Source organism: Nyctibius grandis, chromosome 8 (assembly GCF_013368605.1).
Source record: "Nyctibius grandis isolate bNycGra1 chromosome 8, bNycGra1.pri, whole genome shotgun sequence".
NCBI classification, from domain to species: Eukaryota; Metazoa; Chordata; class Aves; order Nyctibiiformes; family Nyctibiidae; genus Nyctibius; species Nyctibius grandis.
In genome coordinates this window covers 25,159,642-25,303,820 of record NC_090665.1, presented here as the reverse complement: position 1 = coordinate 25,303,820, position 144,179 = coordinate 25,159,642, and the positions used below count along the sequence as shown (strand labels likewise).

The 144,179-nt window shown below is 39.0% G+C and overlaps 1 protein-coding gene across 1 annotated transcript; it reads right to left on the bottom strand.

Moving 5' to 3' along the window:
* Positions 1-58,614: 58,614 nt before the first annotated feature.
* On the bottom strand, positions 58,615-129,971 carry PTPRC (protein tyrosine phosphatase receptor type C). Its single transcript, XM_068406615.1, has 33 exons — positions 129,905-129,971; positions 129,062-129,064; positions 91,461-91,541; positions 90,525-90,620; positions 90,134-90,160; positions 89,558-89,695; positions 88,690-88,776; positions 87,293-87,325; positions 86,269-86,487; positions 85,569-85,673; positions 84,556-84,702; positions 83,573-83,698; positions 81,960-82,115; positions 75,717-75,916; positions 73,251-73,311; positions 72,431-72,539; positions 71,184-71,215; positions 70,712-70,827; positions 70,092-70,182; positions 69,919-69,995; positions 69,660-69,696; positions 69,123-69,220; positions 68,046-68,171; positions 66,005-66,162; positions 65,391-65,526; positions 64,550-64,699; positions 64,020-64,110; positions 63,530-63,663; positions 62,387-62,521; positions 61,939-62,061; positions 61,342-61,520; positions 60,527-60,662; positions 58,615-59,752 (listed from the first exon to the last, which is right to left on the bottom strand). Exons 1-33 carry the CDS (start codon positions 129,969-129,971, stop codon positions 59,480-59,482), a joined length of 3,747 nt encoding a protein of 1,248 aa, XP_068262716.1. The 3' UTR covers positions 58,615-59,479.
* Between the last annotated feature and the right edge of the window lie 14,208 nt (positions 129,972-144,179).

Below are 144,179 nucleotides of genomic sequence, written 5' to 3'. Positions count from 1 at the left end.
CCATTTTATACCTTGTTATATACTTTCATATCATCATCTTTTTTAAATCCAAGAAAAAGACCATTTATTATTGAATTTAGGATGTTTCAAAATGAAATAGGTATACTACTTTTCCAATACACGCATTCTTCAATATTGTATAGTAATTGTATTGTAATTACATCATTAATTACTTAAGTCAGTACATTTTTAAGCAGATATTATTTATGGAGTGCTTATGGAAACAAGCCTGTACAAAAAAACAATACAAAATATTTTGGTTTACTTCTCAACTACACAAAGTTTTTGCTCTGGGAGGCCCAGCAAACAGACAAAAATATATGACACTGTAAAATCCTTTTTCATTCTTTACCATCAAAAAATTCTATTATGCTTTTGTCTCAGAGAAACCCCTTTATTCAGACCTGCTTACATTGTCACATCACAGTGACCAAATTTTGAATTTCCTGATCAAATATCTCTGTGTGTTCACTTGTTTTAAGTATTTTGAACATATTTGCCTATTTTCGCTAATTAAATTCCTTGCCTTCTTCCAATTTTCAACTTGCATGTAAGGGTAGCACAACCATTTGTAAAAATTTGTATATTCAAAAAATCCAGCCATACATATTTAATCATTTCCTTACATAGTCAAGTAGCAAGCACCTATGTTCAGAGACATGTGATTGAACTGAAGGGGACAATGAAATAGAAACTATCTGTCCACTCCGGGCTTCTCACTGCTTATCGTCACTCAAATGAATAGAGCTGTAGAGAAACTTGTAGCAGGGCTACCATACCTATAATTTTTAAATACTGTTGTAGATTTAATGATACGAAAATCAAAAATTAGAATAAAATTTAAGATACCACAGTAGTTTCTGTATCAGTTTAATAATTACTTTTATAATCAGACAATTTGCCATAGATACTCTCTAGAGTGAATATGAATTAACATAATCTGTGAACTATTTTGCTGAGCTCATCCAGAGACCTCTTTTTAAGCTGCAAATTTTGACACGCATTTTTAATCATTTACCTGGCAGTTAAAACATTGTCAATTTTCATTATTCACTACCTACATCTAATTGGAAAAAAAATACAGAGAGCCATACTTCAGGAGGAAAGAAATCAATACCAACCCCAAACCCAAAAAGACTTCTCAAACCCATAGCAATATCTATGCCTGCATTCTAGTTCTGAAAAAAATGCCTCTATTGCCTGATCTAGGAGAAGCCTTCTGATTTTTTTTTCCAAACATGAGAAAACCAGGAAATAATGTGAATACAGTATGATGAAAAAGCCAAACCTAAACAGAATCACATCTCAAGTGAATATCCATGACGAGTTAACAAGAAATTATATAAACAGTGCACTGAGTTACCTTCAGTTTATAATTGCTAACCTGTTATAAGCCACAGACATACAACCCCTTGTGATGCCATCTACATTGCCACAGTTCACAACACAAGGATAGCTCCTTGGGCTATTATTTCTCTTTTTCCCTTCTTGCAGTGCATTTTTGCAATATATATCTGAGTTTTATCATTAGAGTTCAGCTGGAAGCATGCTTTTGTTGCCAACTAATATTCCCCCTATAAACTCTTCCTCCCCCATGGAGGGAAAATGTAGGACAGGGCTGAAGTGGTGGGAGAAGCAGCAGGGAAGATGAAGGGAAGAAATACACAGTCAGAAACTGTAGCTCTACCAGAACTACTGTATTAGGCAGTATCCATCTTAGTCATAACAGCTCTTCAACTGTTCCTTGTCATAAGCTATTGCACACCACACCTCTCACAAGAATAGCCATGTTTTCCATGTTGCTGCACTCAGTCTCATTTTACATAAGCAACATTCGTTCTCCTTTGTTGTCTCAAATTAACAAATGAAAAAAATCAAATGAAGGTCAGCAAGATTCACACTATACCACATTTTTACAATTAGTTTTTCCAAGTATCCCCAAAGGCACCTGGAGAGGAGTAACTAGATTATTTTCAATTATCTTCTGAATAATAAACAAAAAAATATCAGCATAAAGTTTCAGTAACAAAGCAGCCTAACGACATACTCAAGCAGGTGAACATGGATAAGGAAGCTCAAAACATACAGTTAACTTCTTCCAAAATCAATTATAAAAGAAAATCCCCTCTTAGAAAATCCCTCTGTTTAAGACCAACTCTAGTTGGCATACTCAGAGTAGAAGAAAACTGCATAGCACTTTTTAAAGTTTAACTTTGCAGATAAGCAAGGCTTAAGACTCTCATACATTGAAGGTGGATCATTATCAAAATAAAGGTTATCAAAGCTTTTTTTTTTCCTGAACACACAGGAGAAAAACTGCCTTGAAGGTTATAGGTTGTTCCTACTAGTAATTCTCTGTATTAATAATCTTAGAAGAAATCTCTCAGAGCAGTTTCCCATTATTTTAACTCCAGAAAAGAACTTGGAAGATATAATGAGCCTTCTGTTTTCATCTGGGCCACCCGACTACTTACTGGCAGAGTAATAAACAGAAATAAACTCTGCAGTTTGGTACATATATAATTTTCTTTTATCTTCTCAGATTTACTTTCAGTGTGGCTTAGCTACAAGCTAATTTGCATTCTAAAAATCCTTCTCACGTCCTCAAATTCATATGCTAACTTCTTCAGCTATCAAAGTCATACGCATAAACACTGGGTTCATACATTAGATGTCTAGAATTAGGAGCTGAAGCTAAACCTTTTGATAATGGAAACAGATTTTGTGGTTCTGGTTTACCTTCTAAACCTCTTCCTGGAGAACTATCCAGCTGGAGAAAACACATCCCGTGTACAGATTTCTTGGCTGTGCTGTGTCACACATCACCCAGGAGCTGTCACTTCAGCAGAAGGAGAAATATCAAGTTAGGCCTAAGAAGAAAACAGAATATCCAGCAAAGAATATATTAGCCTCTTAGTTAAGGACAAGAAGAGTCAACCAAAAGCCACAATCATTACATCCATTTCCTAATTGAAGGGGAAGGGAAGCTCTGAAGATAGGTTAGAGCAATCAAAGGACTGAGGTTATAGAAATAACAAATGTTGCAGTTATCTTCCAAGCATCTACACCCAAAATATACATATTTATATCTAGGCAGCTATATATATTGCTTAAAGAACTATGCACATAAAAGGACTCTTAGAAGTCAGCAGGCTGAAGAGCTTTCTCATAAATTAAGTGGGGGAATAGTGGGAGTCACAGGCCTAGAACTGCAGCCTTGAAAATTTGGTTTTAATGTTGTTGCCATTACAGCAATATGACCAGGAACTCTCTCCTGGAGTTTGGTCCCGAAAACACTCCTCTCCCAACTGACGAAGGAGCAGGCACTTTTACTGTCTCTCAAGGAATAGCTTACACATCCAGGGCATGGAAGACCTGCATTCAAATTCCAGCTTTACCAATGGGATTTTGAACCCAAATCTCCCCCCTACCTACCACTAGATATTCTGATTGAGAGATCTTCTCAAACGCCTCCTCAATAAGCTTTCACAATTTGCACAGAGCAATTAAATATTCAGCTGGCAATAAAGAATATGCTCAGCTACACCTTGGTAACTGAGACACCAACTTTCCTCATCTTTAGGATTTGCTCCAATGACTGCTCATAGGAGCAGAAAGCACAGGGAGCTGCATGCTCCTGCAGCCTGTTGTGCATGACATGCTGAAGCAAGGCCAGCAGGGCACTCTGCAGAGGGGTGCTCAGCACCAGGCTGGCCTAAGCAGCAGGGGATTCATCTGGCAGATATTTTGGTGGCCAGGGGCTTTGGGCACCTCCATAGTGAGACAAGCACCAGGTGTTTTCAGGATTCGGATTTAGAATTTAGGTACTATGTGCTAGTTAAGCGTCTAATCCAGATGTGGAACACATTTAAGCAAAATAATGCAGCTTGATCAGGTTTATACTAGGCTAATTTTATAATGATTGTTTTAATGCCTACTAAAAATTATTTACATAAGTGTGATAGGAAAATTCATTCTATTCTTATACAATCGAATGGCTTGGTATTTCTGGGGAGGTCACTGGATCCTATAAAATCTGGAAATGCCATGAAGATGCATTTACAATTGTGAGAGGATGTGTTTGCACATTAGCTTCAGCATTACTTTTCCTGATTTTAGTTTTAATATTACACCATTTTAATTTTCAGTATGCCAACTCTCTACAGACATCGTCTGGGTGGTGAAAGCTGGGGGCAGCTGAACTGCTTTATAGGTACTCTGCTGGTTGGCGTTCTGTACATGTGCAAGGCAGTTTGTTGTTGATAGTTAGACTTGATTGGCAGGAAAACACTTTGTTTAAAATAGAAGAATTTCTAAATTCACTAAAGTCTTGGCAAGTGAAGAACTGAATGACAAATACCACAGTAGCTCAGCATAGAGCCATTCCATGCAATATAAGATATCAAAAGAAAACAAAATATGACATTGCTACCATTTGAGACCAGAGACCAGTTTAACTCCTTAACCATACAGGATGGCAAGATATTTGTTATGTAACAGCAACTTCAGATGGCATTTTTAAATCCTGTCATCTTTTCCCTGGAGAACAGAAGATTAGACTTCTACAGTCTCTGAGAGACAGGGAATAGAGCCAGCAGCAATATTTAGCGCAGAGTGACTGATTTCTGGCACCATCTAACTTCTCTGCATCAGGAATCTGGCAAGCCTGGTAAAGTGCTTTTCAAAGACACTGATTGAATAGTTGATACTAGTGCTATGCAAAGGCTCAAAACAGCACAAGAAAGAATGAGACAGAGTGGGTTCTAAGCCCCAAGACTACATTAATTTTTTTTTTCCTTTTTTTTTTTTTAAAATAAAGATAGTGGGGGAAAAAATCCTGAACAGAATGCCAAAGCCAAGAGAATGCAGACCCTGTTCATCATTCAGCTTCTGACTATGCATCTCTGACAAACATCTATAATATATATATGAAACATGTTAGGCACAAAGAAGCCATAATGCAAGACTTAATTCTTAATTTTCATGAGACATAGTATAATCCGCAAAGTACAGATTTTTTTGACTAATGAAACTATCCCTATTTCCACTCAGAATTTTAAGACTCCAACGAGTCTTTGTAATGATAAAGATAGTGAATTTATACTCATTCACTACACTGAAGGAGTTTGAACTATAGAAACCCCAATTCATCACCATCAGCTCTGTGTGGAGAACTGCTGACCATTTGAGAAAAGCAGACGTGTTTTGTTGTTCCATGTCAAATGGAATCAATTGACGAGATGTACAAACTTCGAATGCTTGTGCACTGTAAAATTTTGCAGAAACATATTAACTCATCAGCATAAATACATGTTGACAGACTTACACCTTGGGAAACCAGAAAGGAAGACGAATAAGGTTGGTTTATATCCTCAGTAGAGGAGGAAAGGGAGGGGAAAGGAAAAAAAAAATCTTACTGGACTATACCAGGTAAGCAAGCATACTTCCTCTAATTGAGCCTTTTCTCAATTCACACAGTAAAACTTTCTATCCATTTGTCTGAAATCACCTGGCATGTGCTTTAGGAGCTAATCCCTTCACATTTGGTTTACTCATCATATGTCCAATCAAAGCAAGGATTCTCAAATGCGTGACTAACCCAAGCCACCTTCTCATTTCCTTGGTCTTTTCAACTACATGCATGTGTAGCTACTGAAATAGCAAATTAGCTACATTTACACACAATTAATATGTAGGAGCTTCCTAATGGAAAGAAGAACAGAACATAGTTACAATTCTTTTTCCTATAGTCCACTTAAAGTGCTATTTCTCTGCCTTTTCCTCATTGTCTTGGCTTAACATGCTCAGTCTATATAGACACATTTTCTCAGTAAAGAGGTCTAGGGTTATTCTGCTGTTGATTCATTCATAATCAGCCTTTGTTTTGCGATTTCATCTAGTAACTGAAGTGTAAATGCAAGGGAGACATAGTTGCCCATTTTAATTATATTTCAAGGGTTTACTGTTAAAGAATGCTTATGCTCTCTTCCCTAGATATTTAAGATTTTTAAACTACACATTTTCCACTTCTTTTGATTATACAAGGCTATGAAGGACCATATATTTTCCTCAGTGTAGGGACAGCTGATGTCTGAACATTAGCAAGTCAATATTTGGTGTGGCACGAATAAGAGTATCCAAGTGGGAAGGAATTTCAAGATTTAGATCTGAGTAAGAACTCAAATGAACCCAATCTGAACTGCAGGCAGAAGTCCAAACAGAAGTTTGAAACTACTCTCCAAGTCAGCACATGTTATTTGAAGACACATTAAGCTCATTGATCAGTCACAGATCAAAATAGAAGAGCAAGTAAAACAAAATTAGGTAATGGGAGCAAACCAGAAAACACATTCATAAAGGGGAAAGGAAAATTGAGATATCTGTCAACAGCCTATAACTTGAATGTCTGTTAAGGGTTTTACATTCAGTTATATGTTATTCAATTGTAATTACTACGAAGTGTGAGTGTCTACATAGTTTGGATGAGCCACAGGTACTAGAATTAAAGAATCTTAGGCTATTGCATAGTTTTCATCTGAAAGGTACATTGCACTGAATTTTCTGAATTTCTGCATATCAATTTGCATATTCTTGCACTCAGATTGCACTTTTCAGTGATGCACAAAAGAAAGCACTGGAATTCTTAGCCGAAATTCCACTGGGTGTCAAGGGAAGGGATCTTTTAAAATCCCTTGGTCCTTTTGAAATTCTCTGCATGCAGTTTCAGGGTAACATTGTTTTTAAAATCCTAGTAGGTAATTTTCTAGAAAGTAGTAAAGAAATTTTACTAAGCCCTTCTCCCTTTCTTTTTCCTAATGAGCTCTTATGCACAGGTATCCTGAAGCAGAGTGACTTGCACATCTGTAAACACACACATGCACACACACAAGCTCTTGTCTGCCTATGTTTGTGCCAATTTGTTTTAGTGGTAGCATGGCCGACCTGAAGTCGTCTGCCCCGTAGCTCCTCAAGAAAAATGCTATCACAGGTTTGATTGAAGATGTTATGGCATTGCTCATGTCCTCTTTCTAGAAGGCAGCTCTGCTGTTTTCTTCCACGTGAAGTTAGATTTCCTGGCATGTACATATGCAAACCTCCCCCCTCAAAAAAAGTTAGATGTGACCTTCCTCTCCTGTACTCTCCTGTGCCAATAAAGTAAGTTGTAAGCTTGGCCAAAAAAATAAAAAAAAAGAAAAAATCCACATCAAGTAAGTACTGGGTTCATGTGAATATTTTCAGAAAACACTTAATCTCCAGGTAATCCAATACAATTATGAACAGCTGAACGAGATTCTGATCCTAACCTTCAGGTACCCAAAATAGGTGCTTGAGAGTAAGCACTGGAAAGAAAGCAAAGAACTGAGGAGAGGGGAAAAGTGTTAAAAGTAGTAGAGGAATAGGGTAGTGCTACCCTTATTTTTGATATTCAAGAGGAGTTTGTCATGACTACAGCAGCCCACTCCCTTTTTGCACTGAATAATTCCTAGCATTTCTGTGTCACCACATCTCAGATACACATATTGAAGACTTAATTTCCTAATCTTGCAAGCGTGGGTAGAGAGAAGGAAGGGGAGAGCAAGCAATACCATTAAGTTTCTCCCCACCTTTGCCCTCATATTACTGGACTATGCTTCTCTTTCTCCAAATACTTGAGGAATTCACTGCTTCTGCAACAAAGACGACTGAAAGAGGACGACTGATTTGTTTGTGCATAAGTTATTTTATAGTTTAAAAATATTTTTATATGTATTTTTCTCAAATAGTGGGGTTGAAATTGCAATTCCAGAGAAAAAAAGTGACCAGGGTTTGTCACACTGTTATTGCCTCATTAAATGGATTTTATATATTAGAGAAGAATCTAGATCTCGGAAAACATTTGTCTTCAATTTCCTTCCAGTTTTTGCCATAGGATAGGTGGGGCAAATTGCTAAGCATTTTAGATGCTCTTTATTCTCCTTCACTTCACTGTGTCTTACATTATATTAGCAGTGCTGTGAACAGCATATGACAATAATACTGAGCTCTTATGCAAGACACTCAGACCCTCATACGCCAATTAAGCATGATCCACATTTCACAACAAGAAAAATAAGTTCCAGAGACATGAACAGACTGGTTATATCCTTTTATTGGTCATTTTATATTCTTCCTTCCATCCTATTTACTAATTTATTTCTTCCTCAGTCTCATGTTCTGTCTACCACAGCCTTAAGGGACAGTTTCAATCAATGGGATGAGGTCAGCCATCAGATCCATGGGACTGGTAAGATTAGAACATATTTATCCCAAGTCCAAGTGCAGTGGCCTATTCAGACAGCTACGCTGCCTGCTAGTTATCAGGTTGAAGTGAAAACAAAAGTTATATTAAAAGACAGCATGATCATTATTTCTGCCTTCTGCCCAACTCCTCAAGTGCCTGAGGTTATTTTCCACAACAAAAATGAAAGCCCTTCTTGGAAGTGTTTTTGTGCTAAACAGCAGTGGTTAATTTCTTGCAACTAATTAGTTATTCAAGTGAAAGTATAATGATCCTCCAACATGATTGAAAGTGCTTCAACTGAGTTTCCTGCTAACAGCATACTTCTAGAAAACATGCAATAAATCAGCAGGGTTATGGAAATCTTTAAACAAAGCAAGTCTATGACAGGAATCCATTAAAGATATAGCCATGTAATATTTATGTACCTAGCTGACTTGTGCTTTTAACCTAGCACTTTCAGCTATAGATTTTTAGCACCTGGGTCATATTCACTAAGAATGAAATTCACCCTGTCTGCTAAAAAACAGAATAATGTCTCTGCATTAGGTCTTCAGAGTATAGAGTTACCATAGGAGCCTTCCCACCAAATGGAATTTCATCCAGATTTTTCTAAAGAAAAATACAAACCAAACACCTTTAAGCAGCACATAAATGTTCATCTGTGAGCCTCAAACTCCCTAATAACCCTTAGCAAGAAAATTGCTAGGTACCTAAAGAAGAAAGATTTTATAAATCCAAGGAGGTATGGCACTGTGCAGAAAAAAAATTTCTCAGAATAGCCAGTCACTTATGATTGTTCAGATTACAATTTGTTGATGAAGAGTGGTTATGGAGATGGTAATAGTGGATCTCTCTAGAGATTTTTAGAGAAGGTGCCGGCTGCATAAAATGCCATCCACTTACTCCAAAAACTATTAATTCATTACAGGTTGAATGTTCAAATGTATTGGGTACTGCGGAAAAGCAAGACCCCATTGTGTAGAAATACACTTGGATTATGTTTGACCCTTCTGGATGTTACAGATGTACAAATCTGATCCCCTTAAATCTCCAAGAGGAAGACACATTTCCCTTTCTTCCATCACATTAAACTATGTCTGCATGTGTGTTCACATGTATTTTTAAAACACACATAAGCATACATGAAGCAGAGGGAATGGTTTCATAATCCCCACTTACTTTGGCTGTACGTACTTTCCTTCATCCAATTCACTCATTTACTTCATTGCCAATCTCCCAGTCAGTCTTCCCACAGTTTATGACAGAATTTGGTTTCACAGACCAGTTTCAGTTGAGGTCCCAAACATTATTTCCTGGTCTACTGTTCCTTACTGCAGCAGATGGCTGCAAAAAGGGAAACCTCACTGCTGTGGTGCTGGAAAAGGGAAACTCCTCGAAGGGGTGTAGGAACTGCAGTTTCCTGGGACTCTGGGAGGTGGGAGGAAACAAGAGGGTTACAAGAAATTAGCAGGTGAAGGGGATTGAAGGACAGAGAAAAGGAGACCAAACATCACTCCCTTTTCCCAATAAAATAATCTTTGCTCTCAGCATAGGTTTTTGGGCTAATGACCACTTTCAACTTGCACTTTCTGTTGGAAAAATAAATTAGGAGTCCAGCTTAATTTTGTCAACAGAAAGTTTAAAGTGGTCAGTGAAGCACAAAGAGCTTTTCAAAAGGCAGCTGAGCTCAACAGGAACAAGGAGGAGGATGTTTAGAGGACCACAAAAATACAGGCAGATTAAAAACATTACGGGTGCACCATTTTTCAATAAAGACTTTTATAACAGTTCCTGCAATCTTGCATCTATTTATTGTAGGCTATTTTTCTTTAAAAGAATAGGTATTACTTAAAAACACCTTTGCCAGTGCAGAAAATAAGTAGTTTGTGTGTGTTGGTCTTTATAAAGAAAACCAAGAGAAAACAATAAATGAACTAGTCATTTACTGCCTGAATACATGGGATTATGCTTCGCGTTTGTGCTGTAAATCATTGGATCCAGTACAAGTAATTGTACTGCAATGGGTTTTGCTATGCTAAATATTTGAACTGCGTCCCCAGTCCTTCAAAGTCTCAGCTTATTCTGTGTTCAGAGCTTTGTAGGGTTGAGTCAATAGCATATTTGTTTTGAATGGTTGTTCCTAGATAACAGCAACAAAAATCCAAGACTTGTTTACATCATTTAACATGCCTAAAAGCCTAGCTCAAGACACTAAAAAACAAAACAAAACAAAGCATGCAGAAAAATGCAATTCTTTAGAATGGTCTCTGCTGTTGAAAATAAGAAGTTACATGATGAAAATGCAAAAAGAATGTTTTGCCAACTCAGGACCAAAAACTGTTTTGTTTTTAAACTGGAGCAATGACTGGCATAAAAAGATTTCAAGGAATTTCCTTTTCTCCCTGAAGATAGCCATGAACCTTTCTACTACCCTAGACTGCACACTACAGTAATTGCAAGATAGGCGTGTCTTGTGGGTCCTAAGCAGTATCCTTTATTTATCAGAGCATACAGAATGTGTGATGGAGAGCCAAAACTAAGCAAATTGGGCAATTCCACCAGTTCTATGAAAACTTTCTTCCCATCCAAGCAGTACCTTCAGCTCTAATAAACAGATGTTAGATCAGTTGTTTAGCAAGTGGCCCTTTACTATTTTCTTAACTTGTATTGATATCCTAAGAACAAGATTTCACCAACATTTACACACAGACACCCATGGAGTGCTCAACATACTCTTGAACTGCATTTGTGGTCTAACTTCTGTAAAATACGGTGATATTTTTGGGAACAAAGATGAAGCATAATCTCTCATCTGTTTCAAATCACACATGAAAAATACTATGTTAGCAACAAATAGATTTGCATGCAGAAATTTCATAACAGAAAAATACAAGAATGTCAAAATACAATTACAGCAAAGCAAATAATGCAAACCAGCAATGATTTACCATCCTTACATTTTCAGAATTGCAGTTCTAGCTGAATGCTCTCCGCCTTTAGTAAGTATCCAGTACTGTGTAATGAACAGCATTCGAAAAAACATACTTTTTCATATCTACATGCTACCTAGGAAGCTGATGATACTTAATCTGGAAGCAGACAACTAAAAAAGGTGCCTCTTTTCCAGTGAAGACATGATTTCCCCTCTAAGGGCCTGGGGCAGTGTGCCTCAAATGCTAATAGCTTGAGTTGTGTGCAATAGCCCTTTATTGTTTATATAGCACTTCACATGTTCAAAGCACTATGAGATATCAGCCATCGCTACACTTTTATGAGGCTGCAAGTATTACCCACTAAACATTAGGGTTCAAATTACTTGCTCTTGATCAAAAGAAACTTTGTGCAGCAGGGCCATAATTATTTGAATTTGGTAATTCTCGCAGTCCATTCCTAGGGTGACTCAGAAAGAGGAGGATGGGATATTAAAGCCAGTTGCTACCGCACTCTGCTCTGACAGTGAGATACAGACACATGGAGAATCCCTAAGCTAACTTGCACTTAAATAGCAACTTTTCTGGTAACTTCTGAAAAATCAAAAAACGAAAGCACAAATTAAACAAAATGTTTTAAAAGCCCCCAAACATGCTTTTCTGAATATATGTATTTCATATAGTCGCTGTGAAGAACCTAAAAGACAACATATAAACTGTACTGAAATACTCCAGAAGTCCTAAGATAGGGATCCCCATTCATTCTGAAACAGTTTGGTTTTTTTTTTAAAACCAAGAGGATTACTAGGCAAGTTAAAAGTAATCAACCCATTTTCTACAAGTAGAGAATTGCAATGTACTGTCTAACACTGGACTCCAGTAGGACTCTAACTTTTAGAAATTTAGAATAATTTAACAATTTTTATATGTACTTTCATCCTATGAAAATCCAGTTGCTATGCTGACATTTATAAGTCTAGCCTCAAAATATCAAGTCTCCATTGCCATAAATACAATGTAGAAAAACAATCAATGAATCCAGCCTTGGTAAATATGACAAATAAATAAATGCTTGACATAAATGCTAAACAGGATACATCCTGAAGATTCTTGTTTTTATAGCTGAAAACACTTTAAAGATACTAACACTGAGATTGAAGAAAAACAGACAGAATAAGGAAATTCAACCTCTGCCTTTCCATCCAGTGCCCATCCTATCTTACAATATTGTCTTCTCCACATCTTACATTTTAACTTGTACGCAGTCTTGGTTTCCACACATACCATATGTTTTCTGAGTGCAGCTTCACAGTTATTTGCCTTAGAATCTTACCTGCAAGATCGCATAGGAAATACTACTAAGACAAAAACATAGGCCACCACACACAATCCAGATTCAAACAAGAAAAGGATACCCATTTAAGGCTATCCCAGGAAGGGAGAGGGTAAGAAATTCCCTTCAAATGCAGCAATGAGTACAGAGAATTACTAACAGGACTTCTTGTGTTTTAGTCAAGTTGATCACATTGCTCTTAATATTTACCCCCTCTATTGTACAACTTCCATTTGACATTTTTTGGGTACAGGCCACACAGAACTCGATGTCAGACTGTGTTTGCCATTTCTACTGTTTTGACTTATATTGCCTGCAAAGTTAAATTACTGAAATATTTGCTAATATGTTAAAGTTTAAGCATAATGTCAGTAGGTGAGCATTACTTCATGGATATTAATGTAAAAAGCGGTTACCATACTCCATCTACTGATCTAAAGAACAGATGTTTGCATATGATTTATGGACACTGAAATATGTGCATATCTTCCATAAATAGTAATGTGTTCCAGTAACAAAGAGCGGAGAATTGTCATCCAAAAGGCTGAGAAACTGCAGGCAGTATCAGAATTTATTCACCAATTTTTCTTGGCTTTAAATAAAAAGCAAAGCTTATAGGTCCAGTGCCACAATCCTGTATGTTGGAAGAGCTCTTACAATTTCAAACAGGACTAACAACATGAAGTAATAAATTGCAGAGTCAGGCTCAACAGTCTGTTTGAAACACATGAAAGCAACTATAATTTGTTAAATAAGAGTAACATTTTCACAGTTTTATATCGATTGAGGTACAGTCTAAAGCAGTAAGAAAAAGCCAATATTGCCTTTAGTATTTTTACATTAAATTTTGTTTTGGAAGTATCTTTAATATAAAAATTTAACAAAATACTAATCAGGTAAAATTCTAATGGGCAAAGCATAGTTTTGAAATCTGCAATTAAATTATTTCTGGAAGTGCAATCAAATATTTGATTGAACTAATATCATTGCCGCTCCTCACATTTTTTCTGTTCCTAAATTATCTTGGCTAATCAGCATCCCACCTCATATCTTGTAGACATGCAATATTATCTGACAGGGTGAATTTCAAGAGCACAGTCAATTTTTGGACAGCAGACTTAGTAAAAACCTTAGTCAAAGACTACAAACACATGAAGTAGCATACTTGGAGATGTCTTGGTTTCTGCACCAGAACTCTGATAGGACTCAATGAACTGCAGATTGCTCTGTGATGGCTATGCGTGTCAAACAAGTTTTGATTTAGTTTAAAAAACAATCTTGTGGTTATTATTTCACCTCAAAAAGTGTTTTCTGGTGTGCCAAGATATTTCCCCCCTCTTATTTCATGAGCAAGAAGCAGGATGATTTTGCATAACTTTAGATTTCTTTATACCATAATGTACAAAAAAAGCAGCCTTGTAGAATGCAGAATTTAAACAAGGCAATCACAATTTTCCCTTCTGTCTCAGGCTGGCATGCACTAGTGCTTCAAGATGTTACGCAGCTGCTACTTTTCTCCAGAGATGGCTGTACTCCAGTAACTAGTGAAATACTACCCAAAACATCTTTTTTCCAGCAGAGGTTTACAAAGATATTTCCATAGGTTGAAGGCAACATGAAAACATTGTGATCGTCTAAGTTGGATTTCTTGAAAAACATTGGCCTTAGAATTACTGCATTAGTAATTAAGAAGCCAACGCTATACTCCAACGCACTGCAGAAACAACTGCAGTTAGTGTTTGTAGAATACAGTGAGAGTCTTAGATTACAAAAAGGGTTATTGGATCCTGTTCTTGCAGTTCTCAAGACCACAGAAGAAATTAACACTTTTCATTTTGTCAGAAAAAAAGACTTCCTCTTGATAGTTGCACAGGGTTTTTACTTTCAGCATATAACTCAAAGTCATCCAAGAATAAATTGAATTGCTAATAACTACAGTCAGCTGGATTTCATTCCTTTTGGTGGAAGCACAGCAGTGTCAATACTTCATGAGATTTAGCATTACTGCTAATTTATTGCAGGTAAAACGTCAATACAACATGAAAATTTGTCATTTGAGAAAGGTTTAATAAAAAAGATGAACACACAACACAAAAAATAGAACAGGTAATAAGAACTGATAACTGATCATTGTACTTCATTTGTTTTCCAGATGAGCATCCAGGTGCCAGCTCGTGTAAATGCAGATGCCACTGACATCAATGGAGCTGTGTCAGTTTACGCTAGCCAAGAATCTGATCCCAAGTGTGTTAATGTCATTTTTAGACACTGCCACTGGAATTCACTTTTACAATTAAAAATACATCCACATATTGCGTTTCTTCCTCTCCCCAAGTGTATAACTGGAAGCCTGTTGACAGACTGGGGGAGAGGACAAGCCAGAGGTGGAAGTAGCCAACAACTGTATCCATGAGATAACTTTGCAATATGAGTATTAACACTATTGTTCTGTTGTCTTCCTTTTATACAAATGAGTATATACAAAAAGTCTTAACTCCACCTTCCAGGAAAAATTCAATGCCAAAGAAAAAAAGATGCTGTAAGCCATGCAGAGTATCTACCATATAAACATGTTAACATACTATTTTAATCTGTGTACAATCTGAACAGACTGGTTTAGTGCATCATTAGGGAAATTATCTAAAATCGTAAGACACCCCACCCCCCAACCTGAGATCTGTGTATTCACTTAAGTATTTGTTCTTAAGCAATCTCACTGCTGTACAAGCAGTAAAATTGTTAAAAGTACTAAAACAGCTGTTTGAAGTAGCCTGCAATCCAGACCTGGCTGACATCTACCATTTATATTTCATCAAGCATTTATGTGGGAGAAGAAGGAAGAAAGGAAGAGGTGGAGCTATAAGCAGGGCAGAGTAGTACTTCACAGCTCCAGCCACTATTTCTAAGTAGGGAGAAGGAGCTTTTATTCTTGTTTTACGTAAGGCAGCTGTTAAACATGAGTGTACCACATTGCAGTTGCCAGTATTAACAAGTACAATGAAGTTGAATATTAGTTTTTTTGATTCAAGATATCAAGGTCAAAATGGAAAAGCTAACTAATTAGAACCAAAGATGCAGTTCACATAGCATTGAAGTAATTGTCTGTTTGTGCAGCACAACACCCATATCTTCAGTTTAGGTCAGACCATCAAGAGGAGGAAAAGGACTGAAGACGAGATGCTCTACTTCACACAGTTGCCCTCTGGAAGGACTGGGAAAAGCAGTCACTTAAATTAAGCACAGGTCATCAGACAAGTTATCTAATCTATTCCTAAGACAGGCAGCTCTAGCAGTCCAAATCCCTATGGCCTTTACAGCGACACAATGAACTACTTCCTCATGTACCTCTGTCAATTCACGTTAGGTTCCAATTTTTTTAAAGTGATATTTCATGTACACCATGACCCTATTGCTCATAGCAAGGAAAGTGCTTTGGTTTATTTATGACCTAACCTTAAATAAAAAAACCATACATCCAATCTGAATGTTCACATAAGCCTGCAGATCTGAAATAAAATTTAAAATAAAGCTGGCATTTGTAACAGCTAGCTAAGCCCAGTAAGGGATTTAAAAAAAATGAAAACCAGATGAGAGAAGATGAAAGCATTTTTACCCTGCATAACCTGCACACATCAGGAATCAGGACTGGAGCTCAGGAATACTTTTTTGTGTTTTTGTACTTATAAGTTTATACTTGTAAGGAAAGTATAAGGAAATACTGAGGTTTTTCCATTATGGGGGCTAGGGAGGGAACAATAACCACCTATGAAAGTAGTTCCTTCTAAGATGCAATCCACCCAGCTGCAAGCTCTACACAGTTCCTCCCCTTCCCCTACACTCCATCCTAAAGGCCAGGTATCAGCCAGGCAAGACCCCATATTGAAATATGAAGTGACAGATGGAAGCAGGAAATAAGAGCATAGGAATAAGCACTGAAAGAAATGATGTACAGAAAGAAAGTTTATAATAGGGCGGATGTTAAATATGAGTGACCCTAAAGCATAAAATCTCTTCATTTGGCTAGAACAATGTTGAACAAATGCAGATGTACAAAAGACTACTGAATTGGAGAGCCTTATTCTCTCATCACTCATGCTGGTGTAAGGAACTCCTTTCGTAACATCCATGGAATTAAACTGTGGAAAAGCCAGTACAAATAAAGGGAGGAAAAAAATAAAAATCAAACTTCAGACCTAAAGTTTTAGCAGCAAATATCCCATATGCTGCTGTATCAGCAAAAAAAATGTTGACTGCCACATTTGGTTAGAATTCACATGCATTCATAATCACAGTGGCCTTCCTAAACAAAGCACATCTAATCTACCGTAAAGGAGAAAATTATTTGATTCCTTTCTTGTGTAGTTCTCTAATAGACTATATTAATGACTCTCTGTCCTTTAGATATATTGATGGAAAATACAGTTGAGTTAAATTATGTAATAAATAGCTCTACATGCAGAGCAATTAGTTGAAAGAAACAGCTAGGACAAAGTCCTTGTCATGGTGTTAGTTTACTAAATAGAGGCAGCACACTTACGACCTGCAGTCTTTTGGTGCTGGTTCCCTTTACGCAAGTACAAACAAATTTAACAAAAAACCTCAGCATTTATAAAGATTTTTCAAATAATCAGAAATGGATGAGAAAGTATAGGACATCTTTTACCAAAGGACAAGGTAAACAAACTTGGTTTGTTTTCATAGAAGCCAATGAATCAGTCACATAATTTCAGTGCAAGTTAAGAATGGACCTAGCAGAAAAGAATTCAGACCAGCTGAGCTGTGAGACCACCTTCTGCAGGAGAACACTGCTTGCAAACGCAAGTAAGGTAAAATTCCTAGGTTACCATGTTTTGCTTTCTGATCCAGCCTCTAAAACCCTACATATGTATTTTTTTAAATTTTATTTGTTTCTATAAAGAATTGAGACAATTGAGTAGGAAAACTCAAAAAAACGAAAAAAAAAGTGTTGTGCTACTGTGGAAATTTTTAAGAATAAGTAATTTACTGTGTGATGATCAAGTTCTGGATATGGACAGCATGCTGCCACCTGAAAAATACATGAAAATAAACTTAGGTCATCAAGCCTTGATGTACATTCGCCTTTTTTCCTCCTGAAAACTACAACAGGTTCTGCATGTATGTCAATTTGTAAGGAAAAGAGACCTTCTGTCTCTCCAAGATGTTTATTGAGAAATTAAAGCCTTCTTAAAAGAAAATGTAGTTTTCATCAATCCTGAGCAATTTTAAATCCAATTGAATCATGTCAGCAGAAGAAATTTTACTGAATTGGACAATCTGTAATTGGCAACACTGATTCATAAAACTCTTAGCCAGATCTGTTCATATATGGGATCTTGTGTTTTGGTTTGTTATGAAATTCAGTTTCGTGAAATAAGAGAGAACATTAATGCACTTGTGCCCAGATCCCCAACCTATATTGTTAAAGCCTGAAAAAGTGAAATATCTTTTGTTTTCAGATAAAGAAGTTTGGAAAACTACCAGTTCCTTGCACAAAGACTGAAATGAATGGACAGAGAAGGTTGTTGGTAAGAGAAAAATGACTGAAGTTGCATCATCTGTATGATTAAAATCATGGTGTGAACTTTGATTTCCCCCCCTCCTTTCAGACATTTGAAGATGCTGTCAAGTCAACGGAGTTCTGTTGTAGTGGTTGCTTCAGTGAACATTCAACGCTGTCGGTGAGTTTGGAATTAAAGTGAAAACCATCGACCGTTGATTGTACCCTCCAGCTAACCATCCTCCTCCTTACTTCATGCTTTCAGGCCTTAACACTGAAGATAGCAACCTAACCACCACATGATGTTTCTCCCCCACCCTGCCAAGCTTTACAAAAAAGGTCACAATCAACATTCATTGCTGTCGGTGGGTTTAACTATGTGGACAAGCTCACTGAACAATGAATGCAACTGTGGCCCCACATTTTACAGTTGCCGTTGAGAGGAACATCAGCTCTGAAAGCAGTAGTGAGAAGCAAACTTCTTATAGGGTACATTTTTCTGGTCAAAAAAGTAGTTGAAAATTTCACTTTTTGATTGCTTGTTTTTAAGTGTGTTTAACTTAGCTGACTAGAAAAAAAACCACTGCCTTTTTCTAGAACATTGTCCTCCCAGGGTTCAGCATCATTGAAACCATAAAAATTCTTATTCAGTATGTATGTGGAAAAAACACAGCAATACATGTATATCCACTCCTAAGGACTCTAAGCATAAGAGGAAATAATATTTAAATCACATTTTAACTAGGTATTGTGGCATAGTTCAAAAATTTCTTCTATGCTTGTCACTACAAATACAAATGGGAGCCAGAGTTCAAAGATACAGATAAAATGTTATATCAAATAAAAGATTAATTTTACATGAAACTGATTTTAAGCACCTAAATAACTACTATTAGACAGCAAGTACCATTACATTTGCCTTTTTTAGGGATCTGAAACATGACAGAGAAATGTATATCCAGAAATAATAATGGAACAGTAAAGTGTAAAATTATTGTAAACTTTGGGTACCTATGTCACACTCTCAGTATTGCTGATAGTAATAAGAAAATAAAAGCATAAGTAAAGCTCACAACTTTGTCCTTATTTCCTTACAACCCTTTATTAACCTGGCCAGACACACAGAAGGACCTGTCTACATTTCTCACATCATACAGTCATCCAAGGTAAGTTCAGCCTTTAGACTTAGCACAACTCTGATATTCTGCAGTAGGAATCGCTTCCAAAAGTTAGGTAACCACAGAGCATTCGTATTCTTCCTCCTCATAATGAGGGGTCCATTAACAATACTTCAGTCTGATTATTTAGTTTCCTCATTACACCAGTTACACAACAGTTGTCTCGTGCACTGTACTTGCTTGTTTTATGTGTTTCGCCGTGTAGCAACTGAACAGGATACAAGCATCAAGGCTGTCGTGGGAGGATACATCTGTAGTTGCTTCTTGAACTTTGTGTTACCAGTCTACTTGAATGATAAAAATATTTTTTCAGTCATGAAAGAGATTAGTCCTCAATCCTATGCGAGACTGATATTTATAGGAAAAAACAAGATCAGCTCCTCAAAGACATAACCACACCAACAAATTAAATCCTGGAATTGTTTCGACAGTATTTAAAATTGATATTTGGGAAGTTTATATATTTTCATTGCAATATTTACTAGAGAAGAGCCCACAGAGTCTGTTGCTGCCTGAATACTATTGTGATCAGAGACAGCAAAGTATTAAAAGGAAGTGTTGCTATGGATGTGTGACTTCTCAGCAACACTGTTCAGAGATCAGTCTGTACCTTTAAGTTTACTCATTTCTAGAAAAACAGGAACTTGAATTGCTACCAACTTATATATTGCAGTCAGATAAAGATCGTATTAAAAGCAGGACTCAAAGATATATATTCTATCTAGGAGAAACTTTCAAATTAAGTGGTAGCCATCATTCTTGCAACAGTATGCACCGAGGTTCCCTATTGGAACCTAAAAATCAGGTCTTGTTTCTGCAATACATTTATTAATGCTAGTTATAGTTGTGTTATGTGTTTTTAACAGAGAAAATACTTATCAAAATAGAAGATTCTGGAATTTGGAAACACTGGAGAAAATCAGTGTCCTGGAACATAGACACTGGAGTGGTTTCTGTATATATGTTTTCTGTGCTAACTGATGTCTAAACTATTAACACTGCAGGGATAGATTCCAGTGTGGGAAAAAGATAAGCAAGCTATATCCTTTTTCTAAGGCAGTACTTTTCCTCAAAATACATGCTTTTCCCCAATTTCTATCATAATTTTGTTTCATACACTCACTAAATGTTAAACAGCAACAATTCATACCCTACTAGAGAACAGGGTGCAGAAACCTCAGTCAGCATTGACCCAGGCACAGATAATCAGTCTACACTCATTATAAATATAAAACAAATATTTTCTCCTGGACTGCAAGTTTTTGTTGGTTTCTGAAGAACAGACTCTGCAGCAATGGTCTCTTAATTGTGACAAGTATAAAATTTATCAGTCATTTTAGTGACATAATGTTTTCACATGAGGTAGAAAAATGTCGTCTTCATGTACAGATGTATAATATTTCATACAACTTAACTAAAAGTCAACTTCTACAGACTAGTAATTTACAGAATGTTTGGTGGCAAAACAATACCATTATTTCACACCTCACAAGAGAAGCTGACTCACATCTTTCCTTATGCCATAAAGCCACAGAACAATCCCATTTTGGTAACGGTAGCTGTGAAATACTGTGGAAAGATTTCATGGTCATTTTCATGTTTTTTTGTTAATATGGTGCATATGTACTCAGTGCTGTGCCTACAGGCCATGGAGACATTCTAGAAAATTGCTCCCCACTGTCATTGTAAATAATTCACTCACAGCAATATTTTTAGGTCAAGCATATCAAAGTTGCAGTAAACGTGATGGAACTTGACACAACAGGAGCACTAGTCTTACAGCAGTGGAGGAGAAGGAGAAGGAATGTACTTTCCATACATGAGAGGTCACTTGCTGTTGCCTGGTGCAAACAATACTGTGCTTGGAGACAGAAGAGGTGGTACTAAGGGCTTGTTATAAGGTTTGGAGTTGTTGGGGTTTCTACTTGCCTCTAAATGTTCATTTTATTTTCCTGACTTCCGGAATAAGATGGGTCAAAACGTCTAATACAACAGTTTCTACATCAAGTCTATAACTTCCGTTCAGCAAGTACAGAAACACACTTGGTTTTACCTCTAGAGCTACAAGTCAAAGAATTCCTATGATAGAAATAGTCTGTGATATTCAGCACCATGGTAGGATGAATATTTTAGACTCGGTTTTTGGCATAGCCTAACACCACCACACTAACATCTCTTGCTTTACAGATGACGTGACATACAATAAGTTAAAGAGTTAAATATAGAAGTAGTCTATAGTTGAACTGGAATCAGTATCTAGATGATCTTGGACTCCAACCATATGTCTTTCTGGGAAAAAAAAATAAGAATGATTCTGTATTCCTGACTTTTCCCTAATGCAAACACCATGTTTTCCTTGCTGACCACCCTTTCTTTTCTTTTGATGTTTACCTTTGTTACTTGCCAAAGTTACAATGAAAGCCAATTTTTTTTTAAGCATTTGCATTGTGATACCCACTTTTATATCTTGCCCTTTCTTTTATTTAGATTTGTATAATTTTGTCTTAACTTTTCTTTATTTTTTTGTCTTCCTATGCATCCTCCTTAAGTGCAAGTGCCAGAAACACAGACCACATTCCAAACAGCCCAGCCAAGGCTAGCTGAAATAGTCTGATGTCTCCTTATTTTACAAGCAATCACTGATCCTTTTCAGCCAAAAATAGCATTTGTAATGGCACACAGTTAACACATTTAAATTTATCTAACTTCAGTCCATAGATAAGTGTCCACAAGTTCTTTCCTAGTCTGAAATAGATTATTTCATTCCCTTAAAATGTAGCACTTGCAATTTTTTTAACTTAAAAAAATCACTAAGGTTTTGAAACTTAGAAACCATGGCAACAAGTAGCAGTATGAATGAACTTCAAATACAAGTAGAAACTTATCATGATTTAGTAACAAAATATTTAAACTTGCCATTGTATTTCATTTTCCCCATATTATTTTAATTTTAAAAGTACAGGCTGCAAAAGGGGCAATAGAAAGAATAAATACAAAACCAGCAAGTTTTTCATGAGCTTAAAAAAATGTTCCCTCTCATATATAAATGAAGTGTATCTTTAAGGCGCATAGACATAAGAGAACCCTTAAAGCATTTGCCATTTGTCACTATTGGGAGATATTGCAGATACCATTGTATAATTTAAGCAAAAAGAATTTCTGGAATGCAATTACAAAATTAACTACTGTCCAATAAGAAATGTATTAGAAGTAAAAGGATAGCACTATTTTATATTATTGCATCCTCATTCTTGGTTCATATAGTAAGCACAATGGTTAACTGCCCCCTCTTGATGTCTGCATCCAAAGCGTATTTACAAGCTCAGTATTCTACATTGCTGTGTTAGAGCCTTCACATCATAACAACCAGTAATAACAAACTGAATATACAAACATATGTAAGACAAGGTTTACGTTTCAGTTTAGGAAGTATTGATCTGAGGAGGAAACAGGGCAAGTATTCAAATTGCACAGCTTCCAAATACAGCTCTTCTCAAAAAACAGAGAATTGCCCAAGTTCTACATCTGCTGGTTATGACACTGCCTTCACATTGTCACTAGAACCAAAAATAGTCTCCTCCTCTTAGGTTTGGATCTGAACTAATACCCAAAATTTAGGTAAATCTTCAGGTGCAGAAACTCTAATCCAAACAAGCCATGAATTACAAAAGAAACTTTGTATTTCACAGTAAATCAGAAATAAGCCCCTGAGCTCTGCAGCTAGCATATATGCCCATGATACATATTCTGACCTTTCCTGGTTTTGTTTCATGAGATACAGCTGCTTCCAAGCTAGCCCTAAAAATTTTGGTGATGTTTTAACAAAGCCACTTTAACCTATCTTAAGTTTGCAAATAGATCCTTCACAAGACCTGACCATATAAGCTGTTGTGTTTTGTTTGGTGTTTTTTGTTTTTTTAATCATTGTTATTTTCTCTATTAGAAATGTCACACTACGTCTTTATGATGAAAAAGAAGTTTAAAATGGACCATATACCACAATTATATGATACCAGTATTCAGAAAGTTCAGATACCAGGTCAGGTAAAGAAGCAAGATAGCTGGAAAGTAACACCCACCTGGCCATGAGATAGTGGAAGTTTCGCTTTGCACTAAAGATAAACTACAATATACATAAACTGTTTATCTAAACTACAGTATCACCTATGGGCAATGGCAAGTTATCCCAATAATCATGCTATTAAGCTAATAGATTGCATGGATCTATCATTTAGTGATTAAACAGTTAAAATTTTATCATAGACATTTTGAAACACTGAAACAAAAAGAAATACAAAAATATTAATTTTAGCTAGTGAGAGCTAAGTCCAAGTGGCTGCCCTCAAAAGTCAACATCACCATCTGATGTGTAAAGCATTCCTAATTATTGTAAAGTACACCCCATGCTAATTACTGTGTTTGCCTCAAAATAATGAGCAATGATAAGCCTAGAGTTCATGATGATAGATTTACATTTAAATGCATTTAAATACATCCAGTTCACTGTCTCAGTATCAATATGTTGCTGGTTACCACACTGCCAGACATGATGAAATTATTGCATCCACTGTCCTGCAGACTAGGGAGGGCCACAAGCTGCTAGAGGGATACCAAAAGAACTTTCAGACAGACATTCAGGATGTAACTGTAGAAGACATTAGGAAAAGAGACAGCACTTTAAATACAGCAACCAGCCGTGGCCTACAGAATATCTTAAAGGAAGTCTTTGTAGCCTCTCCAGGAATCTCTCTCTACATCCCCAAAACAATTGTGGGAGATCATTGCAGAAGTTCACGTGGGTCATGGTCTGCTACCTAATGAATTCAGATTCTCTGCCAGTTTTAGTCAACGTACTTTTATTGATTTCAGTGGAACTATGCCAATTTGTAAAAGCTGAGGATTTGGCAAGCCAACACACAAAAGCAATGTAAAAGAAGTATGGTCCCACACATCCTACACTAAATAAGAATGTAGTCAGAGGTAGATGTCACTCTTGGGGGAGGTGGAAGAGAGAAACAAAAGAACATGTACTTGAAAAACACCTACAGAGAAAGCATTTCTGCCCACAGACAAACTGTGGGTGGCCCTGGTCACACAGCATTTGGACGCCCAACTACTCCTTTGTGCAGATTACTACTTTGCAGGTACAAATAAGGAGCTTCGGAACATGCAGGAGTGTATTTTGGGGCAGAAACATCACGCCCACATTATGATAATCTGGCCTTTGCCACCATATGACAGTCTCCTTTACTTCATGAAGCTTGAGGTATGTGGGTGGGAAAGAGCTCACAGCATATTTTTGTCTGACAATGGCTCCCACAGCACAAGTGTACATACTTGAGGCAATAGCAGCTTGTTTCCTCTCTCTTTTCACATTCTGCACTTTACATTGTTTCCATTATTTTGACACAGAGCTAGTAAAACTAAGCCATTCATTGGCTGCATTTGAGGAAAAAAATAAAGTCAAAGCAAAACATTATCACATCATTTAAAATACCTTCTGTCACAATATCCAGGAGTTTCTTCATTTGGGGTGCCTTTTGGAACACTTCTGTTACCTAGAACTAGGTACTGACTTCAGATTTGTATCAGCCTTTACAAGAGATGATTAATGTTCTGCAAAATTTTAGACATTGCAGGTACATGTACAAATGCTTGTAACTGCTGACTGGAAGTGCCTTCTGGAACCAGATGACATTCATCAAGAGTAAGATAACCAAACCACATATCTGTTCAAAGTGAATACCACAAAATGACTGTTAAGAGTCAGTTCTAAAAAAAAAAAAAACCAAAAAAACAACAAAAAACACCAAAACAAACAAACAAACAACAAACAAAAAAAACCCCAAACCACCAAAAAACCCCTCCCCTTCTTCCCCTCTCTCCGTTGCTACACCAGCCATCCCCTCAATGTCTTTGTGGGTGCAGACTGGCACCTAAGACACTTCATACTTAAGGGAAGGGGGGGAGAAAAAAAAAAAAAAATCAGGCTTCCTTCCTCCTTATAGAGACTGTTATCTCTGGGAACATGACTTCTGCTTTAAACCATGTACTGAGATTTTGGGGGCACTACTGTATCTGTTGCTAATTAGTAAGGAGCATTGCTCAGGATTAATCCAAGTCTGAGACAGGCATACCTGCACAGATTTTTTTTTTTTTCACTAGAACTTAAGTGCATACCTTTCCAGCTGGTTTTGGCCAATCATAATGGTGGTTCCTCTCTACTTAGATGAGGTACCTGATCTATATTTTCCTGAAAGTCTTCCTGTCTTATTCATTGTCTATAAGGACACTATCAGATTAGCTCAGGATACCCATGACAAAGGTATTTGCCAGGAGGATATACTAGCCTTTACTGAACAGAAAGGTAATTCAATAAAGTGCCTACAAATAATAGACCATGTTTTAAGGACTCTTTGTATTCATTAAACAGACTATTCTTTTGCCATTTTTCTGCCACAAATGAACTGATATAGGTCATATCTACAAAGAAATTCTGACTTGGATCCCCAAATCAATAAGATTACATTAGCAGCTTGCTGTACTCGAGCTCACAGGGCGCTGGTGCCACTATCCTCCCCAGGAAGAGACACAGTTTTAACAGGCCCTCCTAACTTGTGCAATAAAGTTGGTATCTCTGCATTGCGCATAGATGAGACTGGTAGGTTCCTGAGCTCACTGCAGTTTGAGTACCTTTATTATCATCAGAAACTTTTAACAGTCAGCATTAAAGTGAACACAGAGCCTGCATACTTACAAGCACAGAATACTGCAATAGGTTGCTGAGGCTCTATGTTCACTTTAAGATTGTTGGCTGCTACATTTTATCAGTTCTTTATAAAAAAAGTTTGCTCACCAACTCCTTTCCAAGCTTTCACATATGTATCATTTCCATCAGCTACAAATGTAAATTTGCAAGCAATGGGAACACACACACAGGCAGTCTGATGGAATCTGTATAGAAGGTAAAGCTGTCACCAGATGGCATTTTTAACTTTTGTGCAGCCAGATATTCAGAAGCAGCATCTGAATTTTGGATGCTTCACTTTTTTTTTTTTGGATACTCCCAAAACACAGCATTTGGTCCTAGAAATAACTCTTGTGATATTTTGTGGATAAACCTCTAACAGCTCATTTTGCATGACTACATACCTAGACTGTAAGAGCCCTAAATTAGTACTTGGGTCGAGACCGCTCAAAAATTTAGTCCATAATGTCAGTAAATAAACTTTTTATGAATATAATTTTGAGTCAACCCTAAGAGTAGTAAAAATAAGTAGGTTGCATGTTCCTTTCCTACGGGGAAATGTTGCCAAAAATATATAACTGTCACTTTTCATCTTCGGAATAATGTTAGCTACTGAAAAAAAAGATTCACGATGAGCAATTATGTCTTCAGCTTTCATGTCATTTTACATCATTCCACTATCAGCCACGCTCAAAAGCTTAGAGGCAACATTCTAGGTCAGTGACTTTTGCAGACAGCTTATATGCTGTTTGGTAATTAAATTAGATACACTTTAAATAACCAGATTCTGAAACAGGCAGCCACTTACAAACACGTGACCAGATGTATCACTGGCACTGTTGACACTGGATGAGGAAAATTATACATGTTAGCAATCATTAACTATCACTGAGGATTATAAATGTAAGGATTATGATATTAAGTGGATCACCAAATCACTGCAGAGAAAAATCTTTAAGATGTAGCTAAAAGCCAGGCTGAGGGACTGACCTACTTTTCATTATGAAGTTTTATTTATACATGTATAGAATTTTTTCTTATGTTATATTTATCAAACTAATTTCTCCTACCAATAAAGCTCTCAACTATTAATAAAACTAAACAGAAAATGAAACTCTGCAGTGGGTGCTCAGATTTTACTTTTAATAAGGTTTTAGCCTGCATCTCATGCAAATAGCCACTACTGCTGTTTCAGATAAAACTTTAAACAGCAAAAGAGACATTAATTTTCACTTTATATAGAAATTTTTGTGGATAAATTAGTATCTTAACTCTTAAGATAAGACTTAAAATTGGACTTCTAAAAATAACTTTCATATCAAACGTGGCTCAGAGGCATCTACTGTGTAAAAAGTACATAGGTTTGCTATTTTTTCCAAGCGTTGCATTTGGAGACGAACATTAAAACAGTCAGAAAAAGACCTGATGGGTGCTATAAGATGTTCTTTGTAGCCATAGTTCTCCTAACTCTTCAAAGGACAAATAGAGCTTTTTATTTTAAAAAAAAAAAAAAAAAAGAAAACAACTAAGTAGTTTAGAGAGGTACTATTAAAAAAATCATTTGGCTTTCATTTTGTGCATGTTTAAGGAGTGATGTTAATGGATCAAGACATGCAAATGACAACAGAGCACAGAAAGAACACAATTTCAAGCTGGAGTCTGGTAAGTCCTGCAAGTGGTTCCACAGTAGAGGCTATTGGAGTTCTACTCTTTTGGGTGTACTTACTTCAGCCCACCCACAAGGTTCAGCTGAGTTTTTGTTAGCTTAATTCCCCTACCACCTTGACCACAATCAGCATTCAAGCAGAAGTCCTCAATTTGCAACAACCATGTGAAAAGGTCTAATTTTAAAATCCCATTTTGTCTTTTCATCTGGAGCCTGACCAATTGGCCTTTTATTTCAAGATAGACACAATCTACCAGGCACAATCAACAGTCACATATTATCAAAATGTCCCATCCACCTAACTGCATCTGCAGACCACTATAAGGACATTGAAGCCAGCCCCACAAGCTAAAGATTACACAATATGATCGTAGCATTGCCATAGCTACTTCTAAAATACTGAGCAGGAAAATCAGTCAATGTTTGCAGATATTGCTTTGGCTGAAACATATGGAAAAACTGGCTTCAAGAATGAGGAAAATGCAACCCACCACATGTATATTTCTGACTATTATAAAACATGAGACTGAACAAGGAGTTTCTGTGTCCCTTCCTGTGCCAGAGTAGAGGTTTGCAGTGGTGTCACACTTAGCTGCCAGCAGGTATTGCAATGGGCAGCCGTGTAAAACGTCTATTCACTGAACTCTGTCACTCCAGTTATGTGCTCTTTATGGCAAGGAAAACAGAGAAAACAAAGAGGCTCTTATGCTTTAATTTCAAAGCCTTCATACCCCAAGCTTTAGCTCTGTACCTCAGGCAGTGCAGCCCAGAAGAGAGGCAGCATAGTCTCAGGTAAAGATATTTTTCTGCTCCAATAACCTAGTCTCTGTAGTGCTTACAAAAGAGATTAGATTTTTTAAAAAAATCTTGGTATAGGCACAGTGCTAGCAGAAGGTCATCTGACATTTGTCATTTGACTGACAAGTAAGTTTTATTCTTAAGCTTTCCTAGTTCACAGGAAGGTTTTTTCTGAAAGGTCATAGAGGAATCGTAAGTTTATCCATAAGCGCTGCAAGAATCAATGCACAAGAAGTTAGGAGATATTGATCTTCCCAGTTTACAGTTCCTGTTGGAGTTTTTATTCTCCAGTTGCACCAATTTTCTCTTCATCGGGGTAAAGCTTTTATGAGATCCCTAAAGCCTGTGTGCAATATTTATTCTGTTAGTCTAATTAAAGGTATTACTATGTACATAGTTACTGGATCTGTCCCCAACGGCACTTCACATCATAAATAACAGATGTGAAATGTACTCCTATTGGGACAAGCACTAGTATCAATTCTTCTTGTGCTATCTCTTTAGCCACTACATCTCCTCACCATTCTTCAAAATTTTTCTTTGGAAGAAAACAAATACCATTAAGATAATACTAGTTTGGGATAACTAAATTTACTAAATCTTCATGGGCCCATATGAAGAAATAATAATTTTGAGATGTACTCACTTTACTGTAATGCAAAATGAAATAGTTATACAATGTATAAGTCAGCAGTACCAAATTTCTGATGTTTAATTGCATGGGACAGGCCCAAGATAAAATTACAACTTTAAATATGTATTCAAAAGTTCAAAAGGCTTTAATATTAATCCATGAAAGATTTAGGAAAAAACCATAACAGTTTGGTCTTCTGCTCCAAACTTTAGAGGTATTCAGACTATAGATTTGGATTAATCCACCTACTTTAGAATATGTAAGCATATGTTCTTCCAGTGGGAAGGAGAGAGGTTGTGACTATACAGTTGAATTCTCTTTTCAGATCCATGCAGATGCTACATTAGAAGATCAAAGTATGTGTGTGTTTAAAACATTAATTCAGTTGCCTAAGACTAAGGCATTTGCCTAATATCTCTAAGCTGCAGATCATCAATTGCAACATGTATGTCCAGCTATACTGCTCACTCACAAGAGTTCAACAGTGTTAATAAGCTATGGTCTAACACAACAATTATATCAGCAACAAAAAAAATCTAATAACAGTTTTCCCCTTTATTCTGTACATATATAATGTATATAGTTGTGTTTTCATCTAAAACAGTTCTACTTTACCCTATGTTTTTAACAGCATATGGCATTTTGAAACCATAAGGGAATTTGAGAAGTCACATCAAGTCCATCTCATTTCTCATGCTATGATTAAGCCTGTAATATCTTTCCGAGAACAAGTTTTTCTCTTCCTATATGGTGGAATTTCTTATATCTTAAGACATTCCCCTCAGTTTTCTTTTCTTATGCCAAAGAATCCAGATTCTTCCAGTGTCGATACCTGATAATAGTCAATGATCTTTTTAGGATCTCAAACATTTCTGTAAGTGGCATATCCAAGATTTTACGAAGTAGTTTGGATGATGCTTTACTACTGCTGATTACAGTAGATACACTTTCCAACTATTTCTTCAATTTCCCCAACATATTTGCATCCTCCCTCTTACCAATTTAATTATTATTTGTAAAGCTAGTGAAGATGCTGAAGTTCAACACCAGGTTCTTAGTGAAGCTATTGAATAGTCCTGGACTTGGGACAGAACCTTGCATACCACCATTCAACAGCTTTTCATTTTGAGGGCGAGTAGCTGACCAACTACCTTGAACCTTACTAATACAAGGATAACAGTTATCACTTCTGTTTTCTACAAATCCTATTATCCCTTTGTAATGGAAATTAATTTGAGAGCTTGCTCCTTAAAAATCCATAGTGACTCTCATTCTCCTCACATTTCAAGAGTTTTTAAAATGTTGGACTATTTATTCCAATATTAATTCAAGGAATTTAACTTCAGCCAGCAGACTGACAGTTCTGTGATTCCTCTTACCCTGTTCCCAATTCTTAAAGATGGGAAAGATTGTTTTTCTTTCTAGCCATCATCTGTCCTCCACAAAGCTTTTAGATCTTTCCTCAGAAGCACAACTTGCAGGCATTTTTTCAGGAAAAAAATTGGGAGAGAAACTAGGGAGTTTTACAGAATATTGACACTCTAAGCACAGAACACTTGGCAGTAAAAAAGAAGAATTACTTGAGCAGAAGTATACCAGAACTGAAGAAAAACTTGTACACAAAAATACACTATCTGGTTTCTCACTACAGACCAATAGTAAAATGGAACAAGTGACATTTAGTATGGTGCAAGCCCAAAGGCATCATTGCTGGTCTTAGGTAGCCTTGCTTTGGGGCAGCACAGATGCGATCGAGTGACTTGGACACTGTGGACACCAATGACACAGTTGGATGACAGTGGGGATTAGGTCAGGTAGGAATGGTAAAAGGAGGAGGCATGAACAGAATGAAGGAAGTGTGGTACTGACAGATAAGAGCACTTCACAGACAGATTCCAGTGAGGAAAAGTTTGGAAAGGTTGTGTGAAATGAAATCTTAAAAAAAGCCGTAAGAGAGAGAATACAGAAGCAGCAGATGGTGCCTCAGTATAGATCAAAATATAGTTCAGCAAGAGGAGGTGACACATGTTGCAGGAATGGGGAAAACAAGTCAACAAATGCATCAGGAAAAGGAACATGGAAGGATATGCAATAAATGGCATGCAGCTTTTGTACTCCTCTTCTTACTCACTTCCATATTCGATAACAGCCCTCTGCAATCATTAATCCATTTGATAGTTCAAAAAAGATGACATACTGACACCCAGCTGGGCTTACCTCTGGCATGGGTAGTTCTACAAAACTAGATATCCCACCTTTTCCAGACCACCTTGTTTTCTAAGTTAGCAATCTGGCTGCGGTGTCTTGCTGTGACTCTACAAGTCAGGCACTGGAATGGAGTCCACTGTGAAGGTAGGTTTATGCTGGATCACAGACCAGCAGTATCTGGCATGTCATTGGTCTTATTCCTTTACAGCTAAAGAGGTCTGTCCTACTCCCCATGCTCCCTGAACAAGATATTAATTGGTAATGTAGCACATAGAAGAAACTTTGCTAGCTCACTTTCAAAATAAGCTTTCCTATTTCTAATATTGCAGTAGGAACTGAAAATTAGAAAGAGCAAAAATATAATCAAAGTTTGTTTGTATAACTACTGGGCTTTTTCCCCTCTTTATGGGTGTTTTTCAAATTGAAGGGTTTATCTGTTTTGAACAAAAATAGTGTCTCAGAAATGTATTGTGAATTCTAGCAAATAAATATTAGTCCTTTTGTAGCCAGACCCAGGATAAAATCCTTAAAGATTTCATTGCTCTTTTTATTTATCGAAATGCTTCGTTTCTGTGTGGATTTTTTGAAGATGAACATCCCATTCCTGTCAGCACGCTCAGACAGTTGTGCCCGTGCACAGCTGCTGTTTCAACATCTCACAGTACGGTTGTCTGCAGAGCCACATCAAAACAAATAATCCAAATTTTTGTTCCCCAATTTGGTTTATCAAAATTTTCTTATTTCTTTTGCTCTATGAAAAAGTATCTTTTTGGACTGTAACTGCAGTAATTATTGATGTTCACAAGTTAGACTTCTCTTACAGAAACTCTTTACTTTGTGATGTTTTTATGTGCACAAGACGATTGGCCTCATCCAGAAAGCACACTGTGAAACTCCCATCAGCTTTAGACAACAAGTTGCAGCAGTACCTGGCTAAATTCTCTCATCCTCTTGAAACAGTATTTTGAAGTTACTCTGTCCTATTACATTAGAAGTCAGACTGCTGTTGTGTTCTGCTTCAAAACTTAGCAAGAACATAGGAATACATGAACAATGAAGGCATTTGTGATATTCTTGCAAGTGGCAAAAACTTTTCCAGGAGTTAATTTTTTTTTTTTTTTTTTTTTTTTTTCCTTTGAGCCAACATTTTTTTTCCAGACTGTTAGAGTTCATTAAAAAAATTATCTGGCTTCCAGCAAACTTACGTCATACTTTCATCTAGAAAGGCATAAGTGTGTTGAGCCAAAACTACAGTAAGCACCACTATTTGAAACAATCTGTGTAGCTCTTTTACGTCCCTATTTGCAGAGTCCCCTACAAAATTCAGTAACAGCAACCACAGCACTAACCTTTCCAACTGTCCACACACATCATCCTCCAGGTAAACAGAGTAATATATAGCATCAGTCTGCAGAGTCTTTTATGACTGGGATCAAAATAACTCCATCAACTAACATGTGCCAATATTGCCTTTATCATCTAACCACATGAGATCCAAAATTAGAATTACAGTGGTTATTTCTGCTGAAAGATTGAACATATTTTTTGTCATCAAAAATTCTATTTGAAATTAAAAATCATTACTCCAAAATCTAGTATTACTGTACACAATGTAGAGAAGAGACAGTAATTTGGTATTTCAATAAGTCTTTAAAAGAATATTAAGCCAAAAACCTAAATTCCCACCAATGAGACACTGGTGAAAATTAAAATAAGGTTGCATGACAGGTTCGGGTTTTGTATCATTTGATGTGGACAGACCTGACATTCAGTGCAACTCAAGCTTAGAAATCATTCTTCTCTCAGATCACAGTCTTGAGGAACATAAAACCATAGTTAAACACGCAATAAACAAGCCAAGGCATCTAGTATAACTGGACTTCTCTGCCCCCCCAATAAAATAATGAATTACCATATAATACATTTGCTCAGAATAACAAGCCATTTGTGATTTCCAGTCAAACTGCATGATCAATGTGAATCAAAACAGATGGGAAAAAATAGGGAGCTCAGAGTCATTTGTTTCAGTATTTTCAAGCAAAAATATTTAACATTTTTCATCTAAAAAATAACCTTCCTTTTAATACAGATTAAACAAGTATAAAATAATTCCCAAGTTAAAACATTAATTTCAGACCATGTATTTGGGTTCACCCAAAAGAAATTGATGGGAAAGCTAACCCCCACTTTCTCCCACCTGGTTTGGTTTGTCCTGAAATCATTTCCCCTCTCTTCCTTTGAAATGCATTAATTCAATCAATGAGCTGAAAAAGTCCAGCTTTATTTAACATCTGTGCTTTGATGCACATGTATAACTGGAAGATTGCAAAGCCTTTTGCTAAGCAGCATTTAATTATATTGCAGTGAACATCTTTAAATTTGTTAGGATTTTATTAGAAGTTGTCAGGGGTCACATGCTAAACTGGTAGGCTGGGGACAGAATCTATACTAATTTTATCTGGACACCACTAAAGAGAGAAATTGGCAGTGGACAAATCATCACTTCAGGGAACAACTGATGCACAATAAATTTAGGTAAAACTGACTCACTTTCTTGCTCCCTTTACACTCCTTCCACTCCAGTAGGCTTTACTGCTGTTGTCAGAAAGTGGCCCTTGCTGCTACCTTGACTGTTCTAAGCCCCAAATTGCCTCTTTTTCACCCAGAGACATGCAGTACCTCCAAAAGCACAAGACCTAACATCCACATTAAAACACAGAACTCTTCTCACTTAAACGAAATTTTGTATGGTAAAAGCTGTTTCATTGGATCCAAAAGCTGCAATTGAGGAGAGGGAAGCAGATGTCCGTTTGCTTTATAAACATTATATACAAGCACAGAAGCATGAGCAAAAAGAGATAGCATCAATGCAGCAAGTATTTCCTGCAATGTTTCAACTTTCCCTTATACTAAGGCATTACCAGGATCTATGTATTTTTGATGTACACACAAAAACAGTATTTACTCATAAGAGTCCAAGAAAAATGTGCAGGAAAGGCAATGACAACAAAAATGTGAAGATATAATGATGAATTATGGCACTCAATGACCCCTCCCTTACCACTTTTTCCCCTCCCCCTTCCAAAAATTTCCAAGCATATTGAGAAGCAAGTCTCTCCTTCCTGTGTGAAACTTTATTCAAAATCTGAGGAGCCTGTTCAAACTACATAGCATCTGTTAATTGTGCTATGGATCTTCAAGGCTGAGGGGAGGTTGTACAGCACAAAGTGATATAAAGCAGAATTTTTATTCACTTGCAACTTGTCTGAAATTAATTTAGTTTCTATATTTCATAGTTTTAAGTTATAAAAAGTAAGGTCCTCATGAGAGTGAGATAAGCTTTTATCATTCACAAGAAGCAGCATAGAAACATACCTTACAAAGCTATTTGCAGGCAACCAGGGTTCTACTGTGTTAGATAATGAAATCAAATGGTGTGATAATGAAAGGGGGCAAATTCAGACATATTTTGCAGGGTAACTTCAGCTACCATGGTGATCTGCGTGAGACACAGAAAACTTGCTGTTAGTTTGTTCAGTTACTTTTTGGGCTGGGATTTCAGTGTTTTAGGAGTGAAAAACTGAGTACGACTATCTTAGTCACCTTTGAAAAATAAAAGTAATAATAAAGCAAACAAGTAAAATCTAGATAAACGCAATCTGCTATTTTAGCTCTGAGAATCCAGTATTTGCTTTTTTCCACACAGGTAATTGCTCAGGTACTGAAAACATAGCAAGATGACCTGCTTGCTTTCCATTATAAAGACAAAAATACCCTATTCAGTCTCATTCCAGAGCTGTTACCCTTACTCTAAAAATGGAAACTGAAATGAGATCAGTAATACTTCTTTCATCACTGCTTCTGGAAAATGTTTTTCCTGATGTGTAATACCCAATTCAATATTCTATCTGAATGCTTTGGATATGAAAATGCCAAAACAATAGTGCATATGAGCAGAGAACAGCTAAATCTGCACAGCAGAAGACAGAAGAGAGCACGAACCAGCATCAGAAACCTGGACTGGAATTTACATCTTGGTTAATGTAACTTGCAGTTTGCTGGTTTTTTGGAATGTGGGGTTGAGTTTTCTTGTGATGTTTTTATTGGGTGTTCTTAAATATTAGTGTCAATGAATATGGGATTCTAGGTACAGCTTCTTCAGCAAATCAAAGCACACAATGCTTCAAAAGAAAATAAACCAAAAGCAATCTTAATTCCTTAACACATACTGAAAATAAGATGTGCAAAAATTGACAGAAGTCAGACATAAGAAAACTTCACAGAACCTGGGTTGCAGTACAGAATTTATCATGCATACTTGTTGCATATTATCTCATTACAGTGGCTGTAAAGTTCTCCAAACTTACCCTGAATAAGATTTTTAACCTTAGAATGCTGGTTTGCCTTTTTTTTTTTTTTTTCATTGCTGAGACTTAAAGGTGGCCCCAGGTATAAGTGAGGGTGCCTGTACTGGTTTCAGCAGAGCCAACTACATCATCTGAGCATTTGCCCTTAGTGACTGAGCAAGCCAGCACCCAAACACCCTGGGCATTCAGGGAAATTAAGGACATGAGTTGCAGTTTAGACCACCACACCTTTAGCTCGCAAGAAAAAAAGCATCACTAAGGAACCACAGCAAGCGGCGACCTTATGAAAGCAGAGACTGAAAGAACCCAATATGGGATGTTGCTAACTGGCATCCTTTGGTTACATCTGTCACAGCCCCTACCCAAAACAGGAAGGGGTTGTGCAGACCCATTGCTGGAAGACCTCCATTTCAGTCCATCAGTAGTACCACTAGTGCTTCAACACATTTGGGTTTGCTAGCCTTCCAGTCAGCTCACAAATTGCAAGAGGTGATAAAGCTGGCACCTTGCATTCTAGAGAGATTCTCAAAGCTTTTTAATGAGAAGTCACACAACCATATAACATAGGCAACATTGTTACAAGCTTCAGACACGTAACAGATCTATTGAAAAAAAAGAGCAAATATCAAATTTAGAATGTTAATTTCGGAAACAGCAATTGTGCCATATACTATTTTTAAGCCTGTATTTTAACAGAGGAAAAAGATATCCCTGAATAGTCTTTCCCTACCAAGGTTGCCGAAAAATGCACATGGTAAGCAAGTTTGAAAACAGAAAATACAGGAAAGTTTTTCAAGTGTCAGCTACAGCAACTTTAATGCTATGCAAGATTCAGAAAAAAGTTTAATTTTTAAGTTGAATTAATCACGTTACATTCAATAGAGTATGGAAATTAAAGTCTGAAGTCTCAAAAAACGTACTTAATGCTTCATAAGACTTCCTCTTAAATAAATTACTACTCTCTGATAAGTCTAACTACTTCCCAAGCACGGAAAATGACCCTGTTAAAACACAGATATAATACTGATCATCCAGCTTTCAAGTGTTATCTAAATACATGGTGCATTGAACTGGTTGAGTGGGAAGTCAGCTCTTTATTGAATTGCCCACCAGGCTTCAGATGGACATTATTTAAAGTAAATCAAAGAATAAATTAGGTTAAGTCAAAGTACCGCTAATTATTATCAACCCCAGATATTAGGTTATGGAACATTTCAATAAACTTTTATTCAAGAGCTCACAAGTTCCTCATCACTCATCAGGCATGCAGACTTAGGTACTAATTAAGAAAGTCCTCACTCACACAATAAGAACTGTTACAACTTCGAAAAAAAAAAAGTCTTTAAAAAGAAAGAATTCTTACTTGGTATCTTTAAGCAGTTGTTAAATACAGGGTCCCATTTCTAAATCTGTATTCTCAACAGCTCTCTGAAACAGTGATTGGTACTTCACGTCGTACGCTAGAAAACTTCACCCCTTAAAGCAGTCTTTCACACATTGCTTCTGTGCTTATCTATAAATATAATGAGCAATCAGCTCCCACAGTGGTGCCTTGCTGTCTGTCTAGAACTACTCTTCTATTGTAAAATTTTCAGACAGTGCTTTTGTCCATTAATAAACAAAGCAGTCAAGCTTGCTTCTTTTCACTAGTTTAATCTCAGAATATCTAAGCCTCACACAAACCCATATATCTTTATGAGCAAATACATGGCACAAAACCAAACTTTATTAAAGACCTGAATTTCAAGCTACAAATCAGAAATGGATTTTTCAATGGCCTTTCTTTATATACATAGTACAAAGTACACCATTAATAAACAAACATATGCCCTAAATTTCCAGAGTCAGCTTTACAGCAAAGCTGTCTTTATGAACGTAATGTTAGATCTCCCTCAAAAGCACACATTTGCTTAATAAAGAAAGTTGTGTGGCAGACTACATCTGCACCCATATTACCAGAATATACACATACAGAGACTACTGTAAATGCATATTCACAAGGATGCCTTGTGGTACAACGCTTAATTTCATATCAGTTTAGTCATCTCCCCTATGGGGACGTAGCCATGGATCTCTGATTTCTCTTGAGCTTGTCCATCCATGTTCTAAATCCAATATTTGCTTTAAGTTGTTTTGACTCTAATCCACTAGGGGTTAAGAAAGCTCTCAGGAAGAGGCCTTTCAAGCTTTAACCATTGGAGCTCTTACCAGGGCACCAGGAACATGAGTGGCATATTAAATAATTACAACACTAGATACAGACACAATCCCATTTGAGTCAGAAGCTGGGACCAGCTACAAGAAAATACTAACGGGCAAAGAAAGCCCCTGGATTCAAGTAGGGCAGACATTCAATGCAGCTTTCCACTTCTTGCAGGTGCATTTCAGAGAGGAACCACCTGTTTCCCCAGATGTTTACATACTCCTTTAGAAGATAACTAATCAGCCAGCTAATCAACCCTGATTGCATTATGAGAATTCTACAGTTAATCGAAACTTCACATGGAAAACAACTCCCAAACTTATTCTATTTCATCCATCCACAGTAGTTTCATGAATTTGTAAAAATTATAATTGCATCCATGCTTAAAAGAAATTACCCAGATGAAGCATGGAAGAAGCCAAACTGAAGTAAAGCTGTTGAAACTTTTTCAGGGAAACTATGCTTTATGTAAGTTATTGTACAGCTTGGCCTTCTTTTTTCCAAAGGGGTTTCTTAACACCAAGAAAGGCAGTGATCTTTTTGCTTTACAGAGACTACAGTTATATATTGTACACTGTTGTAGTCACACAGGCTGAATTCAGTGACATCATTCAGGTTACATAGCTGCCCATTTTCTTTGTTCCTGCTATTAAAGGCAAACTAAGTGTGTGATATAATGAAGTGAAAATTGTGGCACATTACTAATGTGAGGGTGGTGAGACACTGGAACAGGTTGCCCAGAGAAGTTGTGGCTGCCCCCTTCCTGGCAGTGTTTAAGGCCAGGTTGGATGAGGCTTTGAGGAACCTGGTCTAGAGGAAAGGTGTCCCTGCCTGTGGCAAGGGGGTTGGAACTAGATGATCTTTAAGGTCCCTTCCAAGCCAAACCATTCTATGATTCTATGAAAAAAGAAAAATCAGCTAAACAAATCTTAGATGCATATGCTTAGGTTTACCACAAGTACTTCTATTAAAGCACCACTTAGGTCCAAGCTTGAGAATATTTTGTAGCTTAGGAATCTATACAAACACTTCCACCCTGTGTGATGAAGTAGGCGACTTAAAAAACAGATATATCAAGAGCCAGTTGATATACGTGTACTTCTACTTCATACACATTTGCTAGCTTGTATTTTGAGATCATCTGAAGTGATCTAAATCTATTGCTTTCCTTTGTAGCAAACAACAATATAAAATATTTAAATGGTATTTGGTTTAGGATATTTTTGTATGTGTTGATATATTGGTTCAACTTCCTGGCTAATTTTTTCTGTCCATCCTTTACTATAGGGCCTGGAACACTGAGACAAACTGAATGCATACCATTTTATCTACACAGACTTTTGTATGTTTGTGTTTATAACCAGTTTCTTGTTGAGGAGAAACTTACAATAGTTATGGAAGCCCTTTCTGCCCCAAAACCATGCTTTCACAAACATAGGAATACGCAAGTTACATATTCTATTCTCTGTCCCTGTCTCCTCTTTTTTTCAGAACCCTTTTCTGTCCCTCTTCAGGTGCCGAGTCCTGTGTTCTTTTCCTTTAAGTAGGAAACAAATTTATTTGGTTTTGCATTTAAGTCAGACTTTTAAAGCCATCACTGCCAAACTGGGCTCAACACCAAATACAAGTAGTAGATTCCCATGAACAGAAATTTTCTTCAAGATCTGTATTAAAGAGACACAGATTTAACACACACAAGCTATTTGTCTTGCATATTACATGGAATAAAGCTTTTTTTGTAATGTCCATTTCATATACTGTTTATTATTTGTTCCTATAGCATACACACAATATTTGATGGCCAAGAACATTAATTATTGGAGTATTCTCAGAATCAAAGTTCACTGCCTATCTCTGTGAACTAATACATTGCTTTTGCTTCTTTAATTTATATACCAATCATTTTATGACTGAATTCTTCTATCAATAAAAACTTATCTTCCTGGAAAAATAACAAGGAGTGGATGAATACTTCCTTATTTGAGTTTTTGATTATTTGCAAGATTATATTCCCAAACTCCACTTTTTGTTGACCTTAGTCCTGGTGTATAAAAATACCAGAGGTAAAATTTAACTCCACAAAATGTAATCAGCTTACTCCCCCTTAATCCAAGCAGCTACCAATAACCAATTTAAGGGGCAACTCTGACAGAACGTGAATGCAAGCTATGCATTTACTTTACATTTCTTTGTCCATGCTACAGAGGTAAATTATAAAAATTCTGGAATCCAAATAGGACTTCTGGTCCTACTGGTAAGGAAAATCTTCCTAGTTCCAAGAAGGACAAATTGTATATGCAATTGGACTAGCAACATTACACATCTTCCAAAAGAAAAGCCATGCCACTGAAAGTTTCTCCTCCTTAGAAAGCATTAAACACTTGCAGCTACTTTTCGAGGCCAGTTTAGTATAGGAAGAATATCTTACTTAATATCTGGCCTATGACTACACCAGAAAAACAAATCCTTGTGAAACAACCAGTGATATGAAGAGCACATACAAGAGATAAGTGCACCATTCAAACTTCCTTCATGAATATTTGTTAGGAATCACATTACTCTGCAATTAGAGCATAACTTCATCAAAACTTTTCCCTAGCTTCCTTATACATATCATTTAAGGGCCCAAGCCTCCTCTCTGCATCACAGCACACACAGCCAGGATCCTCAAACCACAAGGGCAGCTGAGTGAAACAAAGAGCCTGGGAACAACAGAGCAGAGACTGCATTTACACAAGGAAGTTATCACAAGCATACGCAACTGCAGCAAGAGCAGCCTTACCCTAAATGTGAAGCAAGGGCCTTTAAAATCTCATACCCCAAGCCACCTCCAGACAAGAAGGAAACCTTCCCTTCCCCTTTCTCCCACCACCTGCACAGCTACTCCAACAGCAGATCAAGACTGTAAGGGATGGTAATAGAAACAACCTACCTGAGCACACCAGCTCTTTCCTGAAGTGCTGCCCAAGCACCCTCCCCAGAGGGTTTGCTGGTGGCTGGAGACTGGCCCTATATAGCTTCTGCTGAGGGGAAGGTGCTGGGCCTGGGTGTGGGCTGGTCCCAGGCTGAGGGGCTGCACCTGGGCCCAGACACCACCCCTCAGGGTCCAGGTGCTGCCCCTCAGGGCCCAGGTGCTGTGCATCAGCCTGGGTGGGGAGTGTCCGCAGAGCCACTGTGCTCTCAGGCTTGCACCATGTTGCAAACCTTTGCTGAAGTTACTTCTCCAGCTTTCTCACATGTGGGATAAGCGCTGGAGGGAGCTACTCTGTGCGCTACAGCATGGGGTGACAAAGCCGTAAGCAGCACCAGGCGGGTGTGCTCGGTGGGTGCTGGTGAGGGCCCTCTGAGGCGCCGCTCTCGCCTCAGCGTCAGGCTCATGGTGTGGGTTGGGGTGAGGATTGGTGCTCTGAAATGGCTCCCCAGCCTGGAGCGATCAGGGCAGCGGGCAGTCAGGGCACACTGCGCCTCAGGGAAGCGAGCAGTCAGGGTGTGCTGTGCCAGGCCTGCCCTGCCCTGCCCTCCCCACAGCAGGGAGATGGCTCCTGTCAGCACCTGGGCAAAGGGCCGTTGTGAGGGGGAATGCAGAGAGCCGAATTAGGCCATTTGCCCGAAGTGCCTAAACGTGAACTGTCTGCAGGGACTGGGTGAGCCACCAGGCTCCTAACCCTACCGTTGGCTGCGAGGGGAAAGTGCCCCGAACAGGCCCGGGACGAAGCTGCTCGCTCAGCCAGCCATCTGGATGGGGCTGTGCACGCTACCTAATTGGGGACGTGTCACCGAAGGGGTGGGAGCAGGGCTCAGCTTGCACTTTAGACACTGAGTAAAACAGACATCGGGTGTGTTTCTGCCCTTGATTGAGTGCAAGGGGTTTGATTTTTTAAAAGGCAATTACAAAGCCTGATGTCTTCAACGCTGCAAATTGTTCAAATGCCATATCACTACCTGTGCTCCTTCTACAACTGCTGCTGGTTTCACCACCCTTCAGCCAGCTGTAGTGATCAGCTAATGCTAGCTGATGAGTATGCTTTTTCACGAGGGGACTTCACTTCTGATATTAAACAGCAAAAAAATAAATTGCACAGTAGTCTATGGGTATAGTGAGTTGTTAAAAGCTTTCAGGGCACTTTTTGATTCATGCAGACAAAGAATTTCACCTCCTAAAGTCACTCTTACGGGGGGTTTTTTGTGTGATATGATCAATCTTTTGAGCTGCACTAATTCGTACATAAAGAATCTGCTTTGCCTGGCAGCTCTGTCTTACTGTGACTTTTAAAAGTATCAATTCAAAACTTTTTGAACACTGCAATAAAATGCAGAAAGTTTCTGCTTCTTATACTCAACATCTGCATAGAAAACATATCAATCATATGATCACAAACAGCTGTTGCATTAGACTTTTAATCAGCCATGAGTTTCAAAAGAGAGAAAGAATGTTGGAAGGGATGATGGAAAGTTATTGCAGAGAGTGCCCTACTTGAGAACTCTGAAATCCAGTTTTAGGGAGACAGAACTTTACTAAGCAGTGTAAAAACTCTTCATGTATAACAAATTATATCACAAACAGTATAGCTATCTGATATAAACAGAAATAAAATTCTTTAACACAATGCACATACAAGCAAATGTGTAAAAAGTGCTCCAGGCAGGTATTTTGTTATTAAACATAAAAGGTATGTATCACTAGTTTGCACAGCTTGCAAAGAATAAAGCTGCTGCCCAGCAGTCCGTTTTCTCTTCAAGTTCCATAAATCCCATTAATGAGGGGTTATGAAGTCTTATGGGAGATACAACATATCCCTTTGCTTAGAAAATGCCTATGTCCAAAAATGGCCAATTTCTCCTCTCAGTAATGTTAGTGTAAATCTGCATTAGCTCTGTTGGATTCAGGAGACATTACAGGGTAGCTCCTGACTCATTTTTAATAGAGCACACCAATTTGAAACAGTAATATGACTACTCTGTGTTATCTGTCTGCCATAAAAACACAAGATTGAAGAAAGGCTACTTCTATAATTGCTTTGTTTTTAAAAAAATCCCAAACTCCTGACATTCAACTGTTATAAATAGCTTCATAAAGTACTAGAAGGGATATATCATACAATCCCTTTAAAATACTTTTGAGTCCAGAGCCTCAGGGCATCCTAAACACATCCACACTAGGAACATCAGGCGTGGTGGTTGCTCCACAGTCAGCTTGCACAAAATTTTATAGTCTTTGACTTGATCCTGACTCATCTCCTGACTGCTGCCTGACTTAAGTGTTGCCTGCTGACCCCTTTTTGCCCAGGAACAGGGGTCGGGTGTCCTGCCAGCACTCTCCTGGACTACCTGTGCCTGCAGCAGAGGTGAATGTTGCAAAGGCTGGTGCAGCTGCTTGGGTGCTGTTGTCTCTTTGCGAGGGATAAATCCTGAAGCTAAGGTCCTAGGGCAAACAGTCAACAGACATAACACCAATCAGCAAGTGATATAAACTTCCTGGCAGCAGTCAAAAACTTTTACTTTTATCTAGGGCCATATACTTTTGCTTTCCTTACTCATAGGCAGGTGAAGGCTCTTCTTTGTTTTGGGCTGCCCGAGAGGGCACACTGCAGCCATTATAAACTATGCCTGCCTTTTGCCTCCTTTCCCAGCTAGTTATTCTTGCTGTGCCCAACAGCAGTTCAAGCTCAAAACACCACAAATAGCAAAGGCATTTGGTTTGAGGAAAGCCTCTGTGAGACGGGCCAGGCAGACACAGCAAAAAACTGTATCCTAGGGCAGAAAATAACGTTATTCTGTCACACCATGATTTGTGCATACATCTAAAAGTATAGCCATTGGATCATGAGATTTTGTGAGCCTGACATGGACACCAGGAACAGTCACTCATGACAAGTGTTATCTAGAAAGTATATTAGAGGAAAGATTAGGACCCAAAAGTCCTCTTCTCTCTATCTGGCTGAGGCAACATTGGCAAGTTCTTTTTATTTAAGTGGTCTGAGACACATATGTGGTGGGTCAACTCAGCTGGACAGGGGAGAGAAAATACAGTGAAAGACTTGTGGGTTGAGATAAGGACAGGAAGATCACTCAGCAATTAGCATTACAGGAAAAACAGACTCACCTTGGAGAAATTAATTTATTGTGTGTCAAATCAGAGTAGGGTAATGACAAATAAAACCAAATCTTAAAACACCTTCCCCCTACCCCTTCCTTCTTCCTGGGCTCAACTTCAATCCTGATTTTTCTACCTTCTCTCCCACCAGTGGTGCAGGAGGACAGAGGTTGTGGTCAGTTCATCACACATTGTTTCTGCTGCTCCTTCCTCCTCAGGGGGAGGAATCCTTACACTCTTCCCCTGCTGCAGCATGGGGTCACACACACGGGAGACAGTCCTCTACAAACTTCTGCAACGTGAGTCCTTCCCACGAGCTACAGTTCTTCATGAACTGCTCCAACATGGGTCCCTTCCATGGGGTGCAGTCTTTCAGGAACAGACTGCTCCAGCATGGGTCCCCCACGGGGTCATAAGTCCTGCCAGCAAACCTGCTCCAGTGTGGGCTCCTCTCTCCATGGGCCCACAGGTCCTGTCAGGAGCCTGCTCCAGCACAGGATTCCCACAGAGTCACATCCTCCTTTGGGCGTCCACCTGCTCCAACGTGGGGTCCTCCACAGGCTACAGGTGGATATCTGCTCCATTGTGGACTTCCATGTGCTGCAGGGGGACAGCCTTCCTCACCACTGTCTTCACCACAGGCTGCAGGGGAATCTCTCTAGCTGCTGGTGCTGTTGTGCAGTAACATTTCCCCCTTCTTAACTACATTATCACAGAGCTGATGCGCTCGGCCTTCGCCAGCGGCAGGTCCATCTTGGAGCTGGCTGGCATTGGCTCTATAGGACATAGGGAAAGCTTCTAGCAGCTTCTCACAGAAGCCACCCCTGTAGCTCCTCCCCACCCCCACTACCAAAACCTTGCCACGCAAACCCAATACAACATAGTAGACTTTAATTTCATTTCTGATGCTGTCTCTTCCCCTGAAAACACCATAGACACAAATTCCAGGTATTGCTTAGATACCTAACAAAACTTATTGCACATTGCAAGCCATCATGTGAAAGACAGATGGAAAACTCATGGGAATAAACATTCGTTTGTCCTTCAGAGGTTTTTCACAAATGTCCTAAATAATATGCATTTCCAAAGTGTTCCCAGACACAATTTTAATTAACACTATAAATCAGATTCATAAATCAACAAAACTTTTAGAATTACATAAGCGTGGAGTACAGAATAATGGAAAAAAAAACAAAACAAAAAAAACAAAACAAAAAACCCCACCAGCGTTCAAGCCTGATTAACATGAAGCTATGTTACCTGATCTGCCTGGCTAGCCAGAGATCTGGTACCAGCACCAGTGATTTACAGAGTGTTTTCTGGAAAAAGCACTCCAGATATTTCAGATGTGATCTGGGGCACCTCCCATTTCTTTGTGAATGGGTCAGTGCTTTATAATTATCAGTGAAAACAGTTCTTTAATGTGCAAGAAAATGTTTTTCAAAAATCAGTAGCATGAATCTCACATCTTTAGATGTCATAGGTGCAGCTGGGAGTGGGGCTGCCTATTAAAAATAAAGTAGCCAAACTAAGCACCATTTTAACCTTTTCATAATAAACATTGCCAATAGTAAGTCAACAGTTAAAATATAAATCCTTGAACCCTGTCTTAATGTTTGGCATCTAAGGTTCTGGCTTCTCTCTTCAACCCTTACTTAAAATTCAGAGAGAACTTCTAGGTGAAAAAAATGAGAAGGAGAAAAAACAAAAAGAAAAAATCAAACATGAAACAAATGAATGTTTTACTAGCAAGATACCTAGAAGTTATTAAAAATGCACAGAGATCTAGTTTTCTTTATGTTACGTGCCTAAATGTTCTACCACTGCAGATCATTGGAGACTAACTGAACAGAGCAAAGTAGTAAAGTTGACGAAAATTCTTGAAAGTCATGCTTAATTCCTGCTTCTGTTCTGCAAAGTGACCCCGGTGAAATAAAAAAGTAATTTTCTCAGACATTGATCAATCACATTCGGGAAATAAAATCCTATCATCTCTTTGGTTCCATTACAGTAAGAAACTGATCCATAAATGAAAAACAAAGTAGCACTCAGAAAAGAAAATAATTGGAGAGTGTGTGTGTTTTTTCCCAGTGCAATTAACATTATTCTAAAATATATCAAAAGAAAAGCCAATACAAGAAGACAGGAATTGCCATACCAAACCAGATGCAAGATCCATCATCCAAGGTAAAAATCTTGACATGGAATGAAAAAAAAATCTGCACTAGGAAAGTATGAGATGATCTTTGCACTCTCTCCATTCCAGCTTCTTTTTCTTAAATCACATCACTTGATTTGAATCCCATCATGTCTGGAAGTCGTTTATGTTTTGCCTGTTAATGGGCATTACTTTGCACATGTATCCCAACTGACCTTCCTTCTGCTTACACACCCTGTTCCTCTTGACGCTTAAGTCTCCACATTCAGCAAGAAATTAGAAATGCTTTTTTAGCTGTTAGTACTCACTAATAGTCATCTTGGAAATTTGTTACACCTGGGTTGCCAACACTTTGAAACACATGTCTCTGACAGCCTCTTAATTTAGGTGTGTTCTCAGGAAAAGCATGTTCCAACAGCTCTTTCACTCTCCACAGTTCCTGCCTGCCCACATTAAAGATATGAATCAGCACTCCTGTTAACATGTCTCCCCATTAGTGTTGCTTCTCGTAAAGATGTTTGGGTTTTTCTTTTCTTTTTTTTTATTTTTTTAACACAGAATGTGTTAATGGCACATTTTTTGCCCAGAAAAAATGCGGACATTATCTGTTACTTTCTGAGCTATCTAAATCTTACCTTGTATTTCTCCAGAGATTCCTGGTTGAGATCCTCAGCCTTGGATTTTTATTCTACTAACTGAATTGAAACAGACATGTAAATTTAATGGATAGCTCTGAAAGTCTTAATTCCTGTTCTGTACTCACTCTGCCAAACTACTGCAGCGTCTAGCCCTGAGTGCTTTATAATACAGCTGCGTGGTGTATACAGCTGTACAGAAGACTCATCTGTGGAACACAGACTTTGTTGTAGGATCAGGATATAAGGTCAAGATATAACTGCACAATGTGAAGGATGTGGGCAGGGACTAGCCTGCCAGAGCAAATCCTCTTTACTGATCCCATCAGTTCTACCTATGTGTATATAAAGCACTTTCTCTTACACACATTTATGTCCTGCTTCCTCTTTGATTCCCATAAAAACAAGCCACATAACAGTATTTTTTTTTCTAAAATGCTTGTTTGTTCCCCATTACTGAAGATAAAAAAGCATTGAAAGACTGTGAAGTTATCTCACAATAACTAAACACTATGTCAAAGTATTATATGCCTCACTTTCCAAATAGGTTTTGTGTCTTATTTCCCAGAGTGGCTTGCCCAGAATCACATGGGAAGGCTATGGCAGAGGAAGGAGTTCAGCCTCCGTCAGTGTTCCCTGTGAGTATACACCTCTTCAGGTTAGTCTTTCCTCAAAGCTGGAGTTACAGTGCCTGGCAACAATGGGCCTGATCCAAGAGAACCCCATTAGATGAAAGGCTCACATTACCTGGAAAGGTCTTAACATCAGATTACGTTCCCAAATTCCTTTCTCCTGGAAGCTAATGCTTGTGAGTTTATATGCTTTAGACTTCAGAAATAAAATACAGACACAATTTGACAAACATTCATTTAAAGGATTCTACTAAAATAAAATCTAATTATTATAGATTAGTGAGTGTACACATCAATCTTGGAGGAGATGACTGCTTTGATACTTTGATAAATACCTATGTGTTCCTACTTCTATTTCCATTCTTAATATTTGTACTTGCATATGAGATGGGAAAGGGAACTGCTTTACTACAGCTTAACCTTTTGTGCTGAATTCATAGAGAATGGCTTTTCATGTAGTCAGACTCCTGCTTCTCTTGAAGCTGTACCAAAAAGGAAAAGCATAGGAGCAAAACTATTTGTTTTAGACACAGCCTTATGCATGTGTCTTTAAGACAACTGATCTAATAAACAGTGTGATCTGGCACCGATTTAAGTCAGTACAATTTTCTTAGTGCTGACAGTGCTTCCGTATTGCTCCAAATAAACTCGCTCAGGTACCAGGCACTATAGCTGCTCTGTCTTTGCCGTCTGCCCATGCAAATCTGTCCTGCCTCTCAGCCGGGCTAATTAATTCTGATGAGACTGCTAGAATAACATTGCTATACTGCACCTGATTCATGGCTCCAAGCTCACTGGTTCAGCATTAGCTGAGGAGCTCTGACACCACGCTCCACTGCATGATGCCTTCAGATACCCGCATTTCAGTGAACATGCATTGTACATAGACTCAATAACATTCAAGCTTTTGACAGTTTTGCCCTAGTTACACAGGAGATAAAAAGAAACTGCAAACCAATGTGTGACTTGTCACTCCCATTTTCCTCTCAGAGTTAATTTCAGGTACATCCAGGAGGTCATGAAATGTTTGGCACCTAATACCGTATTCTCCTCATCCAAGGCAACAAAGATTAAATAAGACTCCGCTTTATTTATGCAGAAAAAGCAAAGTCTGTTTGCTTTAGTAATATGTTCCTGTTAGTTTTTTTAATTTGGGGGTAAATGTTGGTGAAATTTAGTGCTCATAAAAATGAGATATTAATCCTGGCCAGAGCAAGGTTTGGTGCGAGCAGAACCTGTGTCAACTCGCACACACGTCTCTGACAATGCATCTCAGTCAGGAGTGACACTGGAACATGGCTGGTGTCCCAGAACTGGACCTCTTTTGAGGAAAGCGTGCCAAATCTGCTGAAAAGCTCAATGGTTTGCTTGATTGCAAATAGGTTTCAAGCCCACCAGAACAGCACATTTAATTACACTTCCCTGTTGCTTAACTCTAACACTGTAACAAGTACTTATGTGTCCTCCAACTGTGCTCATGTAATTGTCCCTATCCAAAAATAAACAATGAGGTAGCAGAAGTTGTATCCGTGATGATGGTTTTGGGGATTTTTTTGATTACACGCCAATTTTCAATCTACTGGACGGAATCTTGATATAGCAGAAGCCACTTATAAGAGCAAATTCGTGTTGTCTGCTGCTTTGATCCCTTAAATGCACAAAAAAAAAATCCCAAGAAACAACTGATGAAGAGGAAGAGCACATTGAAAAAGAAACAGGTGTAAGACTCTGAAAAAGAGTATAACCAGGTCAATAGGAATTTCCCACTTGCTGTTCAAATGTGAGCCTGCTTGCCAAGGAATCAAGGCTAGCCACATACACTTTCCCCACTATATACTGCTGGCAGGGATCTTATCACTGAACCAAATTAGCAGGAAAGCATATTCTTAGATTGCTGTTGGCTGAGGACCAATTTAACAGTGGGCTCCAGGTAAAACTTTAAACAGAGTGTTATTTGTACCTTTTTTTTCTTAAAGAAGCAGAATGTGAAAGTTAATACTGAGTCCACCACAAACGTACACTGTGCTGTTTTCCACTTACAGGGCAGCAAAATCCAAGAACTGAATTGTTTCAAGGCACAGTAGTGTGCCAAATGCACATTTTTATGTAGATGACCTCTGTTTCCCCCTTGGTTTTGGGGAGAAGAAAGAGCTTATTACAGGAAGGAACCTTTCTGAGTAGAGGCAGTATTTGTGAGCATTGGTATCTCTGGTGCTGAAGGGTAAAAAAAAAAAAAAATATATTGAATGTAACCTATTCATACTTGCTTCTCTTATTCAAGGCCCAACGCACTGCCCAGCAAAATCATTGGACATAATCCCACTAATTTCAGTTGATATAGGACAGAGTCCTGGCTCAGAAGAATGGTGTGATCACATTGACATCACTGGACACTTTTAAGCAACATTGCAAAAGCAGTTGGTCCATGGAATTGTTTTCCCCATGCTCATAATGTGCTTTGTGGAACAAAAACCCACACTGGGAAAACTCAGGGAAGTCAATAACTCAGGAAATTGCTTACGCATTATCCTATTGGGTCAAAAATTTTGTTTTTCAAGAGAATGTGAAATGCATTGGGCTCAAAAAGCTCTTGGCTTATGTAACAGATGCCAAAGGGCAGGCCATTCATTAGCCAAGACATAAAAGTAAAAAGGCTTCTCCAAGGCCTTGAGGCAGCACAGTTTCTTGAGCTGCACTTCATAACAGCTGCCCTCCAAAGACTGGTTAACGTCATCAAAATGCTCTTTAACAGAGAACTAAGATGACACACTTACTGTCACAGAGTCCCCTCTTTGGACAGAAAAAGGCATCTGCCGTTTCCAGAGCTCTCCTTTCCAGTGATGAACTCTGACTTAGTGGGCTCGTCCTTTACCTCAAACTAATCACAGCAGGAAAATTTGCTCTTTTCTTCTTTAGTATAACCTTCTGCTCTCCTTAGTGCTTGGTAAACAATTCATGCTCAGATATTTGTTATAACACGTGTTGCTGGCCATGCATAGTTCAGTCCTCTATGAGGAAGCTGCCTTGATCTTTTGAGGATCGGGGGCAGCCTTACAGAGTATCTATGCTTCAGTTTTACCAGACAAATAGGGAATCAGTATGAGGGAGCCAAGGGAATTAACGTGTTCCTTCCTATCACATGATTTTATCAATTTGCCATAGAAATAATTAGTGCATGCTGCAATTTTTCCCTTAAATGCTGCTATAAAATGATATAATTGGCTAAAAAAAAAAAAAAAAATCTTCCTCGCTAAATCTGGCGTGCCCTTTTCCAATTTAGAAGCCCAGCAGAACAGCCGGACACCTGCATTTATTTCTTGCATACAGCCCACTTCCCTGTCGTGGAGGCATATCCTGTTCTAGCTTCTAGGCTGGGTTACTCATGCTACCTTCTAACAGCCCTTTATATGTGATCTCTGCCTGTGAACCACTTCAGAGGAGCCATCAGCACACAGTTGTAGCTGTTCAGAGCAGTTACCATCGCACGGTCACTCGTTTGTGTTTGGATGTCTCTCAGCCAAGAGTGTCAGGTTGCAGGGGAAAGTGCTGGCTGGGGTATCTACTGTAGATCAACGTCTTGCCAAGGAAACCTGAATAAACCTTACAAAAATATTCTCTCCTTCCTATTTATCTTAGATTTTTGAAGTTATAACTATTTAATTTATCAAACTTGATTTATTGAAGTATTTACCTTGGATGTTGTTCTACTTGACGGTTTTGAGCAAAGAAATGACTAATCCATAATGACAGTTGAATGAAAAAAATCACAGCACCAGGAATTAAACTAAACAAACTCTTGATTTATTTATATTTTTAGCTACAAGCAAAAGCTTGAAGTTAAGTAATAGAGTGCTAGATGCAGCTTAAAAAAAAATGCAATGCAGAAAGGAACGAAAGCAAAAGAAAATTCCATAAATATAAGGAAAACATACCCACCTGCTCCATCCAAATACTTTGAAGGAGAAAAGGGAAAAGAGATTGAAATGGCTGTTGAATAGCATTCATTTGATGACTCCGGAGCATTTCTTTATAAGAGCATGTGAGTGTGGGGTCTTCTCAGTTCAAGCTGCCTCACTCCTTCCCCACAGTGCCTCCTGCTAGAAACATCCCATCATGCAGCTACCACCACTGCTGGCTTTGTGCCTGCTCTGTTTTGGCTTAATGAACCTCCTCACTATGAAGAGAAGCCTACAGGAAGGCTATGGAGTGTACGCACCAGAGGAGACATGTACAAGTACACAAAGCCTAGTCGATGGGCCACGATGTTCTTGAAACCAATCTACATTCATTTTGTCCAGTTGCATGTATGGCAAGCAGTTTCATTTGCAGAGTGCTGCTGTTGCCCTAACAGTGAAAGACTTTTCCCACATGAATAGGACTGAGACCACCATTTCACACATGTCATCAGTTCATAATCATACCTGTCACCTATGTGTTAGACTAGCACAGTGGCCTAGGCTTCAAGGTCTTTAAAACTCAAAACGGCTAAAACCAAAAAATTACTGGAGCCAAAACTTAACCATCTGTTTGTACTGTAGCCTGTCACGTGTTGTTATGCTGTCTGGATACATACATCTATGGGGACAGGGAACCTTTTCCTCCTTGTTTGGGCACAGGTGAGAAAAAAGGAGGAGTAACCGGTATCCCAACTCTCATTTGTTAAAAACAAAAAGAGAGAGACAGCTCTCTCGGAAAACAGCAGCAATTATGCAGCACGTTATATAGCTTTGTCCTTCAACAAGACTCAGAAAATGAGATGTGGTGCTTGTTAACACATTTCGGTGTAGCAGTGCACAGTTCATGACTTCAAGGAGTACTGAATTATGAATTCAAAATTAGCAAGCTTGAAACTGTGACTCTCATGAAACACTGTCAGAAAGCTGTTCCTGCAAGATGGAAATGTTGAGAACAAGATATCTGGTTTGTGGCTATTTCTTTCCTATCTTGTCTAAGATGAACTTTCAAAACAAAACCCCAGCTGACCAGATGATGGGAGGATTCACTTAGGATGCAGAAAGTGCAGATGTAGCTCACAGGGTAGAAACGGGCCTTGAATGAAAATATACATGAGCATCCTATCTGTAAGTCAATGAACCCAGCTAACTTACTTTTCTCTCACCTCTATGTATTTAACTCTTAACTGTAAATTCTGCACAGATCATCATAAACTAACAATTTTATTGATAAAGTTTCAAGTTTTAGTTCAAATATTCAGTTGGCAGTCAGCCTGTGGCATTGATTTGACAAGGGTCAATAGTTTTCCCATCATCTAAATATATAAGACCTAAAATATCAGTAGTCTACAGAAACAATAAAGCAGAGCCCATGCAACCGTGCACCGTGATCCAACAGGTTGGCTGCTAAGACACTGTGCCGACATCTCCTACCTTACCAACACGGTATGAGGTCTTCATGAGTCAGTACATCACGGGCTCCAACAAATGCCATGCAATGATGAGTAATCAACCTCCACAATGTCTAGCCAGGTGGCATAGGCACTTTACACAGCCAGCAACTCCAAAGTGGAGTCCAAGACCATGGAAAAAGAGGATGTAACAGAAAGTTGCATCTTGACACAGGCCAGGAAACGAGAGGTATTCAGGTAAGGGGCCCTGCCTAGACTTGCTGTGCTGTAGGTCTGCCTGCACCTGGCCGTGCTCGTGGCTGAGCCTGACTCACCACCACGACTCCTTGGCCTCAGACCTGCTTTGTGGCTTTGCCCTTGCCTGGCGAGCAGTGGACTGCTCTCTGATGCTGGTTACTGTCACCAGACCTGCTCTGCTCACCTTATTTGGGCACTGTAGGACTGTGCCCATGTGGGTGCTGTCCTTCCCCTGCCTGCTTTGCTTCACCCTCAAGATGGGCTCTGCTTCCCTGGCAGGGCAGCCAGCTCTTGCTGCTTCCTGGCATTCAGGTTGGGGGGGAAAAGGGGCAGGGAGGATGGGGATAGGGACTGGGATGGGAGAGGAAGGTTGTTGTAGAAAACAGATAGCTCTTCAAGTCAATGAAATGTTCAATACCCCAAATAAGGAGAAAACCTAAAAAGCTGATATAAATATTCAAATAGGAAGAGGTCACCATGCAGTAACTGAAGCAAGAGCTACAAAAGGAAAAGTCAGAGACTTCGACTAATTGGCCTGTGGACATTAGAGCAGGGATGTCTGCAGGGTGGAGCTGTGAGCCTTGTCCGCTCTGCACGGCCACAGAATCTTTCTGCTGTGACTGGAGTGGGACAGGCGCTATTTGATAGTGGAAATACTTCGCTCTCTTTGGAAGGAGACATAACTCTTTATAGAATAATTTATTAACACCATTTAAGAAATTGAATTCCTGTTCTGTGAGAATTTTATTTATGCTAAATCAATACATGAAGTCAGAATTTCATTTTATTGCTGTATAGAAATCATATTAAGAAACAGCATAGAAAAAGGAAACACTTAATGATACTGAACTGTTCTAGTCTTGAAGTGGTTTCAATGACATAATGATATATTGAAAAAAAATATATTTAAAGATTTCAGAAAAGAGCAGGAGTAAAAGGAAGTACAGTGCTAAACCTAGAACAAGATATCGTTATTCTCAAAATGACATATTAAGATTAGTAAAATAGGATGAAAATGATTCATTATTTCTTTCCAAAAAAAAAACCAACCAAACAAAATTGACCCTTCTTGCCAAATGTCTGCATTTGGCAAGAACTCCATCTTCCAGTGGTAATTTTCTATTGTCATTTTTTTACCATTTTTCTCTGCAGTTGAAGAACATGCACATTGACTTGTATTGCAACGTCAGGAGAGCTGACAATTTTTTAGTAGCCACTGATGCCAGCGCCAATTTGATCTGTGACAACAGGAGCTCTCTGTATGCACGCAGTCTCCTGCACCTCATCTGTAGTTTATTTTTCACAAATTCGTTTTTGAAAACCTCTCTTACAAAGCCCATCAGTCACACAATCCAATATTGTCTCAGCACTGCATTGCCCCACAAAAAAGTTAGCACAGGCCCAGCACATCATCCCTGTTTCTCCTATTTTTCTTTTTTTAAGCCGAGCAGCTGCCAAATCAACAACTCGTCTATTTGTGTTTGAGAATGTACCCTCACACTTAGGCTATGAATGACACACACTCTCTCTCTCTGAACTAGCGCTTGGCCTTGGATAGACACAATCTCTGCAGTGCTGTATAAACAAATGTCATCTTCGTTACCTCAAATGGCTCCACGTTACTGAAATGGAGCAAGCCAAATGCATTGCAGGAGCGCTCGGAGCAGAGCATAAAGGCATTTCAAGAGTTTCAGCACAGCCTGGCGGGTAAGCTCTGAAAATACACCAGGTCCACCCCAAGGTCTCTCTGGAGTATTGATGTGTGCGAGCTCTGGATCTCAGCTAACTGCCAGGCAAGGTCAGACTGTCATGAGGTTTCATCTCCAAGACCAAACATTTGATACCGAGTGCTAAAATTGGTCCAAAGTAAACTTCCTTTTTATTTTTTCATCTGTATGTTAGACGGTCACACTTATGACTACGTTAGTACTGCCAGCCACGGTGGTGTGCAGCTGTGGGATTCAAGAGACAACCCAGCTGTAAATAGTTATATGCCTATTGCTCTGAAAAAGGTTTATTATGTTAATTTCAAAAATTCAGTAACTTTATGCATTGCTGATGCTGACAATCCTGAGTCTGAGGACATAACTAAGACTCTGATTTTCACTAAGGCTAAAACAATGAGACTAATATTTTACAATAACTTGTACTAAGTATCCTTCCTAAATAATTATTTTTTTTGTCCCTAGAAAGGAGATCTTCCAGAATAAAATTGCTTAATACCTTTATAGTCATCATCTTCCTTTCATTTGCATTGAAAAGAAAGATTGACTTTAAAAGTTTTTGTATAAAACTTTATTTTTATGTTGCTGTACCTTTAAAATTATTGGATTCTGTTCTTCTTCAGAAGACTTACGTTTTTTCTGAAGTAGAGCTGATGCATATAGAAATGTACTGTACTCTGTAACTGAAACTTACCCTTTCTTCTATTTTGGTTTTCCCTAGCCTAAAACACAGCACGCTGCTTTTTGGCAAGCAGTTGCTTTACGTATGGAAAAACAGCTGTGGTACAGCTCCATAGAGCCCTCAGGGAATTTCTGATATTCTTTTAGAGGCAATCTGGAGAATGTACAACATCAAAAAAACTGGGCCTTTACAAAAGCAAGACACCTTGTCGAAGAGATAAGCATTGCTACTGAAGAGCTTTTCTGAGGAATGTTAAATAAAGGATATAATTTTCACCTTAATGAGATACCTCTGTTGAGCCATGATCCTTTCTTACTTTCTGCGCTATCTCACACAAACAAACGGCTGGTGAGGTTAGTATTTTACTCTGTAGCTCCTCACTTCAACACTGCCATGTGTCACCAACTCGCTATCCGGCTCTGCTTGTGCCTCTCATACAAGATTTAACTTAGGTTTCCTGTTTTGCAGCAAAGCTCGAAACCCACTGCCTTCTTCACTCCTCTGGCAAGCTTCCCTCATCCCCCAGGTGATGTCCTAACAGTAGCAGTGAGAGGTGGGGCAGGGGCCAGCAGGGACCATCCGGGCCTGGTCCAGCCCCTCCGGCTCCTACCCAGCAGATCAGTGTAGAGCGAGGGGAAGAAGGTGCTCCCTTCCCCAGGGAAGGCGAGCTCACTGCCGCCGGGGCTGTGGGCTCTGACAGCATCAGCCGGCTCAGCGCTGGAGGGGGTGAGCTCATGGCCACTGGCTGCATGTACGGGTGGGAATAGGAGCAGGCACAAATGTACCCTGCGAGAGCCCAAACGCAGCGGTGGAAGCTGGGGTGCAGGAAAGCAACAGGGCTTTTGTCATCTCCTTGAACGGCATCCCTGACCGCCACGGCTCAGTGCACTGGCCGCTTCTCGTGTTGTATAACATTTATCTCAAGAATCACGGACGTGGCTGATATTTAACATAACTACCTTGTTCATTACAAAGCACAAGAAACTTGTAAAAATCTAAACAAAAGCAAACACACAGTTCATTCCCCACTGCAGTTACCTGACCAAGCAGAATCTCATGGAGACTCTGGGACCCTTCCTCGCCCCTCCCTTCCCACACCGCACTCCACTAACACAGCACTGGTACTTTTCCATACCCACTTTTCTGTCAGGTTCTACCCAGCAAGTTGTGGGAGAAATCCAGTCCCTTTGGTTGCATAAGCCCTTGATCACCTTCGTTTGTTGCTCATAGTCCTCTCCCAGCTGATCTGTTGCTTCGCTATTTTTATCCTGGACTTCAGACTATAAAACACTTTCAAACAACAGCTAACTCTTAGCTTGAGGCAGTGGTTAGCAGTCTTTGTGCAGCTTAGCTCTACTTGAGGAAATAAACGTTTTGCATCATACTTTGTATGTTTGTTTCTTTGTATGTTTGTTTCTCAGCTTTCAGGCTATGCCAAATGTCCAGCCTGCTACAATGTTGTTCTTGCCTTAAAGAAGCCAGAGCAGTTTCCTAGCACAGCTTATTAGCTTGGCCTTCGTGCCTCACCTGTAACATGCCTCACTGTGTTCCCGGGAGACATAAAATTAAGCCTACAAGTGAATAAGCCAAGTGACTATGAAGCATCCAGCATAATGACCACCTTCTGCAAGCTCTGTGTCACCACCTCGTGGATTTTTGAAATTCAAATGACAGTAGAGAAGGCAAAAAAAAACCATCCCTGGTACATACATGGAGAGTTCCTAGAAGCAATCAGAACTTCTCAGCTGTGTTAAGACAGGCTCACTCAGTTGTCACACTGGGATTTAATGAGATTTAATTGTACAAAGTGTTATTTAATTTGAAGATAATTAAAAGACAAGAGCTCATCTTATCCCCTTGTGACTATAAGGAACTTTACTCCAAAAGTGGTTTACACTAGGCCCATGAGGGCAGTTTTAATACGAGGCTCTGTTTCTCTGATTAGGCTAACAATGAAGACATGCATGAGGCAAAATTTAACATAGTTCAGGACTATTGTTTCAAAATACACGCACAAATCAAGGGTTAACCTGCCACGCATATTTTTGAACAACATGCAGTCAAAAGAACATTGAAATCATTCTAGAAAACAATTTAAGCAAAACAAAATCCTCCAGAATTTTTACAGCCCAAGTGCTGCAGGAGCTTAAAAAGCTGCAGAACCATTTTTCAAGGAAACAAAGTATATGAGTGCCCTCAGATGTACAAACAAACAAAAATTTGGGCTGAATTTTTGATTCCTAAAAGTGTGACTAGTCTCTGTCTCCACACTCTTACAGTAGGTAGCTGCAGTGACATCTTTATTTCACTACCCAAACTAGCTAGAGAGGCTTTACAGTGGTCAAATCTTAGAAGTGGAAAAAGAAATTAATTCTGCTCTGTCACCCAATGAGCACCAGTGAGTTAGTCTGCATCCAAGGCTCTTCAGCCTTTTGATGTCCAAAGGTATGATAAAGTTGCAATTTTGACATGTTGCTCTAAAAATAGCCAACAGGCTTTGGGCCTACAATTTTTTTTTAGATTATCTTCACATTTAGTCTCAAGAGCTTTTTCTCCACAGGTGACCCCCTCAGCTTTGTTCATTCATCACCTACCACAACCTCAGCTGAAAAGGCAGTTCAGCTGACAGTCAAGGGGAATCCCACTGCCACAGTCACTGATTGCTGCCACTTATACAAGCAAGGCTGCCAGGAAGCACTTGTCTAAGCTGATAATTGTGAATGAAATATTTGACCTAGAGTACAGCAAAATTAAATTAATGTTTTAACCAAGTGTGACTGTACGTGTTGTTTACATGGCCACGGCTCTCTAAGTATTTTCAATTATGTTTTGTAAAGAGAGATTAGGAATATGCAGTGATAAACTGGGAGCACTGAATCTGTTGAGTGACTGTTGCTTTAATGACTTCAAGCAAAAAAAATGGAGTTTCCTTCCTCTGTAATGAGAAAACCATAACACTTACCTGGATTCACATACAGTTTTAAAAGAAATAAATGCTGGGTTTTCCTACTGAAATTCGTAAATTTTATCCATGGATAGGATAGCACAAGATTTTGTGCATTTGGAAGAAAATGATCAGTTTGCAGAGCCCAATGGAACAAAATGACTTCCACCTTTGTCAACTATTAATTATCTTTTTTATTTGTTCTAAAAACAGTAGGCTAAAATGCAGCAAGAGATAGTAAAAATATCACTACTGTAACATACAAAACCTCATAATGAAGAAAAAGAAAACCTCCTGTACCAATTAAAATCTACAAGGTTTGGAAGAAAAGCATCTAAGTATTTTCCAATTCTGAAAACAGGTCAGATGCATTCATGGAAGCAGTCCCTTTAAATAACAGTAAGCATAAGAAATTTTAAGCTCTAAGAGTAAACAGAATGTGTTTTCTATCAGAATCGTTGCAATCGTTCAAATGCCAATCTCCAAACTCTTCTTCGAGTCTAAAATTGAAATCCCAGATTAATATATGTGGAGCAACAAGGACACCTTGAGGCACGTGAGAAAAATGCAAAACTTTGTATTCCACATTCATATAGAAGGACCTACAGATTCTCCAGAAGTCTGAATTCCTTGGAATTGCCACATGACGTAAATTACAAGCTCTGAAAACTGTTTGGCAAAGTCCCACAAGTTCCACGGAGTATTATTAAAGCAGTGCTTGGTCAGCACTCCTGAAATGCTAGAATATACGCTTACCAATTAGGTTAATTTACTTGCTAATAGTTTTGAAGACAGACCTGGTTTTGCAACGCACTCATCTTCTTGTTCTGAGTTGCTTTTCTCCTTGTTACAGAAGTCAAAAAATTTCCTTCCCACTGCTCAGCATAGTATTATACTGTACATATTTTAAAAGGAAAAATATAAAAATAGTGAAAAGGTTTCTGAAGCATCATCAAATTCAAATCTACACAAAAATTAAACTTTCACAGTCCTTTGTCACTCTCTACAAGTTTCAAGTATTCCTTTAAATTTGTACCTTTGAAAAACTGATATAACAGTAAATGTTTTCCAAAAAAAAGGGGGGGAAGAGGAAGAAATCTTATACTTCTTGTTTTGTTTAAGATTTTTTGCACATGAAAAATCACTTCTTTTTTTAGTATAGCCTCTAAGTCAGAACTGGAGTTGTGGGGCCGTTTGCAGAGCTTTCTGTTCCCTTTGTGCTATCTGCAGCCTTAGAATCATCACACGCTTCAGAAAGCTCATTTTCCTCTGGCGTTGGTGGGGTAAGGTCAATAGTGATCAAATCAGTTTCCTGATCTGTTTTTTCTACTTCACTGCAAAATTCAACTTTATCTTCCTGCTGACTGTGCTTCTTTACTTGTCCATTCTGTGCAGGGTAGGTACTGGCAATGGTGTCATACAGAAATTGGTAATGTTCCTTAAATATAAAGAGGAGAGAATAGTATGAATGGAACACTCAGAGCCCAAGAATAAACCCATTCTTTCTCTGTTTTCTTAAATTTTAGAAGTGTAACACGCAGTTGAACATGCAAGACTGCATATGAAGCAGCTTCCACAGTTTTTGGCATAGACAGTGTTGCTTCTATGGTTTATTCTGATTTTGTCTGTATGTAATGTCTCTGCAACTGCCTGCATCAGATGTTCCAAGTTGAGTCACTCAGTACCCTCTTGGTTCACAAAGTACCAAAAATACAGTTTTTAGAGTACCTAAGTTATAAACCACACATATTGTAAGGAGTCTAGGAAAGCCATCTACTGACCTGGCCCATATTGATGACACCTAGGTCTGGTGTATGCCACAGAGACACAATTCCTCTGGAGTGATTTAAACAAAACAAGTCGATGGCTGCTAGACTGTGAAATGGAGTCAGCCCCCTAGCTCAGGAGAAGTTAAGGGACACCATGCACGTACATCCCTGAAGCAACTGCAGCAACATCAATTGACGCAATTTGTAATTTAATAATATCCGCCCTTCCACAAAGGTGTTATAGAATTGCAGCTCTGGACATCTCACAGACCCCCTCATTCGTATCAGTAATGGCCAGTTCCCAAGTAGTGGTGAGTGGCTGTGAACATCCTGATCAGAATTAGTGTTCCCTATGCAGAAATGATGCGTGAGGTTATGAGGATATTAGTGACCATGATAAGTAACCTCATAATTTTTTCTGGTAATTCATAAGTTCTACTTACAAAGGTGGAGACCACTCCCAGCCTGGTGCGACGAAGAGCTTTTACTACTTGGAAAACATCTATTACTTCTTCTATTTCTGCACTTTCCAAGAGGGTCATTAAAGCACAAAATACACCACTCTGCTCTGATCCATCACTAGAAGATGATGTAAAATGTACATGTAAATTTATAATGTGAAATCAGCAAATCCTCTGACTAAATGTTAGATTTTTCAAAGTCTACATAATGAATTACAGTTCCAAAACATTTTTTACTGAACTGAAATTGTTACAATTAAGAATATCTGTATGATGCACACAAGACAGTTTATCTAGAGGCTACCTGGATCTCATGTGGCCACTTAAGGGGTAAGAGAAAAATTAGAAGCTTCAGGCTTACAGTCTCAACAATTGTTAGCAGGATTATCCTCTGTTTTAGATGGCATGCAAGGCTATTACTGGAAACAGTCCTAAGAAATTGGGCTTATGTACTGGAGCGAGAGATGAACCTAAAAGCTCTGCTGGATCCTCATCAGTAGTATGCTACAAGAGCACTCTGACCTAGCATTTCTTCTCAAAATATGTGTACCAGGCAATAGAAGCTAGCTCTGAACACCTACTCCATGCCCATGCTTGCCAAAGAGAAGTGTGCTTGCTCTTCATCACTACAATCAAAAACATCAGGTTTGAGCAATTCAAGGAATCTTCTAGGGAGAGCTGAGTCTCCAGACACATGAAGAGGCTTGTGGGGAAAAGGCAGGCATCCCAAAATTGTGGTTGCTATGTATATCCAGAACTTAGAGTAAGGTTAAGGTATGTGTTGAATTCAAACCCACCGGCAGTGGACAACGAGTGGGACACTGCGGGTACTCCTGTTGTCCTCAGTGACTGGTCTGGCTGGAACTTTTTGTTTAAGGTTGAGAATCATGCTGACTAAGTCTTTGGGGTTTTCTGGAACATCCAAGCCACTCCACTTATGATATTGATATTGATACACCTTCTGTGTTTCTTTCGACTGAAAAACAGTAGTGGAGATGTAATTAATGTTCAAGTTCAACTAAAGATTCATGTAGTATATCTATTGCAGCTGATTTACAAAACAAAAATTATATTCCTAAGGAACTGCATGGTGATGTGAGTTCTATCTCATGAATATGAGGTAAGTAGACATCCAAGCTTTGCTCAAAGAACAAAAGACAGCTGACCTCCCAAAACTCCACTACCACCATCTCAGCAATTCACTAAACGGGAAATTTGAGCTAATTTATAGCATTTATCATGACTGGCTGCTGGTCTGGAACAGAAAAATATTTCCATTTCTTAGAGCAGGATGTAAGTGCAGTGGGAACTGTTCCTTCTCTTTCTTTAGGCTAAGTTTATAACAGGGAAACAAATTTAAAACTTCCTTTTGGAATTTGCAAAGAAACTTTTACCTTGAGATGTGTAACATCAAACGCACGTATGGTATAGCTAGGACAGCAGTTGACATCTGTCATTTGAACTTCTATGCCATCATATGTTTGTTTTCCGTCTCCCCAGTACTGTGCACAGAGTTCCTAAAATGGATAAAAGTACAAGTCAGTGCGCACCATGCAAACCTCCTTTTATTTTATCTTCCACATGCACTTACAGAATGTATTGACTTTAAAGTTGTAGGAGTATCATTGTATTTTATAATATAGCATCATACACTCTTCCCCTCAAAAATTCATTAGAAAGTAAATTAAGAAGGTAAATAATAGAACAAATTATATTGTAAATACAAATTCCTCATCCTTTGAAACACCCTTAACTGGAGGAAGGGAATGAGAAAGTGCAGTGCAGTGTTTTCTTTGCATATAGAGGACCCTTAATATGTCAATGTGAAGATGATGCCCTCACCTGATCTCCTTCTTTCAGCTCTGTCAGCATAACAATGACTTTGACTTTTCTTTGGACAACCATTTGCCAGAAGTCAGAGATAGTTTCCTGCAGTGGTCCCTGTGTTGCAATCATGGCTTTCGGACCCCAGTAACCCTATAAAAGAAATTTTTCGTATTTTTTTCTGCAATTCATTTGAAATGTGACTGTCAAGCAACAGAACCCATTGCCATTTAAAAAATACCCAGTGATATAAACTAATGAACCCTTTTGTTTATAGGGCAAATATGCCTGTCCCAGTAGGCTTACAGGAATTCTACAAGCCAACTGACATTAAACTCAGTCCTCCTAACAACAGTATCACATCCAGATTAACAACAAGGTATACTCAGGCTGCAGTGGGTGAGAACTCACCCTGTCATTTTCTGCAAAGCATATTTTTAAGGGCTAAAACATATAATTCTACACAGCTGTTTAATTAGACCACTAGGAAATTGAGTCTATACCACACAAAGCTGGTGCACCAGTCAGTTCACACTGAGCTACCCAAAAGTAAAAATACACTTACTCTGAATAAATATCCTAACTGTGCAGCATTTTAAAGGATTCAGATAAATCAAATTTAGCTCCTAATTCCATTAAAATCAGTTACTTCACTAGTGACCGATAACTGCTCTCCTTCTTTTGGAGGTATATATGACACCAAAAAACTGATGGCCCCAGTTTTCACTAGTAGGGTATTGTATATGTGAATAACTGTACTTACATTTCACTAATGGGGAAAATATTAATATGGATAAACTTGTACACAGGAAGATGCCCACTAATAGAAATACATGTTATCATGAGGCAAGTCTGAAAGCTCGTGGTTTTAAATATAACACACACACACAAAAGAAGTGTTTCTATGTTTAGTCTTACTATTGGAGATTGCACAGTCTAAGACCATGTAAGGGAAAAAGATTCATCTTATTACTGCATCAAAATGTTTTGATGATTAAAACTATAAATGGATTTGCCAATCAACTGTCAGATCTTTCTCCCTTATTCAGGTAAATCCTATTCTATTTGTGAAGCAAATAAGAGAATAAGAGCTCAAGCTAGAATATAGTTTTAGCTGAAAAAGCTTGTGAAATACTTATAGTGGATCCTCTAAACACATACAGTTATGAAGGAAGCGTTGATGTATTTGCTCGATTCCTCACAGTCGCTGTCCTCATCAGAGGAATCATCTGAATCATGTTCACCCTCCTTACAGCATTCATCTTCGTGCCTGATCGGCACTCGGTTAAAGTCATCTGCGTGAGACAAAGTGTCACCGTCACGCCACGCTGCTGTTCAGGTATAGCATTAGGGCGGCTGTCCCTGCATGTGCAGGGGGCGAAATAGATAGAAAAAGGCCAGTCCTTTCACAACAGACTGCAGAACAAGGGCCACTTTATTTGAAATAAACACTCCCAATACTTCACATTTAAAAAAACTCATCTCTTCTTTTTTTAAAGCACTATAAGAAGTTTCTAATTTCACAGTGGTGAGAAAATTAATCAATCAAATACATCTCAGTAAGGTAATCTAGTGTCCTTATTTTTTCAAAATTTAGTAGGTTTTCTTACAGAAGATAAGAGATAAAATAAGGTTCATGGAAAATACTTACATGGAATTATGTTGGCATTCCTATTTTTGCTTTTATTTTCCTCACGATTCCCAGTGTTCTGTGTCCGCCACCCCTTATAGGAAGGTAATCTCTAAAGAAAGAGGATGTTTGGTATTATGCTTGATTAAAGTAGTTCCTGGGATCATTGTCCCCTCCGGACACCCACATCCAGTCTTCATCTCCCAGTGCCTCATCTATTACTTTAATTCTTTAAACTTTGGTCACATCTGGACTATAGTTTAAAAATGCCTGCTGTGCCATATACAATGGCACAGGAAAGCATGCACATGACACAAGTAACCGTTCTGTGCTCCCCATCTTTGTTAAAAATATTAACATCAAAAGCTGGAATAAAATTTCATTAATTGACAGCTTTTTTCATGAAGGTAAAAAAACTGTTTCTGTGCCAGAGAAATAAAATAGCACAGAAGTGATTTATCAAGTATGGTATCTCTATCTCATGGCTATTGTGCAAGGCACTTTCTAATGTAAGTGGGAGGAAAGGGCACCAGGATGTAACGCTTATTTACCTGAAACTCTACCTCCAGCAAAGAAGGATCACTCGGAGGATCTTTTCTTTTCAGATTGTTGAGATAGGAATGCAGTTCCGAGAGACTGACCTCTGTTTCTCCATACTGATTGTATTCCACTAGCGCTTGATGGATAAGGATGTACTGTGACTGGTGTTTCCCATTTGAAGGGTTTAAAAATAAAATTATTAAAAAGTAAAAAAAAAAATCACTTTTTAAAACCATTATAAGAAACTATGACCCCCATGATGTCATTAGTGTAAATAATAATATTAAGCATTAATGTTAAATAGGCATTAAATACAGGTATTAAAAATCAGAGTGGCTTCCAAATTAAACATTTTGGAGCACATTTAGTGTGTTGGCTGAAGAGCGTTCTGCAAATAAATGTAACGTCATTCAAGAAATACGCAATTGAGATTTAAAAGACCTGCAAAATGCTTAAACAAGTTAAAAACATGATTTGCGTCAGTCCATAACTTTTGTTGTACTCTCAACTCCACTGAAAATCCCACCTAGACAGAGAGTTTTTAGAATTTGAAAATTAAGTTTGACTATGCAAGATCAATTTGTGAATTGTATGCCAAAAACTGGATTATCAAATCTAAAATGTTCTTCTTGGCTTCTTTTTTTAAAGCCTAAACTTAAAAAGTTGAAGTTTCTAAAACTGAAAAACTGTGCTGGAAGTTTTTCTCTCTTAATATTTTTCAGAGCTATATTTTCTATTAACAACTTCAACTAAACTGTAGCAGTACCTAAGACTGAGCAGCGCACTTCTGAGAAATACTGATGAAGCCCTAGCGAAGGAGAGTTCTAAGGGACAGGAGTTTTAGCGACATACCTCTACTTGAACCATGAGGCACCGCTGCCGACGCAGCTTCACAACATAGCCATAAACATCCACTCTGCCTTCTGCATCCAGCCCCTCCAGCATGGCATCAATTCCTATATACGTCCCGGTGCGCCCAACACCGGCACTGCAAAGCACGAAGGGATTTGGTTATCGAGAGGGAATGGCATCTCCCAGTCCCACTCTGAGAGGGAAGCAGTCAGTGACAGAATGAAAGTGAAAATGTGTAAGAACGGGATATGAAGCAACTGAAAACAATTGTTGCTGTAAATTAATTGGCAACACAAACAATGAGTTTACATTTTAAATATCGTTTAATGAAAGTAAGGCCAATCCTGCCAAACATGGCGCTTGTAGCCAGAGTAGCCCAACATTTATCTGGCTGCTTTCCAAAAGTCCAAAGTCTATGTATCCTCAGATTTTATCGACCTGAATATCCTTCAGAAAACAGACCTTTTTATGCACCTTTGGCTGCCTCACTCTCAAGTAATCAAGTCACAAAATTTGGGATCACCCAAATAACTTTGCCAGCTCCCTTTTCTGAATAGCTTCACTTCACGTTCATTTAACATTAACATATTTTTTTTAAAGTAACATATATTTACCTGCAATGAACCACTATTGGGCCACTAAAAAAGTTGCTAAGAGCATTAACTCTGCGTCGGAGTTTGAGCAGGAGATGCGGATCCTCAGGGACTCCATGGTCTGGCCAGCTTGTGAACTGAATATGAGTGACATCTCTTCCAGCTGTCCTTTCTCTTCCCTAGACAAAGTGAAGTATGTTTTTTTTTTTAATATATATACACCAAGCCAAAATCAAGTGCAGCTATACAAAGCAGAAGAAAAATAAGGGCAAGTCATCAAATGTTGAAACCGAAATTTCAAAGTGTGCTGTAATGTTGTAATCCCAATGGTCTCTCAGGTTACAACATTTTTCATATTAAATTTTAATTTCAAAATATCCATGAATCAGGAATACACAATGACTCCAACAGAGGACAAGCAGGAGGTTCAAAGTGTTGCTAAAAATACTTTTTTCTCAGGTTAGCCTATGACGCAGAGTATGGCATATCTCCCCACTCTATTCATAAACAACTTGGCCACTGTATAGCTCTGCTCACTTCAAGGGGTACAGGTTGGTAATTCTCTTATGTCTTCTGGGAGCAGCCTGATGAGGGTACAACAGCTTTATAAAAAAAAAAAAAAGAAATTTAAACTGTGACTCAGACTTCTACCATTTGGAAGTAGATACAAGAAAACCTATGATTTTCAATGAGACTGACTCTCTTAAGTCACTTGATCAAAGCTTAAAGCATGTCAGGTCTTGAGTCCTACTTTCATATGTCGCTGCTAGATTAAAAGAGAGGACATAGATTTTGATAAAGATGATCATAAATCAAAATGAGAAAGACATATCGACGGCATTCTTTTACTGGCCAAGAGTTAGTATGGCTATATGGGCATTTCCCCAAATTCTTACTCAAAGTTGAATTATCCAGTTGTGGCAGTGTTATTCATACAGTTACTTGCCATTGTTTCAGTAATGATACATCACTATTCCAGAACTGCAGAAGTCTCCACTTTCTTGCCAGGGACAACTCTTAAATTCCACAACCAATATCAGTTTTATATATATTAATATGATGTCAGCCAAACAGAGAGCAGATAGCTCCGAAAATATCAGTCCCCAACCTGCAGCAATCTCTCATTTCTAATGTCAGATTGTTCAAGTCACAGAGCAATGTCTGTTAATAGTTAATTCTTAACATCCTGATATTCTCAATGTTTTCATATTAAGTTACAACTTTCTTTTAATCAGACCACTTCCTGAGTAAATTTTAATGCAACATGAGACAGCAGAATAGGAATTTCCAGCTGTAATCATGGATCAAAATGGGTGTAGTTTGTTGCTTGACTATTTTGCTGAAGATCTGTCAGTAGATTTACTCTCTGAGTCTTAATGCTTTTAGCTATGACTTACGCTTCATTTACTCTCACTGAAATATTTTCGCAAAGGGCCTGAGAGGAGCATGTAGCCTTAGATGGCCAATTTTGTCCTCAGTTATGCACAGAGCAACTAATGTGATTTCAGATGTATAAAGGAGAGCAATTAACCAGCCTTAATGATTCTACATGTAGCCAAATGGTAACTTTAAAACACTTATGTTTATAAATGCACTTGAGATTACTGGAATTTGTAATTGTCCCACTGTACAATTATCACAAGGGTAGATAATGGTGCTCTATGAGACACTTTGATTTTACTTGCAGAAGGTTATGCTGAGATACACATAAACCAGTAAAATTTCTGTGTTAAAGAACAAGCTAAATAAGGAAACTACAGTGCATTAAGTCTTCCATACTTAACAGGTTATTAACAATTTCCTCTTAAATGCAGATTCCAGAGTACTAAGGAAAATACATTTTTAAGTTGGGAAATATATGTCTAACTCGTATTTCTTGTAAGGAATAACGCCTACATCTAAGAAGTTTTCTCTTAAACTATATGTTGCTTAGGGAAAAACAGCAGACCATCTTCCATTCATAGTTGACCTTTCTCCTCTTAAAGGGATCTCTGAATGATACCTACAGACTTCAAATAGACACTCTGATTCCAGTCAGTCTTACACTTTTGAATCAACTTACGTTTGTGATGTGTAGTTTCTGAATGACATAGTCTGGACACGTTTTACTTTCATTGATCTTCACAATGATGTCCCCATATGTTGCAGAGCCATTCTCCATTGACGGCCAGTACTGGGCACATTTATTCTATGAAGATATGAAGTTAGGTGAGAAGCACGACAGGCAGAGAGCTGAGAGTTAGAAGAAAGTCTGATTTAAAACAGATGGCAAATCAGTATAGTTTTTCCAGCTTCTCACAGGTCTTGTCGCCCCCTGAAAATGCTGTCACTGCTTAGGATGTCAGTGCTAAATAATTCCGAATATCCAACAATTCAGGTCTCTGACCTGAAGTTTATGCCCATGGAATTTAACTTGGAACATAAAGTGGTGAAAAAATCCTGTACACTAGTTGAAAAAGTGAAGAGCTACTGCTGTTGTTGCCTGAAGGCTGTAGAAAAGTTTGCAGCTACTTCTATGGCTTCTTTTTCAGTCTTCAGTGAGGGATGTTGCTCCTGCCTGCCTGTAACATCAACTTGGGGATGCTGTAAATCTGCACACTGCCAAACTTTTCATCTTTAAAAGCAGTTAAACAGCAGTTCCCCTTGTTCCTCCTGTACCTGGAACAAGGAACAAAAGCAAGCCAGAAGCACCCAACCTTCCGTTTAAAGGAAGGGCAAAGACAACGGATAAAAAAATATTCTGTCTAGGATTTACTGAGGGCATTGCCAGGATATCAGAAGATAACAGACAGGAGAAAACTACAAACCATAACTTGTATGACAGGTCTGTGAGTAGCTAGAGTTCTACCTTGAGCCCTTTTCTGGATTTATTAGCTGTAATTTGGAAGCTCACCCTCTGCTACTTACAGCTGTTACTAAAGTGACTTTTTCTGATAAGACTTGTAATTCCATAAGGCAACACTGTTTTGGCATGCTTTCCAACATAGGTTCTGCCACAACGAGAGAACAGCAAAGAATGAAAACAAAATACTAAGAAGAAAATGTAATTCACCACAGCAAAGCAACCCATTCTGTTTTCAGACAAAAGAAGGATGGAAAGAAGGATGGATGGATGGAAGGATGGATGGGTATTTCTCACCCTCTTTCCTTCCTCACAGCGAGTCACCATGACAATAATTGTTGCCTTCTGTTCCCAGATCATTCTCCAGAAATCATCCGTGGTTTCATCCTTGGGGCCTAGCAGGAGATATTTTAAGGGAGTTTTTCCAAAGAGTGCAGCTACATGAAAAAACACTTGCCTTCTTGACATGCTTAGCCATGCAGTCTGGAAAGCTAACCAGAGATCATGCAAGTAACTGCCACACACTTGATTTCATTATGACTGCTGCCATTAGGCTACAACATTTTAAAAGTCTCATATATATCTTTAGTGCATAGCTGTGAAATCCAAAAACTTTTGGTGTAAATTTATACATCATGAGAAATCTGACTTTGAAGTACAATTTATTCATCTTCACAAAATTCCCTAAGCAAAAGCTCACTGGCAACTTTTTCACATTAAATTTCAAAATGTCAGATTTTCAATTTTTCTTTAAATTTACTAATACATTTTTATTAGTTTCTAACAAAAAATGAATGAATAAAGAAAGCATATTCTTTTAAGGTTAAGAATTACCTTGTGCAGCAATGTATTTTCTTGGTTCTTTGAAGCCCTATAAAAAGTACAATGTTATCAACTTTTAGAAAGGAAGTATGAACAATTTAAAAGATTTGCAACTTTAAAAATAAATTTGATGGTCCAATAATACCGAATACACTACAAAGATGGAAAGAACTCAAACGGAAATCCTCAAAGGTGTTTGATGTATGAAATGTACAGACTACAGAATTTCTTCAATAGCTCCTAAGACTTTTTTTAGGTAGAAGTCACTCACATCAATGTAACTTGCATTGATGTAGTCTGATCCTGGGTCTCCTGGGATCTCTGAGAGCTCAACACGGTTATGATCATCTGTTTAAATCATTTAAAACAAAATAATTATATTAACTCAAGGCACTGAGAAAACAAATATTTATGAAACATGCAAAAATTGTAACAAATACTCACATGGAAGGATATCAATGTAACGGTTTTTGTTCTGATTATGGCTTTTTTTGGCCTCCTTTATTGAAAATTTAGTGAAAACTCTAGGAATACTCTGTAAAATACAATGTTTCTTTTATTAGGTAAGCACATATTTAAAATAGCTTCTACTTACAGTCAAATGTATATGGAAGAAATTTGGTACTACTGAGTCTGAAAAATAACATTCTGTTTCATATGATACTACTTCATATATTTCTTATATCTAAAATAAACCATTTTTTCCCCTTAATATAAATAATATATATCTCTACAATTAGATATTATTTATATTCCCATGGTTATATAGTAAGAGAGAGTATTAAAAATATGCATTAAAAGGCACTTTAGACTGTGTATTTTATACTTTTGCTGAAAAAACACCTTCAGGGGAAAAAAATAGTACCGTCATCTTATAATGAGGAGAGCTTGTTAGTAAAAATAACTGAAGCCTATTTGACCTGAGGTGAGAATTCACTCAGTTTTCTAGATTCTTATTTTTTATTTATTTATAATCAGTGCATATACTTCAAACATTCTCTTAAACAGAATTCTTCCAACCAGCTGGCTAAAAATCTGTGGTATATTTTGAGCCAATGACAAACCTGAAATTCGTCCAAGAAAAGTCTTCCTTCATCAGCAATCTTCCTCTTGTAGGTGTCAAGCAATTGCTCTGAAGGTATTGGCTCTATGTTCAGAAGTTGCTTGTCATCGTCTTTAACTGTGTAAATACGTTGAACATTTATTGTTACTGACTTTGAAAATGTAAATTACATTTCAGTGAACGTGATTGTTAAATTGTCAGATAAATTAACAAAAGGACAAACCTCTTTATTTTAACTAATCATTTCAAATCTTGGGCAAAAAGTTGAACATAATGTTCGGTTTCAGTCTTTGGGATTTGAAAGACTTCAAAATTTTGCAGTAAAAAATTACTAGCTTATGTTTTTTTCTCCAAATGAGGTGTTATCATGTTGATATCTGTAATCTATGTATAAAAGCTAGAATGTAAACAGCCCAAAGGTGTCAGCAAGACATGTGACTAACTCTCTTTCCACTTATTAAATATATACTCACCTGGAACAAGGTTCACACCTTCAGAAGAATTGCTGTAAGAAACAAAAGCATCTGTAAAAGCTTTGACTAGTAAGTCATATATATGATAATGAGCTAAATAAAAGCAGTTTTTTATGTGATCACCAAGACTGTTCATAACCAGCAGACCACATTACAAGCTCTCTGTGAAACAAGAGTGCTACAACTGGGACTTACAGGCCCTACGCAAAGGTGGTTGGGATCCTTATCCTCCTACTCTGAGAACTATGGAGGGAGAGAAACAAGGGAACCGCATCAAACAGCTTTACTGCTTGCATAATTTTGTCCATATCACCTGCAGCGAACATGTTTTTAATTTTCTCACTGCAGTGACGGCTCACACCATCTTTGTTTCTCTTGCTAAATAAGTGTCAAAAAAATAACACATATATAAAACACAATGAAATTAAGTTTAAATGCTAAGTAGCCAAGAACAAGCCAGACTCTGGAGCTTAACAATAAAAAATTAGTTTTGCTTCCCTAAGCATGAAAGTTCGCATCTGAGCAAAAGCAGCTCCCTGTCCCTCTTAGGGAAAGAGCAGGGGGTGGAAGAGATGAGTCCCCAAGTTCTGCTGTTGCCAGAGGGCTGGGAGGTTTCTGAAGAAATTGCTCTAACTCCTCCATCTCTACCAGCAGCAGATGCTCCCTCACACATTGCACCACCTCCCTTCACAGCAATAGCAGCAGTCAGCCTGGCTTTCCAGGGCTCTGGCACAGTCGTCAGGGAAGGCAATGACCATTCTTCTGTCACCATCCACTGTCCTACAGAACTGCCAAGTCACCTAAAGATGGCTATAATAAACAAAGCCTCCCTGAGATACAGTTTTGGGTGAATAAGCTTTTGAAAGAGTTCCAGGAAGGTGTGTATTATTTTCATTACTTTTAACTTAAATCATGAAAGAAAGGTTTTCCAGAGATTTGTGAATATTTTTTCACAAAATCAGTGACAAAACATTTTGTCCTAGCACATCAGTTGTTCTGTGCCCTGAGAAAGTGTATAGCAGAGAGATTTTAAATCCATTTCGTTGTATTTGCATTGCCAGAAAAAACACAAAAAACTGAGTTTCTTTTGAAAGGGTTAAAAGGTGAAAGGATGTCTTTTCCCAGTATTAATGAAATATCAAACTTGTAACATTTTTGCACTACCTGTTGGGAAATCTTGTGGAAAAACAGAAAGCCTCCTCCCCACCACCATTCATATAAGAGAGGGAGAGAAACACGAAACTTACCCGAGCTTTTTTTTGTGAAGATCGTAGATTTTGTACAGAACCAGTAGTAAAGCAATTGATGTCACAATGATCAAGAACACCAAGAATATAATCAGGGCTTTAGAATTATCTAGCAACAGAAAAATAATACATTTATTATTTCTTGAATGCATAATTAAGGGCATTTTAAAAGTATATTTCCCCCCTTTTTTTAATCTGTATACTTCTTAGAAACAGACCTCATTGATTTTTTTGTGAAAAGAACTAAACAATTATTTTTAAGTGTTTAGTTTGTTATTCCAAAGGGCCAAAAACTTTTAAGCTCACAAAAGAGGAGGGAATTTTATTTCTTCATTAAGAAAACTTTCACTTAAACTCTCCATGTCCACCTGTCAAAGTTCTACAACTCATTCACTGGTTGTCTCCTACTCTGTGTGACCTGTACGCCTGAGCAGTAGAGCTCTCAGCTGCTCCTGATCTGGGAGTTGGGAATCCCTGACAAGTCACAGAGGTTCAGCTCCTGAAACGCATGATCTGAACACAGGAAAATAATCCTGAAGTGAATAATTTAAGTTAGAGAAATTAATTTCTAGTTGCATTTGAATGTTTCCCAAAGAAACCACAGCTGTGTAATAATTCTGAATTACGGTCAATGACTTGTCCACATGATCTGTTACATTAACGCTGAATAAGGTTATTAGTTTTTCAAATGCAGATCAACTATTCACTATAAAAAGTTTGGATTTTTAATTAGGAGTAATTGTAATGGAATTCACAATTTACACTCTTACTCTATACTATGCTAAAGTTTAAAGTAAAAATGCCATATATATTTACTTACATCTGGTTCTTATACTCTTCTCTACTGGCTTCCCTCTATATTCTCCATTAAACACTAAGATCTGCATGCAGTGGGTGAGAATAATAGAGATGTTCAGATATAACAAATAAAAATTTCTGCATACATATTTTAAAAAGCAAAGCACAATGGATATTTGAAATTCATCCATATATTTTCAATGAATCAGCCTCATTGGCAGCAGGATTTGCTGTCAATCTTTGACAGCCTTTACAGTGCAGCTCAGGTTTCCACCTAAGTTACAGCAAGATCTAGATCCAAAAATATGTAGATGACTGGAAAAAAAAGTTAGTGAAATAGGAGACACATTTTACAAAATCAAAATCAGATATATCTCAAAGAAGAAATCAAATTTATCTCTTATCAAATCAAAATCGAATCTCTCAAATCTGAAAAAATAACCATGCAATATGTAGTAAAACATCATATTTTATTTGCTTCAACAGTAAATATACAAATAGTCAACTGAATTGGATATTTTTAATACAAGTTCCTGTACTGGAAGTAATTCATGAAAGGTTAAACTATAGAAGCCAAAATAAACTTTTAAATATGCTGCTTTCTGCAACATTAACTTTTGGATACTTTAACTGGTGTTAAAGTACTTTGTTTAGAAGTGTTTATATTTCATAATGTATTTTACATTTATCCAATCTTTTACATTTCCTTAACAGGAATTCCTATCTGATCTAATAGGTAGCTTGAAGTTTGTACAGCAAATATTTCACAAATTTCTTGTGAAGAAAAATTAATCTTATGATTAAGCTTATTACTAAACAGTGGAGAATACTAACAGGATTGAACATCAGTGATCTTAATAGTAATGTTCTCCTGCTGCAAATCATCCAAAAGGGGGGGAGAAAGGCTTTCAGCACCATTACCGACTGTAGGCTGAGTTTTTACTGAGCCTACCTGATCACTTAAGAGAAACCTCTCCTGAAGACTCAGAGGACTGTGCCCCAGCTCTCACCCTCTGCTCTAAAAGGCCAATGTGTTCGGGGGTTGGCAGTTTCTGAATTCTGCAGCTGGGTGGAAAGCCGCGGTAGGTGGCAACATCCAGAGGAGCATCAGAGGTGGCAGAGAAAACAAGCAAGAAGCTTCTCAAATAGTGAAAGCCAGAAACCTAGTGCTGCAGTCGGGGTCAGAACATCACTAAACCAACAAGTATGCTGGGTAGGCTCCTGTTTATTCCCTGAACAATTCAGCGTGCAGATAGAAGGGAATCATGACATCCGCCAGCTCTCACAGGTGATCTGTTTTTTTTTTTCTTGAGCCTTCCACAACTTGACACAGAATTCTTTCATTACTACTTAAGGCCACAAGGCTTTCTCTGTTTTTCCAGTAAGAACTGGGCAAAACAAGTTTGAAGCAGAAGCCAGGGTTTAGAGTAAATTTGTTCTGTAAGGCAAACTGCTCACTGCAAGTGGTGTACGATAAGCTTCCAAGAGTGCAGGGGTCTTGTAGTATGGGGGCAATGCAATCTTTTGCTCCTACAGGACCTCATCTTTATTTTCTAAATACAAAGCTTTCTGAGCAGAATCTGTCAGAAAAATACTGAGAAAGCCTTGGAACAAAACCTAGACTACTCAAGTTCTCTGATACTGCATTTTCTCAGGAAGACACAGAGAAAACATGAAAAGGTTGTGGAAAATGAGTGAAACTGGTTCCAAAAAGTAATAAAACTCCTTCATTCCTACTGGTTACTTTCTTACCTAAACTTTACTGAGATGAGCTATCAGGATATAAAAAATATTCCTACTGGCCACATTAAGGGGATCACACAAGACCATTGGCTTTGCAAGAAACAAATGTCAAAAGGGTGAAATGCCTGAAAGGAGGCAAAATAGCAGGAGGCCTTCAGGAAAGTGAAACTTGCAAACAGAGGATGATATATTTTGTATGGAAACAAGGACTGGCTTGTAAAAGGCTGATGTAAGGACACGCGAAAGGATCTGAACTGCTTTACACTAACTAGTCCCTGAAGCATCAAAAATCTTCACAGTGAAAAATTCTGAACAATTTCTTTCTGAGCAATTATCTCAAGAATTAATTCCCATATTTATCCTTTGATTGAAATGACAGTCACAGATTCACTAAATGAAATGTGGTTTAAACACTAAAATATCAGTTATGCTTAAGAAACTATTTTAAAACTTACAGAAACCCTGAATTTCTCTCTGTCCCAAGTACAAACAATTTATTCAGCTTGTATTTTTCATGCTGTCAGAACCTATGTGGAATGGCACACAAGGGACTGATGGATAGGCTAGGCATGTATGCGTTTTATTTCTGAATTAATAGCTAATTCTTTACATCTGTGGCCTACAGATCCATAGATTAACTCCTTTGCCACCATATTTGTCTTTTTTTCCTAAAATCAAGCAGAGTATGCTTACACAATGAAAATACAGCAATCTTTTATATATTTAATTTAATAAGCCTGCTTACCTTAAATGAATAGGTTGTCAGGTAAGAGAGATGGTCTTTTTTAAAATCACAATACTTGTCTTTGAAGTCTTTTGTTCCATCATCTTCCCATGTCAATTCAAATACTGTTTTTGGTCCATACACTTCTTGACTTTTGCACTTAATTTGGACAGCATTATCAGCTGTCAATGTTGCATTAACACCAGTCACTGGCTGTGGTTCTGTTCATAAAAGAAGTATTACTGGTTCTATTCTCATAATTTCAAACCAAACATTTCAACAGCTGTATGAGTTCATGTCTGTTCGTTATCTTCTCTCTTAATAATTTCATACATTTTCTTCTGTAAAAATTTCAGTCCCAATTTAACAAGACAAATAAAATCAATTTTCACTTAACCATAGGCTTAGCTGAACTGGAAAAGATGTGAAGCAGAACTGAAAAGGCTGGGAAGATCAGAGCTCTACTGACAGTCAGGCTGCAAAGGTAATATGATGGCAACTGTCTCTCTTGCATCTAACATCACTTTCTCATTTGAGGAACACGGGACAACAGACAAGACGGGAACAAAGAGTTTTCTGTGTGAGTGCATGTTTCAAAACTTCTGTAAATGAAATTTCCTAGCAGGAGTTACTAGTATATTTTAACATTTGGAATAGTATCCTTTTGTTTAAAGTGTCACATTGTCTTAAAGCTGGCCTAAAACCACAAAAACTTCTTACTTTTTAATGATAAGGAATCTGTTAAGTCTAATCTGTGTTTTCTAACTCTAAGTTTGTATATTGTAGCAAATGAGTTTCAGACCTGGGGCACAACCCAATGGACCTTTCATTGAGAGCTTATAAAACCTTTCAGAAACTAAAAAGGCAGCTCCATTAGCCACATTTCAGTAGAACACCACCATGGAAATTTTCTTCAAAATCACTTAAATTTGCAAGCTAGCATATTAAAAAAAAAAAAAAAAAAAAAAAAAAAAGTAAAAGGCAGTTGCTTTGTTCTTCATGTGAAGAGCTAAGATGTGTGAGGCTTTATGAGAAGATCAAATATATGATGTCGGGAGCGGCAGGATATTTTACTTGGCTGAGTGTGCGGTTACGACCTATCTACTCATTTTTGTCTACAGGACAGATTTGTTAGATTCCTGTTCAGCACACTACTGAAAGAGCTGTGACGAGGAGAAAGCGAACACATTTCTGGAGGCAATGTGTTTGTTGAAGATGAAAAAATATTTTATAAAATGTAGGTTTTTTCTACTTCCAAGCAGTTGTGCTCTACTGATATATTCTCTTCTGCAAGAAGCCATAAAACTCCTCCACTATCTGCTTGATCATATTATCAACTGTATAATAGGTGGAGAAGTTTAATAAATACCATTAATTCATGAAGGCAAGCAACTTGTTATTTTCTCAAAAAATTAGTGGTTTTCCAGGCTGATAAATTTATATTGTGGACTGTAATCTTCACCTGAGTTACTAAACTGAGTGGACACACAGAAGTGCTCAAACTAGATTATCACAGAGAGAAAAATCATGATCATGCTCAAATAAGGGCTGTCTAAAAATTAAAGACATTTTTCAATTTCTGTTACAGTTAAGTCTCAGATCAAATGGTTTACATTATCAATCCATTTATCAGCTTCAGCTTTCTTTTTCCCATGGGGCTTCAAGTGATAATTTTGAACCCTGTATTCTTCCAACTATAAACTAAAATTTGTTAGCTCAATGACCCAGAGTAATAGGGAGATTCCATTGTTTTCATGGATTGTCTATAAAACTGGATACAAAAGCTCTGTATATTCCATAGAGGGATGGGATTCAAATTCAAAACAATAGTCTGCCAGAAGCCCCTGTATTTCCCAAAGCTCTACAGAAATACATGTAATAAAAACAGCAGTCAGATTTAATGTTCTTATTACATTTCTACATACTTTTCAGGAGTGCTAAAAGCAACAAAAGATTTAATTATTCCTCTATTAGGAAAAAAAACGTCACCACTTTAAACTATCATTACATCACTAGCACAAAAACAGTATTTTATTTTTCACTAAAAAAAAATATTTTGCTTGTTTAGTGAAATTAAAGGATATATTACTTTAGCATCTTACTAGGTATAAACCATCATAGCTTTCCTATAGCTGTATCTCTATATTAGCTGAGTCTGGAGGTAGTGGAGCTAGAGCTTAAAAGGTACTGGAAGAAATTAGATAAACATGTTTTTTTGGGTGGGTTTGGTTTGTTTTTTTCCCCAAAGAAGCAATTAAAACAGTACAAGGCTCTACATCTGAAGGGAAAAAAAAAAAACAAACAACAAAATAGAAAGGACTGCATTCTGATGCAAATGGTGGATGAGCCAACTAGGAGAGGAGCGCTGCTGGATCTTATCCTCACTAACAAGGAGGGTCTGGTTGAAGAGGTGAAGGTTGAGGGCAGCCTTGGTTGTAGTGACCATGAGATGGTAGAGTTCAGGATCTCATGTGGCAGGAACAGAATAGCTAGCAGAATTGCAACCCTGGACTTCAGGAGGGCCAACTTCGGCCTTTTCAAGCAATTGCTAGGGGAAATCCCATGGGACAGGGTACTAGAAGGTAAGGGGGGCCCAAGATAGTTGGTTAGCATTCAAGGACTGCTTCTTCCGAGCTCAAGATCAGAGCATCCCAGCAGGTAGGAAGTCAAGGAAGGGTACCAGGAGACCTGCATGGTTAAACAGGGAACTGCTGGGCAAACTCAAGTGGAAGAAGAGGGTGTACAGATCATGGAAGGAGGGGCTGGCCACTTGGGAGGAATAGAAGTCTGTTGTCAGAGGATGTAGGGAGGCAACTAGGAAAGCTAAGGCCTCCTTGGAATTAAACCTTGCAAGAGAGGTCAAGGACAACAGAAAGGGCTTCTTCAAATACATTGCAGGTAAAGCCAACACTAGAGGCAATGTAGGCCCACTGATGAATGAGGTGGGGGTCCTGGAGACAGAGGATAAAAAGAAGGCGGAGTTACTGAATGCCTTCTTTGCCTCTGTCTATACTGTTGGAGGCTGTCCTGAGGAGCCCTGGACCCCTGAGGCCTCAGAAGTAGTCAGGATAGAGGAGGAATCTGTCTTGGTTGATGAGGGCTGGGTCAGGGACCAATTAAGCAACCTGGACGTCCATAAATTCCCTGTTTAACCATGCAGGTCTCCTGGTACCCTTCCTTGACTTCCTACTTGTTGGGATGCTCTGATCTTGAGCGCTGAAGAAGCAGTCCTTGAATGCTAACCAACTATCTTGGGCCCCCTTACCTTCTAGTACCCTGTCCCATGGGATTTCCCCTAGCAATTGCTTGAAAAGGCCGAAGTTGGCCCTCCTGAAGTCCAGGGTTGCAATTCTGCTAGCTATTCTGTTCCTGCCACATGAGATCCTGAACTCTACCATCTCATGGTCACTACAACCAAGGCTGCCCTCAACCTTCACCTCTTCAACCAGACCCTCCTTGTTAGTGAGGATAAGATCCAGCAGCGCTCCTCTCCTAGTTGGCTCATCCACCATTTGCATCAGAAAGTTATCATCAATGCACTGGAGGAACCTCCTGCACTGAGGATGGCTGGCTGAGTAGGCCTCCCAGCAAATATCAGGGTAGTTGAAATCCCCCACGACAACCAGGCCCTGTAATTGCGAGACTGCTCTCAGCTGCCTGTAGAAGGCCTCATCACCCTCCTCATCCTGATCTGGTGGCCTGTAATAGACACCCACAACAGTATCACCCCTGCCAGCCTGCCCCTTAATTCGCACCCACAAACTCTCAACTCGCTCCTGATCCGCCCCTGGACAGAACTCAATACATTCTAGCTGCTCACTCACATAAAGAGCAACTCCACCACCTCTCCTTAGCGGCCTGTCTTTCCTGAACAAGACATAGCCATCCATGACCACATTCCAGTCATGCGAGGCTTCCCACCAAGTCTCTGTAATTGCCACTAGATCATAGCCCCCCGACCAAACACGGATTTCTAACTCCTCCTGTTTATTCCCCATGCTGCGTGCATTGGTGTACAGGCATTTCAGGGAGCGAGCTGAGCACACCGATTTCACCCCAGGGGGATGGGAGGCCTCCTGGTCTACCTCAACACTAGAGCGTTGCCCCAGTGGTGCAAGCCCAGCTACTACCCCATCCCCCTTCGAATCTAGTTTAAAGCTCTCCGAATGAGCCCTGCTAATTCCTGTCCAGAACCCTTTCGCCCCTACGACATAAGCCTTTCCCACGTATTACCGTCACGCCTGTTGTCTTATAAAACCAGCCATTATCAAAGAACCCAAAGCCCTGCCTGTAGCACCAGTCTCGTAGCCAGGCATTAATAGAGAGAATCCTACTATTCCATCCCACGTCATCACCTGAAAATGGAAGGAGGGAGGAGAAAACAACTTGTGCCCCAGACTCTTTCACCAACCGCCCTAGGGCCTTGTAGTCTTTCTTCATCCCCCTCAGACTACGGGATGCAGCTTCTTCCCCACCTTTCTGGAAGATCAGCAGGGGGGTAGTAGTCTGTGGCCTTCACCAGGTTGGGGAGTTGCCTGGTGATATCCCTGATTCGGGCTCCAGGCAGGCTGCAGACCTCCCTGTGATGGGGGTCAGCTCTGCATATTGGGCCCTCAGATCCCTTTAGGAAGGAGTCTCCAACCACTAAAACTCTTCTCTTCTTCCTTGTGGAGGAGGTAGCTATACGCTTGTCAGGTTTTTCTGACTGTGTTGGGACCTCTGATATAGGTTGCCTCTCCACCACATTCCCATTGGACCGGCTGTATTCCACTAGGGCTTCATATCTATTGCTCAGACACACCTGTGGAGGCAAGGTAGGCAAGGAGGGCACTCGCCTTTTGCCACAGCCATAGACTTGCCTCCACTCACTCCTCTCCTCTAGGTTATTGTTTTCCACCTGAGAGGGGCAGAGTACAGGGGTCCCTCGATCCTGGGAGCTCTCCGGCAGGTGCTCCCATTTTTGTTGCAGGGAGGGCAGAGCCTGGCTCCACCAGTCTATCTCCATTTCAGCCTCCCGAATGCTCCTAAGCCTTTCTACTTCGGCTTGAAGCCTTTCAACCTGGCTTTGCAGCTGTGCCGCTCGGCCGAGCAGATCATCTACTTGCTCACAGCGCACACAGCCCCCTGACACCACAGAGACGGTGTAGCATTCCCTGCAGCCTGCAACCTGCACTATCGCCTCCTTCCATGGGAGCTCTGTCTGGGTTCCCACATCCATTTTGGTCTTCTTCCACCGGGTAGATACCCGCATCTGGATAGGCCACATCTGGAGTATTGTGTCCAGCTCTGGGCCCCTCAGTTCAAGAAGGACAGGGAACTGCTAGAGAGAGTCCAGCGCAGAGCCACGAAGATGATTAAGGGAGTGGAACATCTCCCTTATGAGGAGAGGCTGAGGGAGCTGGGTCTCTTTAGCTTGGAGAAGAGGAGACTGAGGGGTGACCTCATTAATGTTTATAAATATGTAAAGGGCAAGTGTCAAGAGGATGGAGCCAGGCTCTTCTCAGTGACATCCCTTGACAGGACAAGGGGCAATGGGTGCAAGCTGGAGCACAGGAGGTTCCACTTAAATATGAGGAAAAACTTCTTTACGGTGAGGGTGACCAAACACTGGAACAGGCTGCCCAGAGAGGTTGTGGAGTCTCCTTCTCTGGAGACATTCAAAACCCGCCTGGACGCGTTCCTGTGTGATATGGTCTAGGCAATCCTGCCCCGGCAGGGGGACTGGACTAGATGATCTTTCGAGGTCCCTTCCAATCCCTAACATTCTGTGATTCTGTGATTCTGTGAACTAGCCAAAACCCAGTACAGACATCAGTATTGGTGTAGCCTGGGTAATGCAGGTCTGCTTTGAGCAAAGAGGCAACTGCAGAACAGAAGGTACATTCTGCATGTCTTTGTGGCTTTCATACCACAAAGAAAAAATGAATGGTTTTCATTCTCTTTATGTTTAAATTGAATCTTTTATTTAGGTTGGGACATAATGCTTTCTAAAATCTTACCAAGAATTTCAAACGAATGCAGAATTTTTTTTTTAAATCTAGTATATATAAGAATACTAATACTAAATGCATAATTCAAAATAGATTAAGTAATTAAAAAAGAAACTCTAGCGATATAAATATCAATAAAATTCTTTTAATGTTAATCAGTTTCTTGGCTAATAGTAATAACATACATAAATTATAATGAAGCACAATAAGAAAGTACATATTCCCTGTGTTAGTATCAGCTTTGTTTCTAACAGTTAGCAAACAAGAGACTTACCTGCTGATTTTGTTGTAAAGTTCCACTTTCCAGTTTTTCCCATAAATGTTCTATTATGATATTTGCTGATCGTATATGGAGTCACAGATACAGAACCTCTGCTATAAGGTTTCAATTCACGGCAAATAAAGTCAGTTGTGTTGACAAATTCTGTCTCTTTAAGAAAAAAAGAAACATGAAATTAATTAATGAAATTAGTTAAACTTATGTTAGGAGCACAGGTACACTTATATTTTGTCAGAGCTACCTGAAACCACTGCCATGTGCACTTTTATTTTAATTACCTTGTACTTGGTTGGTTTGTCTTGCTTACTAATGCTAAGTGAAGGCTCAGGAAGAGGAAGAAATATATTCCCCAATCAAAAAGTAGAAAGTTGAGGCTTTGTTCTGTTTTTTTTTTGTTACTTTCTCAGTATGTCATTTAAATGGGTGTAATTGAAAACAAAGATAAAGTGCATTGATAAAGAGAGGCTGATACTTTCTTCTGTGTTCAGCTTGGGAAGGGGTTAGTAGACAGATGTCAAAAGTCACTCTGCACACTGAGCAAGTCTGTTCTAGTATGACACAAGAGATGTCATGTGATTTTGGTAGTGGCAAGCAGGACAGAAAGGAATTGCATGAGAAGCAACATGAGCAAAGCTATTATCTGCACTGCAGCTGGGGCTTTGGTGGCTTGTGAAACTGAGGAGCAATGGCCTTTCCATGTTTCCTTCTGGCTCCTTCAGATGTGACCTCCCTGCACTCCAGCATACTACCTTGGTTTCCTACACTGGCCAAGCCAGACCAGCCACAGAAACCGATGCATGGGGCTGCCACCCTTTGGGATAGTGGTCAAATTCAGGGCATGGAGAATGAGAAAGATTATTTGTATCTGGGGAGCACAAGAGCATGACAGCCTTTGGTTCCTGTAGCAGTCCAGGTTTACAAAATATGCATTATGTGAACAGAAAGAATGAATTAACCCAGGACTAGCTTAGACCTGACATATATTTCCTGGAATCTTGTATCAGGCTCTTCATTTTCAAAATACCATTTTCCAATCCTTGTTTTGAAGAAAAGCTCACACCTGGAAAACATGGTCCCAGTATAATGGATACAGACTTATCCATCTAAATGTAAGGTGGCCTAAAACAGCATATCTGAAAGGAGTTACCGTTTAGTAGAATACAATCACCTGGCTTCACCTATCTAAACATGTATATGCTAACTGCCATGCTTAGGACCCCTTTTACATACATTGTTGTTACTCAGAAGGCAGGTCCCTGTCTTCTCAGCCAGTATATTAACCAGCCACAGCAGCATTTTCTGAGACAGAGCACCATGCTACAAACTGATCAGGTAACTGATGATCTTCTCATAGCTTAATTCTTAATACAAGAAGCATGAGAACTGAAGAGTGACAGAGTTGTGACCTGAAATGGTAAACTGAATAACGACATGATTCAACTGGAACAACCTCAAAGGAAAGAAACTTAAATGTTTGTACCAAAAAAAAAAAAATTCTGCACAGTTTGAAGAGATTCCAATATGGTTTGACAGTGCATCATGCTTGGTTCTCTGTAAATATTAAAACATGCAATGAATTATTCAATACTGAAGAGGCATATACTTACTTGTGTCATTGCATGTCACCTTATAGCCATGTATCGGACCTTTTGAAATGCCGCTAGGTTTCTTCCATTTAACTGATACATTTCTGGCATCACAAACTACTGTAAGGTTTCCTGGTGCTTCTGGAGCTGTTGTAAAAGAAAAATTACAGGAAGGGAGGGAAATGTTTGAATGAAAATGCAAAATATTCCTCTTTGTTAAACTTTGATTAAACTAAATCTCATTGGATACTAACGCAAGATACCAACAACGTGTAGTATTTTTCATAGGCTATTTCATTCAAAGAAATTATACATGAGTATAAACTGAGTATATGTAAAAGCATAATATTAGAGTAATTTCATAAACTTAATTAATTCAGGACAAGGTGAACATAGGAATATCACATATTACTAAAATTGTCCAACATTTCCAAATATTATACATTGTTTTGATTTCCTTATAATTTTTACAATCTTTAAATGTTTGGCCTGAATTTTTATTTGTAGGTTACTTGATTTAGGTTATTCTTAATTCAGAAAGAAAAAGCTAAGCTATTTTCAAGGACAATACTTTGGAAGAACACACCATTTTATCTGGAGACATTCTTTTCAACTGCTCTATCACATCTTTCTTCAAGAATTTAACACTTGGTTTTGACTAGACCTGCACTTTTTTTTTTCTTTATTCAAACTTCCTTGCATTTGGCCATGTTCTCACCCTCAAAACCAAAAGAATAATCACAATGTCTGAGAGAAGGAGAAGGCCGCATCAGAGTGGAAGACCAACGCTCGGGCTGGCGAGGGAAAGGAAAACTGTGACTTGCAGCCAAAGAACAACCACAAGGGGAGAAGACCAGGCAGGAGGACCTGGAGGAGAATCCGAGAGTGGCCAAGAATGCTGTTCAAAATATATCTTCAACCCCAGAAAACACAGTTACTGGGATTCATAGTAGGGTTTTCCAGAAATATGTGGAGCACAAAGCAAAAATAAGCATTACACTTACGACCATAATCTGTTGTTATGGTGAAGCTTTGGTTGACAACGCCCTTTTCAAAAAAACGTACGGTACCAGTGCAGGTGTACTTATGGTTGGGTGATAAAGCGTTCAGCTCTTCACAAGTTTGATTTGATACTGTAACCTTTGGTAAACCTGTAGACACAAAAAGAATTTTATCAATATTTTTCACAACTCCAAAAGTACATGGTACCATTTTAACTGGGATTTTCTCTACCATATTTATTCAATATAATTTGTAACAAACTATCATAATATCCCAAACAGAAAAGTGTACAACCTAATCCAGCGACTAGGTTTTAGGTTCTTTTATACTAACTTAGTTTGCATAGATCTTTACTTTTCATCAGTAAAGCTCATATGATTTGACTTTCTAAGAAAACAGTTTTCCATAGAAATCAAAACATTTCATGGGAGTCTGGCAGAACCCTGGCGTGGCTTCTTAGCTCTTCAGCTCCCTGAAACGTGAAATCTCCAGCCCCAGCCATTCATCATGCATTTTTCTGGGACACATGAGGACATCCGGCATCCATATCTTCCCTACCACACTAGCTGCCTTTGAACCAGCATCTCCTCAGTCTGGCCAGCTCCAAGAGCAGAGAGCTCGGATTCTCGCCATACAGGAGCCTGCAGAGCCAGCAGCCCATATAGTCTGCAAGGGATCAGCTCACAGCAGACCCACAGATTGCAGGATTTCCAGACTCTCATCTCCCCTTCAGACCATCAAGCAGGACCTCAAAAATCTTCAGAAGTCTGCAATTTGTGAAGCTGGTAAACTCAGGAAATGAGCTCTCTGGGTTTGAACTTTCCCCAGATCTGCAGTGTGTGGGGACACCAGCACCAACCTGGTGATACTAGAAATTCTGAACAGCCCTTCCCTCAAACTGGCACCATTAATTTCAATCTGCTAGTTACTCACCAAAAGACAACATCAACATTGCTTTTAAAAATAAATAAATAAATAAATAATCAACTTTTAAAATATCTTAGAAGTGCCTTACCTTTGCAGCTAACAGTGACACTAGCACAGGCAAGTGACTTTTCCCAACATAACTTTGCAGATGTGCTGGATTCATTCTCAACTTTGAAAGGATTCTTGCTGCTCTCTGAAAGGGATTAGTATTATATGTCACTGTGACATTGGCTATATTGATTCTTTAAATAGCAATTTCTTCTTTTATATTTATTGACTTGATCTGCAATATGAAGATACAACTGGCACAGAATAATATACAAAGAATTTAACAAGAAATGGAAAGTAAAAATTGAAAAAGTCTACATGATATAAATACAATGCTGGTATTCAAATGATAAATGAAACTTTTAATCCAAGAATCTCTTGAGTGAACAAAACATCCAGCATAAATTGCACCTTTCAAGTGCTGGCTGGTCTTGCTACTGCTAACCATGGTGCACATGGCCAACATAGTTGAAGTTCCCTTTTTTCCTTTACAATGAGCAAATCACATTTTTTTACATCCTACTTTAAGAAAATACTGTGAGGTTTTAAGGTGCAACTTCAAAATGCAAAATATCTTGCAAACCAAGCACAAAGTATTAAAACCTTCTGTCTGATTATCTGAAAAGAGATAACAGACTAAGAAATCCAGGAAAGCTGAATTACTGCAAGTCAAAAACAAACAAAGAAACAAACAAAAAACAAAACCCCCCAAACAACTGTTAAAACCCTTCTATACCTACCAGGCGGAATAGTAAGATATGTGTCTGCACAATCTTTAACTTTAACTGTGTATCTCATGCATCTCTCAAGTTTTATTGTATAGGTCCCGGAATTCACAGTTAAGTTCTTTTCAGTCCCCATAATAACATATTCTCTGTTTTTTCTGAGATTTTTCAGTGTAACTTCAGCCATGTTATTCTCATCTTTTACACTTCGTATGCTGTGGTCAATATCATCATCTGAAAGAAAAAGATAAAACAGCAAACAATGATTTTATGACAATTTTTAAGAACCATTAAATGTTTTACGGCACCCCCAGCACCATATGTGTTTTAAGAATCAGAAAATACAGAAAAATTAGCTGCTCCTTACTCTTTATTTTTACTTCTTATTTATCTTTTACTTTAAAAAACTGTTTAGTCAAAACAGAAAATTTCCTTAGGAAAATATTCTTTTAAATAATTCTCTAGTTATGAAAACTGAAGAATTAAAAAGATGAACATTCCAGAAACAGATTTGCTTTAATTTAAGATGTCAGTTCAAAGTGAAATACTTTGTTTTGACACACTGAATTATTTGTTCAAACAGAAATTTTGAATTTTCTTATTCAAAGCATTTCATAACCATCTAGTAAATAATGGCTCTAGTCTGTTCCTGAAAATTAGAAAGGAGAGGTCTCTAATTTTGAAGAGAGATGAACTAATGTCCAAACTTTAGTTTTACTTTAGCTATGAGCTGCAGTTTGCAGCATGTGATTATCAGCATGATGGGGAAAAATTAGAGAGGGCTAATGGAATGAAGGCAGATCTTTTCTGCAGCCCTCATGTCAACAGCCCAGCGCAGGGCAATTTAACAGACCTGTAAATGGAGATGAGAAGACCGGAAACATTAATAACTTTAATCTTACTCTTCCAGAATTGGAAGAGAGTTAATAAAATAAACCTGAGATGCTAACTGATCAGTTTTACTGATCAGTTTTCTGTATTTGAGTTTACAGATTTGGTTAAATTTCAGGACTCAGAAAATAAGGGGTTTGGTTCTTACCACAAGGTTCTTCAGTTGTCACTATGGGAGCTTCTATAAGAAAAGAAAAGAAAATGAAGGTGAAGCTCAGCAGGTTTGGGGTTTTTTTTCACAGAGCATTGGAGGAAGGTGATCGGTACTGCCCAAAACTCTTCATTCAATACATTCAATACAAGTAATTGTATTTAGCACTCCACTCACATTTGAAAAAGTGAAGAAAAAATCAGCTACATATAACCCCATTTTTTAACTAGTTATTTTAGGGATCATGTGTCTTTCATCATTTTCCAATGACACCACTGACTACAAATCAAACTAGTTATTAATAACATTTCTGCATACAGAGTTACACAAGAATATTCCAAAATCACACATTCTCATAGCGGTATGACAAGCTACAGCAGTTTCCCAGGATACTTATGCTGTGGAATGGTTAACTGAACAGTATCCAATGTCACTAAAGAAACAAAATTTACCTACTTTTTGCAGAGCTACTCTCACCTTTGGAAAGAGATTTATGCAACAGTACAGATAATTTTACAACTATGTTTACACTGAAATACCCAAAAGAAATTACGAGCTGGTATTTAGAAAACCTGTACGGAAGCTTGAGCAAAGAACTTCATCCTGAAAACAATTACTTAAAATATACTAAGGTATAAGTATTACCAAAAGAGACTGATATCTGATTTATTTTGTAGAAGATAGGCCCTAGATTTGCATCCCTCCAGGATGCGAGTCACCTGGCTCAGTAGTGCCCCTAACAAGAGGGTAAACAGAGAGGGTCCAGTGGAGAGTTACCAAGATGGTTAGGGGCAGAAGACCAACAACTAAAAGCTAAGCTCAGACTGTCAAAGAGCTGACAGCAGCCTACAGCTACTTGAAGGGCAGTTTACAAAGATGGTAAGAGTCCAACTCCTGGATGTACTTTGCTCAAGCACACACATATATTTTCTGAACCTGAGTAATTCCTTACAACTCAATTGCAATAATAACTTGTGTAAGTGCTTGAATATTAGATCCCAAGAAAATGTCAATGCTGAGCGAAAACAAAAGGGAAGCCACTGGAAAACAGAGAAGCACACAGATCTGTGGATGTATTCTCTGCTGCTTGGGCAATTTTCTGTGAATATCTGAGTACTGACACGGTAATTGACAGATTTACTCTCCTACTATGCTACTGTGTGGAAATAATTTATATTTTTCACTTGCTTGACAAGTAGCAAATCTGGTACCTTTAATATTACTCAGAAACTGTTAATAAGATTCCTAAAAAACCCCTGAAGGTTAATGAAGTTGTATGCCTATTCTCTATGCTTAAGTTTGATAAAAGAAATTCAAAACAAATTCCCTCAATTCTAATAGAATGTCTGTGATTGCAGGATCATAATTGCAATAACTGTGTGCAAGTTTGTCACCTATTGTGTGAGTGGGGATGATCCCAGTGTTTGCTGGCATGCTGACTGGTGAGATGGTGCTGTGCAAGGATGTTGAATTGTAATCATCTGTAAGGAAATAAACAACATATCAGCATTAAAAAGTAAAAATTCATTATTACATATGGCTATATCATCAGAAATGCCTTATACTACAGGCCTTCTCTTCTTTTTTTTTTTATTCCAGGATTTTTGTAATTTAGAGAAGAGTGCTGAAAGAAAAATCATGTTAATATATCCAATAAAACAGAAAATGAGTCTTTAAATAGAAAGCAATCTTTCAGGAATACACCACTTACTAACGAATTTTGCAATGTACAAGGACAAGGGTTTTTTGTCATTTAGGCATAATCCAGGATGGAGTCAACATAAAAATGGCGTTAATAATTGTGAACTGGGAAAAACTAAAACATTTTGCTATGTTCTTATAGTAAAACACGATTATGAATAGTGCTTGTGCTCTTTCAGAAACAAGCACTACAGTAGTGTTCCTTTGCTAGATTACATAACTTGCTCACTATATTACTTACTATATTCTCAGTATTTTTCTCCCTGCTTATAAACCACTGACAGGTTCCTACATTCTCTTTACGTCCATTCCTATTGCTCTTGCTTTGGCAACAGCCTCATTCACAACAGCTGGCATTTTGATACTACTGTGATGACTACAAAGTATCAAAGTATATCAGATCCTGGAAATAATTCTGGTGTTGCCACTACAACAAATTGCAAATTACCTTTTCTATTTGATGAACCATAAGCTGGGAAAAGGCTACCCTGAGGCTGAATTACTTAGTTTTCCCCTACAGTTCAGAGAGCAGTGAGTGGCATCTAAAGGAACACAGCAAACCTGATGAAGCATTCTTGAAGGCAATGGGAGTGCGTGTGGTGAGGGCAGCAGTGCTGCTGCGTGGTGGGTTGCTGAATCCCATGGCAGGGGTGGAGCCTGCATGCGTGGAGAGGTATGTGCTGTCTGCAGGAAAGACGCCTGTGGTGAGAGGTACAGCAGTTTCATTAATGCTTCGGAGGGAGGGTCAAGGAGGGACACAAAGCTGCACACAACACAGCACTGCTGTGCTGGAGCACTCTCGTACTGAGGCACTGTGAATTTGTTAGTAAGCAAAGGCACACCGAACGCTCAAGGTGTTAGGGGGTCCAACAGGTGCCAGCTGAACATCCAGTAAGTATAATCCTTTTTGGTGCTGACTGCACCTCTTTCATGCTAAAAGCTGTGTTTTAAAATATACTCAGATTCATGACTCAAAATCAGACTTGTCTGATATTCTTGCCTCTTAAGACAGTGTATTTCACTGGGCTCAATGAAAAGGCAGTACACACTCTGCGAGATAACTGCACAGGAAAAGGAAAGAAGAAATTATCATAAAACATCAATGCAGTTCTGTCATGTAAATTAAAAGTTTCTTACCAGGTGTAGTCGTTGCTGACTCAACTCCTAAAAAAAAAAAAAAAGAGAGAGAGAAAGTGTAAATTAAACTTCCAAGGAACTAAACACAATCATATGCCAAAAATATAAAAAGAAACATTCCTTCCTCCCAACTATCAGCTGAGCTTTCCCCAGGGAATCACACATTCTTAAGTAATATTAAGTGGCACGTAGCAACAACCAGACCCCCAAAATATCAAGCATATGATACGTGGACTGATATTGTCCACATTAAAAATCACTTTTCCTTGTGCCAGGAGTCTGTGCTGTGCAGCCTGAGGGGTGGAGACAGCATCAGGAAGGCTGTGGTGGATGCCAGTTCAGCTGAAACAGGAGAAGAGCAGCAACGCCGCGGTCCCAAATTCACCATTACCTTCAGTGGTGCCTGGAGGTGAGAGTGATGTGGAGCGTGCAGGTGGAGGTGACACAGGGGAGGGAGAGCTGGCATTTGCCAGATTTTCATCTCCTGCTGCACAGTGGGGAAAAAATATCATCAGGTGAGCAATGCATGTAAGTGAGAAGCTCATTGCAAGCAGAAAGGCTGCCAGCTGCTCTCTGAATTATCTTTCTCCCTCCAGCACTAGCGGAAAAAAATCATGTTTACATTGCTCTGCAGTTCCTGCACAGGCTGTGCAACACATCTGCTTGGATTTATTACAAGAACATGGTTTGCGACTAGTTCTGCAAGACCACTAATTCCAAATTCCCACCAACATATCTGGGCTGCACTTGTGGTGAAGAGAGTTTATCACCCTTTGGCAAGGTGTGGGGGATGCACTGATTTCAGGTGTTTGAAAACACCAGCTGAAGGGGGTGAATTAATGTGCAGCTTGGAAAAAGCCCAGACTGATTGGGGTGGTTTTGTTTCACATTGTTGACCCAGGAAGGACCCTCTTCCCACAATCATCGGATACTGCTGTGGTGCCCAAGGAGTTCTGCATGAATTGCAGGAAAGTGCCACTGTGGCAGCTCAGCATGAAACTCTCATCTGAGAGCTCAAGGGGAAGGGGTGTCCATAAGGAAAACATGAACTCATAACTACAGCATGTTATAGCTTGAGTTCTAATCACTTTCTTTGAAAAGTGTGTTTCAAATCCCCACCTTTGATTTAATTAAAATAAAAAACCAAAATATGTCCTCATCACACTAACAATTTTTGCTGTAATATAATTGACCTCAGACAACATGAACCACCAGACTGCTTTAACAGTGATCAGTTAACCAATGTATGATGGAAGTAGATGCCAGTTCAGCTAAAACAGGAGCAGCAATGCCATGGTCCCAAATTCACTGTTACCTTCAGTGGTGCCTGGAGGTGAGAGTGATGTGGAGCGTGCAGGTGGAGGTGACACAGGGGAGGGAGAGCTGGCATTTGCCAGATTTTCATCTCCTGTTGCACAGTGGGGAAAAGATACCAGGTGAGCAATGCATGTAAGTGAGAAGATCATCTATAGCAGACAAAGGCCAATGGTTTGTAAGGCTTTCTCTGAACCATGTTTCTCAGGACAGATTTGACTAGGGGATACTTAAATCTTTTCAGGTTTAACAATGTATTTTGCAATACCAAAAGCTAAAACCCTCAAAATCTTTTGCATCATCACACAGCAGTGTATATAACCACAAGAAATATCAACAAACAGATGGTGACTTTTCGCTGAACGAAGAATGACTTTATTGTTAAGAAGAGAGACCAACACTAATTCTGTTGTCAACAAAAATCCTACCTGTCTATAATCCTCACTATACGAGAGCTGGAAAGCCAAGCCTCAGCATTCCTGAAATCCGTTTACTTTCCCTAATATTAATTTCTAAATGGCAGCACACTTCCTGGACCATCCTGCTGATATTTAAGAATGTCTCCAAATAACTCTTATCTCCAGGTTATAAATTACCTCCTGACTTGAGCTGGGAGCTATGATCTTTTCACACTTATAAAAACAAGCTTCACTTTTACACTCTGCTTTGAAATCCTGATCCAAAATATTTTGTAGTTGTGTAATGTAAAATTTCTGTTCCGAGAGAGACAAAAATAATGGCAATGGCTGGAACTGTGAGTTTGTTCTCATCACTATGCCTTTTACTCATTTTGAGGACTAGAAGCTTCCACTTTGACATAAGAATCCTGAAAGCCATCCCAAAAGCATGCCTGTTCCAAGACGTCTCTAACACGGCCTGCTATACTTTCAGCAAGGAACAAACTTTTACTTGTTCACACATTCCTTGCTGTGACCATCCACAAAGTTTCACCCGCCCGTTTGGCTCCTCCTTTCTCTCCCTTTTCTACCAGGTTCTTTCCCACTATGTTTCCTTCCTGGATTTTTTTTTTTTTTTGGCGTGTGTGTTTTTCAGATAGTACTTCACTGTTCATAATTTCTCTGTTACTTCAGCTTCCCTACATGTTACTTCACAACTGTTATAGCTTTACTCTTCTGAAAATAAACTCCTTCAACCTTTAAAACAAAAAAACAGGTTTATACAAAAAACTGCATTACTTATGAAGGACACATGTTCTGTTGTCCTGTTCACGTCCCAGCATCCAAACCATGTCTCTCATGTCTGACACAGAAGCTCAATACAGGCAGATCTCCCGGGACTCCAAAGATTTTCTCCTTATCGAACTGACAAGCAGCAGCACACGTGTTGGCTGCTCAGTAGCCACCATGGATTCTGCACCCCACATGGACAATACAGAAGACTGACAACAGCCATTAAAAAACCCACGACCAGTGACAACAAAGTCACCTGGGGAGCGTGAGCAATTTCTTTATGCTTAGAACTGTCACAAAATGTGTATAAGCCATGATATAAAAATGAATGTAAACAAAAGCTAAAATCTTGTATGTACTTTTATAGTGAGCAGTTGAATTTGTTGTGGACTGTACATTATTCAATATCTCTTCCTACAAATTAAAATTCAGAAAAAGCCAGTAGTCTGATATTTTAAAGGAAAAGTATCAACAGAAGTCAAATAAAGCTCAGCTAAAAATAATAATACAGAGCTAGCTACTTCATTCTTCATTTATAGAAGTGGAGAGGGGTGTTGCCTAAAATCTGGTCCACGAGACGAGGATATGGGCCTGCTGACAGTTTGTCTGAAATTCCATGAAACTGTCAAAATAAAATTGCTCTTAGTTGTAAGAATATAATCTGTAACAAATGTAGCAGGCTGATAACAGACTGAGTAACACGGGTTTGGAAGCCACTATATTAACAGCTCTAGTATGTTAACTCATTTATCTCTATATATCTCCACTGAAACACAGGACTGTATATACTTTTTAGAGCTACAGAATGTTAGCAGATGAAGCTTCCTAACTGGAGAGATGTTACAGATAAGAAACAAAAATATGGATGATCTTTTGAACTATCAGTGTATCTTCAGCATCTGAAATCTCCGGTAAGGACTGGAACATTTATTAACAGCAACTATATAATCCAACTGTACACATTAAACTGCCAAGGAACCTTGTAAAAGCTAACACGTATATTCATTCATATTTTCCATGAGCAATTCATTTTCAATGTATCTTCATGTTTTTTAAACTCAGTGTCTGAAACCTAGCAATTGGTCACTCTAAATTCCATAATACAACTTATCAGCTGAAGAATCAATTATTCTCCCTCCTTCCCAAATCTTACTTCAGTTCAGTACATTAAATGTACCTCAAGCCCAAAATTAAATTTCCATGAGAATTTACACAGATCAACTTTCACTTAAATAATTGTTTCCAGGAAAAGAATAAAATTAGTTGCACAAAAAGTCCTAAATGAAACTCTGCTCAGAGATTAGTGAAACATTTAGAAATACTTTTCAAACTATTTACTGATCTCTAATGCAAACATGATGGAGGCAAAAATATATACTTCAAGATTCCCTCTTCCACGTGAAGTAATATGAGCAAAAGAGGGCTCGTAAGGTTGTCACAGTGTTGTGTTTCTCTTTGCCTCATTCACTTCCTTAAGATTGCTGTGAAAGTCATTTTCCTCATCCTCACCTTTGTAAAGTAAGGAATAATGTTACTGAGTTTAAACATAGCATGAGGTTTATTTGCTCACTAGTCACAGTGACAGATGCTAAATGTTACCACAATCATAGAACTCGAGGCCTGAAAGTGACCACAAGAGATTCGTCTAGTCCAACTGCCCTGCTCAGGCCAGTGTCAACTAGAGCAGATCATTCCTTAAAACAGTTTGCAAAATAATAGTCCTAGGTTGCCCTTTTCCCCCCTCCAAATAAACACTAGCATTTTAACATAATTTCATGGCAGTTTTATGTCCTTCTAAGCATTTTAAAGGTCTCCTGCTCTTCTATGATTCTATTCTATGATTTTTTATAGCAATGGAATAGGATGCAGTTGAAAAGAATTCAATAGGTGGCACCAGAACACTAAAAAAACTCCTTTCAAACAGCAAACCAGATACATTTCCCCATATAAACTTATTGAGAGATACTAGGTAAACTGAGTGAAAATAAAGAAAGATCCCAACAAACCAGACTGTGTTACTCCAATATGAACAGGCATATTGCTACAATTAATTTATTTTTCCCAAAATGTCCCACAGCAAATATATCTGAGCTAACCTTGGGTTAGCAAAGTTAACCTCAAGTCACAGCTGTTTGCTCATGTTTATATTCTAAAACACCATCTCTGGAGATCTTGAAGGCTGAAAACTAGGAATATCTTTAAAAATTTAATAAGGATGTCCAAGCCCCAAATAAACATGCTGTGTGGGTATGAAAGGCTTGATGATCACCAAACTAAGCAGCTGGTCTGGGTTTAAACAGGAACTATCCCAAACCTTTTCTCAAATCTTAAACTGGCATTCAGCCATAAGATGTTTTTTAAGCTAATACGTGTAGGATAGGCTCAGACAACCCAATAGTGTAATTAAAGTATATAGAAAGTTCCTACTACTGAGGAACTTCTCTAAGTTTCCTTTTCCCTTCTCTTGATTTGGCTACCGGTTGGTTCTTGCTGACTTACCTGAAAGATTTGCAACCCATCAGTAATGTTTGAGCCTGGCCTTAGCTGGGTGCTCTGCAAAATGATACAACCAGCACATCCCACAGGCAGGTGGGAGCTTGGCTACTCGCTTTCATTCCCTTTCCACTCTGGCTACCAGTCGGCAGACAGAGTGCAGCTGCTGCTTGAAAGAAAAGTTTTAGATGGGATGACAGGCTGTCAAGGAAGTACACCTAAAACAGATGAGCTGACCACCCTTTCTCCTGAAAGCTCAAAGACATAGAGGCCTTGGGAGTGAAACATGGGACTACTGTATTTTGAAGAAACCTTTCAATGTTCAACAAGGAGAGGAAATAGAAAAACTGTGAAAGAAATCAGGCCACAAAAAAAAAAGTCAAACACTTCAAACCCCAAGGACCAACTGCATGAGGTTCAACAAGAACAAGTGCCGGGTCTTACACTTCGGCCACAACAACCCCATGCAACGCTACAGGCTGGGGGAAGAGTGGTTAGAAAGCGGCCCGGTGGAAAGAGACCTGGGGGTGCTGATCGACAGCCGGCTAAACATGAGCCAGCAGTGTGCCCAGGTGGCCAACAAGGCCAATGGCATCCTGGCCTCTATTAGGAATAGTGTAGCCAGCCGGTCTAGGGAAGTGATCGTCCCTCTCTACTCGGCACTGGTGAGGCCGCATCTTCAGTACTGTGTCCAGTTCTGGGCCCCGCACTTCAAGAAAGATGTTGAGGTGTTGGAGCGAGTCCAGAGGAGGGCGACCAAGCTGGTGAAGGGTCTGGAGGGTCTGACCTACGAGGAACGGCTGAGGGAGCTGGGGTTGTTTAGCCTGGAGAAGAGGAGGCTCTGAGGTGACCTTATTGCAGTCTACAACTACCTGAAGGGAGGTTGTAGTGAAGTGGGAGTTGGCCTCTTCTCCTGGGCAACTAGCGATAGGACAAGAGGACACAGCCACAAGCTTCGCCAGGGGAGGTTCAGGTTGGACATCAGGAAGAATTTCTTTTCAGAAAGGGTTATTAGACATTGGAATGGGCTGCCCAGGGAGGTGGTGGAGTCCCCATCTCTGGATGTGTTTAAGAAAAGACTGGACATGGCACTTAGTGCCATGGTCTAGTTGACAGGGTGGTGTAAGGGCAACGGTTGGACTCGATGATCCCTGAGGTCTCTTCCAACCTGATTGATTCTGTGATTCTGTGTGATTCTGTGACAGCAGGCTGTACGGGTCACATTAGGAGGTATAGGAGCTGCTATATCGCTGCTGTAGTAGTGACTCTGCACTTGCTACAGTGAACTGTAGTCGCACCCCTGTAAGAAGTTACGGCTCACTGCTGTCCTATCAGGAAAGACAGAATAAAGTGAAAACGCTTTCTACTTGGCAGGACCAAGTGACTCAACAGAAGACAACTCAGACCTAGGATATGTTAAAAGACACTGTGTTCCAAGTCAGTTCCAAGTAGCTCAGGCAGTCCCCTCTGAGCAGAGGAATGCTGTAGTATTGCATTCCTTGAGGCACACAGCATAGAGAAATGTGGAAAGGGGGGATCCCTTTCTGCTAACAGTGCATTTGGTGTTTTATCTAGCATGGTACCCATAACCAGCTGGCTCTTCACAGCCAGCTGCACTCCACGTGTCTTTGCAGACCTAGTGGAAGGGGCAGAGGAAGTAATCCTTCCCTCTCAGCCTCATGTCGGCAAAAACCATTGGCAGGACGGTTTTTCCTGCCAGGCAAAAATGCTTAAGTGATTCTGGCAGAGCTGCTGCACTTTTCCCAGGATCTCTCCGCCCTTCGGCACTTATTGGACAGCACCCAGCAACCCCCACCAAGCAGCACTTCACACCGAAAGCGGGAAAAAGCACTAGTGTAAAGTCCAGATTCTTGTCTTCCCTCTTTTTGCAGCTGAAGGCAGCTGCTTCAGCAGGGTCAGAGGCTCTTCGGCATCTGCACAGAAAGCAACAGGATGGTGGTCTACTTGTTCAGATGAGGTAAAGTTCTTTGGGGAGGGGGTCTTCTAGCAAAGCGAGCAACAGACGATTAGTCAGGCCTCCACTGCAAGCCAATACTAAATTGGCAAAAAAAAGAACAGTTCCTGGTGGGAAGGTTGAAGGGTGAGTAAGGCAAGGAGCCTTTCAAAATGCTGCCAGCCGCCCTTCTTTGATTTATTTTTAAACTTCAAGTGGGATAGGATTTAATTCACACCTACTTTAAGGCCTCCCTTGGCTGTCTGCCAGCAGAACGAGCTAAAGGGACCTTAAAGTAAATGAGCATCAGGGCCAGAGATGTTACTTAGCTTCTTTTGCTGCAGAACATGAAATAAAGGGATTCATTGCTACTTTATAAATAGATCTGGGCAGACTTATGAATAGGCTAGCAAACACTTAAACATCTGAGTAATTCTATACCACAGAGGACCACCTCAAATTTTATAGGTAGGATCATGTGTGCTGAAGTGCTTTCATATCCACAGACTGCAGAATTACACTTTATTTTTATCACTATACTCTGGGGAAAACAAAAAAACTGTTCCCAGTTTTCTGGACAAGACTGCTGGTTTTTGACAATTGATTAAAAGAATGGCCATACAGAGTTCCATTAAAAAACATGTGAAAATTTTGCATGCTCTGAGTCAAAAACCAAATTACTCATTTGAGTTTAACATGTAGAAACTTCTCAGGTAACTGGGACATTTCAGAGGGTTCTAAAAAAAATGCCTATGTTTCTGGTCATTGAAGATGCAGCCACAAAATCACCAAATCTAATCTAATAAATCACATAATCTAATTGATAAAAATCTTCATAGCCCTATAGCAATCATAGGAATGTTATACATTCACTGTAGCTGAGAATTAAAACTAAATAATAGAATTTCTATTCCCACAGGCATTATTTACAATATTTATTTTCACCAGAAATTAGGGATAAAAAGTTGAAACTGTAGATTTTAATTTAAAAGAAATTCTAAAATGTTTTGCTCGAGAAATGCCAATTGTTTCCTTTCTACATTAGGGTGTAACATTCATTCTGACTCTCCAAGACGATAATCAAAATCGTTTCCTTTGAATTCACAGAATCACAGAATCACAGAATCAACCAGGTTGGAAGAGACCTCATGGATCATCGAGTCCAACCGTTGCCCCTACACCACCTGTCAACTAGACCTCAAAAATATTTCCTTTTATACCAGTTCACTAAAAATTGCCCCCTAAATCGCTCCTTAACACACTGCAATCGTCACCTAAGACCCTGATCCTGTCACTCTTTCCTACCACCTTTAATCTTTGGGTTAAGTATATAGCTGGGGAGCCTAAGGCTTTTACACTTACCAGTGCTCAGACCTGAATTGCACTGTGGAAGGGCCACAGTCCTTCCCGCAAACCACACCTCAGGAGTAAGTGCATGCCTACATTACAGCTAAATATGGTAGGATGTGGTATTATTTTTTTAATGAAAAATTGACCTTTGAAATTAGTGCATGTTCTTGGTTCCCAAATCTATGACTGCCTCCTTGCTGTCCAGCTTCCAGGATGGGAGTTGTCTCTCTTCCTGTCTCAATTTCAGTCAATTATAAGCGTGATGCAGCATTTACTGCTTGGAGAGGCGAAAAAAATTCAAATTAACCAGCAATCAGTACATGGGGTGCCAGACAGAAAAACAAGAGATGGAATTAGAAGAATTTATAGCTGGCAGATAGCAGGAGGAACACAATGTTGCAGGCTCAGGAAAGAGGAGGAAGTACAAACATCAAAGTTTGTCAACATTCATCTGCTAAAATAAATTAATACCAAGCATAATTTCTGCTAACATACAGAGCCTGGTGTTAAGGAAAGGATGAGAAGAAAAGTACAAGAAAAATACTGAAATAATATTTTTTTCCCAATTAACCTGAAATCAAATGAAATATTTCTGACCATTTAAAAAAAATGAATTTTCTGATTCTGATTATGCAAAATAAATTTAAGAATTGAATTTTTCCAGAGAAAAATAAAAACACAGAGAAAATCAGAAATTTCCCCTCAAGAAATACTAATTTCATGGAATTTGTTACCAATGATACCTAGAATTTCTCAAAACCGTAAACCTGAAGTAGAACAAAAACTAAAAGCAGCAATTCAAATACTTTTTGTCATGTACATGGTTCTTGCAAACTTAAAATAAATACACAGGAATATTGTGTATTTAACAAGCAGAAGGAAAGCTTTTCTATCAATTGCACTGCACTTTAAATGACATCCTCAGTCTTCATAGGACTTTAACTACAGTAACCCACTTGTACGACTACAGCTAACACCACCTTTGCTGCTCTGTGGTTTCTCTCATGCTGTTTACTTCTGTTTTTCTTCTACAGAACCCTACTCAAAAGGAAGAGGGTGCAGCATACTGTGGTTTAGAGCTTAAGTGCTTCCAAATGGTGAAACTGAGTTACCATAGCACCCACATGCTCAAGCAATCAGACCTATCTTAGTGCTAAACCACAACTTCTCTAGTGCAGTCATGAAATTTCCCTATTAAACTCCTTTTCACCAAATTTGCATTTGTAATTATTTTTAGCTGTACAGGTTCATTAATATGATACAGTGGGGGCTGGCAATCTCTGGGATACAGTCCAGGCTGCTTTACAGGGAATACTTGTCACCATGTGAATTGTCTGCAAGAGGGAAGAATATCAAACCCTGATATAACAGTTGCTTCAACTGTGAAACACTGGCTACTATCCATAGTCATTAAGAAACACCTATACATGAGGAATGGAAGATTGGCTGTGATATTGCTTGGCAATTTTGTGCTACATGCCAAACAAAAAACTTGTGTTAATGTTTGCTTTGCCTTTTGTATATTTTCAATATTTGTGCATGTATAAAGTCAAGAGCCTGATTCACACTGACACCGTGCTAAACTTTTCTGTTGTCAAGGGCCAGTCCCTAACCGTAGTTATGACTTTTCTAGCCCTGCTGTACCTTCCTTGCTTTTACTTTCCCACACCTACCATAAGCAGAAAGAAACACTTGCTCCATATTGCTCTGCTTAATAATACCGACAGGCTGGTTCTGGATTTGCTGAATGCATATTGTTCATGGCAAGTAGAAGGAGGAAAGAACATGCAACTATTACATTGTCCTCTCAATTCCTACTCCCAAGTTTTTGCAATAGCCGCCTCTGGGCAATCCCCACGTCCTGGGGAGTTACTGAGCACAGCTGAAGGCAGCTCAGTTCTCAAGAGTTTTGACCAGAAAAGGAGGCTGCAGCCAAGAACTGGTGAGAATGTGAGGTAGGAGCAAACTTCATCATCTCAGGCTACCTCATTGGACCATGGTTTATTTAAATATCTGACTTGCTTCTCTATCTACCTCTGAGTTCCTTTAAGATAAAAGCATTATCTGGTATTGTAGATCTCTTCCTGACTGCACGTTACTTTTTGTGTAATTTTGCCAGCAATAGAAAATGGGTCCTTTGCTCTGCAAAACAGAAACAACTTGAAAATATTTCTCTCAACTATCTTTAATCAGCTCAAATGTCAAATCATAAACAGTTTAGTACTGTATGAATAGCAGCATTTTAGCCACTGATAATATAAAGCCTGTTGAATTCGAAATATCTTCTGTTTGGTAGAGATCTATTAGCACTTTAAAGTCCTTGGATCAACAGCTCTCTACGTACTGGGAGCATTATGTCAGTGGGGACTCTAATCAGTGGTTTTCAAAAAGATGCAGCTGGTGATTTTTAAAAAGAAATTAATATTTCTTTCAAGAAATGACATCTGTCTATAAGCTTTTCCTTTTTGTAATAATATTTTTCTCTGATCCATTTCTATGTTAAAGACCCAAACAAAAAGTAGCTAACTGGCCTGGGGAAGCTGAGGGAGGAGTGCGGATGACAGAGATAAATAGCTGATATTCAGGTGCTCGGAACACCTATGTCTCCAACTGACATCACCTGGATTTGCAAATACTTAGCTTTCCTACAAAATAGGATCAAAGTGCAATCAAAAATGGAAAGAAAACACATAGGCCCTGAAAAGAGACCATAACATTTCCTTTAATCTTTTTCTTTTTGTAATCTTAGATTCATGTTGCATTCTGAGCCAGTAAAGAGTTTTAGATGGAAGTCTGACTTTCAAGGTGAGGTTGCTTCCTCTTAATTTTCATTTTATTTATAATGCAGAAATACCAGTATTCCTCAATCCCAACCATAACTGCTTGGTGCTGTGTTCTGTGGATGTTGCATAAGACAGCTCATGCCTGAAAAGGTTTCAGTCAGACAAGATGGAGAAAAGGAAAGGAACATTCCCAGTGTTACAAAGGGAATATTAAGATTACAAAACAAACCAACCAACCACGAAACTTGAAACAGGCATTCACAAATTCTTAGAAAAAGTCTATGCTACAAACAGGATCCCCAAACAACAATTTAGTGCTGTGTAAATTCACAAATCCATCCTTTTACTATCACAAACAGCTAGTCCCTAACAAACCACTTCTTTGTTTTTTATGCATCGCAGAATTTTTTTAATGAAAAGGGACATATAAAGGTGCCACAGGAGTGCCATGGCTTCACCTTGGCCAAGGGCTGAGGGCAGGGCAAGCAAGGCTGAGTGGTGGCAAACAGCCCCATGTCAGCGAGACCAGAGCATGATGAACCACAGAGCAACAACCCACCAAAGAGCAACACTCAATGCTGCTGCAGAGGTGCAGCAGGGTGCTCCTGGGGGCCACTCTGACAGCACCTCAGCAGTACGGGCTGGGGACAGAAACAGCCCAGAGCCCCACAAGCCTTTCCAAAGCTGCAGTCACAGAATACCTCTGGTTTAGTGACACAGGTAAATGCACAGGCCGTAGCTGCGCTGTTCCCACAGGACAGTTCTTCCCCTCCCCAAGGTGAAGCTCCCAGTAATTCAGTATTGCTGCAAAAATCACACATTTCAGATAGTGCCCTGAATACAAAATTTCTCACACTTGCCAGAAGACGCCAAGTGCTCGCAGGAGTGGTGATCTGAGGACTGCAGTGATGTTTGGCTGCTACTGAAACATTTCTGTTACAGAGCCCAAGGCTGGGGCTGGGGGGAGTCAGCTGCTGTCTTTGATGAGAACAGGTCCCAAGGTTCAGATGAGCATGCTGGAGTCAGAACAAGCATCTGACTTTATCTGCTCACAAGAATGAGATGACTGTTTAATTGAATTCTCTGATGATTGTGCAGTTCAGGCTTAAAGAAAACTAGCTGCTTTATTCCACAGCAGAGTAACGCACGGGCCATTGCTCTGAATCTCCAGTGGCTCAGCGCTGGGTTTTACTGGGCACTGTTACTCCACCTGCACAGCCCTAGCCTTTGAAGATCCTTAACTACAGCAGAAAGGCACAAATCAGAATAAAGATATGCACAAAAACTCCATTTTCCAGTGATCTTTCATTTGTATTTCTACAGCTTCTTGCTCTGAGCTTCACAGGATGCTCAGCAGTCCCTGTGCCCCATAAGCCACAAGTCCCAGACTCACATCTCCAAGCAGCAATGCTCTAAACTACCCTGCTAGTCTTAGTATCCCCCATGACCCAGATTTCTTCCAGCATTAAGAGAAGATCCTAACTGGCACTGGCTGATAGACATCTAGCTTCTGTTTCTTAAAAGTATAGAGAGTACAGAGGGAAAGAAAAAATCAGCCAGCTCAGTGGAGAACATTCTCATACCAACTCTGCCTGCTGGGCGGCTTCCTCGCCCTCCCAGGGGCTGCCAGCTGCAGCCAGCAAACTCTCTTTGTTTCAAGGGAGAGTGATTTTACTTGGGTTACTATCCATTTTTTTGTTCCCCTCTGGACATTCAGGCCAGAAATGATCAGAATTGAATATCATTCCTCAAACAGGCTACCGAATAACGTTTTTGTTGTTCATAAATATTGTGACAAAACTATTCACTGATCAACAGCTAAATCAACTGTATACTTCTTAGGGTACAATTTAAAACACAGTAAAATATACCCACAAATTGTTGATAGGAAGCATCATATAAGAGTCAGATTCTACCACCATTACTCATGCAAAAAACCATTTGAAAAGTAAATCATCCAGTGAAGCATATCAAATTCTTTTAGAAAAATGGACCATTAAAAATTATTTATATATATTTCCTATATAAACTAACATGGAATCATTCATTTTTATTGAAAAGCAAAAACTACTAGCATTTACATCAAAATTTCCTATATTTGACATATAACCTGAAATCCATCTGGTACTCAGCCAGCATGAGGAAAGTTGGGACAGTGACCAAGCCCTACCCAGGGATTCCACATTTTACTACTGTGTGAGTAGTCAGACATACCCTCCATTTCTGTGCCTCTGTAACATCCCCTGAAAAGTAGAGATAATGGCACTATCCTATTAAACTGGCATATTGCAATTAGAAATTCATTAAAAATTATCAAGTTTGCAGACAAGGGATCTGAAAGTGCTATAAAAAAAAAATATGCTCACACCCACCTGATTGCATAAACAGGAACAGTTATAGGGCTGCAAAGAGAGAAACTCTTAGAACTCAAGGCTCCCCAGAATGCCATGCACAAACATACAAAAGCCTCTTACTATCTCAAAAATCTGGATTGCAAACCTGGGCTCTGCCCCTTTAGGGAAGCTGAGCCAGCACTATTGAGGAGGGACCTGTACTTCATGTCATGCCAGAAGAAACGATGAACAGATTTCAGAAGAGAGCTGAGCACGCAACAACTCCTCCTGAATTCAATAAAAACTTTGAGTGAAAGTGGTTTCTCAGTCCCCCTTCCTTCTTTGTTTTTCTTTTGAAAAGCACACCATCAATTTTGGTGCCCAACTCTGGGCAGTTACCTGCATTTTAAGTGTGTCCTTTTTGTCTCTATTTGCCATTTCCATTATAATAAACATGAGATGTGAGCCCTGACTTTAACTAACAATCTGATAACCATAAGCAAAAAGAGGTGAAAACAGTTTGTCTGATTTTGCTTTAAATCCTGTGCTGACCATTCTTTTCTAAAAGACAGTGTATGCTGAACATTTCAGGAAATGAAAATAAAGGCTCAGAATGGAAGGGCTCCACTGTGCTCACCGGACTGTGGTGCCCCATATTCCAGCAAAGAATCTGAGAAATCTAAAGCTCATGTTCCTCAGGATTTGAACAAGACTAATTTCAGTATCGCTTTAAATAATCCAAGGCAAAAGGAACATAAACCGTCTATGCTTCCATTTTTTGTATGTGGCAAGCAATTTTCATTAGCATTTCATAAATATTTTCATTTTTTTTCCATTTTTTATTATATTTTTTTTATTTTAAAAATATTAAATGAGCAGTCTGGAAAAGAAAGATAAAATCAAAGATACTAGATAAAGATTCTAGACAAGAACTTATTTAGGAAAAGAATTTTATGGACCTTTCAAAGTATAGGGACTCAGGGAAAGCCCTCAGGCCAAAGCTAAGAGAACATCCAACTTCATGCTCCAGATAATTTTACATTCTTTATACAGGCACAGCAACACACAAGCCAGGAAATTCAGCAGACCTGTAAATATTTCTGGTGTCTAATAATATGACAGGTGTATATAGTGGCATTACACATCTTATGACAACAGCAAGAATAACTCCCACTTGGAAGTGGGAGGTCAGAAACTCGATTTGATCTGTAAAACAAGTATCAGTTTGTATACACACATAAACATGGATAGAGCAGTTTGAAAGTAGCATGTGTAATGTCTTCTGTGAGGACAGATGGAAAAGCTGAAGCAGAGAGACACGGTATGTGCAAATCACAGAATCACAGAATCACAGAATGTTAGGGATTGGAAGGGACCTCGAAAGATCATCTAGTCCAATCCCCCTGCCAGGGCAGGATTGCCTAGACCATATCACACAGGAACGCGTCCAGGCGGGTTTTGAATGTCTCCAGAGAAGGAGACTCCACAACCTCTCTGGGCAGCCTGTTCCAGTGTTCAGTCACCCTTACAGTAAAGAAGTTTTTCCTCAAATTTAAGTGGAACCTCCTGTGCTCCAGCTTGCACCCATTGCCCCTTGTCCTGTCAAGGGATGTCACTGAGAAGAGCCTGGCTCCGTCCTCTTGACACTTGCCCTTTACATATTTATAAACATTAATGAGGTCACCCCTCAGTCTCCTCTTCTCTAAGCTAAAGAGACCCAGCTCCCTCAGCCTCTCCTCATAAGGGAGATGTTCCACCCCCTTAATCATCTTCGTGGCTCTGCGCTGGACTCTCTCTAGCAGTTCCCTGTCCTTCTTGAACTGAGAGGCCCAGAACTGGACACAATACTCCAGATGCGGCCTCACCAGGGCAGAGTAGAGGGGGAGGAGAACCTCTCTCGACCTGCTGACCACACCCCTTCTAATACACCCCAGGATGCCATTGGCCTTCTTGGCCACAAGGGCACACTGCTGGCTCATGGTCATCCTGTTGTCCACTAGGACCCCCAGGTCCCTTTCCCCTACGCTGGTCTCCAACAGCTCTGTCCCCAACTTGTACTGGTACATGGGGTTGTTCTTGCCCATATGCAGGACTCTACACTTGCCCTTGTTATATTTCATTAAATTTCTCCCCGCCCAACTCTCCAGCCTGTCCAGGTCTCTCTGAATGGCTGCGCAGCCTTCCGGCATCTCAGCCACTCCTCCCAGTTTTGTGTCATCAGCGAACTTGCTGACAGCGCACTCTAATCCCTCATCCAAGTCATTAATGAATATATTGAATAGAACTGGTCCCAGAACCGACCCTTGCGGAACTCCGCTAGACACAGACCTCCAACTGGACTCTGTCCCGCTGACCACTACTCTCTGGCTTCTTTCCTTCAGCCAGTTCACAATCCACCTCACTACCCGATCATCCAGACCACACTTCCTCAGTTTAGCTGCGAGGATGCTGTGGGAGACAGTGTCAAACGCTTTACTGAAATCGAGATAGACCACATCCACAGCTTTACCATCATCTATCCACCGGGTAACATCCTCATAAAAGGCTATCAAGTTGGTTGAGCAAGACTTCCCGTTGGTGAAGCCATGTTGACTGCCCCTAATGATCCCCCTATCCTTGATGTGCCTAGAGACAGCACCAAGAACAAGTTGCTCCATCACCTTTCCGGGGATGGAGGTGAGGCTGACCGGTCTATAGTTACCCGGGTCCTCCTTCCTGCCCTTTTTGAAGACTGGAGTGACATTCGCTTTCCTCCAGTCCTCAGGCACCTCTCCTGTTGCCCATGACTTAGCAAAGATGATGGAGAGTGGCCTAGCAATGACTTCCGCCAGCTCCCTCAGCACCCGCGGATGCATCCCATCAGGGCCCATGGATTTATGGACATCCAGGTTGCTTAATTGGTCCCTGACCCAGCCCTCATCAACCAAGACAGATTCCTCCTCTATCCTGACTTCTTCTGAGGCCGCAGGGGTCCAGGGCTCCTCAGGACAGCTTCCAACAGTATAGACAGAGGCAAAGAAGGCATTCAGCAACTCCGCCTTCTTTTTATCAAAGTGATAAACTTTTACCCTTCTTTTTACCAAATGTGGGTAAGATTTTATTCTTTCAAGGTCTATACTTTAACAGCATTTGGTTTAAATGCTGATTAATTTATGACCATGTGACCTGGTAAAATTAACTGCTCTTTCACTTTTAACTAAGGGAATATATCAGAAATTTTTCAGTTGTGTAGATTGAGACACTCAGAGATATTATTTAGCACCTATACAGCATTTCATACATATGCCGCACAAATTTGACAATATGAACAAACCAGATAAGACAGAAAGTTCTGCTAGTGTTCAAGAAAGTACTTCTGCACACAAATTCATTGTTGCCTTCAGTAGGAATTAAGCCCATAGTTTGAATCAAGATAATGTTCTGAATCAGGACTGTTAGAGAGTTTGACATATAAGCATGTAACTGATCCCTAATATCACCCCAGCAACAAATACAAATAGGAAGTGGGGACTGACAGTGCTTAATTCAGCATTCAGCTCTGCTGGCTTCGGAAGGCACGTGAGCCTTTCTCTGCCTGCCACTCGGTGCATGTAGACCAGCTCCAGTGTGGAATCACCCGGCTTTCCATGGGCTGGTCTGCACCGACATGTATGCTGTTAGGAGTACTTGGATAAACAGAACTATGATCAAAACCCTGCACAATCTACAGCACCCACAGCCAAACTCTGTGTCAATTTGTCTGTTTTTATAATTTTTCATATTACAAACCAAAAATCTCAAGGCAGTTTCATTCATATTAAAATTATGAAAGACAATTTATAATGGTGCCCAACATTAGCAAGGCATTTGAGACCACTATACCCAAAGACTCAAACAGGCTGCAGCATTTCAGTTCGGATTTTCAAGATTACCCTCACATCCAAAAAACTTTGAAAAATCTATTAAAAAGTAAAATTCTAGCTTCTGGATTCCCACTTTGCTGCACAAGATTGTTTTGTAGGAAATTCCATGGTCAAGAATGCATGATGCTCTGCCCATTGTAACGTCTGCTGCAAAATCAACCAGTTGTGCATTGTTAACACAATGCGATGTCTGTCTTTCCTTTTGGAAATAAATTATGCTCTTTATGTACATTTACATAACCAAGACACAAAGAAATTAAGGACAGACCAACAGCACCTGCAGCGATGATGGTGTAAAGCAACCTGAAATAGTGTAGTGAAAGATAAGGCAGGAAACCAGCCTTCTTTAGCAGCCTTTTTAAGCAGCCTTCTTTAGTTTGACAGGGCCAAAGAAAACCTTTACAAAGACTAGTAAACTCCCAAGAAAATAAGGAACACAGTGATCAGAGAATGAAACTCCCTACCCAGGACATACTGTGTTTCTGTTAGGGGATGAGTAGTCTTCTAGGCCACAGCAGATGGTATGAAACACAACTGAATTAAAGGCTGTCAATTCATTTTGGCAGATGTCTGGAGCAGATAACTGCCCCAAAGAAATACAGTTCATCTGATAAATGGAAATGGAACTTTTACAAAAGCATTCTCCAAAGAATGCACGAAATGGCACTGAGGTCCCCAACATCTCCTACATGAGCTGACATCCCCCTGCTCAACTGCCCATCATGGGTGACCGGGAAACTGGCTGTAGCGGAGGAGCTGGGTCTGCAGAGGTGAGTTGCTGATGGCTGAGTGGGATGCCACTGCACTTGGTATCATGGGGAACTTCTCAAATTAGATCAGTTACAATCTATTTGACCATGGCTTTCTCCCTGTGAACAAGGGTTTACATTACATGAGGAATGTGGGCCTCTTGCCAGAGCATCTGCTCTCCAGCCAGGAGTGCAGGTGCTTTTACTTGTGCAAAGGTCCATAATGCTAAAATGGCTTAATGGCTAAGCGTGTTTTGTCTTTCAGTTTTAAGTTTTTGGCAATTGCTAATGAAAGTCATCTTTTACTGCATCAATGTTAATGAGCTTTGGCACTACACTACCAAATGTGGTTGTAAAAATCCTGCTTCTGCAGCTAGTTGTGTTACTGCTTGTTCAGGGGCCTCTCTGTACCCTGTAGTCACATCCTTTTTGGCTATGAGTCATTACAGTTAATCAGTCACATGGTCAAAGTCCCATTTCAGTACAAATCATCTCCAGTTTAGATTTGAGTGGCTTAACCATGGGAGGGTTCCCATTGTCTTGTTAAGTTTCTGCCTTTGGACCTTAGGGGACAAAACTGAGAGGTCAATGTTGGTGTTTACCCATTAGTCAGCCTGAAGTTTCGCTTACTCTTCGTATGCTGGTTTGGCAGAGATATAGAGATATCACATAAAGTAAATAAAACCACTGCAATCCATCACCTCACTAGGAAGAGCTATCTGAACACTTAAAAGTAACAAAACTGTTGTTAAATGTGTTTGGCCTCTAGTAGTAACTTTGTTCAACAAAACGTCTTCATGTGTTCCTTCCTAGGCTCTGCATTAATGCTGACAAAACAGCTGATGATGCAGTGCTGATACACTAATGGGCTAAGAGGGGGGGTTTGGGGCTAGCTGCAGGTCCTGCAGGGCTCCACTACTTTCTGCATATGCGCCAGACAATGCTACTTTCTGCTGGGAAGCCTAAAATTGCAAAAGCCGTATGTCATTGGCTACTTCTTGCCTCCTCCCCCCTCCCCCCTCCACTCCCCCGCTATGGTTAGAAGTTCCTAATTCTCTGCTTCTTCTGAAGCAGTTTCAGCAGCCAACCTCTAAACCGCAATGGTCCCGTGTTCACGGGACTGATCCCTTCCTGCCTGGCTCTGTTCATTATCTTATCGTCATGCATCTGCTTATGTCACGCTCCAGGAAACTGGTCCATGACTCTGATGATGCCTCCACAGCACAAATATCCCCATCTAAAAGATGCGTTTCAGTCTCCATAGCCTAAACACTGACCTGTTCTTACACCAGAGTTTCACTATGAACTTGCAGTTGCTTCAGAACTGCCTTATAGGTTGCCTGTTTTGGGACGCCTTGACAATTTGTTCTCTCTCTGCCAACTCAATTGGAAATTCTGAGATTCAGAGGTGACAAGAACAAAGAGACTGGTTTAGTCTTCTACAGAGACAGTAATTTAGATCTGCTTGCCCAGCAAGCCTGTGACATGTGACCATGCTACTATGTTTATCTTCCAAGTCTTGACCAGATTTCACTGAAGGAATACTGTTTGACTTCAGGTAAACTAGCAAGCTTAATGAAAATTTATGTTTCTTTTCAGATGATAACCTACTCATTTCAGAGGAATTTCCAAAATAGACTCAGCTCCATTTAATAGTTTATTGCTAAAGATAAATAAAAATTTAAGTTCCTACCATTATTCCTGACAAACACAAGAATAAAAAGAAAATGTCCATTTCTACCTAGTCTATCACTTCATCTGAAATGTATACATATTCCAGAAATAGAACATAGTTGAATTTTTTTAATAATTTAAGGCTGCATGTTTAACATTTTTTGAAACAAGGATAAGAAACAGACACATGAACTAACAGCAAATGGTTATAGATGTACAAGAAGAGTTGTGTCAGCTACAAATTACAGGAGTGTACTCATGCTGACCTGCAAAACTAATATGGCAGACAAGTAGCCAGAGCTTTCTTGCTCTTCCTATGACACCACCAGGAAGAGGCTGAGTTGCATCAGCTGAAGGTCTAGCTTACAAGGCACACTTTCAACAGTACAGAGTATAAGGGAAATCAAGCATAACTTTTCAAGCATTTTGGTGTTTAACAGTGTTTGGAACTAATGGACTTCTTTCAGTTTCCTGGTAAATGGCAGCCTGAAAGAACTATATGGTGTCACAGGATGTGGGTGCCTTAATTTTATCTCTATTTTGTAGAGCACTGGTCTGTACTTAGCAAACCAGCTCTCAGCTTGCATTGTAGCCAAGTGCCTTCCCGTTCCCATGGCAAGGCTGGCTGTCAACCCGCAAATGAGTAAACTTCCTCACTGAGGTAAGGTGAATAGTAGCAATGCACAAAATTACTAACACTTCAGCCTACATCGTTTGAAAACAGAATTTTGTAAAACTAAACTACCAGAAAGTGTAGATGCCCTAATGACTCATCTTTCATTTTTAGCATGCTTTTTTAGCTACAAAGCACTACACAAGCAGCCTCTACAATGACACAAGCTTCATGGTACATCACAGTATGAGACAGCTAATATCTAAGAAATAAGACTAAGTTTGTAGTTTACCCTACATAAGCATTACACTGTACACAGAAAATCCAGTGATCGTCCTAGGATGATCTGAGTTGCCCAGTACAAACATCCAAAGTACTTTTTCCCTATATAGTTCTACTATTGCTATTTCAAGTATTCTTTAACTACTGAAGGTTCATTGAACTAAAGTCCAAAGCGCCACCTTTAAAAAGATGATTACTGTAGTACCCCAACTACCTCCACCATAGCACCTGGTACTTGGGGAGTTGTTTTTTACTTTTTATTGTAAGTTCGTATTCATAAGTCGCTCAAGAAATTTTGTGTGAATCCCACATCATTCAGCTCTGAAGCTTACTTCCTAAAGACAACATTCACAAGCTTTATGCAGAGTTCTTTCCTAAAAGAAAATCTAGCGTCAAAAAAAAAAAAAAAAAAAAGGCAACAGGTCCCATTTCTTCTCTTCCCCACCACTCACAGAAGCAAACACCCCGTGCTGTTACACTGCTGTGCCCCCTTTCCCACACCACTAACAGATTATAGCCAACCCTGGTTTCTAACACTGCCTCATATTTTCAAGCAGTGAATAGGAATCTCTCCACGGCCAGCTGCATGAAAACTTTGTAAAAGGGCAGCTTTAGTCTTCTATTTGATTGTTGTTATTGCTTTTTAATAATCTAGCAGACCCATTGAGTTATTCACAGCTTTTCTCATACATTGGTATAATTTATTAATTTATAATGGTTTATGTTATTTCCTGAAGTAATGTCTTCTTCATTTTGGAAATAATTACTTTGAATTTTACTTATGGCAGTTGATATTATCTTTAGCTAGCATCACTTCAGATGAATTTCCACCTCTAGTATCTAAACACTCATAACCCAGTTTATATTTTTTTCTCCTGCTTTACTGCTCCCTCTCCATTTAGGCTCAGGCACACACCTACACACTGTGTTAACATGTTTTCCTTATAGGTTCTATGATTTCAGGGTTTTTTTTAATATTTTTTTTTCAGTTCATTCTGAAATGCTTTCTTCTAGAGCTAACTTCCAAACAACACTTGTCCCAGAGAACACTAGTGCTCATATTCTGCAGAAATAGCACTGGAGGTTTCAGAGAAAATGTAACTTTTACTCTGTTTAAATTATATCTAGAAGATAGCATATTTATTTGCAAGACATTACATTTATATAACGTCCTCACATCTCTCACTTTCTAATGCCAAGTATGCATAGATTTTTGTAAGACTAACTCCAAATACCTAGTTGTAAGACAGGAGCTTTTCACGGTAAATCTCTACCAAGGCCTTAACTGTGCAAGGACTCCTTGGTTAGGTATACTGGGAGCTTGATACAAACGAGTGAATTAACTTTGTTTCTTTGTATGCCTGTTTTCCAGTCTAACTTAGTAGCATTCGCAGTGAGACTCTACGAATGTGTGCCTTGTCCTCACAAAGAATACAAACTCGATTACTGTGTACTTCCAAAGCACTGGGAATGAAACAGAGGAAGATTGTTCACACCAACTTTAAAATTGACAGAGGTAAAAACAAATTACCACATCTGCACATTGTTACCTGTGCTTTTCTTAAAGGAGAATATATTCTTCTCCAAAAAAGTGTCAGTTACAACATGATATTAAACTAAGTCTGTATTTAGACAAAAAGTGGTGACTTACTGTAATGAGAGCATGCAATTCCTAGAATTATACATTGCCTAACAGGTTTGGACACATTATGATAAGAGGCATCCAAGTGGCACCAGATTTTATCCTTAATGCATCAATAGAAATGAATTACTATCTCTATACCAACAAACTTGAAAACACTTCCAAGATTACAGGTCCAGATCAAGCATACCAGACACCAAAGGGGAAACACCTCCATCTGCCATACTCTGGTTGCTACATGAAGGAAGCCTAAATCTGCAGGAGAGAAGGGAGCAGCAACATGTGTCAGGATGTCCCCCGAACAGTCAGAAGGCCAAGGCTGCAAGGGGCAGCTTAGAGCATATTACTACCTGCAGAAGAGATGCAAAGACATTTGCACTCAGGCATTTCACATCATATTTCTTATCGACCTCATAATTTTTCAAGGATTTTTTTATTTCATAGCTTGCATTATTAAGTTTTTGAAAAAGATTCCTATGAATACAAACGCTTTCTTTAATTTAAATAATAAAAAAAAACACAACAAATAATTATTTCTGGCTGCTTAACAGAATTAAAAGAATTAGAGAACAGCAAAAAATTGGTTGATTTCAATAAAGTTGCCCTGATAGACGGATCACAAGTGCCATTGAAAATAAGGGTTTCTACCCTGGATTAAAGATATATTTATATAAGAAATACAGAAAGTTCAGTCTGATTAATTAGTCTGCTGACAGTACAAATCTACTGCAATGGACCTGGATGTGTCCTTGAAATGCCTCTGGCCTTGTAAGCCAAGAAAGCGGCAGGAATTGGGTTTTGCAGACAATGAATAACCCTTGCATCTCCAGAGAATCCTTTGAATCCCCCCAGATATGGAGAATATGTACCGTATGGTCTTTAAACCTCCTTTTTTTCTGTAGCATGCAGACAACTCCTATCTGACTTGAGAAACTCTAAGGAATCTTTTTGATTTCCTCTATTTTCTCTGCAGCAAGGCTTCACCTATGAAGAAGGCATGAGGTGGGCTGGTGCTGGCCAATTTGATCATTACGTTAATAAATGCATCAAAAGAAATATTTAAAACACGTAAACACTGGACATTAATTATTTTTAGTAAGGAATCATCAAAGAACTGAAATTCAGAAAGCATTTCGGATATTATAACAACAGCAGGCATATGAAAAGCGAGTGTACCATAAAGACAACGGGCAGAGAGACCAAGCTAGGATCTATTTGCAATCGAACTGGTTTCTCCTCCAGCAACTGCACTGTGAAGCTTCTAGATGGAATCTGCAGACAAGAAACCAACATCCAACACTTCAAATACTCAGCATCACACACTATCAATCATTCCCAGGGTTCTTCATTATGAGTGAAATCTCCTGTCTCAGTACGAGAAGTCATAGGGATTTGGTTTTGAGTTTGTTTTTGAGCTAAAAGCTTTGAAGCACTTTTTTGTTCTGAAATGTGGCTTTACAATGAACTTCATGACAGATCATTTCCCTAATGATCACATTTCCTGTAGTGAGACTTCTCATCTATGCCTGCATCAACACCACAACCACACGCACTCTGCAACACCTTCCATCTCCAGCGAAAACGTTATTATGTGCGCACAGAGTGAAACAGGACTCAAAAAGATGTGTCACTCTGACCTAAGACACAGATCAGGAGTCTGCATCACCAGCACAGCTGAACTGTTTTGATTTTTAATTTGGATTTCCTTTACAAGGAGAGGAAATGGCAACTTTTATAGAAATCACTAAGACCTATCGTTGTTGTCCTGAACATGTTAATTCTCATTTGCATTTGCCTCCTGCCATACCACAATAATTCCAGATCATAAAATTAAATGCAGCTGCTAAATGTACTGACCCCTGCTGCAAAATTACTAGTGCATTATTGTTATTTCCCTGCTCTTGATTTACTCTTGCTCATGCTCCAGAACATCTGAAAGGTGCCACCCTTGGATCTTATCCAATTGTCCAAGCAACCCTTTTATTTGTGCTTCAGTTTTATACTCATGCCTGGAAGTAGGCTGAAATTTTCTTTTGAAGCTGGCAACAATCTTCTCCCAGGAAGATGGATTAATACCCTCCACTAGTCTTTGCTCAATATCAGATTAAGTTCTTGTGTCCACCCTTTTGCTAGGGTGACAAGTACTTTATGCAGAAGGTTAACCCTGGATTTCTGCAACCAGCTGAGGTGATACACAGCCCTCCTACGACTTTGCCAATTGACTAACAGGATTCATTAAATAAATGGTTTATTTCACACAATAATCAATGTTACACTCTCCTCTTGTTTTTCATTGTTCAATATGACTTTTTGCTTGAGTTTGCTACAAAATATGTGACTTCCTTTCTAAAACAAGTCACAAATAAACAACTTAAAAGTTTGAATTCAAAAATGTTCTCTCTTGTGTCTTCATTTCCCCTCCTTTTTCTTTTTTTTTTTTCCTCTTACTCAGCAAAAGTTTCAGAGTATTTCTTTTGTCCAGCAACGCTCCAGCTGACCTTTTAGAAGTCAGTTCTCTGGATCTGTTTCCATTTAACCTGGGAATTAATGACTTTTCTTTGCTAAAATGTTCTGAGCTCTGTGTAACAGCAAGATATTTATGAAGGTGCATTGAAGTCCATTTATGAAGCAGAAATATTTTATATCAGCCCTACAAGGTGACAATTTGCTATGATGAACAGGTGTCCCAAGGCTCTTTTATTTTGCATTTCCTTTAATAACTGATGTTTAGAAGCACTTACTAAAATAAATATATGGTCTGATTTCTCCAAAAACACACTTTTATCTCTAATGACACCAATATTTTGCAAGGTAATATTGTAATGAAAAATGTTCCATGGTTGTTTTAAGGAAATTACATTTCTTTGTCTCACCTAGAAGATAAAAATGATAGTCACTGACATTATGTTTCACTCAAAACCACCTATATGTATATGAAATAATCAAGGTTCAGGTATATTCCTGAATGCAGAAATCTATTCTAAACCATTTGGCAATTTGGAAGAGTTATTGTATTTCTACTTACATACACAAAACCACATGCTATAAAGAACTATCATCCCATTAATGGTTTGGGAATCCTGAAAGGTGGCTGTATGGTGGCTAAGGGATCAAGTCTTGTGTGTCTAACCTGATAGTGATGTATTTTTCTTTCGCTATAAAGAATCCCACTGAAGTTGGCTCAAATTTAAACTAATGAATAACTCTGTGCTTTCTCAAAGGCACAGATTTTCATAAGTAAAATTTCTAAAATCTTAGTAACATTTATTTTAAAGACAAGCTATTTTTCCTCAGGCAAAACTCTCACAAACATAGTTTGAAAGCTGCTCCAGGTAAGAATTTTCTGAAGGGATGCTATAATCATTTCAGTAGTGCAGGTCTAATCATTAATAAGATATGAATGAAATGCCTTCCTGACTAGCAAAAGAATGTATTTTTCCTAATTAGACATTGCTTCTTCCCCCTCTGCATTTGTTCTGCACAATTGCTTACTCTCTAGAGAAGAGAGAGATTCTCAGCGACTTCTCTTAGCAAGAATTCCTCCCCCTCCCCTTTAAGAATTGCCTTTAATCTTTGTTGTAAGTGGAAGAATGATAGTATTCTGCCTACACTTCCTGGAAACTCAGCCTAGGCCTGTGTGTCTGCTTTTATCAAAATATCCATCAAAGGTCAGGTAATTTTCCATACTCATCTAGAGACAAAGATGCTACCTATCTTGATGAATCAGTTCAAGAGTGACAGTGCTTTTCCCTCAAAATGAATCAGATATAATCACTAAGAAAACGAAGGACATTATTTCCATGACTATAAGTGTGCTCAGAATTACAATCTTATCAGATTCTGCAGCTTTTTCCACTGTGGGCCCCCAATCCAGCTCCTCCCTGGCTTTGGAGTTGGTGACAGGAGACAAGGGACCAAGCAGCAAATCAGTCGGTCGTGGCTAACTAGTCAGCAGGGCTAAGCTCTGCACTAGTTCTGGTGGCTATCAGAAAGTATGAGGTCAACTAGGGAGCACGGGACACCAAGTGCTAGTTTTTCTTTTTTCTTTTTTTTTTTTTTTAAAAAAAAAAAAAAGGCTTTCTTCATGCTACTACTGAAGAAATGATGGAGATAAGCCATTAGGTTTTCATCCTCTTTAGACTAACATGTAAAATGGTGATTGTGCCTTCAGTACTTATTTACTCCTTACACAGGAAAGAAACCCCCTGATTTACTGGAAAAAAAAGCATGCTCTTTGTTTCAGCATCAGGACTGCATTTACTACTGTAAGTTATCAATATGTCAGCACATTCCTTGTAAGCCGTTTCAAAGGCCAAAATTTCCAAAACATAAAAGGGATTTAGGAGCCTAAGTGATCTTCAAGAAGTCCAATATACCCATCAAAAAAAAAATCTGTCAGCTTCTCCAGCAACAATACAAAGAAACTTGACTGAAATCCGTTTGTGCTGCAGGAATCCTAACATGACCCAAAGAGACCAAAATATTTTCTTTCATTACTTAATTCTTATCTTGGCATTAGAGTGGTAACACAAAATTTGCTTGACATCTTAACTTTGAAAGACTTGAAACAATCGACAAATCAGTTTTCTTTTTTCTTCTCAAACGTCTCTCACATCTGAGCAAAGATATCAAACAGTATTTTGCACTTAAGTTTCCTACCAACATGCACTTTGCAAGTGTTGGTGCTGATTAAGGATATAAAAACAAAGGCTACAGCTCAAAACAGATACAATGCAATGGTTTTTCAGTAGGATCTTCCTACTACTTCCATCTCAATCCTATGCTCCACTAAATGGGAATTATACTGCCCTTGGTCAAAACTGAAACTTAACATGTTCTGAAAATTGTAATTCCGCATTTCCTGACATCACACAGATCTAGAGGAGATTGTTATTAGCGTTATCAATATTCACATGATCTACTTTAAATGTGGCATCTACTTTAAAGTGTTTCACTCCTTTTTGCAAGAAGCAGGAATGCCTCATAAAACAACGTTTAAAGCCCTTTGTCAAATAACAACAACAAATGTAATGTCCATTTTGAACCAATAACTGAAAACAATACAAAAATAATGATAACACTAACACGATACAAGTCACTTTCATGGTCATAAATACAATAGGAACAATTGTAATCCTCAGAAATAAGAGGTGCAGGAATGCAGCAGGTTTGGCACTACACTACTGCAAAGAACTGAATGTTTAACTAGACATCACTAGGTGCTTTAACAAAAAAAAAAAAAAAAAAAAGAAACCAAAGCACATCAACACACAAGAAACCAGAAGCCCAGTATTAGTTCTTCATTTCTGTTCCAGATATTGGAAGAGTAGCTATGAAAAAGCTTGATTTGCTTTATTTACAACATTGCCAGAAGAACTTCAGCACAGAATTACATCCCGGAAAGTCGCAAATACATGTGACTTCCACAATGTACAATGACTATTTTATAATGAAATCATACACACATAAGTTGTTCCAAAAGACACTGTCTGGAGAGCAAAGGTAATTATTCAAGAATTGGCAAACGCTGACTTGTGTTGCCAGTGCAAAGCCCTAGTTTTTTTTCTTTCCTAACACTTATGAATGTTCTCTGAGATCTTTCATTCTGTGATCACAGACTGCTCTTTTGGTCCAGCACAGAAATGCTCCAGAGCGTGCGGTGAAGATACCTTTTGTCTGGAGTGCTAATTCTGTGCATGAGCCACGGAGTTAGTGAGGCAGGGGACCACAAAAAAGAAAAGAGATCTCGCATCTAAGTAGTAAAATGCTGGTTTAGGTAACAGGATTATATTTCAGCTCTTGTCACAGAATTCTTGTATGATGCTACAAAATCTGCTTACACTAGATTTTCCATACAGCAGTCATTTATAATTGGTCTGCATTTAACAGGTTCTTATCTTAATTATACCAATCTGGGAGCTATTGCATTTTCCCCTCTGCCCGTGCTGGGGGGAGGTACTGCCTTTTCACCTCTGCCTGTACTGGGGGGAGCAACTCTGCCTGAGGAGGATTTCCAAGCTCTCAGTCTTGGCTTTGTATATATTTGTATATATTTGTATATATTTGTATATATTTGATTATTTCTATTATTATTGTTATTATACTCTTTTTCATTATTATAGTTTATTAAAACTGTTTTAACTTTTCAACCCATAAGTCTCTCTCCCTTTTCCCTTTCCCTTTCCCTTAGGGGGGGGGAGAGGGTTAACAGAGAGCATCTGCCACCTGGTTAATAGCCAGCCCAGCTTTAAACTGTGACAGATTTATTAAAAAACATAAAAGTGGTGAACTTTCAAAACTGCAAATTAACTAAAGAGGCACTTTAAAGTGTATGGTGCTTGTCTCAGATTAAGCTTTCTGAATCAGACTGATTTTCTCTTTGGATCATTTTGTCATCACAAATATGAAAATCCATTTGTGTGTAGCACTTAGCTACGGCCTGAACTATATATTGAGCAACACAGATATAATAATACACTGACTATATTTTCATTCTCTACATAAAGAGAATCCTGTAGTGAAAAAAATGGTATGTGTCAGTAAAAACTGCCATAAGATACAGAGATGAAGCTACTTCCTGAAAACTGGGTACTTAGCTTCACAACCTTCATGTCACTCTGTACATGTGATTTCTTAGTGTTTAAAAACATCCTCCACCCTCAAAAAAAATCAGAAACTCTATGAAAGGGTGCATTGCTGCTCTCTTCAGCCTTTACCAGCAGGAGTGGGATGTGCCTATCTCCTTGCTCAGATCCACCCCTTGGGGTTAAGTGAGTACGGATAGCATTAGGATATTTTCACCTTCTGAGCAGGACAGTGCTAGAAGACTTTAATGAATGAGTTTTGCAGATATTTGCTGACAGCACAGGAGTGGTGACACTCAGGATGACGTAAAGGCTCTCTATCAGTTTTTCTTGTCTTTCTCTCTCCCCCTCCTTTCAGCTGCTCTGTTCCCCACTACCATCTCAGTCCCAGCATCCAATCTCTTCTCTTAAACCAGTTTCATCATCCTTCCTCTGATGCTTTGGGGTAGCAACAGCTGTACCACCACATCCTGACTCCTTGTCCCACAACGTTGATCTCCCCTCATTTGGCTTCATATCTGATCAGAACTTGTTTCTGAATGTGAATTCTTATAACTACAGAAAACTCCACTAAAAAAACACGGATTGCATCCACTAACACTGTAAAGATCTGACATCAGCCATAAATTAGAAGATTTATCACTCTATCAATCATTGCAGTGCTTTTCAAAGACTACCATAAAGATCTTAAGTGATTTTTTTTAAAAAGGATGTAGGGTTACATACCTTACCTATGGTTGCACATTGCCACAAGGACAAGCTGACATAACAGACAGAGCTCAGATTTTACAGAAAGAAAATATTATTAAACAGTTATTACACATCAGCTTCATTCAAGACTCTACTCACAGCTGTATCTTATGATCAACTACTGTAATAGCAAATGCAGCAGTTCCAAACCCTTAGCATTTCATAACAAAATCTTTACAAACTTGCAGCCATCTAGAACCCAAAAGTCCTTATGACCCTGAACTTCAACTCAGCCAATTAATCACAACGAATTCCACAAAAATGAAAAGCCCCTCTGTAGAGTTCTATAAATATTTCAAAAAATATTCCATACTGTAATATGGATCCAGGTCACATTTGAATTAATTGCAAGCAATTCCCAGAGCTTGTGTCTATAGAGTTCACCATCTGATATTCATGAAACACAATGTCATCCTCTGTAACCCTGAAGATAAATTCTGGATTTCTTTCTCCATGTTTTTTTTTCAAGATAAAAGTTATAGTGTTACTTTTTTTCAGTCTAAATAAATCTGTTAGGTCAATTACAGGTCAAAATTAATTTATTATTGTTATTACTATTTATGAGCACTTAGCTATGAGAATGATGAACGCCACATAAAAATTTTCTGAACTGAACAGAATGTGGTCCCTCTCTTTCGTATATGATGCTGTTCACGTTAGCTCATCTCCCACAGGTAGAGTATCTGCTACAAGAATCGAGAATCAGAGGGATGAGATTATATTCTCTCTCATACAAGAGAGTGAATGCGTGTGTTTGTAACACATCATCTACACAGTCTGTTGTTTGTTTACTGTATTTCACCCACTGGTGAGAGAATGCAATATGTGAATGAAAGGATTAAACAGCTGGAGAAAATAATCATTGCAAATAAATATAGTGCCTTTGTATGTGACCTGATTTTTTATTGTTTCTATACAGCAAGAGAGGAGCTTTGGAGCACCATAAGTTTTCACCTGCAGCAGTTTTATCATTACAAGTTATCTTCCAGGAATACAATGCATCAGGTGTTGCCATGTAAAGAAGTTATAAGAGCACAATGTGAGACCTCCAACACACGGACCTATGTAGGGGAGTTTATTTTGGATTTATATTCAGTTGTATGCTGCTTTGAATAGATTTGTATGTACTTTTCTCAGAAAAGGAAGTAAATGGCACAGGGGACTATGCAAGCTCTTTGGCTGGGCACATATGCTATTACTATTTTTTTCCCTTATCTGTCTTTCCTCTTGCCTCTATACCATCCCCTTTTAAGAAATATCCATGCTGTCCAGAATCAGATCATAAACCCTTTGAGAAGATCATATTTCATCCTATGTTTGTACAGCACCTGGCTTGATCATGACAGTGGCCATTAGCCCTACTGTGCACACAGGTCAGACAGTGACACACACACAGGAGCAGCTCCTTCCTGACTTTCCAAGTGTTCAGGATTCACAACCTCAGAAAAAGTTTCAGAAAAGATTAAATTGCAGCTGCACACTCCAATTTTTCACATCATCTCAGTGACCAACATATGGAGGTCTTCTGAAAACCTGATCATTTTCTTCTATGAAAAAACAGTTCTCTAGTGTTTTGGAGCTTACAGTCATAACTAGGGATGTTTCCTCCAAACAGCTTCCTCAGGGCAGCTAACAGGAAAGCAGAACTTTGAGTTTGAAGACCCCCAGTAGGTTAAAAAAAAAGGGGGGGGACACTTTATTTTCCTGTTCTCATATAAAGCCAAATAAAATGCAGCAAAATACAGAAAAAAAAATCACAAAGATAAAATAAATCCAGTAAGTCACTTGAAAGTCTTTTCAGACTTTCCACTGATGTCACCACTGAGGTGAAACTTAGGTAAGCAGCAATTCTGTTGCAAAGAGAAACAGAGAGCATCAACTGCAGAGAGAGCAGCCAAAAATGGCATATCTGACATGCTCTGTGTTATTAAAATGTCTTCATTGCTCATTGAAGAGTGTTCTTTAGAAGCTGTGGTTTGCAAGCAATCCTTCCCTTGCCATTTAAGACATGCTCCTGCAATTACAACACACTTGGTGACATCTCTGGAGCAGAATCACTTCCACATTGTAAATGGTTCTCTTCCCAACATTAACACAGAAACTTAAATGAGCTACTGTGCCAAACACTTGTCTGTTTATTCATGGTGGTGCAAAACTGCATTTTAGCAGGCCCTTAAACTCCACATTAATCACAGCAGGAAGACGAATGCAGCTGTCGCTTTTTTATTAGCTTTTGGAATAATCTGATCCTCAAATCTTGGAATTTTTGTGGGACCTTTTCTCCTGAACTCTTCTATGATTTCTAATTAAGTTAATACATCCTGTGTTGATTCAAAAGGCATCTGTATCTGAGATTTCCATAAACAGTATGCCTCTATAAATACTATCTTACTACATATTAAAACTTATCTATTTTGTCACTTCAAAATCCTCATGGCCAAAAAGGCCAATCTTCAGAAAAGTATAAAGTGCTAAATTCAGGAGGCCAAACATCATTGGATTTTATGAAAGTTTCACCTCTGAGTATTACAAAACCTCTAAGTATTACAAAACCTTGATCCATTAATATAAAGGATAAATAACTCTTTATAGATCTCACATTCATTTCCTTGAACTGCCTTCCCTTGTATTCAGCACCATTCCACTGTAAACCTTCTAAACCGTAAGTATGCAAGTTGACACCGGGTTAAGCTGTTATTACTCCTAACGTTTTCTAAGAGTGAGAGTGGGTGTACTGGGAGGTTCTCAGAAACATTTATTTCCAAGTCATTTGATTAGCAGACTAGGACAGCAAAATCAGAAATGCTACTAAGTTGTACTAACGCATATTTCTTACTGCTGTTTCACATCTTTTCCTCAAACCTCAACCACATTTCATACTTCAGACTAACACACTAGACTGCAGGTGTGTGGAGGATGTAGAAAAGTCTTTCAGTTCTGTTGAGGGAGCACAGTTGAGCACAGAAGCATTAATGAAACTGCAAACAAGGCCAAGTATTTTCATGTACTTATTGAGCAGTCTCAAGTATCGTAAATGTTATACTTGCACTCACACACACAGATACATGGCACAGGCATGCACATTCACACACATTATTTGGGGATGAGGGAGCTTCTATATGGCTTAGAAGAGGCCTAGGGCAATAATCTCTCACTGCCACCAGGGACCAAGTGAAAAAAAACTACATATAATTTTTAAAATATATGTTTCACTATAATTTAAATTCTTCCAAAAAAGAGTGATATGAATAAAGAAATCCTCCAGATACTCTATCCAAAACTCATTAAAACAAAAAATTTCTCTAAGGTATGTATGCACGTGATTCTGCATTTATTTTAGACATCAGAAGTCTACCTCAAGAAGATTAACTAAACTGTTGCAGTAGCATCATTGGTCATCTTTCCTTTTGATTATGTGAACATATGATTTTAAATCATATGTTGACAGGGTCAACTTGGCCTGCATTTCTCTAGAATGGTTGGTTTACGTTTATAAATGCTACCACTGAGACTCCTAAAACACCTAATTTACTATATAGGTTCACTATTGTATTTACCCCTAAGCGTGGAAGATACTTTATAACATGAAGCCTTTTGCAGCTATGGTCCGTTTAGCACACCTTCTCATCTCATCTGCAGACACTGGAAGTAAAAAGCTGGTAGTCCTGTTCTTGTGTCTCACAAGGACTCATTGACCATCTTCAGTTATTTCACCCAAGATTGGTTGAAATGGAGACTACAGTCGATGTGTTCCTGTTTTAGAGAATTTCAGATTTTCTGAAGTTAAGCACAGTATGGGTTGTTCTTAGCACAAAAATATTGGCTCCTCATTGACAATACCTGTGCTTGAGGACTGAGAACAAGGTAGAAACTTATGCACAAGTCATTTGTTTCATACTTTTCATTTTCTTTGCTCAGATACACTATTCAAAATACTCTAATGCACAACCAGTTTCTTCAGATTAATTTGTGGTAGTTTACAGGTCGCAAGAGACAAGCATCCCTCTGAATATTTAAGGAACTATGACTCTACATTTTGCAACAAGGTAAGTGTTCCTACCTTCAACTTAACAGATGATGAAACTGAGACCTGAAGAAATGAAAATGACTTAACACTTCACGCCATGAGTCTGAGACAGTCTAGACTGCAGCTGACTTCTGTCTCTTAGATCTTATTCTATAAACTTGACTATGCTCTGCCATTTGTCTTACCTTTTTTTCCACCTACCTATGTCTTAACTCACAAGCATCCAGAAACAGTTCAGGGACTAATACTATCTTAAATATTCCATTCACAGCTTCTGCAATGTATATGATTACCTGAAAAGGCTTTACTAGCCATATATTTTCGTACCATCTCAGCTGAGGCTCTGTATTGTACCACATTTCCCTCAGTGTAAAATCTTTCAGCTCATACAGGACATATAAGCTTCATTTAACAAACTGCTATTTCCTTATATGTTGTACAGAAAGCTTCATTGTATGGCTTCATTTTTCTATTAGACAGCTAGTTTGATTATTTCTCTTTTTGTCAGGAAAAGAATGTATTTCAAAAGGCAATTAAAAATATTGCTCCATGGAGTCCACATTTTTGCAACAACAAAAAAAAGTCATTCATGCACAACAAAAGATACCTCTAGAGCTCTGTGCAGGGTGGTGGGATTATGAATGAAGAACAGACAGATTTTAAGAGGAGTATTTGAAACTAGAGAATAGAAACCTAAGCAAGCAGGCTAGCCGAGGAGGCACTGACACAGAATAACTGGAAGAACAGTACTGCAAAGCAGTGGTATAAAATAAAAGAAGTGGATCCTGTTACCTATACAACACTATGGATAATATAAGCTAGCACTGAAGTGCTCACAGCTAGTTTCTAAAATCCTGGCACTGAAGGCCCCAAACTGCTTTACTTGAAAGGGAAAGAAGCCTAGAAACAGATAAAATGCTGTAGCAGTTACTGAAACACCGGTGAACAAATCCGTTTGCAAGTGCATGGACAGTCTGGAAATACATCAGGACACACAGTACAACAGTCTGAGAGAACAGTAAAGTTGCACAGAAAAAAACAGATTTCACAACTGTATCTTATTTTAATCTTGATATTTACAGGAGAAAGTCAGAGTTTTGTCACTTTAAAACTTTCTACCATTTTTTGCACAGAAGTGCTTCAGGGCCTAAACTGAGCTTTGAAGAGTAAACTATTCCCCCCAAAATGTTTTGGATGTTCTATACATTGTAAGTTTGCCTGAAAGAAATAACTCCTTGATTTCTAGTTATATACGATTGAAGATTAATAAATGTGAATAACGGACATCTCCGCACAATGCAGAAAGCAGCAGAGCTCAGGACAATCACTGTCTCCCAGGCAGGGCTGGCAGTCACGGCCCCAGCAGCCAGCTCAAAGGGCATGTCTGTCCCAAGCAGGGCACAGACATCCAATCCAGCCCTATCTAAGTTGTTACCTTCCTGTAACACACACGTTCTTGCTAGGGTTTGAAAGGAGTTCATCACTCACAGCCACAAAGAGCTATACTCATGCTAGTAAACCTTGCCCAGCACCTGACACTTTCCTGCAGTGCCTCTCACTCCTGTGCTGTCATGGGTGCCATCTCTGCAGCCACCCCCACGCTGCACTCCCCTGTGGTCCCCACCCCCTGGGCTGGCAGCACGGGAGGAACAGCCAGTCAAACGAAGGGGAACGACAGTGGCAAGCCTCAGGGCAAGTCTGTGCTGCAAAACACAGGGTAATGCAAGAGACAGTCAAGCTAACTCTTAGCAAGGTAGCTGAATGAGTACGAAGTCAAGCCATGACAGCAGAGAGCTCATTGTGAGTTAATTCGCTCTGCCTTCCTGGTGGGCCAGATGTATGCTTATGAATATTAACTCTTAAAACTAGATCAAGAATGTAAACAGAGAACAGAACATTTTCATGGCCTGCTGTTCTCCTTTCCTTGCTCCCAGCATGGTACAGTATATACCCCAATACAGCTGCACACCAAAAGAAAACAGGATAATTTTCATGCACTATATACAATACATTCACAGTTTCATTGTGGAGACTGCCTACATGTTTAATGCGTACACACGTTCCCAGGGAGGCAGACAGTTCTGCAGGTAGGTCACGGGAGTCAGAAAAACAGAGCTTGATTCCTGATACTAAGAACATTTTGAAAAGTCACTTCATCCTGTTTCCTGCCCACACTTCTTCTCCCTTATCTCATTATATGCAATGTTTCTAGCCCACTCACTGTTGATTTGTTCTTCAGAACCTAAATATATAAACGTTAAGTTCACCAAATTAAAACTAAAACTACAGGAAGTGGCTCCAACATACCATGCCACCAAGAGCCGGATTTTCTATAGAACTGTTCTCTGCATGGCAGTTTGGCAGCTTTAGGTCTATACTGGTAAAACGTTCTCAGTACGTCAATATACTGATGTGAGTGAATACAGAATGACTAGTAAATGTCTTTTCCATACTATGTAAGAAAGACCGATTAGCCCAGAACCAATGTCTCTTGCCCTATCTGCAGTTATAATCAATATACCACATCAACAACCCAGCCATCTGCTCATTATGTTTGTGGAGGTCTAGGTGAACGGGTAACGAAAATTACACGTTTGGCCCAAATTAGTAGCTATTCTAGTCCAGAAACCATGTGGCTATGCTACTGTGCTGCTATGCTCCAATTAACGTGTGGCCTACTGATGGCTTAGGTACACCATAACGAAACTGAACAGCTTCCAGTTTAGAAGTGGCTTGTGTCTGGCCAGCCCGGGAAGTGAGCAGAACTGCCTGCACCTCTGTGTATACACAAACTCTCTGCCTCAGTTCATTTTGAAGAAAGACTTGGAACTGTGCAAGATGTGAAAAGCAGGCAGTTTCTTTCAAATTATTAAGAGGTCCCTGAGTGCAGGACTCCAGGGTATGTATTTCAGAAAGCCTTAAGTGCACCACTAAAAAAAAAAAATAAAAATGTTATACAGTCTTAAACAGAACCTGCAGTGGGGCATCCATAAGAGGAAAACAGAGGCAGTGCTCTTAAGCCTTCACTTCACTTTCTTCTACCTTAATACCTATCCTCCTGTCAGAGCAATTCCCCTTATCCTTTATCTTACACATAAAATGAACCAATATTACTGAGTTCCGCTACTTAAAAATTAGGTCTGCCAGACTCTTTCCAAAGGGATAGACCAACCTGTGAAAAACCTTTTCACAGAAAGTCAAAGCCATAGGATGAGCTATACTGACACTGATGTCTGTGTGAAGAAAACATATTTCCAGGTGGAAACCTCCACAGCTGTTGGGCACAGAGACTGCATGGCCCCAGATTTCGTGTGTCTGCTGAAGCTTGGTACTTTTAACTTGGAAAATAAAAAAGTCACACCGAAAACTATCAAGCAAGTATTTAGTTTCCTGAAACAAAGGAAGTGGCTCAGAAGTGGGTGAAGACTTTTGAAAGCTGTCAAATTGCTAATACTTTTGTGGAGGGTGGGGGAGGAACCCAAACTAATGATCTAATGGGAAAAAAAAGTGCTTGTCCTGCAAGCATTTCTTTTTCTTTTTTCTAAATGGAAGCAAAGGTTTTTATCTCCTTTTTTTTTTTAGGGGGGGGGTGGGGAGTTGGGAGGGTGAAGTGTTGCGGTTGTTTTTTTGTTTGGTTGGTTGGTTGGGTTTTTTTTGTCTTTTGTTGTGTTTTTTTTAATTGGGTTGTTTGGGGGGGGGTTATTTGTTTGTTTTTGCACAAACAGGCATTGATGCATTGTATCAGGTATGTTAGCATAACTTTTTTGATTGGGAAGACAGCCTAGATACTAGAAAGTGTTATGTTATCAATCTTATACTAAAGATTTTAAGAAGCATACATCTGGCAACTAAAGATTTTAGTAAAGCTAGCCATTCTGTGTAGGTAGAGATGAAAGACAAACAAATAGTGCACAAAACACTGATGAATTTAATGGGATGTTTCAGCAGTGCAAATGTTTCCAAAGATAGATAGAACTCCAAGTTTGGTGCTTATTAGTACCATGTATTGGTATGTATAGGTATATCCACAAATACCATTACTCCTCTATTTCTTACCTGGATAACCAGCTGGATACATGCCTTTTATTTGGGGGATTTACATAGTGAAAAGGCCTTTGTGCAGGCTCTAGGTATTTCTAACTTTTTTGTTTGTTTTAATGTAGTTTGGTGCTCTTAAAAGCGGCTTGGTGATTACAGGAAATTTGAGATGTTTCATAGGATGTCCACGCTTGTGGTGGAAGTCAGACAACCTTAAAATTTCTCCTGCTAGGTCTTCAAATTACTATGTACCATATGCTTTTGGAGAATAACAATAATAGTAATAACAAAAAGTCCCAAAGCCCAACCAACAGAAGTGCCTGAAAATTGTTCTTGCCATAAAAACAACGTGTACATCATCTTTTGCAAATGTTGCTTCTCCATTAACAAACTCCCCCCTAGAAGACTGCCCAGGTGCCCATAGCTATGAGGCAGAGTAATCTACACGGCAAAGATGAAGCGTAATGGTTCTGTCACTCTGACAGGAGAATCAATCTCTGTGCCAAACTACATGGTGAAAACAAGGTCTGTGAGGTTGAATACTTGATACTACAGAATGAGACTAATAATTGCTTTAAGTGTGCTAGAGAGGAGTTAAAAGTTATCATTTCTTTGAGGCTCTTCTGTTTAGTAAAAGTATGTAGAGAGGAACTGGCTCGAGCTAGACTACTGTGTGTGGACGGAGAAAATAACTATGACTTGAAATAAAACACTGCTACCCCTCTTTCTGTCTTCCAGCCCTCTCTGTTAGCTAACACATCGACTGACTGTGGAGGTGGCTGAGAGAGCAGACAGTAACCTGCCCTTTCTGGAGAAAACGGAGCAGTGGGAAGTCTCAAAAAGACTTATACAATGGAAAGTAGGACAGCAGATTAAAAAAAAAAAAAAAAAAGGACAGGAAAAGCAAGAGATTTTGTTCTTTTCTGCTACAGTATAGCATGCACTTGTTTTCTTATAATATCCAACAGCTACCAACCAGATTCAGAGACTTTGAAGGACAAGAGAACTAATGCTTAGGCTTCAAATGCTCCTCTTAGCTGGTTATCAACTAAAGGCAGATCATTTTCTGGCTTACATCAGTATAAACCTTGAGTTACTATAGTGACATGATGATAGAAGCACGCATAAATTCAATGTATGTGAAAAGAGGTTTCAGCCCCACATATAATTTTTTGACATTTCAGAATATATGTTTCAAGCCACTTTTTAGGGTGAACATTACTTTAGAGAAAAGCTTTTCTGTCTGCCACCAGCTATCCCCAGTTACATTAACTAGCTAAACTGATGGAAGGTACATATACATAGAACGCTGCATGTTCTTTTAAAGAAAATATTTTCTTAAACATAGATCCATTTTTGTCTTCATATAAAGTATTATCTCAAAATTAATTGCCTTTCTTGCTACTCACATTATCTGTCACATCTAGCATGTTTTGCAAGATGAGCCTCTTGGGCTCTATCGTTCTCTTATAAAATTAAAAAAATCAAGTGACAAATTCACCTGCAGTAATGTAAACTAGGCAATTCAAAATTCTGATGGCTCTTTAAGAGGCAGTTTTTATAAAATAAATAATTTACATTTTATAAGATTAATATGAAATAAGTAATTTCCCAATTGTAGAGATTAACTTACAATGTTTAGATTTTTTTGTTAACCCCACTGCAGTAAAAATCAAAATTTGAGGAACTGTAAGCAGACTCTGAGATCAGGGAGTGGCTAAAATGGATGGGAAGATTTTTTTTCTTGAAGGATTTAAACACAGAAAATGAAGTACTGCATCGTGAGATGAAACCAAACATAAAGACTGTATTGAATAGGTTCATATAAGAGATCTAAACGTAATCTTTTTCAAATACAACTACAAATCTTTTTTTTTTTTAATGGTTCGTATAACTCTCACGTATTACCATGCGGAAGACATTTTAGCCTTGTACATTATGTGTCAATCTTCCTGATCTAGGTTCTGACACCGTTGCATACAGCTGTATTCTAGTTTCTGAACAAAGATATTATTTCACAAAGCTTTTCATTTGCTTTACAGAGGACATTCAGGGATCAAAAATGAGAGAAAGAAATATCAGTTGCTACCTACCTTTGACAAAAGCATCCTGTCTCAGAAATGCAACGCCAAATGCTAAGAGTTTAAGCCACAAAAACATGGTTATTTCTGGAAAACAGGAGTATCCTTATGAAACAGCATGTGTTTCTCTCTGGAAAGCAAAATAAGTGTTATCTGTCTGCAAAATAATTTCTCAGCAAAACTTGAACCAAAAAGGAGAATAACTAGGCACGTACATTGCACTGCCTGCTTATCTGTGAAGGAGTTGCTTCCTCCGTTACCCCAAAGTAACCACTCGCAAACTCACTATGCAGTTTAGTGATGTCAGAGACAATTACTTCTTCAAAAAAAATTCTTTCAGTTTCCAGGAAGTCAAGAGGGTTTTTCTTAAGTTGCTGCAGTAATGCTCAGCTTCCTTAATTCAAATGAAATAGATTATTTTCAGCCATTTCTTTCTACTGAGGAGCTAAACAAGACTTAACTTTTCAAAGGACTGGATTTAACACACAGTCATTCTTTCTCTTCATATTCACTTTTCTATTGCATGCATTCACTGAGTCCCTTCTATGTTATAGATGCTTCTTGAGATTTCTGTTGAAAGAGAAACCCAAACTGACAGTCAACAAAATCCTTATACTGGCAACAAGGCCTTCATAAAAAGATGCATCCTCAAATGAAGTAACTGCTGATTAAATGAAAACCCTTTAGACATGGGATATATTTCTGAATCTTTCCGCAAGGATGGAATTCTAGGTATGACATTATACAGAGCAAATGGATAGAGGCAGTTTAATTCTGTTTTTTGTAATGTTGAGTTCCTAATCATATAGCTCAATGCAATTCTTTACCATGATAGTGCCAGAGGATTATGGTCCTTTTTGTGGAGGTGATGCAAGGTACACCAAAGACATTTTCCCTCACTGCACGCACTGAGATACTACTCAACAACTGGATAGCAAGTGCCTGTTATACAGTAGATTACAAAGCGAAAAAACGTTGGGATTGCTTCTCCTGCATTTTTGCCTGACTTCCGCTTTGTTGGGATGCATCACTCCTGAGCTTGGAGAAGGTGATCCTTGAATATTAACCAGCTTTCCTGGGCTCCTCTTCCCTCCAGGGCTTTATCCCATGGTACTCTACCAAGCAGGTCCCAGAAGAGGCCAAAGTCTGCTCTCCTGAAGTCTGGGGTAGTGAACTTGCTGTGTGCCCTCCTTGATGCCCTAAGGATCTTGAACTCCACCATTTCATGGTCACTGCAGCCAAGGCTGACCTTGAGCTTCACATTCCCTATCAGCCTCTCCTTGTTGGTGAAAACAAGGCCCAGCATAACACCTCTCCTCGTTGGTTCCTCTATTACTTGGAGAAGGAAGCTATCATCAACACATTCCAGGAACCTCCTGGATTGCTTATGCCCTGCTGTGTAGTCCTTCCAACAGATATTGGGGTGGTTGAAGTCCCCCATGAGGACCAGGGCTTGTGAATGTGAGGCTACTCCTATTTGTCTGTAGAGGGCCTCATCTGCTCAGTCTTCCTGGTCAGGTGGCCTGCAGCAGACCCCCCCTATAATGTCACCTGTCCCTGCCCTCCCTTTAATTCTGACCCATGGGCTCTCAGTCAGCTCCTCATCCATCCCCAGGCAGAGCTCTATGCACTCCAGCTGGTATTGACGTAGGGGGCGACACCCTCTCCTCATCTCCCCTGCCTGTCCTTCCTAAAGAGCCTGTATCCTTCCATTCCAACACTCCAGTCACAGGAGCCAACCTACCACATCTCCTCGATGCCATTAAGATCATAGCCCTGCAGGCATGCGCACATCTCTAACTCCTCTTGTTTATTTCCCCATGCTACCTCTGTTTGCACAAAGGCATTTAAGTTGGGCCCCCAATGAAGATGACCTACTGGCTGGAATTCCTTTGTGCTGCTCTTCAGGTGCTGTCCTGCTGACCTGTGATCCTTCTCCAGGCTCTGCGTATCTATTGCTAGCACTGGCATCAAACTGGTAGGAGTGGGATGGATTGAGGTTCCCCTCCCCCGGCAACTTTAGTTTAAAGCCCTCTTCACCAGCTTGGCAAGCCTGTGACCAAAGATGCTCTTCCCCTTCTCTGACAGATGGACCCCATTAGCCCCCTGTAGACCAGGTTTCTCAAAGTGAGTCCCATGGTCTAAGTAGCCAAAGCTTCACACAGGAAAAAGTTGCACAAATTCACATAGTAGTTCACAGATTACATGAGTGAATCAAACTCCTCATAAGATTAAACCCAGCTTCTACATGTCCAACTTTGAGTCAAGTCTTATAACACACGCCAAAATGTTAGCTTCCATCAAGCAGTATGTCTTTATACAATGTAATAATAACTATATTGTAAATGTGTTCAGAACAAAACTGACATAGTGGTATCACTCTGACACTCCAGAGACTCCAAGTTTGATATACAATAACTTCATTATCCTGGAGTTGTCACAAATTGAATTTAGACTGTAGCCGTACATTGTCTGCAGTGCTGACATCTTAGTCCCTGTTATCCTAGACAAAACCAGGATAACAGAAGGGCTGAAGTGTGCCGTCTGATAAACAGAGTGCATGATATCCTGTGGAGAATTTCACGTAAAGGCCCTCAATAAGAACAGGGTTTGATTTCTACCTGACCTTCCCCAGCAGTTTTATACAGCCTCCACTCAAGTTTTCAAGCTATGTCCCCAAGACAAATTCCTGCACAGTGGACTTTTTCTGTCTGCGTGATATTTACATAGCCTCCATAGCACTTAAATATTGCGACATATCATATATACTATTTAGTGATAACATCACACACTCTAGCCATCATAGCATTCAGGTATAGTATTATTACACTCATTTAACAGTTGAGAAACCATGAAACATCAAATGTTAAAATTACTGACCAAAGTTACAAATGAAACTCATGGAGGACTCAGAGACTCAAACCATGTATCCTAAGTCTCAATGAAGGGCTAAGAAGAAAAATATCTCTTTCCAAGAGCAGATCCTTCCATCAGCAAATTATTTCAGTGCCCATTTTCTGGCAATGAACCATAGCCCTGTAACCAAGAGAGAACAAACACCTTCACAGAAATTACATAGTGTGTTTGATTTCAGATTAGTCTCAGATGTTCAAATATTCCATCTGCTTGCAGTGCATTTGAAATACAAATCTCAGTAGTCTGTCTATTTGACATTTGTCTATACGGACAACTGAGGAAGAAATAAAGGATGTTGTGGTACTAAAACACTGGCTTTTCAAAGACTCTAACTAGGAAGCCAATATTTTTACTGAAAGATGCCATGTGCATTTTAGTCACAAAGTCCTCAAAACAGCTGTGGATCTGGCCTAAGAATGAGGAAGGAAGTGTGTGACAAAAAGCAAACTCTCTCAAGATTTCTCCCCTCAAAATAAGCCTTTGAAAGCAGGCAATTATCAACTACATACACAAAGGTAGAAGTAACACAGAAGAAAGTTCAGATTTAAGCAAAAACCATAGAATCAGCCAAAGGGAATCAGTATACTCTGCTAGCATTTTCATTAGTCAGAAAAACCTAAATGTCGCAGAATAAAAAGCTGTGTGTATTGGAGGACTTCAGAACTGACAGAGCAATCTCGGCTCTACTGATTAACAAAGGAGGGCAGTTTAGTTCCTCTCAGCCACAGGAAAGGTCAGGAAATAGTTGTTGTAGATTTGCTGAGTGAAAAACATGGTCCACAAAAGCAGTTGCTCCAGAAATAGGAGAAGATGGTTTGAAAGGGAAATTCCTACTGTGTAGGGCTGGCTGATGGCCAGGCTAGAAGCTCTTCTGTTTCACTCTTCTGTCAACGAGAGATTGCTTGGTTTTGCTAGCTAAGATTACTGCATTGTGACCAAGCCAAAGAACAGACTACAAAGTATGGAAATTTCAGTTCTAGTGTGGTTCAGACCTGTGCTGAAAGTGATACTGTAAAGATGCTATAGTGGGATTTTACACTCATCGTCTTATATTGAGCTCCATATCACAAAGGTTCAGTCTGCAGCTTTCTATAAATTACTATATTATGGCTACAGCAATGTATTTACACCCCATATATTATTTCCTATTCATGGCTTACCCACAATTAATCACAAATGTCTTTAAGGCTATTAGAACACATAAAGTCTTTTCCCAAACATAAACTACAGTCTTCTTCCCAAGGATAAACCCAAAAACCCACTGTTGGGGGAGTTGGAGGGGATTAATTTACTCTACTTGCAGACGAAACAATGGGCTATTAAAATAAATCCTTTCTCAGGACACAGCCTTAATTTTTAACCAGCCAAATGATTATGCCGGTATGTAACTATAGCGGTGTACTTCCATTGTGCTGGAAAGAACCAAAGCCAGAATCATCAGGTTGTACTATTAAGGATTTCTAACATGACATTCAAAGACGTGTAGATGTTTAAGTTACCCATCTCTTTGGAAGTCTCTCTCTCTTTTGTAAGTTATGAAAGAGCCAAAATACCCAAAACAAACAAACAAACAAACAACCCTGTAAGAAGCAAATCTTTCCTTGTCCAATTCACCTGTCTTGCAATACAGCAGATTTGTTAAATTACCATAAATGTCTCCATATTCTATGCAGTTAAACTCCAGCTCAAAGGGCAATTATATCACAACTGCAATAAAATTCTAAAAATATGAAGTGTCAATAACAATCAGTTTTCCTATCAATTTACATCTGAAGCTTTTGGAAAAGATCACAAATACATGCCTCCTGCTTCATAACAAAAATTTAAAGAATAGAGCCCCTGAAATATAAAGGAAGGGAATTCAAAGTAGAAAGAATTAAAGCAATATGTTCTTGCTCCAGATGAGTTGCAAATATTGTTATGAAGAAATTCACATAATTTTATATGAAAATACATTGAAATCATAATCATAATTAGATTCCTTCTGTACTAAAGTGTTTTATGACATAAATGTTTGTTATGTGACACTAATTATACCGTTTGAAAATATGTCTATGCTGAAGCTAATTTATGCAGATAAATTAACCATCCCAGACCTAGTCTAAACTTTAAAAAAAAAAAACCAAACTGGAAAGGCAAACAATAAATGAAACACAAGAAATAACAGAAACATAAAATGAGTTGCATTTCAACTAATATTCTACAGGAATATATGCAGGCTATATTCAGTTTCAACACCTAAAATACACCACAACTGGGTTTGATTGACAGTCACCCAAAACCAACATTTGGGTCTACTGTGAGAGTGAAATTAAGTCTCAAAGAAACACACTATTAGATTCTGTACATTGAGATACTCTATCCTTGCAAAAGATTTCTGAAACAGATGATGTAAGTAGGGAGAAACCCCAAATTATTGTATGGAAATATGCAATGAAGATTCCCACTGTTTTTTATTTGTATCGATTTACAAAGGACCCAGATGTCCCACATGAGAATAATAATTGTTGAATAAGGAGATGATGATAAAGATATTATCAACGCTCATTCCCAATTCTCTTTCTCTCCTGCCTCTGTAGTCCTTGGCTACGTCTAATAAATGCTCACAGCATTTGATACAAGCCCTTGAACCAAGAGTGCCCCTCTGGTAGGGAAGTATTTCCCTTCTAACCACATATCCACCGTTCTTGGTAGAGTGACTTGTGTTAGATGGAAAGAGGAGTCTCAGGACAGATGGACCTTTCAGTGCCAGCTCTAAACTCTTTCCCTAAATGGGGGAAAGGGGAGGACAACTCTTCCTGCTCCCAGGCCTGAGTCTTAGCCCTAGGCTTAGTCAATTGTCCCCCCTGCTCCCCGTTAAGCCAGAAGGGAGGTCTGGTTCTCTCACTGCTAATGAGACCGCAGCATCAGAGCAAGGAGTTGTGATCCTCAAAACACTACCCACGCCCATCCTGCACAATCTCTCATAACACATCAGGTAAAAATGCAGTGCAAAAGCTCTGCCCAGATCCCAAACAATCTTAGAGCTTGCTGAGAGAGATCAAGATCTCTAATAGCCTCCACAGTCACTGCTGACTTCCTTTCTACCAGGAGGCATTTCTGTAGCTTTGTTTTTTTAAGTTGTGGTGCACAAAGGCATCAGATTACAGAGTGCACTGGGCATGGTGTGATCCTCAAACACTACTACACAAAGCATTTCACATTTTTTGTTTCTGAAGGCATCATTACCTAGTGGTGGTCCTGCTTGGCCTAGTCCTATCACACTGTGTATGCAAAAGCAAGGCAGAGGAAGAGAAAATTAAGCTGAACATTCTTGATTCTGCAATCAAGCAGATTTCCTTTCCCAGAGTATTTCACCGACTTTCAAACAAAATCAAATGGACAGCCTGGGCTGTACCTGCTTGTGCAGGAGCTCACAGGGAAGGAAGTCACCCATGAAGGCAATTGTACTCAAGTGGGAAACCTGCAAAAAGGAGCCATAGTATTTTCAATACATCCAAGAAAGGGGAAGGATGAGCAACGATTGGAGAGTAAAAAGGTACCCATGTAGGCCAGATAAACATAAGCACTTCTCCATAGCTCCTTGCTTTACAATAGCTTTACTAGCAGGCAGTTCAGGGTATGTGGCATCTTGCTTTTTTCAGTACAGACTTCTGTCTTATTTCTTCCCTCCTTGTAACAGTGACATCTGTGTCTGTGTGTGTATGAGAGAGAGAGAGACACATTACACATCTGCCTCAGAACAACTCCATCATATGATAATGCAGCTAAAAAATCCCTTACTCCTCTTTGGGGAGAAGCCAAGGAGCTGGTTCTTATTCCAATGAAGGGTAGAGGAAAGTAGAGAACAGCCATAAAAATCACCACTATCTACCCTAGAGGCAGGAAGAGCATGAACTCTTCATCCATGTAAGCGACTTTGAGACTCCCCTCTTCCACCCCACAAAGTGTTCCCAAAATTGTTCCCTATCTCTGCCTGTTACTGCAAGGCTGGGTGGAAACAGACTAGAAAGATACAGGGAAGGCAAGAGTAACAGTAACCAGGGTATGAGCAGCGTTTTCATACAGCCACAAGCCAAATAAATTTACGTCTCAGGTTGGATTGTCGTGGGTTGTCCCCAAAAGATTGGGCCACCCTGTATCTGCCATCAGGTATCAAATAACAGCCATGCTTACCCTGCACACTAACACCTATAAGGCCTGTGCTACCCAAAAGCTATCATTCCTGGTGCTTGCTGTGTTCAATGCCATAGGAACTGTGACTGAAAAGCCAATGAAATCACACTCTTTTATTCTCTCTTCATACAGTTTCATGCTGCTCAATTTCACTCTGTGTTCATTTCCCTAAGAGTTTAGCCAAATGATGGGGCATTCACGTTCCTCACACAACACAACTTCCAAGTCCAGATTCTCAAAGTCAATATGGTGTCACTTTGGCATTCACAGCAAAGAATTTTAACTGGGTTGCATTTTTGGTTGGGTTTTTTTTTTGGTTTGTTTGTTTTTTAATTCAGGCGATGGTGTTCTCCACTGGTACGTAAACCTGATGCTGTTTTGTGTTAATGTGTTTACAAAATGTTGTATAAATTAGTTTTCTCAAGATATGTATTCTTGAGAACGCACCTTTCTTTTCTTTTTGTCCAGAGGCCTTGAAAGAATAAAGTACAGAGCATGCAATTCAATAAAAATGAAATTCTCTACGTACTCCATACATCGCTTGGATTTAAAGTTATGCAGACTTTCTTCGTTTTGCATAATTTTCCTTGAATAGAAGTCAGCTCAGATGGCTCAGCTTAGTTACACTGATGTTCACCATGGCTGCACATCAGAATTCAGCAGTTCCACAGAATCTGAAGGCACACACCTTAGCAAACGCTAATGGACACAGGATAAATTCATCCCAAGGGCAACTCTGTTTAAATCAAGGGAGCTACCTCCATAACGCATTTCATCCTGTAAAATTAATTTGACAGCCTTACTGTGAAAACATTGTTCGTGCTAGAGAATATATGTTATAATACTCTTAATTTTTTGTTGAATATTTGCTAAGGAATCTATTTTGCACATACTTTTCAGGCTTGTTTGCAATTCTCAAGCAGTATTTCTTGAAGAGAGAAAACATTTTTACTTAATGTGTCATATTGGATCAAATTATTTTAAGGTCAAGAGTAAACATTACAGCTCTTTGTGCAGGCATGCTGCTATCAACCCTCAGGCAATGATGATTTGACATCTTCACTTCATATGTTGCCTGCATGATCTATGCTGTACCTGCTCAGGACAGAGATCGTATTTTGGTATCCCTGAGGCACTACTCACAGTCTGGCCCAAAATGAGCAATAAGTCTGTGACAAGCTCTCAGAACTGCCAGGCACTTACTTCTTGCTTACACATAAAATCATTCCAGGATAACACTAGGCACAGTTATTGTGAAATGGGTGTTCCCAAATAGGTCCATTTAACATGCCCCCTTAGAATTTGCTGCCCTTAGACAGTGGCAGCATACTCATAAGCACTGAGTCAGATTTGTGCTGAACCTCTGCTCCTCTTCCTGGTTTTGAATGAGTGCTGGATGCTGAGAACAGCTCAGGATTTAGCTTCGTATATGGTGTTCAGGAATTGCACAATGAATGAGTTCATTTCACATCATGAAACATCAAATAAACATTTTTACCCATAGTGTCTTTTCTTTGTGTCCTTCAATCATCCTTTCGTCAACCGGTTTGAAAGGGAAAATGAAACTAGGAAACTGAAAAGGAGGGGCAAGATTTATTTGAATATTTGCTACCCATGGACCACTCCTTGTTGAACTCTCATTTGGAAGAGCCCTTTAATGATGGCAGATTTTTCCTTCTTTTGGTCCGGTTCTCCTTTTTTTTACCAGTTTCATTTCTCCTAGGACTAACCTCTAGATTGTTATAGACACTCATATGACTTTGTCTCAGCAAATAAACAATCACAGCTTTAAAAAGGAGTGAGCTGAATGCCAGAGAGCTGGGTTCTGCACAATCACACTGAAACTCAGGAGGAGTACCACAGCTGGAGGTGCTAAACAAGCTCCCTCTGTGCAGGATCCCCCCGTTACCTTCACCAAATCCACCCTGCCTTTCGCAAAACTGATTACTTGCTTGCTGATTGCTTCCTATTAGCTAATCTGTGTCTGCTAGTTAATTTTTCCAAATTATATGCAAAATTATACACAACTGTATGACACTCTGTCGTAAATGCTGTCTTACCTGCACCATACAGAAAGTCATAGTTGTGCTATATTTGCAGAAGGCCTGAAAAAACGTGAGTCAAAGCAACAGTAACACCTGCCAACACAAAAAAAAAACCCACACAGAAAAAGAAGCAAATGCCTACAGAAACAATCTTTCCCAAAGTATTTCCATTCTGGTTTCAAAATAGCACTCATGTACTTCATTGCAGTTCACTGAACATTCTCTTACCTCTTGGACATTGTTTTCTGTGTGCTCTGTAGCATACTTAAAGACATGTCTGCGTATTCTGAAGCTAGTGCTTGAAATAACCACACAGGGTGGGGAATTTTTTTTTTTTTTTTAAAGCACAACTTTAGCTGAAGCAAGCCAGGCCCAGTGTCAGGGTAGGCTATTGAATCTGTGGTTTGGGCTTTCTACAATATGACACTTCTGAGCTAACTGCTGGTTAGTCTGTGTTGTAAATGAATAGACCAGCTTGCTTTCTGTGAGTTCTCTGTCCATTTTTCAGTTTTTCTCAAGTATCTTCTGTGATGTTAACTTATGTATTGTTTGCTTCTAGCCTGCGTTTTGCTTCCACCCAGACTGCTTCCCACTTAGGATGCCAGATTCACTGTCATACACTATTAGCTGTGATCTGCAAGTCCTCATGGTGTTTTGCCATCTGTCAGATGACAGTGCTTATATCCAAGAGTATGTGTGTTCATTTTTCCAATAGGATACAGAATAACTTTATACCAAATGCTTTCCTAACATCCAAACTATGATTATTTTTTTTTGGATGGAAATGTATTCCCACAGCTGATTGCAGTCATTATGGTACAGAAGCACAAAAATGCCTTTGAGCAAGGTATTTACAAGCATAAACTACAAACATTTACCTAGAAGTCTTGTCTGCAATAATAGTTACATTAAATCCAAATTTACCAAACTACCAGCCTTCTCGTTTTCTCTGTTACCTCCCATACTGATTTTATCCTTTCTTTTAATCAAGAATGTTATTTGCCCTGGGACATAGAAAACACTTACTGCAGATTAAAAATGACAATGGAAGCAAAAAACTGAAGACAATACTAGATTATTCAGGAAAAATGAGATCTGCAGTTAAGACCTACCAAATTTAAGATGGTCCGGCTGATCTTTTACATCGCATATTCATTTGGCCTTCTCCAAACTTCTACAGTATTCAGAAAGTTCAGTGAAAATCATCCTACTTGGGTAGACTGGTGTCTAGTCTGAATGAGAAGTGCAAAAGGTAAACCGGAGCAAAAGTGAGAGAGGCACTCAATTAAGCATTTCAGTTTCATTACAAGGATTTAAATGAGTATTATATAGTCATTTATGCAATTTCAAACGCTTCTCTATCACTTTTTGTTAATGGGCATAATTAAAGTCAGCTAACAGAGGTGCAGAAATATTGGAAATATATACTTTTAAAGTAACAGCCAGGTAAACAATAGGTTCTTGTGCAAGAGAAATTCTGGCAGAAAGCCAAGTAAATACTCAAGTGATTTAAAGACAGGTAAGAGAAAAGACAGCACTAGAAAATTAAACACTCGGAAATAAAAAGATTTGTTTCATTATTTTTGTTTTATAGCTTATTTCTGTTTCACTGTAGGATATTTTGTAATAAACACTCAAAATATTTAACACAAATTGGCTATTTTAACTGTGTCAGAAAAGCTCAAGAAACATATTGCTGGGGCCTTATAAACACATACAATATGTTTACTGCACACAATGCAATGGAATAGCCAAAAATAGCCAAAAGAGGATGGTGGAGGAGGAAAAGGAGGGAAAGCTTGTAACGTATCATGCTGAAACAGTTCATGCTGCGATATTCTCAAAACACCTGGAATTCTCAGAGTATGTAAACAACGGAATCACAACAGGAGTAAAACAGTATCAGATTCCTTCAGTTCAAGAAAAAAAAACCCTTTCACATGTCTCAAAGAAATACCACAATTTCACAACAGCTAATTTTGTAATTTGTGCTCATGTGTACACTGCCAAAAAAAAAAAAAAAAAGAAAAAGGCCTAGAATCACTATTGTTTCTTCAGTTTGTTTTAAAAAGTTATAAACTGTTAGCAGTATAAATTCTGGCATAGCAATAGCAGCTCATTTTTCCCATATCAGGCTCAGGCTGACATACTAACTGAGGTAATATGCTCTCCCCCTCTCAAGATCAGCATAAAATATTTGCACGTCCTCTTTCTGCCTTAGAGCAAGTGTTATTTCCTATACTTAGTAGGTTAGGAAATATCACAGAAGATGAAACTCCATACAACAATTATTTAGCAAGAGGCTCTGTCTGTCATCTTTTTTTTCTCATAAGAAGATCCACTTTAGAGTTTACGAAATTCTCGATTAAAATACAGAGGCATTATTTAAAACTGGTTTTTATGCAAAACAAGAAAAGATTGTTAGCTAAACATTGCCAGTTCCTAGAGCAAAGTCAGTCTATCAAGCCTGTAAACTAGTAAACAAAAATTAAGGTTTTTCCCTCAGACAAAGCTATACTGAGAAAGGTATCAACCTCACTTCAGTTTGACATCTCAGCTTTATTTTCAGGTTGCTGATGTTCAGCAAGTTGCCCCACACTGATCAATGGAGACGTGGTCTGTAGGGGTGAAGTTTCTGACAGATTTTACCCCCTCATCCAGCACACTGTCATTTTAGGTGGAAGAGACCAACCACTATGGAAGAAGGCAGATTCACAAACAAGTTTTTCTAGGAAAATGAATTAATCTGTTAATTTTCCTTTCCTTCTTCTACTCTAAACGGGAACATAATTTAAACACAGATGATGATAGTGAACAAGATAATACCAGCCTGCCCTCCAACCTCTCTGACCCAGAAAACCATTTGTGCTATTCCTTGCCCTTGGAACCTTGCTTTCTCCAAGTTTCCACATTAGCCTGAAAAAATACCTACCAGCGTCTAAACTTTCTCACTACTGTTCATATACAGCTCGCCTTCTTAAATCGTGAAGCTTTAAGGTCAGACTTACACTTCCTTCTATCAGGCTATAACATCTTTTGCATACTACTACAATATTTGGACAGTGAGAGCACCAAATACCAGTCCTGAGGAAACCGAGCTCCAATCAAACCCTCGACTTTTGGGGAGTTCGGGGTGAGGTCGGGAGTTCAGTCTTCATTCCCTTTTTGTTTGCATGAGGAACACAAGCAGGGGGAGAAAAGAGAAGTTCCAAAACGAGGTGGGAAGAGCTTTTCTCTGCTGTTTCCACAGTGGCCTCTGCTCTGCTCCAAGGGGTAATGGGAAGTAGAAAATGTGTTTTTGAGAAAGTCTGGTTTTGATATATGTCCTTAGCTCAGTGTTGGAAAGCTGAGTAGGCTGAAAATGTACAACCATCCAACCAGGTGAACTCTCTGAAGATCATGCATCTTTACTTATTTATGTATTTTAAAGAGTTTTATGCTTTCACTAACATTCAAATTAAGGAAAAAAAAGTTTGCTTTGTATGATCTACAACAGTTAAATTGTGTAAAACCGGTTTTATAAGTTATCTACAAATGATATTATTATATAATATATAAAAATAAAGAAATTATCTATAAATTAGCTATAAATTAGCTTCAAAGCCTCTTAAAATTGCTTATTGGTCAAGTAAAAGCTCAAAGGAAAAAAAAAAAACAAAACAAAATCCCTGTCAAATAGATTACCTATCTTGAATCCAAGCAAATACCCACTTAAACAGCTTTATTCCTGATACGACGTTTTATACTGTGTTTATCAATAGTTTATGTACTGGAAGGAAGTTTTGTTTAAATGCAACCTTAGATGGCTTTACTGTCAATTACACCATGAAAAATAAGTAGCAGTGTTTTCAAGACTGTCAGATGAAGACTATTAGGCCCAAAAAAGCTACAACTGAAGTTGATATAACTGAAAACCAATAAAAACTCCTGACCCACTTTCTGCTTTTGCCTCAGCTTGGCCTGCAAAGCGATGCTGCTCTCAGCTTTCCAAGCTGGTTTCACTTTCTGGTTCCTGTATGATAATTTTGCAGAGCTGCAAAATTCATAACTGAGGACCTGAATATAACCTTCTTTTCCAGCTAAGTCAAATCCAAGCTACATCAGTGAAGCCACAGTTTCGCTCATGTTGTCTCTGGTAGATCTCTTTGAAGACTGACATTCTGGAGATCAGCTAAGGCGGTTTGATGCAGCCCAATTCTGGTCCCTGAAGTTAAGAAATACTCTGGGATCTGAAAACAGAAGTGTTGATATCCAGCCCCCCACTCCCCAACCTCAATGTAACATATTGAAACCTTTTATGTCAGTTCATGCCTTCTTACCTGTGGATTGTTTGAATGAAAAGACTGGTCCTTTGGGGACAATCTAATTAAAATCTCAGATTTCATCTTGTACATCAGAGGTTCTGAGCTCCCTGTCCCCAGGATGTATCTGAAGTGTCAAAGGAGCCAGCACTCCTTCCTGAAAGTAGAAAAGTAAAGTGACAGATAAATACTATCCAAATTGTCATCTAAGGACTATTTTAAAGATTCAGAAAACTTTTTCAGTCAGTTGCCTCAGGTTCTTCTAAATTGTTAAGCTGGTTTCTTAGCTCTTTTCACGATACATTGGATGATTTGAAGTTTGCACTGAACTAAAGCATACATGACACTGACTCCCAGGTCCTGCAGGACCAACGAACCCTGCTCTGGGGCAGTGGAGGGATTGCAGAAGTGTGCAGAAATTTGAAGTTCTGTCCAGTCCAAGCGCTGAGAGCACATCTCTTGCCCTGCCTGGCCCCTGGCTGCTCTTTCAGCTTGTTGATAGCTTCTAGTTGACAAGACAGTACTTGAACATGTTGTACAGAACAAATGGTCCATTAGATAGCCCTCCCTAATACCACTTTTCAGCATTACATTCGATGGGATATATGTTATGACTCAGTGTGTTTTGGCTTGTAGTTAATCACACATTTCAATCTACTTATTGTATACACAGTTGCTAGTATCTACTCTTTCCATTACCAGCTAATGAGGTGTGAGGTTGGGTTTTCTATGTTTAGAAAGCCATAGCTGTTGCTTTATGGCTGTTTCTGCAGCATTCTTTGGAATAATTTGAACATGTTCACCTTTGGAAGACATACTTATTACTAGTGCAGAGATCTATGCTGTCCT

What these genes read in the sequence shown, in the direction of transcription:
- PTPRC (XM_068406615.1), bottom strand. Translation starts at nt 129,971, where the DNA reads ATGTTTTTGTGGCTTAAACTCTTAGCATTTGGCGTTGCATTTCTGAGA. An exon ending in TTTTCTTGGACGAATTTCAG is followed by an intron (nt 70,183 to 70,711) that starts GTTTGTCATTGG and finishes TGTATTTTACAG; the next exon opens with AGTATTCCTAGAGTTTTCAC. An exon ending in AAAATACATTGCTGCACAAG is followed by an intron (nt 69,221 to 69,659) that starts GTAATTCTTAAC and finishes ATCTCCTGCTAG; the next exon opens with GCCCCAAGGATGAAACCACG.